This window comes from Equus caballus, chromosome 18 (genome assembly GCF_041296265.1).
Source record: "Equus caballus isolate H_3958 breed thoroughbred chromosome 18, TB-T2T, whole genome shotgun sequence".
Taxonomy (NCBI): Eukaryota; Metazoa; Chordata; class Mammalia; order Perissodactyla; family Equidae; genus Equus; species Equus caballus.
In genome coordinates this window covers 28310102-28454280 of record NC_091701.1, presented here as the reverse complement: position 1 = coordinate 28454280, position 144179 = coordinate 28310102, and the positions used below count along the sequence as shown (strand labels likewise).

At 37.2% G+C, this 144179-nt stretch overlaps 1 long non-coding RNA gene across 2 annotated transcripts; it reads right to left on the bottom strand.

Moving 5' to 3' along the window:
* Window positions 1-58991: 58991 nt before the first annotated feature.
* On the bottom strand, window positions 58992-116140 carry LOC102148751 (uncharacterized). Of its 2 annotated transcripts, none has more exons than XR_288710.3 (4): window positions 115998-116140; window positions 107798-107879; window positions 97848-98241; window positions 58992-59192 (listed from the first exon to the last, which is right to left on the bottom strand). It is a non-coding gene; the product is annotated as an uncharacterized lncRNA (long non-coding RNA). The 2 variants fall into 2 exon arrangements; XR_011428205.1 differs by lacking the exon at window positions 58992-59192 and adding an exon at window positions 94192-94353.
* Between the last annotated feature and the right edge of the window lie 28039 nt (window positions 116141-144179).

Below are 144179 nucleotides of genomic sequence, written 5' to 3'. Positions count from 1 at the left end.
CCATTTTCCCCAATACTGCTATCTATGACAGTCCTCCTTTCTCATTCTTATACTCTTTGTAAGTTCTCAGACTCCTCCATTATTGTTCTCCCATTAATGTGGATTCTAAGGATCTGTCACTATTCCTCATTCTTTCATTCTTTACCTTCTATCCCTTAGTACTCCATCTGGCCTTTGAATTATAACCTTTACCTTTGAATTGCCTTTTGCTCTGCTTAGTTGACTTCAGATCTCTCTCCAGCCTCCCTGTCTCATGACGCCCCACAGCAGATTAGCCATCTGCCAGATGCTCATCAGCTCAAACACTACATTTCCCATACAAAATATGCCACTGTCTCCACTTTCCCAGCATGCTTGCCCTCTTGTGTTCCCCTTTTGGTAATGAGACCACTACTTGAGAGTCAAACAAGCCAGAAGTTCGGGTACTTTCCTTGACACCCACGTCCTACGGCACAACTCTTGATATCACATCACCCCTGACTGAACACTTTAAGTAGCTCCAGTTGCCTTAAAAGTAGTCTCTTTTGTTTTCCTCCTGCATTTGTGACTGATAGAGCCACATGATCAATAATCTCTTTTTCACAAACTCTGATCATCATCTTTGCTCCTGCCTGAATGCTATTATTCATAATGCCTTAGTTTGGCACTCAGAACTCTCCATAGCCTGGTCCTTATTTGTCATTTGCACCTCATTTTCTACAGCTCTCATAGACTCACCTTATACTTCAACCAAATTGAGTAGTCACAGCACTTCATTAATGACTGCAGACATTCCTGCCTTCCTCTATTACCCCAAGCCTTCCTGAACATCCATCTTCCAGTTCCTACCTTTTCAAATCCTAGCTATCACACTAGGCCCAATACCAATGTCCTCTCTCCATGAAGACTTCCTTGGGTTCCACAGCTAAGAGCTAACTTTCTCTCTTCTAAGCAGTCAAGACAATTTAGAAGTTTATCTCTTAGAATATCTACTCTTGCTATCTAACAATGGTTATCATGGATATTTAATTTATAGCCTGATAAATTGCTCATCCTTCCCCCTCCCAATGCTTTTCCACCCCTTCCCTTACCCTCTTTGATAATTTGGGGAAGAACTTAACGTGCCTTAAAAAAAATCCAGACAATCAACTACAGTAAATAAGCAATCTTAAATGTATACACAAAATTCATCCAATAAACTTTTTAGAAGATAGCAGTACATCTCCAGCAAAGAAAATTGGTCTAGTATAGTCAAAGCTTTGAGAGATACAATTCTAGGATCTCTTCTGAGTCCTGAGTGGTAAAGATTGCTGGAAATCTGAGCACCAGATAAGGGGAGCGTTACTGTATGACCAAAGGCTTCTTGCCAAAGATGTATAATTAGCAACAGAATCAACTGGCATCACTAAACTATATTTCGTTTCTTTAATCTCCTTTTCCTCTCTTTTGTTTTCCTCCTCCCTGTTTGTGACTGATAGAGCCAGATGATCAATAATCTCTCTTTCACCAACTCTGATCATCATCTTTGCTACTGCCTAGATGCTATTATTCACTTTAATACATTAATCCTTTGGTTGAAATTCTCAAACCCCAATTCTTTATTAAAGGACCATCTTGGCATCCACATGCTGATAGCAGCTTGTCTGATGTTTCAAAAAAATAAATCTGAATGAAGCCTCTCTCTCCCCCAAAAGATCTGAACTGAAGAGAAAAAGAGAAAGATACAGAGAGAGAAAGATTTCAGCTCATTGACACAATCAAAGATATGGAAAGAAAACGGAATCTTATTACATAAATTAGAGAACAGGAAAGTTTCACCTTGCAGTTACAATTGGATGTCAACATGTCATTTGGTGACAAAGTGCTGAGAAATATTGTGGCATTTTATTGAATCTTACTCTCGTTATTATCACGATGAGAAATAGAACACACACTGTACTGGTTAGCAGACCAAACCTTTGTATGATTGCTGTAACCTTTGGTGGAGCCCAGTGATTTTTGTTCCTTTTCAGAAAGACATTAAAGTGACAGTGTGGCAGGCCATTTTTTCCACCACACACACTAAAACTAGTGTGCGTGCAGCAGAACCCTGCCAAAGCACGTTGCATTCATACAAAGATCCATACAGATCTTAATCATAAAATAATCCATTCTGTACTCTGTTTTTATGACATTTATATGAATCTGGCCACAGCCTCATCAAGCAGCTCACAGAGGAAAATTGTTCTATTTATGTGGTTGAGACAGGGTGGACTTGATTTTCAAGAAAAGAGAAAAAGAAAGAAATACTCAATTTTTTGTAGTCGCAAATCTGGAACTCAACAGAACTATTTTACACCATTTTGTAACTATATTTGTAAGAGAGGATCAGAAGAGATGATATTCTCTTTCTCTGTCCCCTGTCAGTAGTAAAGTCACATATCGGTATTTCTGAAACTGAGAGACTGAGTGAAGACACCTGGAAATAGTTTTCTCCTTCTTTTCTATTTAATTGCAAAAGGCAAAGAAATGGATGTGTGGGTAAAACTAGAAAGAGAACTTTCCAACGTGCATCTGCTTTAATTTATTCTTGCCCCTGCGTTGAAAGAACCAATAATTTTTCGATTAATTTCCCCAGCTTTTGCTTCTTTTACTCCTTTAGGTATCTCACATTCGCACACCAAAAAAAAAACGTGACATCTGAAAATTTGTAGACTCATCTGCACTTTCTTTCAGGTTTGTGATGACGGCAAAAATTAATCTAGATATTGGCTAGTGTAATCATTTTCTGGACTTAAGATATATAGAAATAAAGACAACCGCTTTATTTCCTATAACATCTCTTAGAAAGCTAATTTTCTGGGTAAACTATGTAAGTAATCTGGGTAAAAATATCTCATTGGGATGCTGATTTAATAATGTTTCATCTATTCCTACTGCCCTTCACTCATTTGTACTAGTTCTGGATCCACTAGTAATGTTCCCCGTGCAATTTTAGTTTTATATCATCACATACAGCTCTCTCAGATGCTGCACTCAGTCCCTTCAAGTCAGAAACTAGACTCTGATGATCTAAACCCTGCATTTATGAGAGAGATCCGAGTCAAGCTTTCTGGCTTCTTTAAAGACCTCATTACTTATTTGAGTGTGGAATAATTAGAGAAAAGTCCAGGATCGTGTATACAGACACCATGTGACCCCAGGAGCCACATCAAATGCGGATATTTTTGTATAAATTTCATCAGAAAATAAACCTTTTCCCTTTTCCCTCTCAAATAAAAAAGAACACTCTTCCTTTCTTTTAGAACAAAGAGGGAAAAAAGAGGAAGTGCCGATAAGTATAAGACTGTTGTAAGAAACTGAATTAATGTGAATAATTGTGTAATGATTGCTCCTAATTAAATAAGGATAATGTTCAGGGTGTTCTTTTTTTTTCTTTTCCAGAAATCACTGGTATTTAGGAATATGCTATACACTGCTTCCTTTCTCCAGCCACCCCTCCTCCAAATAAATGACAGCATAAATAGACACATAAACTCCATATGAATCATTAGTGTGTGAGATACTGTTACCCTGGGGCTGCTGTAACTCAGCATATATTCCCTTGTTTCTATTTCAAATCTTTAAAATATTTTCTTTTCAAAAACTTATAAAAGCACGTATGGTTGAAATAAAAATAAAGCACATGCAGATGATATTTTCAAACACAGCACTCTCATATACTAGAAGGAAAATAGGCATGTTCTGTTTCTCTGGGTCCAATATGTATCTTCAGAGAAAGTAGCAGCTTAAAAGTAGAGAAGAACAAGAACAGATTGGGGAACTACTTGATGTTACAACTGTCATTTAGAAAAGAATTGGCATCTTTCATATAGTCCACCTACCTAACGTGAAAATTCATGAAAAAAACGTGCATTTCATTGTTAAAAGTGTGTATGTGTAAAAGTGAGTGTGTGTTTCACATGCAATCACTATATGGAAGATGAGAAGTTTCAGGTAAATTTCAACCACTTTAAATCATGTTTGATTTTTTAAAATCCCTTTATTTAAAAAAAAAGTACTGAGTAGTTTGTCCTGAAAATATCTATTCATTAATGTCAATGTCATCGGACATTTCAGCCAACCCTAAATTTGTGGAAATAATCTTCAAGGTAAAGACTGCTATAAAATCCCGCAAATCCTACAACTGAAAGTCTCTTTTCTGAGGATAAGGGACCTCCTAGGAAGCATGTGTGACCCCTCCCTCCCTGAGTCTTTCCCAAACTTTTAGGATGCCAGCTTCTTGTGAGAGTTAAAATAAATATTAACAGCAAAGTGGGGAAGTTCAGCATGAAGCAAGGAGGTTGAACACATACCTGTTTTGCTTATCTTGCCGAACAATGAGAAAATTCTACAGGACTCCTTGGGGACAGTGAGAAAGCTCATTAGTGTTTTTTCTAATCTGGCAGATATCCATCTTTCTAAACTGCACTTTCCTTGACAACACTGGGATTTGAGGGAGTGACACACTTTCCATATGAAGGATTATACATCAAATGTAGCTTGACCACCACATTAAATTAGTCATAATGAAGACAAAAGAGTGAGGAGTATATGCGACATTAAAAGATGAGCCCCAAGACTGCATTGACAAGTCAGGTCCATGCACTGAACACATCTTCAAAATGTAGTGGGGAGAATTTTTCTGGAATAAGAGAGAAATTGCACAATGGAGCTAAATTATAATGTATATTTAAGATATGTGATCACAACTATATGTAATTTGGCTGAAAAAAAATAAACAGGGAAAGATCTATTTATGTATAAAGGCAATTCTGCCAGCTATTTCTACAGAATGAGCTTGAAATAAGAGACATGAAGCCACTCTTCCTTTAGCCAATCCCAGTTCTCATGTGTCTTTCATACATTAAATAGTTTCCAGGACTGAGGGTGACTCAGATAATCATTGTTTTCTACAATATGGACCCTTAAACACAAGCCGACTACTTTATTTATGTTCAAACAAACAAAAATAATTATCTATTCCAGTACCAGAGGAAAACCTTGCTACTTGGGACTTACTGAGAAAATAGAGTCCATTGGTCTCCAATATGGCAGCTTCCTAAGAAAAAATTCTAAAGATGATTTTGTCTAACAGAATTTTCTCTTTATATCCTGACTTTAGAAACTAGTTCATAGCTACATGAGATAAGACTCTATATACATCTTTTTCTTTAACCAACATTCAACATTGTGAATAGAACTGATCCCTAGCACCCATTAAAGAAACTAATTGGTTAAAACAAAAAATTTACTGAGAATCTATGGTATGCCAAGCTAGATGCTTTGGGCAACAAAAGAAAATATACTACATAATATCAATCCTCAAGTAATTAAAAGATTATGAATGAAAACTGCAGAGACCAGACCAAGGTTTTTTAGTACATAACAATCACAAATCTTTTTATTCCATGAATTAAATTCTAGAGGGATTGAAGGGAAAATGTTATGAGTGTGATGTGTAATAATCCAAGAGAATTTTTGTAGGTAGTGCTTGAAATAAATATGGAAGAGGAAGTATGGATTAGATAGAGTGAAAGAAGTTCAAGTTTCTAAGGTTACTGCTACACAGTTAAATGACCAATGAGATCAAAATAGATAATCCTACTTTAGAACAATTTCCTTGTACCCAAAGAATTATGAAAAAAATAAAAAGGCAGAGTGACAATTCAAACAGAACAAATTGATTGCTCATTATATTTTGGGATTCAAACAAGAAATTTTGAAAATGACATTAGAATGTTCTCTGGCTTTCAGAGAAATCATTGGTTTGATACATTCCGTACATTACCAATAGCCCTTGAATTTTTCGCCAGTGAATTGGGGACTTGTCCATGCTACACACAGGAAAGGGAACTGCTGATCATAGTTTAAAGACAGCAATTCACCATGGAAGTACTGAAGAAGACCAAGGTGATGCACTTGCACAGACTATGAAAATTTCTTAAAAAATCAAAGCTCCTAACAGAATATCCAAACACAATCACTAATTTCTGTTACTTTGAAAGGAAGCTCAAAAATGAATAAAATGCACATACAAATCAACAGCATAATGAGACTGTTTCTCATTTTGACAAGCTGTCCTAACCAACAAAAATTATGACCCAGTCAATGATCTACATGAGAACAAGTATGGTCATGGCACAACTGGCAAAACTTTTCTCAAACTTTTTTACAAACACGCTTACATTTGTTATCCATATACATAGAAATGCACTCAAGGTAACATTGTTATACACGTTGGTTAGTCCAAGCTCTGCTTCCTGTCGATACGTGGAACCTGGAAGACAGCAAAGTTCACTAACATATAGTCATCCCCAAAAGAAGAGCAGAAGAAACTGCAAAGATCAGCTGAAGAAACTCTGGCTGTTGTGAAATAATATCTGGGAAGCAATAGGACATTAGTGATGTTGCAGCAAGTAGAAATGGGCGTATCTTGTTTTGATCAAAGCTTCCATGATACCTAAGAGGCAAAGAGACAGACTTGCAAATGAGTCTATAAACAGCAGCAAATCGAGAAAGTCTGGAGAAGCGCATAGTCATGCAAGGATTGATTGCGGGAGCCTACATCTCTCTTTCTGGGATTAATGCCCATAAAGATAGCAACACCATCATCAGTGTCATCTTCCAAACAAAGGATCACAATGTAGAGAGAACAATATTAATTATTGTCAAAATCACTTGTGCCCTCAGTGATTTCAATAGGAACAATCAGTTTAAGTGGCGGTGGCAACTTCTCGACATAAAACACGCTCGCTGCAGTCCAAACTGGATTTAAAGAGAGGTGAGCGACCGCTTTGGCTGTTTAATCTGGTTATATTTGAGCTACAGTAGTTCACATTTTTAGAATGAACGAATCAAAGGCATAATTGTTTTTGTCATCTGCACAGCAATTTTACTCCTGAATGCATTGTTTTAGGCAGGAATTAATAAAAATTGCATGCGCTTCAGGTGCTGGGGTAGATCACCCTTTTCCACACAGCCCAGCCTGGAGCTGTGAATGCTCCTTTTCTTATTATCAGTTAATAATTCTCTCTCATTGAGGCAAATTAGGAACTTGACTGTGTTAGAGAGTCCAGAACACTGCTAGAGGCAAAAGGGGGCTAAATGGCAGAAATTCCTCTCTGAGCAAGATGCATGAAGCACGACATTGTGTCCACCACAAAAGCCGCTCTGTATTTTTGATCCTTTCTAATTTAATTAGCCCAAGAGGTACCGCATTAATTTGCCAAGAATTCTTCTGATGCGAAAGCTGCCCTTATTGCAGTGAAGGGAAAAAATAACCTGCGTGCTACAGTGGCATGCTAGTAATGAGAGGGGGTTATTTTTGTGTTACAAATGGCATTGCAGGGTTACAAGAGACCTTTAAACCTTTTTATCTCTGGTTAGGTCATATGTAACACAGAGCAACACAAAGCACTAATTAACCAATTCTGGTCCAGACATCTTTTGGGACACTTAAGAGAGTTACACAGTTAGAACCCAGGTCAAACGCATTGCTTTCTTTGTTTTAAAAACTGAAAACATCTTCCAGTGTATATATTAAAAATAGAACAAAAAATCATCCATCGGCAGTTCAGTTCCCCTATGGACTCAGCGCTCTAGATATTTATTCTTGTCTTTGTTTTCTTTCTGTTTAATGATATTCTTTATGTGGGCAAGCTGGAGTCTTGAAGTCCCCTAGAAGGTCTCTTGGCTCTTTATGCTGTATTTGTTTGGTAAATTGTCTCCATGTTAATCTTCTTCATCAAATATTTGGAGTCAGTTTTGAAAAACTTTGATCAGATCTCCCACCACTGAGCTTCTTCATCGCCATGTGCTTCTGATATGCGCTCATGCACTCGATGGGTCATTTACTCATTAAAGAACAAGAAACATGCATCCTACCATAAGTCCTCTCCAATACTTTGAACTGTTAATTAAGCCTATGTAATCACATCTCCTGTTTGCAGAACTATTTCTTTTCTAGAAATTATAGGATCTCTTTTAGGGACTTTCAACACCCCTGTCTCTTTCCCTCACCACTTTCCATGCCTGCTGCCTGAATGTGGCTGGGTAAAAACACTCACTCCTAGAAACTAACTCAAGAAAACCTGACGATTATTACATTACACATTTAATTCTCCTGTCCCCTTAATGAAAACTAGTGAAAGACAATAGCTTTAAAGTAAGGCATTGATATTTCCCTCCCTCCCTGCTTCTGGCTAGAAATCAGTGAATTAAGGAGTGGTGGCATTTAGAGGGTTTTTGGCTATGTCTCATGGATACCCAGAGGCATCACAAGTAGCCTGTTTATGGCAGAGTGTAAGATTTAGTAGCCACACTGAGAAGAGGAAATTAGCATTGTCAAGAGGTAGGGTAGGATGGATCCAGGCTCCAGGGAGTGGCCTGGGGTGAGAGGGCAGAGAGCAGAGGAGAGTGTCTGGAGAGAAGAGAGGGAGCTTTTTAAAAAGCAACTCTGTACACAAGAGAGAGGTAAAAAAAAAAGAGAGAGAGAGAAAAGGAAAACAGTAATTGGGTGTTAATTGCAAGGGAAGGATAGGGGTGGGAGGGAGGAGAATTGAACCAGGAGACTCTCTTATTCCAACGGCATTTTCTCATGGACAACAGTACAAAATACTCTAGCTTCTTAAAACAGATCTCATCCTTTCAAGATATTTTTATTTTTAAATGTAACGTGCTTCCAGATATTTTTGTTCCAACCTAGAAATACTTTTCAGATTTATAAGTACAATTTTTTTCAAAAACCCTCCTTAAACGAATTCATTTTTGTTCTGAGCTAAAAGTCTTTATCATTTATATTTTTTTGTTGATTCTGTCTCAAAATCAGCCGCTAAATAGTAAAATGACAGTTTTCTTACGCTAGTAAAAAGTTCATATATAATGTTATTAATATCACTTATGAACAAGATAACTCAGCTGAGAATGTGCTTTTATAGATATATGTTAAACTGTTCTGAATTTTTCCAGGTTGTCCAAAAGATTTGAAAGGGTAAAAAGATTTTTTAATACACAGTAAATACTTCTGAAATAGTGAATTAAAATGAAAAACAGATGACACATTTATTCAGCTTTTGGCTTTGGTAACATCAAACAGCACATTTTCTTCAAATGGTTTCATCAGTGGACCGGTAACCTCTTAAATTGATTGACTCAAACATGTCACTTATTTGATGATTGGAGGTTTATAAAATAGTCCCTAGTTTTTTTCATCTGTCAACGTGTTACATATCTCTCACAGTAGATTAAAAGGTAGCATTTATTCCCATGCTTTCTCTACAATTTTAAGTTTTCAAAGAAAATAAGATACAATGTATGAATGAAGTATTTGATTTCCATTAAAGAAACACCTTGAAATTTGTAGTTAATTGATTTGTGTGGTTTTTTTTAAAAGATTGATAAAGTCAATCTAAATACTGATCACTGAAAGAAAAACCTGAACAACTTACTTTTTACTAGGATGATATGCAGGCATGCAAAATTACTCAAAGTAAGAAATAAAAAGCAAACGATAGGCATATCCAAATCTGAGGAAAAAATAGCAAAATCATTATTTTGAGCCAATATATAATAAATGATGAAAAACTATTTTCAGTGACTTGACAAAATGAAAACTGGGCTTTTTCCCCTGAATTCCCGATACCTTTATAACTTCAGAGAATGTACAGCAGGGTAGAAGGAACTTACCTATGTCTGCTTTCAGATAAAGCCACGACCCTCAGATCTCCGTCTATCCTCCTAAAACACCACAAAGCCCAACCAGGCCAGGCCTGAGAACGCACACCTTCCTCGATACACCTATTGTCCCTGGAAATCTGTTGATATTTAAACACTCTCAGCTGGGGGCAAGTTGAAGAGGAACTAAAAGTATAAAACCCTCCCCAGAGACCAAAAAGAATAAAAGACCAAAAGCAAAAAGCAGATTTCTCTCAGACCTACCAAGGATGAAAAGGGGCATTTAATCCTCTACACCTTGACCACGTAGCCTGGGCCTGGCATAAATGCCCCGAGGTGATGGATCAGGCAGGGTCACAGATCAAGCAGAGGACACAGTTAAGCTTGGAGACTGAAAGGAGTTTAGTAAAAGGACACTTTACAAAAATGTAGGCAGGGATGGGGGCTGGCCCCGTGGCCGAGTGGTTAAGTTCGTGCGCTCCACTGCAGGTGGCCCAGTGTTTCGTTAGTTCGAATCCTGGGCGCTGACATGGCACTGCTCATCAGACCACGCTGAGGCAGCGTCCCACATGCCACAACTAGAAGAACCCACAACGAAGAATACACAACTATGTACCGGGGGGCTTTGGGGAGAAAAAGGAAAAAATAAAATCTTTAAAAAAAAAAAAAATGTAGGCAGGCAAACTGCTCAGGGATGGAGTGCATCAGGGCCAGCAACAGCAGAGAACTGGTACACCCTAAGGCCTGAAGAGGCAAGAGGAAGTGATGGTTACCAGACCCAGAGAGAGGTGGGTACATAGGACTCCTTACCAGACAGCGGCTGTGGCTTAGAGAGAGGGCCACAGCCAACCGCAGCCACTCACCAGGGAGGTGCTGGGCGAGCACATACTCTGACCCCACTCTCCTCCGCTGTTGTTGTCAGTCTTTGACAGAGACCAACCCAAAGGCAGAGGACAGCGCTCCTAGTCAGCCTCCTTGGCAGAGAGTAGCCTGGAAGGGCAGTCAGAAGATAACCAACACAGGTGACTTTTTTTGCCAGGAAAGATTCGCCCTGAGCTAACATCTGTTGTCAATTTTCCTCTTTTTTTCTTCCTCCCTAAAGCTCCAGTACCTAGTTCTATATTCTAGTTGTAAGTCCTTCTAGTTCTTATATATGAGCCGCCACCACAGCATGGCAACTGACAGACAGGTGATGTGGTTCCGTGCCCAGAAACTGAACCCAGGCAGCTGAAGCAGAGCATGCCAAGCTTTAACCACTAGGCTGTCAGTGCTGGTTCACAGGTGTTTTAATATTTAATTGTGGAGAGGAAATATTTCTTAACATTAATACAAAATGTTAATGACCTTATGGAAAAAAAAACATGATGTCTTTTTCAGAAAGAACATTTGACAGTACTCCGGGATAAAAAAATATACATGCATACACCCATATCTACCCCCACACATGCATACTGAATTGTCAAAAGAAAAATGGAAGTCAAATTATAAAACTAAAAAATATAAAAACATATAAAATTATGACAATAAAACACAAGAATGTATAAAATTATAGATAACTTTAACTGCCAACAGCCCCAGTATCTCTGTTGTTAAGAAATATAATCTATGCAATTGAGGTATCATAACTTGAGGAACAGCAAGAGAAGGAGGAGGAAAAAGAAAAAGTAAAACAAGAAATGACAGACGCCCAAGAGAAAAATTCACTGGAGCATGGTTCTTTGCATTTTCCTTTTCTTCTCCACAATGCAGCCCCAGAATGTTTGTTAATTCCTAGAAGCAGAAATCCAAGGATTCCCCTAAAATCTCACTGTTCTTTTTACTCCACTGTAGAGATAAGCTTTTTTCTTCCACAAACCAGTAGTTTCCACCCTACGTTCGAAGCAATCTTACGAAGAAAATGTCTAGAAATACAGAAGTACAATTCCCCAGGCAGTGGGGGATGAGGAACAAGGAAATGCTATTTCCACGACCAATGAAGCTATTTTGGATCTATATTTCTTTTCTCTACCTATTAGCCACCCCTTCCTCGCTTCCCATGTGGAGGGATGAGGCTCCTTTGTAGGCATGAGGTCTCCTGGGTCATGGTCTTCTAGAGACAGTCTTTATGTATGCAAGCCCAAGGGCCAGTCTCTGCCAAACAGTCTCCTTTCCCGACCCTGCCAAGCATGCCTCCTACCTATGCACAGCTGAAAACATCGAAACTATGTATCCTGTGTCCTGTCATGTTGAATACCACCTTAAGTGCATCTTTATTCCTTTCTTTCTTCCCTTCCTCCTTCCCTCTTTTTAACATGTATTCATTTCACCAGTGTTTACTGAGCACCAATATGCTAGCCACTGGGTGAGTCTAGGGACACAAAATAATAAATCAAGATCCCTGATCTTGAACAGCACACATTACAGTGAAAGAGGAAGACACATTGTCACAATGTTCTTTCCCACACCCCTGTAACACAACACAGCATATACTACACACATAACACATATCTATAGCACAACTCTGTACTATACACACAAACGCATACATATGTCTATCCATAGTCTGATCCTGAAATACCTCCAGTCCCCTGGGGAAAGATCCTCTCACACTTTCTCCTGGCATCATTCCTATGTCTCCTGGTCTTTTATTGAATTTCAACAGGTTTTAAAGAATTGAACATATGCAAGGATGTTAAAGCCCACTCAGATTGGTAGACAGAAGCTCATCCCTGGATGAGGGTTACCAGTGGTAGGAGTTGGGAATCAGCTCTGGAAGAGATGGAAGGAGGTAAATAAAGGGATGATATACGCAGAGGACGTCATAAGGATGTAGAAGAAACTAAGTACCAAGATTCCCCTCAAAAATATCTTCTTTCTAGTTTTTTCCCCCAGAAACCCACTCTTCAGGAACAAACGGACCTTAAATTTCATCTTTGGAACTGAATTTTATAAGGACAAATAATGCGTAAGAAAACTCTCTCTTTGTGTCGTCACCTTTTTCAGAAGCACCTGCCTTCGGACAGAACATATATTTCTCCAGAGCTATTAGAATCACCTGGGGAGCTTTAAACACTACCGGGTCCAGGCCCAAACCAGGTGGGCCCAGGCATCGCTACGGTTTAAAACTCCCCAGTTGATACTAATGTGCAGCCATGGTTGTATGTAATAAATATATATTCAGACATATGATTATTAGTTGCATGCCTACCATCCTTAGTAAAAGGAAACTATTTTAAGTAATTTTTTTGTTTTTGATAATGTTATTGTCAAGAATTTATTAACATAATATATAATTTATCTTTAAAATCCATTAAAAATAAAAACGGATATTAAATTTTTAAATAGAAGCGATTGCAGAATAAAATAATTGAAGTATAGAAGATTTTTTAATGCTTAATAATAAAATGAGCCTCCTGGAAAAATAGCAAGGTCTTGGTAAGCAGATGGAGTTTGGGTCAGAATAATGATGCAAAATTTTTATTCAGGCTTACTCCCTCCCACCTACATCCTCTTTTTCTCTCATCTATGCCATATCTGGAGTCTACTGTACAGAATTTAGAAAGTTAGCAATTTGCCATACAAGTTAGTTTGGGTAATGCTGATTTATAGGAACTTGAAAGTCTCTTTCATCTAATTTTTCATTAATTTTATAATATGCCTATGTTAGAGTCCATTTTAGTAAGTAGTACAGGTCATGGTTCTCCAGCGCATCCACACAGTTCAAGAAGCATCTCCAGGCTGGGTTTGTGCTGTGTGCAATGCCTGCCGACCTTAAGGAAGGGCTTAGTCTTCAGAAGTATGCTTACAAGGTATGGAAACCCAGATTAGCTGTGGCATATAAATTACCAAAAATGTTCTTGTTAACTGGGCAACATGTTTTCTAAAGGTGCAGAATCCACTTTGTTTCTATCACTTGTCAGAGTTAAGCATAAACAATGCACAAACAAACAAACTGTGCCAGTATAAAATGTAATATTTGTTTATGAGACACTTGCAGAATCTGACAGTGGCCCTCTGTTAACAATATTTAGGCCATAACTATATTGGCCAAATTTTACGAAAAATTCTTAAGCTTTGGGTATCGTTAAATAGCTTTAAAACTACCCTTATATCTGGTTTCTAATCTCAGACAAAATCAGGCCAGAGTTACCAAATTTAATGATCATAATGTCACAGTAAAAGCTAAGCAAGAAGAAGAATAAACTGAGAACCTGTTATATAGCAGGCGAACGTCCTCCTAATCCTGGGCTCTCTAGACTTTGGAATTTTTGAACCAGTAAAAATCCCCCAAAATGTTAGAAAATGAACAGTTACCATTATTATTATTTTAATTTCAGCAAGGGAGAATATTAAACGAAAGGAATAAAACTACACGCACTATCATCATTACATGATTACGCCATACAAATACCAAAAGAGTAGGAAGCACAGAATCTTTCAATAAAAGATAATTCTACGCAAAGAATACACTTAATGAAAAATTTATTTTTTTCTTGACTATCTCATTTCACTGCAATTCAGTGAAAATGTCGTCACAGATCAGCCTGAGTCCGTTGGTTAGTAGTAAAGAATCACTGTTCGGAGGCTGTTCATTTAGTCTCCTGCCTAGTTTCCGGGAAAACTCTGCTTGCCATCTCACGGACACCTGTGCAGAGCTTCCCATTCAGCCCATTTAAAGGGCAATCAAGACAAATCGGAAAAGATCACTTCTCCATTCACTTCAGAGCTCTCAGTCCTTCCAGAACTTGCAATAGCATTGGCAACATTAGAAGAGTCACTTCCCCCAAAGATTACCATCTACGTAATGCCAGGGTTCTTTGTACTATTATTAATTTTTGTTTTGTTTTAAACAAAAGTTCAGGCAGAAACCCTTAACCAGTACCTAATCACCATGATTCAGAATAAAAATCCATGGCCAGTCATTCTCATAAACTAAGGATTTCCATATTGTACGGAAATTAAATGGAAGGGATCATATTGTGTGTGACTTATGTATTTATATAGATAATTGTGATTTTATGTATTTAGCCAAACCTGGAAAAGTCCCTTATCTTATATGAGCATTTATTATGATATTCAGAACAATGGGAATAAAAATGGTCTTGTTCATGTTCTACAGTTTGTAAGAGGGTAAGCCACGGATCCACCATGCCTGAGGTAAACCTGCTCCTACATGATCAATATATACTGCCCAAACTGGACAGCATGTCTGGAGAACCACCTCATGATCTTGTTTCCTGCCTTCATAATGACATTCGGACTGTTAATTCTAAGGCAAATCCTTCATTTCAAAACTCTGAAAAGCAGCCATCTGATTCAATATGAAACATTGAAAACGTTTTGCAAATCAGCACACTCCAGATTTAAACTATAGATTTTAAGATAATTGTAAATGGCCAAACTTTTCATTTATTTCAGTTTTTTCTTAACAGTACTTTGATCTCCAGTAAAGAACAAAAATAGCTTTGTTTGTTCTGTTAATAAATATTTCTTTCTTAATTGATCTGTTTCTGCTCTTTTTCCATAATGATCTCAAACCCACAGATGCATTTCAGGGAATGACCATGCAAATACCCAGGTGAATTTCCCCCAATTTTCCAATCCCTAGTCCATAGTCATTTCGGACTTTAACTTCTGTAAAATCATTTACAAAGAATAGAGGGTCCTGAGAATGCTTCAAGCTGAAAGGAAATCTTACAGGTTATTTTTCCTTCCTCCAATATTAAAGACAAAACTCACAATGACAAGAAGACAATTGCACAGGAAGGGAGCTCCAACAGGGCCTCCGTACAGGTAGCAAAACAACCAAGTCAGCGAAGAGTGTTTGCCAAATGACATTTAATGTGGGCTGGCTAGCTGACACACAAAAAAGGTAAATAAATGAAAACTAAATTAGGCAAATTAAATTTTCTCATCCAACATCCAAATCAAAAGCTTTGTAGTAAGGTACTTTATCTAGAAAAAGAGCAGCCCAGCTCTAGAAATTTGTAGCAAACAAGGACCTTCTCTTCTGTCCAGGCTATGCAGGAAGCAAGCAAGTGAGCATCAATGTTCCCCAATCAAATGGAACCCAAGAAGCAGCACTTTAAAAACAATCCTTATTTTTAGCTGCCTGTTACTCTTTTTCTAGTTTTTCACTTATGTCTAAGATTCCTTCCTTCTTTTTGTGATTGCCTGAAATACAATGTTAACTGGCTAGCCTACAAATGATTATTTAATGCTGATTCACCCAGTATTCTTAAGCATAGTGTTTTCCATATTTGAAATCCAGATTTCATTTTGAGAAATTTAATTTAATATTATCACACAATGTACCAGAGAAGACATATATAGCCACCTTACAGATGAAATGCCTCCAAGTTCTGCAAGATTCACTTGCACTTGAATTGACTGAAAAGAGATTTTTAAAAAAATTTTAAAATGTGCACTCAAAAGTGAGTTGGTCAACCAACAAAATATTAAAAAAAGTCACAGAGGCACATTTTGGCAGTGCCATCCAGCTCTGTCTATGAGAGACAAATATTTAGCCAAAAACTTTGAAACTTCCATTCCTATTGTGGAGGTAGATGTAACAACCTAAATCCTTTTACTGTTTGATGATTCTTCTTCCTCCTCCTCCTCCTTCTTCTCTCACCAAGCACACCTCTGTCAATAAATTAGATGCTCGGATAAGACTGCCCAGAGTAACTGAGTGTGCTTATGAGCCTGGTCTGAGAGCTATGTTTTTCACTCTAATGAATAAGAGGACATTAATAAGATGACTCCACATCAGTCACCTTGAACAATGGATTCACTCGTGGTGTGCAGTTGAAACCAGGCTTTTGAGACTGGGAGGCTGACTACCAGACTGGACTGTGTTCAGTTCCCCAAGGACTCACTCACTGCGACATCTTGGGAAAAGACATTGTTAACCACGAGCATTGTTTTCTCATTCTGAAACATTTACTGACATAATGTTTTAACACAATTTTACAAAGGTAGGGAAGTTTTGGAGCTGGCACAGTGGCATAGTGGTTGGGTTTGAGCACTCCACTTCAGTGGCCCTTGGTTCACTGGTTCAGATCCTGGGTGTGGACCTACACACCACTCATCAAGCCATGCTGTGGTGGCATCCCACATAGAAGAACTAGAAGGACTTACAACTAGGATATACAGCTATGTACTGGGGCTTTGAGGAGGAAAAAAAAGGAAGATTGGCAACAGATGTTAGCTCAGAGCCAATTTTCCTCACCAAAAAGAAAAGAGAGAGAGAGAAGTTTCACTGAAATATAAAGCTCAACTCTCTCCTCCTGCCAAAGCACCTGGAGAGACATATTTTTGTTTTTGTTTCTTGCATCAGCATTACATTTTAATGTATATCCTTAGCACAATGCCTAGAAGAGAGTTGGTCCTTAAGAAATTGTCACTTTTCTACAAAGAATATTGCTAGCTTTTAACAACAACAAGATGATACCTAATTTAACCAGCCTCAGCACTTCTCTGAAAGAAAACAAGCCTTTTGGACCATATCAAACTTGCATGTGTCCAGGTAGTTTTTATCTTAATTTGGAACATTGGTTCCTAAAAGTTAAAAAAAAAAAATGTCAACAATATAGGCCCGAAACAATTAAGTGGAAACAACTATCCCAAGTTTGTGGGCTCAGGTAAGGAAAATGTTATATCCAGAGGGACACTGATTATCGGGAGATAAGAACCACTTATAGAGGAAAATGGTTCTCAGTAACAAAGAGAACTTTCCAGAAATGTGTCCTTCTTCATCCCCAAAGTCAGAAAGAACTGTAAAACTTCTCTTCTTAAAGCATTCATAGGTGTTGACAGGCAACAGGAATTTTACAGCAGATACTAGCAGAGGTGTCACCTCTAGAATTTTCAGTAATGTATAATTTTTACACTTAGGAACAAGAACATAATGTCCAGCACAATAAGCATATAAGGGAAATTTCTGTATTTGAAAGACTCTTCTTGGCACAGCTAAGGCCAAAAGCCCGACAGCTCTCTAGCAGTGACTGCTGTAGCTCTGATCCGGTCTGTGACTGAGTGGCAGCTGACGGATGTAGTTGGCATCAGCTCTGATCTGTGATGGGGCAAGACTCGGAAGCAGCTGAGGCACACCACCAAGATGACAAATAAAGAAGAGGACCTGGTCCAGAGCTAGATCCTGCTCTGTTCACACCTAAGAATTTCACCAGAGCTCCAGACAGGAAGAATTAGCTGTTACCACAAGATATTTCATATAGCTATAACGGTACATAAGTTAATTAGATAGACCTCTATGCCTATATAAATAGTCCTACTTGTTAGTTAATTGGATATAATTATTTAGTCAATAGTTTGAGATGAGTTTTCTTCAAGTTAAAAGCAAACAATTAAATACGCAAATAATTTAAGATGTTGACAAGTGCCATGCAATGAAAGAACGCAGTATTATTAAAGAGCACAATGGAGAAAAAGGAGAACTTTAGATCGAGTGGTCAGGAAAGACCTGGGATGTGATGGTTAAGCTGAGCTCTGTAAGAACTCAGAGATAAAGCAGGAGAAAAGAAGACTTCCAGGCAAGAGACGAGTAAGACGCTCCCAAGGCAGAGAAAAACTGAACCCAGTCAGGGAGCTGAGTGCAGACCATCAGAGGCAACCAGAGTGGTATTTAAACATAGTCATTGACAGAGAGCGGCGCTAAAATGCAGTGGGAGGATTAGGTCAGGCATCACAGCACAAAGGGCCTTATGGGCCACGGCAAGGGGCTTAGATTTTATTCTCTTGTGATGGGAAACCACTGAAGAAATTTAGGTAGGAGACTAACATAATTTAATCACTGTGGTTGCTATGTGGGAAATGCATTTATGAGGAGACAATAAACAGGAAGATCAATTAGGAATTTATCACAGTGGAGATAAACTCCACAGGAAAAAAAATGATAATGGATTAGCATCAGGTAATGGCAATGGTGATGGAGAGATACAGATGGGTCTCAAAGCTCTTTCAAAGGTGGAATTGACAGGAGTTGGTTATCCATTAGCAGTAGGGGAGAGGAAGAGAGCAGCAGCAGGAACGAATCCAGGACTGGACTCGAGCCTTGGAGGAGTGAAGGAACATCACCCAAATTTTCATTTAGATAGACCTAAACACGGGGTTCTCTGGGAAAACCAGTCAAAAAGCATCACCTTCAGAAAAGAAGTCATATAGGGACTATTTCTCTTAAGGTGTGTACTCTGAAATATACAATAAATGTGAAGAGCAGATTGGGGTACTATTGGTATTGCCTAGTTATTTGAGGGATCTTTTCCATCTTTGTTGTCATGTTTGAGTGATATGAATCTAGGCATTTTAGAGAGTTAAATAAGTAACTGCTTTCTTTCCCCCAGGTTTGGAACCAATTGAAAAAATAAGACCAAAAAGCCAAAACCAAAACAGAAAACAGCCATCCAGAGATCAGCAAGGTTGATTAGAAAGCTAGGCGTCAGATCTGTGGTCAAAAGGCTGGCTAACACTCCCACAATCCACATGCCATCCCCCAGTCTAGCCTTAGGAAAGCTCAGCGGAGGGAAAGTGTAGGTTTGAAAAGCAGACGAGCCTACCCAGGATCACTGCCTTCCACTAGCCCAGCGCAGAGAGACCCCACTGTTTATGGTCTTTTCATTTTGCTCCATCCACTTGGGAATGAAAGTACCAATGGAAACCAGACCCTTGTTACCTTGAAATAAGATAATTTGCTCCTGCTTCAGGAGGAGTTGTGAATCTAGCATACTCTAGCTTACCGGGAGCAGCACTGAACAAGAATTAAGATTCTAGACGATCAGAAGTCGCTTCCTGGTCACACCATTCATCTGCTTTGTGTCTTAGGGAGTGATCTAATCCCTGCTAGAGAACAAGCGTGATAATGGAAAAGAAATGTTTTGGAATTCGTAAAAGGCGAGAGTTTTACCTTTCTTGAAGAGTTTGCCAGTGTCACTTCCCACAAGTGTACCTTGAAGAATGTGAGGCCCTTTAGCATCTTGGTACCTGTCCCCAGTCATTTAAACCTTCCAGTAGTATTTCTTCACCTACAAAATGGCAGGCTATACTTAGAGGCCATTGGTCTTTGAACAGTGGAATCCTTTCTTCAGATACTATCTGAGTTGGGAGGCCAATATATAAAACCCACGAGAGCTGAGTTACCTATTGAGAGACCTGGAGTCCTGAGGCTCCTCAGAGAGCATCTCAGAACTCCAAAGCACAGTGTCTTCCTTTCCTACTTTCTATGACTCTCTGGCTGCTACACTCTCACTTCTTAATAACAAAGCATCCAAGTATCCAAAGAACCAGACAGTGGTTCTTCCCTTTGACAGCGTATTGAAGGGAGTATGCTTGTTGTTCATCGGTGTTGGATGAAAAACATGTCAAAAAGCAAACAGGTGAGGAGATAGGAAACCCCCTCAAAATACAAAAAGATGAGAATTACCAATATTTTTGATTGATAATAAAAACTCTAACAGAGGTAAATTTCATTTCATTTCATTCACCAGCTCTATAGATAGCTTTGTATAACTTTGTGCTATTTTTTATATGATTGTCTGGCTTGTTTTAACCGCTATGATTTGTGAAATCCATTTGAATTTAAAGTCTTTTGCTATTCCATAGGAACAATTGGAAAAGAAAACAGAAATTTTGAGAGACACGTAAACAGCATGCACTTCAGAGTACTGAGGCTCCTGGCTTCAGGAATTCTCATTTTCTTCCAATGTTGGTTTAGGCCAGCATTGAATTAGGTTGTAATATCCCATTATATGATAAAGCATCATTTAACAGGAAGTTATACTCCTTTATGCTATGTTCGCACTTCATTTCCATGCTACTTTTTAGAATATAAGTGATAAGTAGAAGCAGAACAGGTATTTGTAATTACTTGTGAGTCATTTGCTCTCACGTAATTTAATAGCCACAGATCTTTAATATTTATAGCACATGTTGAAAGAATTTAACATATGTAGTGATCTTCACCAAGTAACTTCATACTCTTCTTGAATACAAAGATGTAAATTTTGTCACCATTTATGCAACCTGCTAAAAATCTTGCTATTAATTCATGTGAATGAGTTTTTCCTCTAAAATTTTAATTAAAACACAAATGCTTTGCACACTTCAATCTGCAATATCCCACACATTCATTTTTTTTTTTAATACTGACTGATCGGTTGGTTAAGAGGGGATTTCTTTGTAAGGAAGATGCTCTCTTATACCTGAAAATTCCCACAAAGCACTATTTTGTGTAAAAGCCCATTCAAAAGCTAAATAACCATCACACTGCAAAGGTCTCAATGGCAATAGTGTTCTCTTCATCTTCTTGTATATTTCCAAATGTGCTGTAATAAGAAAAAGGGAGTAGAAATCTATTAAGGTGAATAGGTAATCATAGCCCAGACAACTATAATCTCAGAAAAAATCATAACGCAAGTAAAATCAACATTAATAAAGAAGCAGTAGCATTAGAAAATGTATTATCATAGTCAAAACCATGTGTAACTTAGAAGTTCTGCAAGAGTTGTTATTCCACACAGAATATTTTGACTACCAATTATAATGATAGGAAGTAATTAATTTCAACCCCTAAATCTAAATTATTTCAAAGCTTTCTAGAATAACACAAATAATTCAGAATGTTGCCATATATTTTGAAATTTTACATTCCAAAGCAAGTTTTAAAAATTTACTACAAGTACTTCTTTAAGACTAACTCACATAATGTTTACAAAAAGCAATAATAGATGTAGTGCTGTTCTCCTCATTTTTCAGATGAGCAAACTGAGACAAAGAGAGGGTAAGTAACTCTGTTAAGGTTGCATGGTAGTAAGTAGTAGAACAAAATAAAGTACTTTTTTGATTGGCTAATTTTTTCTCCAGAACAGTAACATGAATAGTAGGAGTAATACATAATATTATTACTGTGTTCTTCAAAATCTTTTTTAAAAAATACATCCTTTGTTCCTTTGAAACATTCTTTACATGCAACTTTTCAGCTACGTTGTTTTTGCTATTATAAATCATTATGATACTGCATATTCCTTCACCACTCAATTTCCCTAAAACTACTAAGAATTCATCAATAATTGTGAGCTATTAGAAAGCAAAAATAAAGATTTTTCTAGGTCCATTTTTCAAAACAGAAGTGTGCATTTTCCTAAAGGGATGAAATAGAAATGTTTGATTAACTGATACTCAGAAATCATTCCGGAGCAATCTGTTAGCATCTCTTTCCCTTCACAATGTTTTCTGTTCTATGCTATCAAGAACTATGAATCATAATTCCTGGCAGCTAAAACCAAAGGGGGTGATAGGCTCTATTAGCATCCTAAAAATATGCATGTCCTAATGCTCTCTTAAAATATGTCTTCTCAGAGATGTTTCAGATTTTCTCAGCCAAGCAAAATGACATGAACTAAGACCCTGGCATGAAGACTTGCTTATTTTAGTTTGCTTAACAATGTAACCATAGCACAAAAATATTGCTATTCAATGGCAGATAAGTTATTCTGCCACATTCTGACCCATTGTTTGTTAACATCATATGATAAACAATCAAATCACTTGTGATCCCTAATTACTTTGATCATTCATGTATGAAGACAAAAAACTAAAGCTATATTAGAATTAGTTCTTTTTAAGATAAGAAAGCATCCCTTTTTCTGTTTTAAAGAAGTCTTTCAGCCCAAACTAACTAGGAATCATTGAGAACAACCAACAATTTAAATCAAGACAGCATCATGTGTCTACATCAATAGCTGATAAATTTCTGGAAAAAAGTCAAAAGTGCTACTGATCTGTTCCTCGTATTCAGCATTCCACAAGACAATTTTACTTCATTTGCCTTTTCCCTCTGAAAGTTTACTACAGGATTCCAGGGAGAACTTCCTGAAAGAGAGCAATATCTGGCAGCCTATTTAGCTGACTCTCAGTAAAGGATGAGTAGGATGTGGAGAAGGTCGGGTTTAAGTCAAAAGAGGATGTCTTGTTATTCTGATGTTACACCTTTGAGGCAAAGGCCTAATACCTCTTCAGAAAATAAAAAGCAACAAAATGAACACTTTTCTCTGCTAGAGACAGTAAGAGGACAAGGGTCATGTAATTGCATCTCTTGTTTGCATTGTTTCACCCATTTTCTCTTTTTTAATAGAAAATAACAAATTGATCAAAGAAACACTGCCTTCTGAATTATTTCATGTAACTAGTATAGTTATATACGACCAAAAATATAACATACTTTAAGCAAAATAAAATGGAAATATTTGATGAATTCAGTAGAAAAACCGAAAGAAATTTCTTTTAAAAGTAGCAAAGAACACAAAGAATTGTGGAAATAATTCTAACAGTGATATGAGGAAAATAGGAAATTAGGGGGGAAAAAAGAGACTTCAAACAAGGTCTAGAGAATAGACTCCAATTAACAGAGTGGGAAACAGGAACAAACCATCGAGTGACAACAAAAGTCTTACTATTATTTTATGCCAGGATCATGCTGAGAAACCAAGTTTTGATTTATCCTATTAGACCAGCATTATCCAAGGATGTTTCTTGAAACAGGAACTCTATTGGAGATTATAACTTATTGCCAAAAAGGAAAGAATTCTATCATCAAAAAATTGGGATGCACTGGATTAAGCAATATTAATGGGTTTCTTAATTACAGGACTTTTCAGTCTTTAACACACTAATCAATTTTATGACTCTCCAAAAGCAACACAAGCCATGTTTCTCAAACTTATTTGACAAAGGAAATTACAAAGAGATAGTGATAGAGAGAGAGAGAGAGATAGCAATAGAGATGGTAGAGATAGAGATCAACTCTAGGGAATGATAGCCCATGGAACCCAGATTGGGAGTCCCCACGATTTTTCCTTTCCATCATATAAAATTCAGACATCATACTAATGAGGAGAAATAACTGTTTTTCCTTCAATTCATTCATTTAAATTTTTCCTTATCGTTTTCTGCATGAACACTTTCTACATATTATAAGTATTCTATTAGATTACCTCTTATTCAACTTCTTCATCAATAAAAATAAAAAAAGTACTCAATATACTATACTATGTTAGATTTATTTATGAGAGAGGCACCAAGCAGAGTGACCTGGAAATATGGGCTACCCTTTTGGATAGGAACTCCAAAACTTAGAAACAAGAGAAACTCATTCAAGACATTACACAGAGCATGTGAGTTAATTACCTATTTACCTGAGGTCCCAATTTTTTTAAAGTAATATACAGGTTTAATCTATTCTAAAACGTCATCAATTGTAAGACACGTAATTTAAGAGATGTCAAAAAGTGGGGGAAATGTCCATCTAAATATGGATGAAATACGGTAAATACACCTGCAATAACAAATAGAATGGAGACAAGCCGTGTGGACAAAAACCACACCCAAGAAGATGCACAAAAGGCTCTACAGTCTAGAAGAAAAACAATCTGCAGGACAGAATTCCAGCAAGGCAAATTCCAATTCCAATTCCAATTTCTGACGTCAGAAATTGCAGATCGGAAGGAGGGGGAGGAGGAGACAATAGTAGACCAGAAGGCAGGGGTGCACTGATGAACGACTCTCCCCTGAAAACTATGCGCTGAACCTCAGGCAGTGGGCATTTTCATCCTCCACACAAAACAGACAAATGGAGAAAAACAGTTCTTCTCAAAAGAGAAGGAATGATCTTTTTGGGGATAATGAGGGCAATTATTCTGAGAGTGTTAGAATGCTAATTAATAGCCGAAGAGAGCCTTGATTTAATTTTAGGAAAAGAAAAAGAACAGAATGATACAAAAAAGGAACAAGTAAATAATTAGAGCTCTTTAAAATAATGTTTTAAACTTTGTCAAAATTAAAAAGTTCATCAAAGTTTTAGCACAAAAATTAAAGGAATGTTCAACAAACAAGAAAATTTCTTCTCATATTTAATCTAAGAGAGGAAAACATTTAGATATAAAAGATCAGTCCAGAAATTCCAACATCTGATTAACACGGATCAAGGGAAGAGTAGAAAAGGAGGGAAGGAAATTACTTTAAAAATAATAGAAAATAAGATCTTAGAGTTGTCAATACTAAGACCAAAAGCAGCTACCATGTGCCCAGCACAACGGGTGAAAAGGTAATGCCACCTAGACACACTAGTAGGAAAAGTTAGGAAGCTAAGACTAAAGACTGGGTCCTAAATACGGTCACAGAGTTGCTTAAAAAGAAATAAGGATCAGATTACTATCAGACTTCTCACTGGCATTGCAAGATGCTAAAAGACAATGGAAGAGCATTTTTAATCTAATTTTTATAACCATCCAAAATAGTTCAATTTATCATAGAACAGAATAAAGACGTTCCCCCAACATTCAAACATTCAGAAAATGCATAGACATTTTGGGGTGTACATTTAGCAAAATGAAAGAAAAGCAATGTGAAAAATGGATTTTCAGAGAGAAATGAGTGAGAGGATGGGGCAGGTAATCACAGATGAGGGGAAAATCTGGAGATTTAAAAAAGATAATTGGCGGAGGGTATAAAAGAGAAATCTGTTTAATTTCTCCCTGGAAATATTCTCCTTTGAATGGTAGAGAGAGAGCTATATTGGATCTGTAAATGCAAAGGAGTAAAAGTGATCCTAGCAAACACTGTGTGTCTCTACAATGAATAATTAAGCTACCATAACAATCTAAAATGTGTTCATTGGTTTTTAATTTTTAGAATCAACATACATACAAATCACAGAAGACTATTTCTATTAGGAAGGTTACAGAATAGGAAGCATATATTATAAAGTACAAAAATATAAAAGTGAAGGTAACATCTATGATGTTGGATTGGAATTGTAAATACACACTATATATACAGTAATATAATATATATACACATATATGTATATACTGTTATATATATACATATATGTTATATATAACAGTATACATACGTTAATGTAAATATGTTATATTTAAATTAGTGCATATATTTGTATCTCTATAATATACATATGTACATACATATATTAAAATAAATATAAATATTTGTGCAAATGTGTATGGATGGATGCATATCTCTATAGGGAGATACATACATATATACATTTCCTAGTTATGACCGTTGAGCAGACCAAGAAACAGTAATAGATCAGTAACAGTGAGCAGACATAGCCCCCTAAACTTAACTTTAAACATCATTCTCCAGGAATACAAGTTTAATTCTAGACGCCTCAGGAGAAATACAAGATGAACCTGAAACATTTTGCTGTGGTAGAAAATAGGAAGTCCTCAAAGAACTATGAGAATATATCAAAAGGACACCTCAAAGGGCTTCCTTTAGCTAAATTTCGGCATCAAAATAATGATAATCGTGAATTATAACTCATTAAACAAAATAAGAATCCTTAAATTCATAAATAAATATCTTTGAAGTGAGGGTAGAGCTTACATAGAATCAAAGGTAGCAGAATGTGCAGAGAAGGAAAGGAAAGGACAGAGTACCACTGTCATAAAATAAAGACAAGTGATACTGGCTATTAATGATGCAACAAGATATTAAGGTTTACTATGTTGTTTGAAATTACGTAAATGAACAAAAGCAAAATTGTGAATATAATTATATCAGGAATACCATGTCTGAATGTTTGTTTTCTCCCAGAATTCACATGTTGAAATCCTAACCCCCAAAGATCATGGTGTTAGGAGATGGGGCCATTGTGAGGTGCTTAGGTCATAGGGGTGGTGCCTTCATTAATGGGATTAGTGTTCTTATCAAAGAGATCCCACACAGCTCCCTAGCCCCTTCGCCATGTGAAGACACAACAAGAAGGTGCCATCTATGAACCAGAAAGCAGGCCCCCAGTGGACACTCAATCAGCTGGTACCTTGATCTTGGACTTCCCAGCCACCAGAACTGTGAGGAATAAGTTTTTGTTGTTTATAAGCTACCCACTCTGGGGTATTTTGTTACAGCAGCTCAAATGGATTAAGACAAAGAAGGAGAGGATAAGGACAAGATATAAATTGTCTAAATCCTTAGGTAATATATCAGAAATTTAATGGGGAAAAAATAGCAATATAACATATTATTTAGAAATAAGTAAATAACATCCCTAAGATTAAAAACTAGAATGATGCAAAGGTGTTGCCTTTAAAAGTCATCATCCTGAGTGAGGAGTGATAGGTTTGGGGACTACTGCATTTTATTATAAGCCTGGCTATGCAGTTTAATTTTTGAGCTTCTACATTGATCCCTTTGATAAAAGTTTTAAGAAATTTGGGTACATATACATACATTCAAACTCCTGCTTCTTTCCAAGGTCACTATTGTGTAGCATCCCTGACATGTATTAGCCTTTTTTGTGTTTTTTTTAAGTCTTCCTAATGATTGAAACATGAGTGCCGTAAGTTTACTATGTTCTTAAAAAAAATTATATTGCCTTATACTTTTTCCCAATTTGCCTCAAACAAGCTTCAAGTATGCTACATGACTCTCATGTACTGAGGTCTGATTTTTTTTTTAAGAATTTGGTCAAATGCCCTTTTCATCTTTACTCTTCCAGTTGTAATTATCTAAAACTTTTCTTTTTCTTTAAACAGTCAACATTCATCTCCAATAATTTCAACAACTTGTTGGAAAATCATTCTTATCTTCTAATTTTTAATTCTGTTGTTTTGTGTACTTAGTTTTTACGTTTTTATTTTATTTTCTAAATTAACATAAAGTAAAACTTTCAGATGTACATTTCTATGAATTTTAACACATGAACAGATTAACGTAACCACCATCACAATCAGGATATAGAATAGTGCCATCACTTCAAAAAACCTGCTTGTGCTCCCCTTGGGGTCATTTCTCCCACTCCTACCCCTGACAACCACTGATCTATTCTTCATCACCATACTTTTTCTCTTGAAAATGTCATATAAATGGAATCAAACAGTATATAACCTTTTGAGACTGAATTTGTTTACTTGGCATAATGCATTTGAGGTTCATCCAAGTTGTCATAGTACCAGTAACTGATTCCTTTGTACTGTTGAGTAGTATTCTATTACATAGATATACCATAATTTGTTTTTCTAATTACTGGATGAAAAACATTTGGGGGGTTTCCTGTAGGACCAATATAAAGAGAGTTGCTATTAACATTCAAGTACAGAGTTTCGTGGGAACATAAATTTTCACTTTTCTAGGAAAAATGTCTAAGAGTGGGATTGCTGTGTCATATGATAAATGGATATTTAGCTTTATAATAAGCTGCCAAAATCACTTTTCCAAAGTGACTGTATCATTTTGCATTGCCAAGAATTCCAGTTGCTCCACTTCCTTATCAGCACTTGGTATTGCCAGCATTTTTATTTTATCCATTCTAATAAATATATACTGGTATCTCAATCTTTCACTGGTGAGTATTATGTCTGCTGATAGATGTGAAATGGAACAGTGCATTTTAGTTTCTCTAGCCTTGGACCTTGACAGACATCAGATTGGGGCCCCAGGAGTCCTCTCCAGAAGCCCACTGCCACTTCCCTAGTCCTTCGCCCTCCTGGATGACCATAGATTTGCAGCCCTTGCATGCACAGTTCACTCCCCTACTTTGGACTCATGTGGTCCTGCCCCTGCATAGCATTTGGGCCAATCCATTCTCCCTGCACCTGACTGTGCTCCTGGGGCATGGTGCTGCTGCATTGTGAATCTGAGTGTGTGGGGGTGGCAGCAGGGGGGTGGGTAGGGACCAGAGAGGCATCAAGGAAGAGGATTGGGGTTTGCTTGTGATGATGTGAGCCAGACTCCTTATGGACTAGTCTGGGACAAGGGCACTGGGGGGAACCCGGGTGTTTTTTATCCCAGGACTCCCCTGCAACCCCTGTAGAACTCCTAGGATCCCTCAAGATCAGCCTTCCTCTGGGAAGTGTGGTAGCAGGTGCATTGCCTCCAACCTAATTCCCCTATTGTCTGAGCTGCCCCTGATGCTTCGTGAATCCCAGCCCATCCATCCCTGCACTTCCATCAGGACCCACACTTACTCCCCCAACACACCCCAAGCCACATAGTGCACCCTGAGGGCTTCAACTGCACCCTGTTTGCCTTCCTGGGAAACTCCACACTCCACCCACCAGGACCAGGCCCCACCTGGCCCATGGGTATACCATGGTGATCAAAGAAAAGAAATGTAGATAGCCTTTATCAGGTTGAAGAAGTTTCCTTCTATTCCAAATTTACTGAGAGGTTTTCTTCTGCATGAATATTGAAAAATTCTCTTTTTTTTGAATAATTGATATAATCATATGATTTTTTTTCCTCAGACTTAGTTAACAAGTGGTCTGTACTGTTTCTACTCACAACAACTGTGGTATCAAAGGTGTGGGTTTTTTCCTCACACCAACCAATTCTCCAGACGCCAACTAGTAGTCCTACAATTCAGATCAATTCTGACACTAATGACCTGGAGTTATGGTCACACTCCACAGGTTCCCACAACCCCTGCCCTTTCAGGTTTGTTAATTTGCTAGAAGGGCTCACCAAACTGAGGAAAGCACTTTACTTACTATTATTGGTTTATTATAAAGGCTACAATTCACAACAGCCAAATGGAAGGGATGCACAGAGCTAGGTATGGAGGGAAAAAGGAGGTATGTGGAGCTTCCATACTCTCTCTCAGATCACCACCCTCCCAACACCTTAATGTGCTCTCCAACCCAGAAGCTCTCTGACTCCTTCATTTAGGGATTCTCTAAGAGGACTGACCCCTGTCCTTTTCATGGAAGTCTCATTACATAGACATGATTGATTAAATCATTTGTCCTTGGTGTTTAACTCGATATCGATTCCCTCTCCCCTCCCTGGAGGTTGGGAGGAGGGAATAAGGCTGAAACATCCAAGCTTCTAATCATGCCTAGGCCTTTCTGGTGATCAGCCAGAAGCTATCAAGGAGTCTCCAGCCACAGGTCATCCCATTAACACAAAAAAGACACTCATCCCTTTTGGAGATTCCAAGAGTTTTAGGAGCTCTGCACCATGAACTGGGGACAAAGATGAAATGTATATTTCTATATATACTTATGCCACAGATGAGTTGCATTAGTCATCATATACTAAGCCAACCTTGTATTCATTGGATAAATACTACTTGGTTATGTTAAACTATTTTTTATACAGTGCTGGATTTGATTTGTTAACATTTTGTTGATTTTGCATCTATGTTTATGAGCAATATTGATCTGTAGTTTTCTTGTATGTCCTTCTGGTTTTCACATCACAGTAATGCTTATCCCATAATATGAGTTGGGAAGTGTCTCCTCCTCTTCAAGAGATGGTGTAAATTTGGTTTTATTTCTTCCGTACATATGTGGTAGAAGTTAGCAACAAAATATCTAGGCCTAGAGATTTCTTTTTCACGGGTTTTAATGATGGATTAGGTGGTTTAGCAACTACTGGACTAGGGGCCGGCCCAGTAGCACAGTGGTTAAGTGCACATGTTCCGTTTGGTGGCCCAGGGTTCGCCAGTTCAGATCCTGGGTACGGACATAGAGCCTCTTGTCAAGCCACGCTGTAGCAGGCATCCCACATATAAAGTAGGGGAAGATGGGTGCGGATGTTAGCTCAGGGTCAGTCTTCCTCAGCAAAAAGAGGAGGATTGGCAGCAGTTAGCTCAGGGCTAATCTTCCTCAAAAAAAAATAAAAAAATAATTACTGGACTATTATGGTTATTTCATCGTAGGAGAGTTTTCTGTTTTGGAGAAATCGTTTATTTTACCTAACTTATTGAATTGTGTACATAAATTTATTCCTAATATTCCTTTTTTATGCTTTTTATGTCTGCAGGAAGTTTATTAATAGTCTTCTTTCATTCCTGGTATTAGTAATTTGTGTCTTCTCTGTCTTTCTTTGTTCTGCTACAGGTATATCAATTTTATTGATTTTTTTAATGAATTGGCTTTTGGTTTCAATAATTTTTCTCTATTTTTCATTTGTTTTCAATGTTATTGATTTCTGCTGCTATATTGATTACTTTTTATTTCTACTTCGTTTGGGTCTGTTTTGCACTTTTTCTAGTTTCTTAAGATGGAAACATGTGATTGAATTGACACCTTTCTTGTTTTCTAATATAAGCATTTGATATTATAAATTTTCCTCTGCGCACTGCTTTAACTGCATCCCACACATTTTAACATGTTGAATTTTCATTTTCCTTCAATTCAGAATATTTGCAGATTCTTTTGGGACTTTCTCTTTGACATATGTATTATATAGAAGTGTGTTGTTTAATTTCCAAATATTTGAAGATTTTCTTATTTTTTTGTTATTGATTTCTAGTTTAATTCTATTACATTCAGAGACAAAACTTTGTATGATTTCACTTATTTTAAATGTGTTAAGGTTTGTTTTATGACCCAGGATGTGCCTATCTTTGTGAATGTTCTATGTATACTAGATAAGAATGTGTACTCTTCTGTTGTTTGAGAGAATACTTTGAGTTAATTAGATCCAGTTAGTTTATGGTGTTACTCACTTTTCTATATCTTTGCTGATTTTCTATTAGTTCTGTTTATTTCTAAGAAAGGAGTAGTGAAGTTTTCAACTATAAGTATGATTTGTCTGTTTTGCCTTTTAATTCTGTCAATTTTTTCTTATGTCTTTTGAAGCACTGTAGTTTGATGACGCACATTTATGACGATTATGTCTTCTAAGTTAATTTACTATTTTATCATCATGTAATGTCCCTCGTAATTCTAGGTCTCTCTTTGGATAATCCTTAATTTTCTTTGCTGTGAAGTCTGCTTCTTATGATATTAATATAGCAACTCCTACTTAGTGTTTGCATGTGTATCATTTCTTGTCCTGGCAATTTTTTTTACCTATCAATATCACAATATTTGACATGAGTTTTGTGTAGGCAACATGCAGTTGGGTCACGTATTTAATCCATTTTGAAAATCTGTCTTTTAATTGGTACGATTAGATCATTTACATTTATTGTAATTACTGATATGTTTAGACTTAGGCTCTATTCTTATATTATTTGTTTTCTGTTTTTTCCTCTCTGTTTTTGATTCTGTTTTCCTTTTCCTGCCGCTTTTTTCATTATTTGAATACTCTTTTAGTATTCCATTGCAATTGATTTTTTTTAAATTACTCTTTGTTTATTTTGTTTGTTTTTAGTGATTTCTCTAGGAATTATCATGCATATTTAACATTTAACTCCTCACTTATAATCAATATTTAACCACTTGAAATATAAGGTAGATAACGGATCCCTTTACCTTCACCACTTGATACTTTAGTGGCCTTATATATTACATCTACATACATTGAAAACTCTTTGAGACAATGTTATAATTTCTGCTTTCAACTCTCAATAATCTTTTAAGAAACTCAAGAAAAGAAGTATCTATCATATTTCCTCAAGTATTTATGATTTTTATTGCTCTTCTTTCACTGCACCTATTTCAAGTTTCTTTCTAGTATAATTTCTGTTCTGTTTGAAGAACTTCCTTAAACATTTCTTACACAGCATGTTTGCTGCTGCAAATTCTCTTAGTTTTCCTTCATATGAAAATGTCCTTATTTCATTCTTATTCATGAACTATCGTTTTCCTGGATAGAGAATTCTTCATTGACAGTTCTTTTCTCTCAGCATGTCAATATTTCTTATAAAAATATTCATCCACTTGTTTCTGGCCTCCATAATATCTGACAACAAATCTGCAATCATTAGAATCTTATATACATTTTTTTCTAGATGCTTTTAAGATTGTTTTTCTTTGTTAGTGTTTATCAGTTTGATTATGATGCTTCTGGGTTTGAATTTCTTTAAGTTCATCATGTTTGGAACTTACTGATTTTCTTGAACGTTTAGCTTTCTGTCTTTCATCATATTGGAAAATTTTCAGCTATCATTTCTTCAAATAATCTTTTCTGTACTACACTCTTTCTCCTCACTTTCTGGGGCTCCCATAACATGAATATTAGACCTGTGATTATTGTCCTGACGTGCTGTTTATTTTTCCCTTTTTTTTCTCTCTCCCTTAGACTATATAATTTCTATGACTTATCCTCAAATTCACTGACTATTTTCTCTTTCCTCTCCAGTTTACTATTGAGCCCATACAGTAAGAGTTTTCATTTGTTTGCTTATTTTTGGTCTTTCTTTCTGTTTGCTTATTTTGGGAGAATCTAGGTTCTTTTGGCTCTAAAATTATCTTTTGGTACTTATTTATGTCTTTTAATTTTTTGCTTAGACTTTCTTTACAGTTACTTCAAGAGTGTTCACCCTTATTTCTTTCAGCACTTTTACAATAGCTGCTTTACAGTCTTTGTCAGATAATTCCAACATCTTAATCATCTCAGCATTGATGTCTGTTCTTTTCCTTTTCTTACATGAATTTGGTTTTCCTGGGTTCTTGTTTGCCAATTAATTATCCATTATATTCTGGAAACTTTGACTGTTACCTTATAAGACTCTGCATCTTGTTTAAGTCCTATGGAAAATGTTGATATTTTGCTTTAGCAGGCAATCAGCCAGGTTGGGTTCAGGTACCATGTTTTGACAAACCTTTTCTGGCTTGTGGTTTCAATGTATTCAATGCCTTTGCAGTGCTAGTCACATCTGTCTTGTGTGTTTGCCACCCAGTGGCCAGTCTAGGACCTGGGAAGTTGTCCATCTCTTAATTCCATTTCAAAGTATATGGTATATTGTTTATGATTAGACCCATGCATGTGCAGCCCAAGCAAGTCAAGGAGTTCGCAAACAATTTTATGGAATTACTTTCCCAATTCCTTTACATCCATAATCTCTCTGATACCTTCTGATTCCCTGGGACCCCTTATCAGTTCTGGGGACTTTAGTTACCCACCCTGATGCAAACTTTTCCTCCATGATTGCACCTGCATTCAGGGTCAAGCAGTAGGAGGATAGAGAAAGAAAAAAATTAAGGGTTACCATCTCTCAAAGTCTGAAGCACCTGTGGACCCCTGCAGCCACCACTGTTGCTACCAGAGTTCCCTTTCTTGCTCCTGGAGCCAGAACTAGGAGGCTTCACCTCAAGTTCTCTCTCTCGGTCTGATCCTTACTCCCATGTTTTGGACTACTTGAATCCAGGCTAGGATATACTGGAGGGGGAAAAACGGTAAACTCAGTGTCAGTTCAGTGATACTTCAAATTCTAGGAAGATCCTCAAATATCTATTCCATGCATTCTGGCCAGGTTTTACAGCTGCATGCATTGTGAATGACAGGTTGAAGTGTGCTTACTCCATTTTATGCAGAACTGGAACTTCTGAGTGGTTATTATTCAAGTTGATCTTATGAAAATTATTGTTACTTTAAAATTAGTTTATACCAAAGGCCTATTCTGTGGAGAAATATTAAGAGAGAGAGAGAGGAAGGAAGGAAGGAAGAAAAGAAAGAATAGAAAGGAAGGAAGGAGGAAAGAAAGAAAGGAAAGAAGGAAGAGAGAGAAAAGAAAGAAAGAAAGAGAGAGAGAGGGAGAGAGAGAGAAAGAAAGAAAGAAAGAAAGAAAGAAAGAAAGAAAGAAAGAAAGAAAGAAAGAAAGAAAGAAAGAAAGAAAGAAAGAAAGAAAGAAAGAAAGAAAGAAAGAAAGAAAAAGAAAGAAAGAAAGAAAGAAAGAAAGGAAAAAAGGAAAAGAAAGAAAGAAAGTGAGAAAAGATAGGGAAAGAAGAGGGAAAAGAAAAAAAGAAAGGAAGGTAGGGAGAGAGAGAGGGAGGGAAGACCAAGAAAGAGGCAGGAAGAAAAGAATGATAGAAAAATAGACATTAATCTCAAACAGGGAGATGAAGATACCTTCTTTAAGATATGAAAAATTATATCTTTTGTCTGGGAAAGGGACCATTGTGAGGAAGCCAGATTCCCTAAAGGTGTGTGTAGAAGAGGTTATGCTCTTCGTCACATAGTTTTTGCCACCATGTGGAGTAGAAATGCCACTTTTTATTTTTCAAAAAATAAAAAAAGCAAAAACTTAATTTAATGTTTATCCTCAAAGAGGATAAGCATTTCCTCTTTGGAAATCTTTGAGGGTTAGGGTTGGGAAAGCCTTCCTTGAAAAAGTTTTCAAGAAATAAATCCCCAGGAGTTATTAAATTGAAGGATGAAGCATAATCTAACCTTGGAGGAGGGGATTGCATGCACAATTTAAAAATATATCCCCAGATTTTTCCAATAAACTCCAATAGGCTGAGGGTAGAAGAGTTTTAACTTTAAGGAAAGTTTCAACTAAGAATAAATGAGAACATACCAAATGTTTTTACGTTTACACGTTTACATCTCATCATATAATTTTGTATAAATAGGGTTTAGAAATCTCCATGTGTTATGATTTGTTCTAATTTTAAAAGCATATTTAAATGGTAAACCTACTATAGCACTATTCATTTCTATGAGATTATTGTCAATAATTGATTCAACTTGCAAATTCAAAATTTACTCTTTTTCTATGTACATCTTTCCTGTTCTATTGTCCCTCTTAAAATGGGCAAACTAGAATGAAGTCCACAGCACTCCAGAGCTAGACATTAAATAACGGTAAAGTAAAATTTTCATTTTGTCTACCATCTTTAGATGCTGTGGATGTGGAGAGGGGAGTTGTAAGGGGTGGTGATAATATAGAAACTCAGAAATATGTAAATCTTGTCTTGGCCCAGCCACCTTTCATCCCCACAAAGATCCCCAGGAAATACACGTAGAAATAAAAATGGCAGAGGAAGGCAAATTCCTCTTCGTTATTAACTTGGACTTTGGTCTCAATGCCTAAGCAGAACGAGAACTCTATTCAGCCGGGTTGGACCAACGGAAAACTCCTTTCTTCTAATTAGAAGCAAAATAGAGACATAAACTAAAGCACACTGTGTGATCTACAATTTCTTCTAAGCCTACACTAAAATCTCAGATCTTACCACTGATTGCAACATGGGCTGCTACCGAGCCCAGGCATCTTCTCTGAAAGGACACGTGAGGGTATTTATCCCCAAACTTAAGCTGCCCACCCCAGCATTATCAAAAGCTGAGGCCTATCTACCCTGTGAAGAGAGAAAAAAGTTTCTTAGGAAAGAAAGTAAAAGCAATTGCAAAGGTGGGAATGAAAAGCAAAATGAGAGATATGACCAGAGTCAACCTTAGGTCTGATGCTTCAACCCCCTCCTTAGAATAGGTTTTAGATTCTTGAACTTGACTAACCCTTTGGGAGAAGGAAGGATTGATACAAAAGCAACAAAGAGAACATTCTTCCCCTAGAGGGCCACAATATTCTCTATGAATTGGCCTAGCATTTTATTACCTTTTTAAAACACAAAAGGCTTACATTTCATCTATCAGAGAAGTGTCCATGTAGCAATTCTCAGATTCCTATCCTTAATTGTGACTGAATGTCCAAATCTCTTCTTTTAAAGTAGAGATTTTGTCGTTTGAAATGATTTACACACCCTTGTCCTATTCACAGTGAAATTAATTGGTCTCTCAGTCTTCTGCCAACTTTCATAGCCAAGCAAGATCTTTCACCTATTTTTGTCTTTAACTTTACACTTTGACTCTGTATGAGTTCCCTGTTGCTGCTGTAACAAATTACCACAAACTTAGTGGCTCCAAGTCTGTGAGCTGAATTATGTCTAGGAATTGAATATGAGGCAATGAATGCTCACCTTGGTGGCCTGAGTTAAATTTCTTCCCCCCAGACTTTTTCCACATATGAGTAGCAACACCTTAGTAAGCCTCACATCCATTTCATCCCTAGGGATTCCATGATCCATGAGTCATTGCCACAAGTTCCTGTGGGTCAAACACTCTGATTACCGCCCCCATCCTTCCACCATTATAAGATAATTGCAGTCATCTTTTCTCTGCTGGTTAAGCACTGACATGCAACCTCTACCACTCTGTGATCCCATTATTCCATTGAAATCTGGAAGTCCGGTGCCAATGTAACCTCTCCCACTATCATCTCCAGCCTGCAGAGGACAGCCACTACAGAGGCTGGTGTTTCTCCTTCTCAACATGTTTCTGAATGCTCAAGTGAAAGGAGTTTCTTTGGTGAGGCATGATAAGTGGGCGACCAAATTGCATAGACTAGATTCATCCCAACATCCACACCACCCTGAGCCTTTGGACTCTTTCCACTGCAACATTCCAGGGGAGCTCCAGCATTTCTTCCTCACTGACTCTAGACCATCATTGAGTATAGTTTCCAACTCACCATATTTACATCATTCCCAAGTGGTTGATGCAACACATTAAATCCCAAAACCCAGGTAAAGTCAACTATATAGATAAATTTGACCAATCTAATCTTACATTTTTCCTTCTTGGCTTAATACCCTTAGAAGCTCCTTATGTATACTACACAGACTCTTACTAACAGAATGTGGCAGAGTCCTGAAGCTCTTTGATAAACAGACTATTTCCTCCATAACCAGCCATTGTACCTCTTTGTCCAGGCTCTCTGGTGTACTCCATTCTACTACTGCATGACTGTGTGGCCTTAGGCAAGTAGATAATAATACCTACTTCATAGTATTAATGCATAGAATAAATAAAGCTATTAGCACAGAGCCTAGGACATGAGAAGTGCACAGAATGTTATAGCTTTGTCCTCCTTTAAAGATCAACCTTCAACCGTATCCCCAGATACAAGCAAAAAAACAAAAAATCAACAGATAGTTCAATCATTTGAAATTAACCGAGATTCCTTCTTACTTAGGACTGAAGAAATCATAAAGATGAAAAAACTATTTCAGTTTATTTTAGTCTATCTCACACATAGCAGGCATGTCAAAATAATATTTGTGGAATTAAATTCTAATCCAAAGTTTGAATCTGTGTAACTGTCCTTAGAGTTTATTCTCCTTCAAGCATCTATGTCTGGAGAAAAAAACTCCATAGGATTTCCAGATTTGCCAGTAAAAGACAAATGCATCATAAATTGTGATTTTAATTACTCACGAGTGGGATTGATACTGAGCCTTGAGTATACTTAACAGGTTTTGTTTTTCATGAAAGCCTTCATTTCCATTGACATTAGCAATCAGATTATGAATCTCAGCTCCAGTGCGGCAATTATGTCAAACTCAGCGTGGGAGGGTAAAAGAGTTCAGGAGAGAGCCGTTGCCCTTGCTCAGAAGGAACAAGCACAAAAAGGATAAATGGTTACTTATCAAATTCCTCCTACTTGGGGGATCACAAATTTTTTGTGGAGTCACAGGAATAAAACCACTGCTAGAAACCTAATTTCCTTCTTGTACAGAAGAAGTAAATAGAAGGACAGTGAAAGTGGACAATAGAAAACTCATTTATTCACTAACATATTTTATTCTGCTTTTGCCTAGGAAGAATTTGTAAACATACTGTCTCCCCACATGTTTTAATTTATACTAATACTTTCACCAGTTTGGTTTTGGGGGAACACCCTTTTAAAAACTGATGCTTTTAGAACTAGCTTGCCATCTACTTGTGATGTCAATGCTAATTGCGAACCTACAGTTTGGAGAAATAGCCAAATGTAAGTATTGCCAGGGCTGTGACCATTCTTTAGGGAAGCAACTTTCTTAATAGCAAAAAGGTGCAATGTATAAACACATAGTCGAGAGCCATCTATTAGAAATTCATTCATTCCAAAAGCTTCCCCAAAGTGTAAAATTAAGATACAAAATAACCATTGCATGATGTGCTTCAGAAATGTACCAGATGAATTTCTCCATTCTTGCGGGAACCTGTGGATTAGCCTTCCCACATGAGCCATCCCTATGCAGGAAGATCATTTCCTCCTACTTTTCCCACGAACTCTGCTGCAATTTGCAGGACATTATGGGAAATTTGCCACAATATGTGGGACACTTGGGTCTCTCGCTGGAATTTTGTAGGCATGCACTGCCATGGTTTGAAGCAGGGATCAAGATATTTGCTTCATATGGTGAGATCTAACATAATGCTTCATGAGGGGACCAGGAGTCTGCCTCTCTTTTCCAAAGTCGTTAGAACTGACAGTACAGCCCATTCATTTAGTCAAACTGCAGAACAGAAAGGCATAACCATTAGCTACAGATATCCCTGCTGGTTTAACTGTGCTAGAGATTGCAACATCATAGCCCTGTGCTGCCAGCGAGGGAAGGAGCTGCTCCGAGAACCCATTCAAAAATGGGTTCTCCTCTTAAGAGAAGCTTAAACTCTGCCGTTCTCTTGGCTCTGGGCACTACAGAAGTTTTGAGCTGCTACAAATCTTAGTTGTTATCGCATTTTATTCTCCTGGTAGGCCTGGTAGACCCAGGAGCAGGGGAAGTAGTATTTTTAAATAAGAACCTGAATTGTTGATGTAACCTAGGTTTCCATCTAGTCAAGCAAGAAATCTATTTTTAAGTCAATTTTCTCTTGAAATGTAATGATTCCACTTAAGAGGGAAAATGTTTTATGAACCTGAAAATATAAAAATCCCAATTTTATAAGACTCAAAATTTGAAATAAATAATTTGCAGAAGTTTTAAGAAATATCCATCATTTACTGCAGGTGTTTCTATACTTACTTTTTCCCCAAAAATAGACTATCAAAAAATACAGCAAAGTATAAGAAAAGTCCACAGTGTGTATCTAAAAGTAAGTGCCCAATAAAAAAATAGCTGATTTGACCAATTCCAAGTGATCAGTCTGGGCTCATGCCTGTGACTTCTGTCCTAGCACTGTGAGTCACCGGGACATAGACATTATGTCCTTATTATAAAAATGGCCAGATAGATTCATAAATGGAATAGTTAATTACACTCAAATATAGTTGATTTAATCATGAATCAAGATTGGCTGTTAATTGGAAGAAATAAAAAATTCAGTCTGCACATGATGAGTTCAGTGGCAATCTTAGAGACATATGTATTGTCAGAGATGATTAAAATTAAAAAAAAAAAAAATTAAAGCCCTGACAAATTATCGTAGTAGCCTTTACTAAGGGAATCTCCTAAAAGAGAAAAAAAACTAATCAAATTTCACCTCTGAGATTTTTAAAAATCTCAGTGGTAAAGAAACAAAACCATAAACACTTTGAAAGAAACCCCAAATTTCCCTAAACAGTTGTATAAAATGATTGTTTCTCTTTTCTCATCTCCCCCTCAGCCATCAACTCAGTCCACTCTGTCTTTTGCAGCTCTATTCCCCCACCATACACACACAAACACATACTCTAGGTGAAGCACCTTCCACTGAAGTTACCAATGATAAGATTTAATTAACACAAGTAGATAAAATCAGTAAATCTAATTGACATATTTTTAGTCCTCATCTTACCTGACCTCTAAAAAAACGTAGGCCGCTCTTTACTAGTCTGTTCTTGAAACACTCGCTTCTCTTGGCTTCTATAACATGTCGTTCTGGTTCCCCTTCTGCTCTGGCCATTCTTCTCTGCAGGCTCATTCCTTTCTCCCTAGATATTAGTGTTGGTGTTAAGTCATCCTCTCTTTTCACTACGCACTTTGTTTATACACAATCTCCCTGAAACTCATGCAATTTTTATGGAGATAAATCACATACTTAACTCTTCAGTCTAGACCTCCCATTTCAGGTAACCAACTGCCTTGACATGTTCACTCAACTCTCTTACAAAAAAACAGACTTCAGTTGCTCAAAATTGATTTCATGGTAGTTCTCCAGTCTAAATTTGGTTTTTTCCCAATGTTTCCTGATGGCACCAGCCATGATCCACTTGTTCAAGCCAAAAACCTGGGAGCCATCTTCATCAATTCTTTCTCATATAACCAATACACCAGAAATCCCTACAAAATTTCTCCCTAATTTTTAATTGAATTCATCCATTTCTGTCCATCTCTTGTACCACTACCCTCATTCAAGCTACCACTATATCTTATCTAGACCATTAAAAGTCTCATAACTGGGCTTTCCACTTCTAATCTTGCCCCATTCAAACTAAGGCCCCACTAAAGCCAGAATAATTGAAGCAAATAAATAAATAAATTTGACTATATCATTTAGTTCATAAAACACCTCGATATTTTCCAATTGTTCTTAGATAAAGACCAAGGCTCTTAATGGTTTATCCTCTACACACCTCATTAGCGTATCTCCTACACTCTCCCCCCTATACCATCTGCTTCTGGCACACCTATCATTTTTTCATTTCCCATAACATGCTGTTCCTTCTTGTCTCACATGATGTCCCCTCTGCTGAGCACTATTTCCCTAGTGCCTCAGGCAATCCTTCCTGCAGATCTCAGCTTTAATGTCACTTCCTGGGAGAACCTTCCATGACCTCTCTGACTAGGCCAAATTCCCAATAATATGCTCTTATAACAATATCCGTCTACCTCTACTTCATGGCACTTATAAAAGTTATAACCTGGGGGCCAGCCCAGCAGTGTACGGGTTAAATTTGCATGCACTGCTTCAGTGGCCTGGGGTTCGCTGGTTCAAATCCTGGGCGCGGACCTAGCACCGCTTATCAAGCCATGCTGTAGCAGGCATCCCACACATAAAATAGAGGAAGATAGGCTTGAATGTTAGCTAAGGGCCAATCTTCCTCAGCAAAAGGAGGAGAATTGGCAGCAGATGTTAGCTCAGGGCTAATCTTCTTCAAAAAAAGAGTTATGACATGAAAGTTATCTGTATGATCATCAGATTTATATACATAAGCAATAAATTCCATGAGGGCAGTGAGGGGTCTGGTATTCCCTGCTCCAGTATATCATAGGTGCTAAATTAATATTTGTAGCATGAATGAATTAATGAATTACATATTCTGGAAATGCTTATTAAATGAAGATAGATACTCCCTAAAGATATTGACCAGCCAAAGAACAACTACTTAAGTGACCAGAGAACCTGACATTCACAAACAGTGAGGATAATCTTACTGATAATGATTAAAATGAAGACGATGACAAAGAAAATGCTGATGATAATGGCGATGGTAACTAATACTCAGTGACCTTTATTTGGCACGTGGACCAGACGCCAATGTAACACTCATTAAAACCCTAAAAGTAAGTCCTGCCCCCTTTTTATGAGGACACTGAAATTCAGAGAGATGAAGGTGATTTATCCAATGACTATCATTAAAATAAGATGACTCTCTCAAGTAAGTTTTTACTGTTTTTATCAGTGAGGTAGAAGAGTATTTCTAAATCCTTTTACAATCCAATAATACTGAACGTTATATATTCAGTGCCCTGGGGGAAATTGCTGACCTTTAAAAATAAACTTATTCACAAACATTTCCAATAATTTAAGTGCATTGTTACTCATCATCAGTAAGTGAAATTCAGATCTTTGTTACTGCAAAGGTAATTATTTAGAAGATAATGTGTCCAGAAAGCTAAGTAGTTAGTTGATTTGGATTTTTTTTCTTACTACAGTGTTCTCTCTAAAAACTTAACCAACTTCCTGCTTAAATTTAAAAAAAAGGTTTAACTTTTTACATCATTAAAATAGAAACTCTATTCCTGGAATAGAAAGTAGGACTATACAAACTTTAATAATAGATCTTCCGGAAAGAAAGAGTGAATTTGTTATTTACTTAACTCTGTTTTACATCTCCTATAAATATTTTCATATTTGTTATTCCAAAGTAAACTGTAAAAATGTAACTGCAAAACACACTGTGATCATTTAGAAGGTACCAATGAAATAAACAGATAATAAACGAATAGTTATCCCTTTCATGTACACTCACCTTCATAGAGCTCTTATCACTTTCAATAGCATAGCTACTATATTGTGAAGCTGAATAAATACTAGTAAACTGAAACCATGACTTCTTTATGTAACATAAACTCTAATGGTTGCTGAACTCTCTAAGTGTCAGAAAAGATTTCTCCAACTAGGACCAACAGTCCATAATACTACTGAGTAATTTTTCCAAGGTAGGTACAGTTTCCCACAATCTTCCCAGCATTTGTTGCATATAAATTATCTTATAGGAACCTTCTGTCATCTAAATTTTTAGAATATATAATTTTCAATATAAACTATTTGGATAAACCTGTGAAAATGACAGCTGATCCTGTTTTAAGAAACGTGTCACCCTGTCTCACAAGAAGTCATGCAATACTGAGACCTAACGATGGTTTTACAACTGTTTTTCAGCATATTTTTACATTGCATGCATTTTCACTTCTAGCCATGAATCCAGTACTTAACAAGACAGAAAATTAATAATTCAGCTGAACATGTTTAACCAGGTAATGCAATCACATGCAAACTCCCCAGATGATTGAGCTATATTTCATTTGCTAGACAGATATTTTAAGTCATCTGATACTATGACCAAGGTAACTGAGATCATAACACACCAAAAAGTACAACAGGTATGCACCTCAATGTACTTTCTCCTGTGTTGGCACTAAACAGGAGAGAAGGAGGAGTCCGGGGATGGGATGCCAAGCTGACGCTCCCACCGTAACTTGTTCCATTGTATCTTGTTATTGCAGCACATATGGCTCATACCATACTGATCTGAGATCCCTCCAACACGTAGGAATAAGCAGAAAAAGTGAGGAATTAAGTGTTAGCCTTCACTTCAGCTTCCCAGCTTTGGAGATTTTCTCTAAGAGTATTATTTAAAAGTTGTTAATTTCCTTTTATAACAGTGTTTTTTAATGGAAGAAATTCCTCATAGAAGTGTAAAAGAAATGGCATGATAGACTGCAAAGGTTCTAAAGATGTGTAAATACTTACTGGTGGACTTTTTAAAATGTAGATTATGCAAATACTCATCAGGGACTTTGAAACACATTATTGATCCCACTGACTATATTTATTTTACTTGGGGCTATTCAAATCTGCCTTTAAAATACAAATTGGATATTTTAAGTAATACTGTTTACCTAGTAGAGTATATAATTCCACCATGCTATTATAGTCTGTGTATAAATATTTAGAACATATCTTGAAAATGAGCAGCCCGAGACACAAAAAATCTTTACGCACAGCTCTTCCTCAGAGCAGACAGAAATCAAACTGCAATTTAAAAATAAGATATACCTTGGGGGCTGGCCCCGTGGCCGAGTGGTTAAGTTCGCGCACTCCGCTGCAGGCGGCCCAGTGTTTCGTTGGTTCGAATCCTGGGCGTGGACATGGCACTGCTCATCAAGCCATGCTGAGGCAGCATCCCACATGCCACAACTAGAAGGACCCACAACGAAAGAATATACAACTGTGTACTGGGGGGCTTTGGGGAGAAAAAGGAAAAAAATAAAATCTTTAAAAAAAAAAATAAGATATACCTTTAGTGACTCACCATTATATTTAGCATCAATAAACATTCTCTACTTTCCCATAATGTCAGGTCACTAGGCAGCTCTTTCATCCATGGCAAAATGGTTTAGGACTCTTTTTTGTCCCTGAAAAGTTTTAAACAGCAGGTTCCCCTAGAGGCCACCCAGTCAGCTGTGAGTTGTCTTCTGGATAGTTTAGAGCTTAAAGAATAAGTTTTGACCAAGTCTGACAGGTTCCACAACCTTGAAATGCAAAAACCACTGCATGTATAATTTCAGGCCCTTCGTTATGTTAGCACGGATATCAAAAGAAAAATGCATTTTCATGTATTTATTTAGAAGATGAAAAAGATAAAATAATTTTATTCACCTAGAATAATTTAAGTGGATAACTAAACCTTATCTAGCATGTACACGAACCACGTAACTTTTTATCCTTTAATGTATTCAAATAAACTTATAATTTTAAAACAAATGTATTTCATAGTAAAAACCTTTCCTTTTTGCATTTCACACAATAACTACATTAGATATGGTTATACAATAGATGTGGTATAACAACTTAAATATAAAAATATTTTCAAGTCCTAAGTCTAGGGTGACAACTTTAAATAAATTATTTAACGTTCATTCACGTGTTTCTGGTGTATTCTCCATAATATATTCGCCTAACTGTGCATCGAGATTTCCAAGAAAATTAAACATAAAGGAAAAAGCACTCAACAGTAAGGAGAATGTTAGGAGCAAGGTTTACTCCAGTTACAAACGACTTTGTAACTTTTGAGCAGGAGAGTAAAATAGAAGTGAGTTCCTGCATCTCCACATGGAAGTGACATGCAAGAATAAAGAAGAAATTCAAAGCTGATTCAGAAGTGCTAGTTTTGACTATAACCCAAAGCTTTGGTTACAAACAAGACGGCCTGAACAGAAACGAACTTCCTAAATAACAGAAGAAACATAATTTCAAAGCATATCTGGGGCCCTGGACAATATTATATCAATCTTTACAAACAATAGTTGACTCAATAAATATATTGAAAGCAAGTACATATGGATGAAATTTCCTTGACATCATTTAAAAATAATTAAGGGAGGGAAATACTTGGGATAGAAAGCATTCGGGATTTTATTGAAAACAAGCTGTTTGTAAAATAACTTGAGATGTTTAACGAGCTCAAAATGTGGGAGTGTTGGCACATCTTCCTTTTGGATTAATAAACTTTTTATTACTAGAGCCTGGTGGGTATACATTCCTCAGATCTTGTGTCAGCATTACCCTCCTTCAAGAAAGAACCCTGGGGCCAGCTATGGACCACATCCATAGTGTCCTTAAGTACAGGAAATCCTGGGAATACAAGGGGTGACAGAAAAAGGATGATAGCCAAAGCATCTTAATATAATAATATGATTTTTCTCATGAGTTGACTTGCTCTTAGAAATAATCAGTATGAAAGAAATGATGAACTTTGGATTTACAATCAAAATAAAATTCTTTCTATAAAGGTCTAAATTATTTTAAATGCACCTCTCCTGCTAGAATTACCTAGAACCATTGGGAAATAGTTTAAGGAATTTTAAAAGAGTGATATAGAAACAAAAGGCAAAAGGCCACAGATTCAACTACTTCTGTGTCAATTGTATTCTACAAAATGCTAGTTACTATGGGTGCTGTTTTCTTAAGTGTAGAGTCCAAGGAGTTTACTCAATAAAAACCAATTTAAAAAAAAAACCAAGGAAAATATAACAGCTTCCCAGCACCAATGACTGAGAATAAAATTGATTAGAACACACTTGGATATCAAATTCTCCATCCCCCAAAGAACATTTTAGAGGTCAGAAGGTATATCTGCAATACCAATTGCTTTGTGACAATCCTTAGAAATAATTTGGCATTTTACTTAATTTAACACAATTAAAATCTTTTGAAACAACTAGCTGTTCATTCCCAAAGCAAATGCCTAATGCATGGGGAGTTTATAAAGGAAAGAGTCAGTATAGCTGGGAGAAGACAAATGTACTGGAAGAGATGAGACTGGAAATCGGCCTTGAGAGATGGATAGGATTGAAAAAGACAGAAAAATGAAAAAGAAAGTAAGTCACAGGGCAGAGTTACGAACAAGAATCAAAGCACAAGATTGAGCTTGCTGGGGACAGAGAGATTAACCTGACCAGAGTGAGGAATGCTCTTGAGGAAACTGAAATACAAAGATGAATAAAATGCAAGACTACATAAGGTCATTAAAGCTAAGCAGAAAAGGGAGGACATAATGCAAATAGAAGGAAGATTACAAGTTTTGAATTCAGAAAAGTCATGATGGAATGGGTGTTCTAGAAATTATTAGTGTTGAGGTATGAGTTTGTAGAATGGATAGAAGAGACTCTGGAAGAAGGAAAATGAACTGGGACGTTGTTGCAGAATTACAAGCAGAAGGTAATTAGGGAGTAGGATGTTGCACTGGCAGTCAGCAAAGCCAATGGAGCAAGAAATATCACCAAAGTGTCAAAGACCAACAGAGTCAACTAAGAGAGAGAGAGATCCACACACGGTAAAATGGAAAAAGCATGGGCTGGGGACTGAGTTTGAATCTTCACTTCATTATTTATTAACTCTGTGACCATATTGAAGTCACAAAATCCCTTCAGTATCTTCCATTTCCTCATCTGTAAAAGAGGCATGAAAATACCTACGATGCAGAGTTGTAAGAAATAAATGAGAGAATGCATATAAGACATCTGGCAAGAAATAAAGAAATTGTAGTTGTTCTTATTAAGAGAGTATAGAATAAGAGAATGTGGAATTTGTGTAATTTCCCACCATCACTAGAAATGTCTTTAATGATCCTTTCACTAACCCTGACGGATATACTCCAGTGGAAAGAAATGAATCATGGGGTTTCATTTGACGACGAATACTTGTAATCATCACTTGCAAAAATATGTTATTTTCTGTTCTGCTTCTTGCCGTTACACTTTTTCAAACCAATGACTGCAAAGCAAGTGAGAACTTGGCAGGATGAACTAAAGGGCTGTAGTTTCAGGGACGTCTGGACACTGACCAATGAAGAAAATGAAATTTCTAATATTGATTAGGTTTCGCTCCAAGAACTCCAGGTACTCTTGCTGAGTGTTGTATATATTTTTTACAAAGATAAAGATAATAGATGCTGCAGATTTCTTGTTGTGCATGAACATGCAAGTAGGCTATGGACCACATAAAGATACTAACCTACTAGAAAAGCCAAGTTCCAGCTCATCTTTGCTGTTGGAGAGCCCTTGTCTCCCATTTTGTGAGTGGAAATCCTTCAACAGCTCAGAGTACAGATGTCAACTTTTACCTGAAAAGCACGTAGATATACCTCTTGGTCTGTTGGTATTCCAGAAACCAACGCTATTGTCCTTCAAAAGTTTAAATGGAAGGTATGATTTCTTTATATGCCACAGCAACCAGGCCTGGATTTTATAATTATAAAAGTAGTTCATTTACTATAAAACTGTTCGTTCATCCACTCTTACAAGCACAAGTAAATTTCTTATCTTAGTAATTTGAAATCTAGACACTAGTTTCAAATATCATTCTCTTAGAAAGAGAGTATTTTGACTAAGCTTTATTCAACACCTCTATCACTAAAAGATATTAAAATTGTCTCTTACAAAACTGATAGTTCATTCCCACCTGGATTTCAAGGAATAGGGGAAAGAAAAGAGAGGATATCACATAGGAAAATGCATTAAACTATTGCTTAGTTTCATGTAGTTTGTAACATTTTTAATTGTATTTTTTCAAGGCCAGGTTTTTAGGTACATGTTTTATGAGTTACAGCTATGTAACCATCAATAGAATCAAAATATAGAATGTTTCCATCATCCCATAAATTCCTTGTGCCCCCTACATAGTCCATCTCTTCATCTAATCCCAACCCTAGGCGTCCACTGCTCTCTTACCCATACCCTTTTCTGAATAGCACATAAGTGGAATAATACATTATGTTTGCTTTTGTATCTGGCTTTTTTCTCTTGACATAATGCTTTTGAGATTTATACATGTTGTTGCATAAATCAGTAGTTTCTTCCCTTTTTTTGCTGTGTAATTTTTCATTGTATGGATGTTTATACTTTCAGCAGTTGATGGACAATTAAGTTGTTTACAGTTTTGGAGAGTATGAATAAAGCTTCTATAAATATTCACGTAGAGCTTTGTGTAGACATATGTATTCATTTCTCTTGGGTAAATACCTTAAGTGGCATATCTAAGTCAATGTATGGTATTGGAACACCTCATAAAATACTAGAAATTAATATCAACCTACTCCTCATCCCATTTCTAAAAATTAACCAGAAATGTATTTTAAACCTTAAGACACACCCAAGACTAAAATTTCCAGCAGAAAACACAGGAAAACAATCTTTGTGACTTTTAGTAAGTAAGTAAAAGTAATTTACTTTTAGTAAATTTTGTAAGAAAATTAAAAACTGTCTTCCAAAGTAGCTATACCGTTTTGCATTCCCACCAGCAATGTCTGAGAGTTCCACTTGCTCCACATCCTTGTCAGCACTTGGTATTGTCTTTTTTTGTCTTTAATTTTTAGCTTTTTTAATAGGTGCATGGTGGTATTTCATCGTGATTTTATTTTGCATTTCCCTATTGACTAATGATAGGGAACATCCATTCTTATGTTTATTTGCCATCTGTATCTTTTCTTTGATGAACTGTTCAAATCATCAGCCTGTTTTTTTATCTGGTTGGTTATTTTCTTATTATTGAGTTATGAGAGTTCTGAATACAAGTCTATTACCAGATATCTGTTTTTGCAAATATCTTTTCTCAATTGGTAACTTGTCTTTTCATGTTCTTAATATCATTTTTTGAACAAAAGAAGTTTTTCTGATGAAACCTAAATTATTTTTTTCTTTTATGGTTTCTGCTTTTTGTGTGTTATCTAAGAGATTTTTGCCTTACTAAAAGTCACAAAGATTGTTTTCCTGTGTTTTCTTCTGGAAATTTTAGTCTTGGGTGTGTCTTAAGGTTTAAAATACATTTCTGGTTAATTTTTAGAAATGGGATGAGGAGTAGGTTGATATTAATTTCTAGTATTTTATGAGGTGTTCCAATACCATACATTGAAAAGACTATCCTTCCTCCATTGAATTATCTTGACATCTATGTCTATGAACCATTGTCTATAGACAATTGTATGGGTCTATTTCTGGAGTCTCCATCTCGTTCCAGTGATCTATATGTCTGACCTTTCACCAAAACCATGCTTGTTAATTTCTGTAGAATTATAGTGAGATTTTAAATCACAAAGTGTGAGTTACCTACTTTGTCTTATTCAAAAGCACTTTTACTATTCTAGGTCCTTTCCTTTTTCATATATATTTTAGAATCAATCTGGTAATTCCCACACAAAATCCTCCTAGGGTTTTTGTTAGGATTTCACAGAGTCCCTAGATCGAGTTGAGGAGAACTGACATCTTAACATTGTCTTCCATCTGTAAACATGATAGAGCTCTCCATTTATTTCAATCCTCTTTGATTTTTCCCAACTGTGTTACGAGTTTCAGTGTTCAAATAATGCAACTGTCTTTTTAGTTTTATCCATAAATGTTTCATGTTAGTCAATGTTATTGTAAATGATGCTACTTTTTTTAAAATTTCAATTTCCAACTTTTCCTTGCTAATATATAGAAAGGGAGCAGATTTTTGTATCCTGAGTCTTTGCTAAACTCACTTATTAGTTCTTGTAGTTTTTCTATAGATTATTTTGGACTTTCTGTGTGGACAATATGTCTCCAAATAGGAAGAATTTTATTTTTTCTTGTTTAATCTATACCCCTTTTATTTCTTACTGCCTATTGTGCTGACTAGGAACTCCAGTATCATTTTGAACAGAAGTGATGAGAATGGGCATCCCTAACTTGTTCCAGAACTTGGGGGTAAAGAATTCAGTCTTTCACCGTCAAGCATCACATTAACTGTAGTTTTTTACAGATGTCCTTTAAGAGACTGGGGATGTTTCCTTCTATTCCTACATTCCTGAGAGTTTTATTATGAGTAAATGTTGACTTTAGTCAAATACTTTTTCTGTATCTATTGAGATGATAATATAGTTTCTGTTTTTTCATCTTTCGATACAGTAAATTACATTGATTGATTTTCAAATGTCAAAATAAATTTGCTTCTCACCACATCACAATGTATTATCTTTTTTATATATGGATGGATTTAATTTCCAAGTTTTGTTAAGGACTTCTGTGTCTATGCTCATAAAGGATGTACTCTGTAGTTCTGTTTTCTTGTTATGTCTTTTTCAATTACTAGTATCAGGATAACGCTGGCTTCATAAAATGCGTTCCGAACTTTTTCTCCTCCTCTATTTTCCGGAAAATTTAGGCTAGAATTAGTATTATTTCTTCCTAAAATGTTTAGTAGACTTCACCAATGAAACCATCAGGAATTGGAATTTTGGAGTTTGGACAGTTTTTAACTGAATTTAATTTCTTTAATGGGTACAGATATATCAGGTTATCTATTTCTTCTTGAGTAAACTTTGATAGTTTATGCCTCTGAGAGAAATTCTCCATTTCATTTCTTTGAAGGAACTTGTCCTTTTCATTAAGTTATCAAATTTTTTGGCATTAAGTTGTTCATAATATTCCCTTACTGTCCTCCTAAAGTCTGAATTTGCTGTAGTGATGTCCTCTTATTCCTAATATTAGCAATTTGTGTCTTTTCTCTTTATTTCTTTATCAGTTTGCCTAGAGATGTATAACATTTTTTTACCTTTTCAGAAAACCAGCTTTTGGGGTTTTGGCTTTCTGTATTGTTTGTCTTTTCTTGTCTTCATTATTTTCTTCCTTTTGCTTAGTTTGGGTTTGATTTGCTCTTCCTTCACTACTTTCTTTAGGTGAAGCTTATATTATTGTTTTGAAGTTTTTCTTGGTTTCTAATCCAAGCATTTAATGCTATAAATTTCCCTCTAATCACTGCTTTGGCTCTGTCCCATAAATCTTGATATGTTCTGCTTTTGTTTTCATTCAACTCAAAATATTTTCTAATTTCCCTTGTGACTTCCTCTTTGACACCTGAGTTATTTAGAAGGGTATTGTTTAATTTCCAAATATTGGGGGATTTTCTATATACCATTCCTTCATTCCTTTACTGATTTATAGTTTAATTCCACTGTGGTCTGAGAACCTACTTTGTCTAATTTCAATTCTTTTAAGTGAGTTAAGGTTTGTTTTATGGCCCTCATCTGCACTTGTAAAAACTACATCTTCTGCTGTTGTTGGGTGCAGTGTTCAAAAATGTCTATTAGACCAAATTGATTGGTAGTGTTAATGTCCTGTACCTCCTTACTGATTTTTTCTTTGTTTTTTGAATCAATTACTGAGGGAAGAGTGTTGATGTCTTCAAATGAATTGAAGATTGGTCTATTTCTCCTTTCAAGTCTATCATTTTTTGCTTCATGTATTTGGAAGCTGTGTTATTAGGTGAATGTATATTTAGTATTGTGATATCTTCTTGATGAATTGAACTCTTTACCATTATATAATGTCTATTTTTAACCCTGGTAATATTCCTTGCTTTGAAATATATTTTATTTGATTTTAACCCAGCCACTATAGCTCTCATGTGATTAAGATTTACATGATATATCTTTTTCAATCCTCTAAATTTAAACTATCTTTGTCTTTATATTTAAAGTGAGTTTCTTATAAATAGCATATAATTGGGTCTTGCTGTTTTACCAGCATTGTCTTTTAAATGTAGCATTTAGATGATTTCCTTTTAATATGATTGTTGATCTGGTTGTTTTAAAATCCACCATCTTGTTAGATGTATTTTGTTTGTCCAAATTTTTCTTTACTTTTTCTCTCTCTCTGCTTTCCTTGGATTAGCCAATTATTTTTTATAATTGTATTTCATCTCCGCTATTGGATTATTAGTCATACTTCTGTTTTTAGTGGTGGCCATAGGATTTAAAATATACATTTTTAACTTACCACAATCCATCTTTAAGTAATGCTATAACATTGTGTGAAAATCTTCCAGCAATATATTTCCAATTCCTCCCTCCCATTCTTTGTGTTATTTATTTATTTTTTATTTCATTTTTTAATTTTTTTGAGGAAGATTGGCCCTGAGCTAACATCTGTACCCACCTCGTCTACTTTACATGTGGGATGCCTGCCACAGCATGGCTTGATAAGTGGTACTTAGGTCTGGGCCCCAAGTGTGAACTGGTGAACCCTGGGCTGCCAAAGCGGAGTGCACGAACTTAACTGCTATGCCACTGGGCTGGCCCCTCTTTGTGTTATTTTTGTCAAACATATATTTTTACATATTTTAAACTTCTCACAATATGTTTTTATTATTTTTGCTTTAGCAGTCTATTACCCTCTAAAGTGATTAAATTTTTTCCTTTTTTGTTGGTGAGGAAGATTGGCTCTGAGCTAACATCCATTGCCATTCTTCCTCCTTTTGCTTGATGAAGAGTGTTGCTGAGCTAACATCTGTGCCAATCTTCCTCTATTTTGTATGTAGGATGCCTCCACAGCACGGCTTGATGAGCAATGTATTGGTCTGCACCTGGGATCAGAACCTGCGAACCCTGGGCAGCTAAAGTGGAACACGTGAACTTAACCACTATCCCACCAGGCCAGCCCCTAAAGTGATTAAATATTTTTAAATCTTTCAAATTTAACTTAGTTTTTATCATTATCTCTGCTCTTTATTTTTTGTGTAGATCCAAGTTTCCATTTGGTATTATAATCCTAGAGAACTTCCTCTTTATTTCTTGTAGTGTAAGCACATTGACAATAAATTCTCTGAGCTTTTTCTTGGCTGAAAATATCTTTATTTCACTTTCATTTTTGAAATATGTCTTCTCTGGGTATAGAATGCTGGGTTGACAGAGGTTTTTTTCTTTAAGTACTTTGGCTTCTGGCTTCTGACTTACACAATTTCTGACAAATATTCTGGTGTAATCCTTTTCTTATTCCTTTGTATGCAATGTTCTTTTTTTTTTTGCTCTAGCTTCTTTGAAAATTTTCTCTTTGTCTTTGGTCTACAGTAGTTTCAGTATAACACATCTAGGTGTGGTTTAGTTTTGTTGTATTTTGGTATTTATCCTTCTCATCATTCTTTGAGCTTTTGGATTTGTGGTTTGATCTCTTACTCGTTCGAGGGGAAGGAGAATTCTCAGACATTATCTCTTCAAATATGTCCCCTGTCTTCATCTCTCTCTGTTCTCCCTCTGGAATTATAATTATACACACATTAGACCACTTGATACTGTTGTGCAGACTTTGGATGCTCAGTTATGTTTGCTATTCATTCATTCTTTCCTCTTTGTCTTTCACTTTGGATATTTTCTGTTAACCTCTCTTCCACTTCAGTGTGTCTTCCCTCAGCTGTGTCCTGTCTAATGAGTCCATCAGATCAGCTCTTCATCTCCGATATCATGTTTTTCTTTCAGCATTCCCACTTGGCCTTTTCTTATACTTTCTATATGTTGCTAAATTCCCCAACTACTCATGCATATTGTCCACATTTTCTACTAGTTTTCTAACATGTTAATTATCATTATTTTAAAATCTCTTTCTTATACTTTGAACATCTGTGTCATATCTAATTCTGGTTCTGCTGATTGTTTTACCTTTTGACTATAGGCTGTTTATTCTTGCTATTTTTGTGTATGTTCTATACTTTTTTTTTATTATTGAATGTCAAACATTATGTAGAAGAATAGTAGAGACAGGGGTAGATAATATTTATACCTGGAAATGGATATCCATTTTCTACTATAAAGTGATTAGAATGGGGTTTTGAGCCAATCTAGTGAGGAATTGAGCTGAGTTTGGGTTTCATTATTGCTAACTAACATTAACTTCAGTATACCTCAGTTTTCATATTCCTCTAGCAGTAGACTGGTACGACTTTAGATTCAGAATGGGGGCTAGAGTGCCTAATAGTTCTCAGTGTCCCTGCTCTCCCATCAGCTTTCAGCAGAGCACAAAGGCCTACACCACACCAGGGTCTCCCTCCATGCGTTGTTCTTCCTCTAGCAGTAGATTGCTCTTGCTTGTTATTCAGCATCAGGCTCATGGAGAAGGGAGAGAAGTTCTCGCTTGTCCTGATAGAGCCTCAGTCTTAGGTAGGCTTTCTATACCTGAGCCTTCTCAGTATTCCTGCCTCTTTCATCCATGGCAATAAAATTCTACCTTATATCTGCAGTTGTACTTGGATAGGAGTTTTCTCATCTCCTCCAGTAATAGCAGCTCTCTACTTGTTATAAATACAGAATTTGGGGTCCAAGATGGATTCCTGCTGCTCCCCTAACTGTGGGGGGTTTTTGCTTCCATCTTTTCTCCAAAAGCAATGAATTTTTTCCTTTCTTTCTAAGAGATTGTTTCCTATCCTTCCTCCAGAAGCAGACAAGGTTTGCTTCTCCTTCTCCCATACAAGCAATACTTGAACTTGGAAGAGAGGATTTGCCGCCCTTTCCCGCCCAAGGTTTTCCTTCATAGGAGAGAAAGGTGCAGGAAACCTGATTCATGCTTGCCTCCTCTGCCACCCTGTCCTATAGCAGCCAATATCTCTTTCACACCTAAACTATTGAGGGAGACTCTCTCCGGTCTTCTTCCCTTCCCCCAGTTTTTCTCATGAGGACCCAGCAGAGGTCCATGCAGAAATACTTCCGAGTGAGTGTAACTACCTTTGTGTCTGGGACTCCATTTATTCCCAGAGGAGATCTTTCCAATGTGATGGTTTTTCTGATATGTCAATTTGACTAGGGTACGGTCCTCAGTATGTAACCAAACACTAATTTGGCTGTTGATGTAAAGGAAGCTTGCAGATATAAGTAAAATCCATAATCTATTAACTTAAATAAGGGGCAGTATCCTGGATAATAAGTGGGCTAATTTAACTGATTAGAAGGCTTAAAAGCCAGGCAGAGTCTCCCCCAAAAAAGAAGAAATTCTATTGTCACCAATGGCAGGATTTCCTTCTTTTTATGGCGATTCTATATTTATACATTTTCTTTATTCATTCATCCATCAACAGACACTTACGTTGTTTCCACATCTTGGCTATTGTGAATAATACAGCAATGAACACGGGAGTGCAGGTATCTCTTTGAGATGGTGATTTGATTTCCTTGACATATACACACAGAAGTGGGATTGCTTGGTCATATGGTAGTTCCATTTTTAATTTTTTAAGGAATCTCTATACTGTTTTCTATAATGGCTGTACCAATTTACATTCCCACCAACAGTTTACCAGGGTTCCCTTTTCTCCACATCCCATGGCATGTTTTATCTCTTGTCTATTTGATAATAGACATCCTATCAGGTGTGAAGTGATATCTCATTGTGGTTTTGATTAGCATTTCCCTGTTGATTAGAGATGTTGAGCAGCTATTCACATACCTGTCGGCCATTTGTATCTTCTTTGGAAAAATCTCTATTCAGGTCCTTTGGCCTACCATTTGTGACAACTTGGAATGAACTTGGAAGACATTGTGGTAAGTCAAATAAGCCAGACACACAAAGACAAATACTGTATGATCTCACTTATATGTGAAATCTGAAAGAGTCAAGCTCACAGAAGCAGACAGTGGAATGGTGGTTGCCAGGAGTTGAGGGTGATGAGATGTTGGTCAAGAGGTACAAACTTAGTTATAAGATGAATAACCTCTGGTGACCTAATATACAGTGGTGAGTATAGCTAATAATACCGCATTGTATACTTGAAATTTTCTAAGTGAGTAAAAAACAAAGTAACTATGTGAGGAGATGGCTGTGTTAATTAGCTTGATTGTGCTCATCACTTCACAATGTATAGGTCGATCAAATCACTTATATGTGATTTTATGTTTATATCTTAAATATAAACAATTTTTATTTGTCTGTTATACCTCAATAAAGCTGGGGAGGGGAGAAGAAATTCTGCCTGTGGACAGCAGCTTATGCCTGTGCCTGTAAGTTTCATGCTGACCACAATCTGCACTCCTGAAGGCCTGTATTATGGACTTGGAACTTTCTTAGCCGGCTACCACCATCACCTGATTCAAGTCTTTGTGATATATATACTATAGATAGATAGATAGATAGATGGATAGATAGATAATCTCCTACTTGTTCTCTTTCTTTGTTGATCCTTGGCTTATATAGTCCCTGACTGCAACAATCTTTACCTTCTAGTAGGAGGAGACAGATAATAAACATAAATATATCAAGAGGCGATAAATAATACAAAGAGAAGCTAAGTAAAGGCATAGACAAGACAGACTGCCTTAAACAGAGTGTCAAAAAAAAATTTTGATGATATGAACTTCGCATGGAAACTTGAATGAAGTAAGGAAGCAAGGCCTACATGTATTTGAGAGAAAAACATTTCTAGTCTAGAGATTAGCAAATGCAAAGCTCATGATGTGATGGAACACTTAGCCTGTTTGAGGAAGAGAAGAAAGATGGAAGGGCTGAAGTTCAGGCAGTGAGGGGAAAATAGAGGAGTTAAGGTCAGACAGGCTCCCGGGGCAGATCATGTACGATTGGAAGGTATAAGAGGCTTTGGGTCTTATTCTGAAGGACATAAGGCACTCTGTAGGGTTGTGAGTAGACACAGGTTGGAAGTACCCGGCTGCCATGTAGCAAACGGAACGTATGGCAGAAGAGTGGAAGCAGGCAGAGCAGTTGAGGAGCTATTATAATATTATATATTATAATATTCCAGTAAAAGGGCACTTTGGTCCAGAGTGACAGGAATGAAGACGGCAAGAAGTGGTCAGATTCTCAGTATATTCTGAAGGTAGAAATGAGGGGGTTGCTGAGGGATTTGGATGAGGGCGTGAGAAAAAGCACAGACAAGAATAACACTAAACTTTTGGGCCCGGGGCCTCACTCCCTTGGGAGGCTCTCCCTGACTCCCCAAGTCTGGATTAGGTGATACCCCATGGCTCTGCTCTTTAGACTGCAAAATAATCATCACGCCACCCCATGTTTGCTGTTAACTTTCTGTTATCCATTCAGGATTGCAGGCCTCTCCAGGCTAAGGACTGTTTACATCTTGTTCATGACCACATCCCTAGGACCTCCTGCAGTCTCCTGAAGGCTCAGAAACATGTATTGAATGAAGGACTGGGGTTTTTTTAATGTTTGCAGTTTACAATTAAGAAATATCATATTATAATTAAATTAATTTCAACTTATTTAGTATATAATACATTAAATATACTTCACTAAATTTTATTTTCATAAATTTGTTAACCATTTATAATTTCTTTATTTTCAGTATTCATTTTTTGCCCTGTCTTCTATATCTACTGAGGCTTTACTTTTTTTTTATTAATTTGGATAAAATGTTTTTATATTACAGATATTATCTCATCTGTGATATCTATAGAAATATTCCTTATGTAGTGTTTGTATTTCAATTTCGATATTTTTGATGTAGAGGGTAATTTTTAATTTCATTTTTACGAGGTCAGATTTATTGGTCATTTCTCTTAGACTTTTTTTAAAAGTCCCTTTACACCTACAGAGCAAACACATATAATTTACCCTATTCCTCAAGTTTACATGCTTTAATTTTTCTAAATTATCCCTTCTTTTATCCTGGGATTTATTTTGTATGTGAGAGAAAAGGATTTACTAAACTGATCTTTCTTTAAAAATGGAAAACAATTGAAAAGGACAATGAGCTCTAACCTGAGAACCTCCTTACCAATCTCGCAAGGCCAAGAGTTGTATGTTGTGTGTGTTATTTTTAAATGGTAACTAATGTCTTTATTGTTTCCAAAACAATACAAGCTGTCCCTGAAGGCAATATCAAAATATGGAACAGCAGCATTCTGTATTTTAAAAGATGTATCAATACATATCAGATGTTTATTTGAATTGGTTTACTGAGCTAACGCTACTGAAAGATATAGCGTTTAAGCACAAACAGTACTTTACTTTTTCCAAATGACCTTTCCAGTTCCCAAGGACTCCCAAATGGATATAGCTAAAAGCAGGAACTTTATTTTGGTTGAACCATGCTTTGGAATGAGGCCATTTCTAGGCATTCTTATGTGTTCAACAAAGGCTATCTTGATATAACTGTGCTCATTCTACTTGTGACCTAAATAAGGCTTAATCCAATTCTTTAATAGCATAGCACTAGCCCACCGACATGTTCTTAATTTAGCACGGCCACAGATAATTGAACAAATTTTCTTAACTTTTTGCTCTCTGACAAAATTAAGCACAAAAAAGGCATGTGATCATGGGGACTAAAAATACACAAACACAAAAAAATTTTTCAAACCTTAAAAACTCATACTAAATTTGAGGTCAAAAGTTGACTACTATACCAAATATAGGACTTTACACACTGTCCAGGGTCCTAAATCCCTAGGTTTATAGAAATCCCAAATACAACATATTTTCTCTTATTAAAATTTTCTATTTCTAATACTGTTAAATTTTTACTGTAATAAAAATATAAAGATGCGTAAAGCTAGTTTATAAGATCAGAAAGTTTTCAAGTATCACAATATTTCAAAATCCAACTCCAGGTTTTGGTTTTAAAAAAATCAAATCCTAATTAACTTATCCCAATTTTTATCAAAATGAAAACATTTACTGAGGAAGAGAAGCGACTGGGAAATATGCTGGAATTTCACCTTTGTCACTTGCATTTAAATCAAGTAAAAGAGTGTCCATGTGGCTTTCAAAGGTACAAATAAAACATGTTAAGAATTTTAGCTGACTTCTTAAAAGACTGGATTTCTTCTTATATATTATTAACTTTTGAACCATAAATCTACCTTCCATCTTAGAATCTTGGCATCAGGGCACTCAGCAAAAGTTTAAATGTTCTCACTTAGAGAATATTTTTTGGTAAAAGATGTGAGGAATGTTACATGACTGTCAAGTGACCAAGTAAATCATCTGAGGATTCCATCTTGTACATTTCATAATTGTGTACCTTTGCATTTGGTTCAATACCCAAATATCCAAACCAAACCAAAGGCTTAAAATTAATGCATATATTTCATCTCAGAGATGATAGAATATGAGTATTTAAGCTAAATAATATTTGATAAAAGCACTTTATTTGAAATATTAAGTAAAAAACAAATTTGACCATGTAAAATATTTTTTCATAAAAACACTTTATTTGAGGGGCTGGCCCCATGGTGTAGTCGTTGAGTTTGGTGCACTCCCCTTTGCTGGCCTGGGTTCATGGGTTCATATCACAGGCAAGGACATACATCACTCATCAGCCATGCTGTAGTAGTGTCCCACATAAAAATGGAGGAAGACTGGTGCAGATGTTAGCTCAGACCTAATCTTCTTCGAGCAAAAAAAGAGGAAGATGGGCAACAGATATTAGCTCAGGGAAAATCTTCCTCAGCAAAAAAAAAGCACACTTTATTTGAATATTTAAATAAAAAACAAGTTTGACCATGTGTTAGAAGTAATAATTTAGGCAATAGTTCAAAAAGGTCCTTGTTGTTCAAAGCAAAAACAGCATGATTTATAAGGATAGATTACAAACTCTACATGTCACCACAGCACATCAGGTGTTTTTACTGAATACATTTCCTTTTCATGTATGCGCTAGAAAAGAAGAGTTCTTTTCCTTGCCAAGTTTGAGCATTTGGCTTTACAATCATAATCATATTCAGGTCATCAATAGGGACTATGCAGTGAAAGTCAAATTGCGTTATGGTGCATTTTAAGTGGTTTATTTAAATGCTTCTTCTGGTGGGCTAATAATATCTTTTGAATCTAAAAAATGAGTCATTTTAACAATGAGTTAAAAAATGTACACAAGTGTCCAGAATTCTGATCGCTTCTATAACATCTGAGTGTAATGAACATTTTAAATCACTTTTAATTGCCCACATCCAGGTTCTCCTCTCACTCTCAAGCTGAAACACTTACAATAAATTTGAGGGACTAATAATTTTAAATCATTGTGTACTGCCCATGCTCGGAACCGATCACTTCCAAATTTGAGGGCATATAAAAATTTGAAGAGCTCCAATTATTTTAAATCACCATGTGCAGCATGGAGAGAGATGTGAAATTGTTGTAGTGCCTCGCATTTTTTTAAGCGCTTCAGTTTGGAAGGGAGTCAAGCAGCATTCCAGCATTGAGGCACAAGACGCATTGGCCTCGTTTGACATCCTAACACTCATCAAAACTAGAAATTTCTACCTGAAAGTCACAGAACTGGGTTTTTTTCAATTTCACATTTTGAAAGGTGGGTCTCTTTTTAAACCCTAATAAACACCCTTTTCCAAGTAGGAAACAGTAAAGTGAGAAATGTGGTGGTTAGTAGATCAGCCAAGGGAGAAAGATCCAAATAGTATTTACAAAGAATGGTTTTCCTTCAACTTAAGGCAATGCCATAGATAAAAGAGACACAAAGCTAAAGAAATGCAAGAAAGTTCTAAAAGAACAGCAGGCAAATTCATACACTCCTACAGCCGAATTTTCATCATAGTGGCATTTCCCTCACCGTGTTTTTCCTTGACTCAATTTGCCCAGCAAAGCTAACTTTCTGGTCCCTTCTCGGATGAATGATTATACGGCATTATGTTTTACCAACACTCTTGCGCCACTTTCTCTGTATTCTCTTTGTTTGGTTGTGGGAGAGGGTGAGCACTTTGACATTTTATACAGCTCAGAGTTCACTTTCGACATCCAAATCCTTAAAGAACCCCAAAATTATATCAGCACAATCAGGCTATTTAAAAATGGCCTTTCTTCAGCATTTTCCATCTTTTCATCTAAATAAAAAGTTATGGTCTCCTTTGTTGCCTTTGGGTTTTCACGTATTTGGGGCCTGGCACTGCCCAGAGACAGGATACTCCTCATAATTCTGCGTCAGTGAAAACAAAATGTCCGGTAGTTGGTATGAGGAAAAAAAAGGGTAAAGGAAAAAAATGAAAGAAAAAGAGCCCGAAGGCACTGGAATAATTAAGCAAATGCAGTGACAGCTGTGGCAGGTCCTGGGCAGCACTGGCTCCACTGAGCTGAATTAATGACATCAACAGCCCAGTATCTCCATTAACATTTGATCATTAATTATTACCCTCTGACAGTAAGAGCCTAAACCTTCTTAGGAGTGGCCTGTTATTAATCTACCTTACCTGCCTTGAGCAGGGCCTGCTCACGCACCTCAGTGCAGTTGGTGGGCTGGTTTTCCTTTCTTATTTTTTTAAACCTCAACTATTGCTTCATTTACTGGGGTAAATGGTGATGAACATCGAATTACAAAGTCTGCTTTGGATTGCTGAGTTACGTTTTTCCGTCTGAGACATCCTAATCCGCCTGGAGTTGTCGCGCTGAGTTTCTCTGTCAAGTTCAGAAGGGTCAGGAGACAGGCTACCTGAAGAGTTGCCCGAGGCGCAAAGAAGTAAATCATTCACCATTGTCCCTTCAGCCAGCCCTGCGGGGCCCGGAGTCCCTCAGATCTCCTCAGAATCTTATTCTCGGCACTGTGCTCACTGGGCATAACTGTCTTTTCAGTTCTAAAATGTTTCACTTAAAACACTAACCAAAACATAGAGAAGTTCAATTTTATGTATATATCATCAAATAATCACCTCATCAATTCTGATAAGCCTTCAGACAAGTCACATTGTCTCTGTTTTCCAATGAAAATTATTTGAGTTTTATCTTTTATAAATTAAAGATTCATTGTGTATTTATATCTAAATGTTTCTGGTGAACCTTTAAAACTTGTCAGAGACTTGGCAATTTAATATGCATGCACACACACACCCCCCACACATAATTTATAAAATTGTAGGAGGACGAAGCATCCAAAAAAAAAAAATCCCAAATGGTCTGTTAATGTTTAACAATACTTCAATTTCTCTTCAACGAGGACCTGTCCTTACCGTGTGACGGTGTATGTCCGTCACTGGTGAGGAAAAATAAATTGGGAAAGGCAAACAGAAGCTCATGTGTTAAGTACTCTCCTCACAGCAGCAGACCTTACAGTATTAGAGTGATAATTAACCTTCACCAAAGAAGACTTCATAGAAGTCCAATACATTAATTTGCTGATTGTTCTTCTCCTGCTAGAGACATAATCCAGAGTTCACTTCCTAGTCATAAACATAGACACAATACAACTTAATAGAGTGCCTGCTCCAGCTAATGGCCCTGAATGGACTGAGAAAATCCCAGGGCTTTTAGCACCGTATAGTATATTCCCCAGCATACGGAGGGAATTTATGCATCTCTCCTCTTCCGCAAGGAAACAATGGTAGAATCAGACCTGACCAAAAGTTTCCGTCAGTTCCGTTTTCTGTAGGTCAGCGATCTTGGCTCCCAGGTGGTAGGCATTTCTAGGTCTATCTAAGAGGATCGTGAGAAATAAATAAATCCCATGCTCACCAATTAGCCCCCAAAGAGCCTTCCTCCCACTTAGGGACAGATCTCTGTTCTATTTACTAGCTCATCGAGTAGTCCTCCATGAGGACTCTCTTGGGTCCTCTGGTCAATTCACATGATTCCCCAGGTCTCTTTGTTGGAGACCTTTACTCAGAAGTCACCTAAGATGCAGAACATGTGGAATGAAGCCTTTGATTAATACAAGTTCTTGGTTATCCAGTACAATAAAATTATAAAGTGAAAGAAAGAGTAATTTAAACTCTGTGGACTTCAGTTCTCTCCCCTGTAAAAGTGGTAGAAAAAAATAAACAGCATGGTTCCTTGCAAGTCTACAGTTGAGATTTTTGTGGAAACATGTTTGTTTGCACAGCTAAAGCCAGAGTGGTGAAGGAAGAACCTAGAAGGAAGGACAAAGTAACCAGGACTAAATTCCACGTACTAAAACCAGAAAAAAAAACTGAATAGGGGTCAGCCTGGTGGTATAGTGGTTAATTTTGTGTTCTCTGCTTCAGCGGCCCAGGGTTCACAGGTTCTGATCCCAGACATGTACCTACACAGCACTCATCAAGCCATGCTGTGGCAGCATCCCACAAAAAATAAAAAAATATAGAGGAAGATTGGCACAGATGTTAGCTCCGGGCCGATCTTCCTCACCAAAAATAAATAAATAAATAAATAAAAAATTTTAAAAACTGAATATCTTTGATGTACAAAGCCAATTTTGTAATGAAGGAAAAAAATAAATCAACGCAACCTATCTATGTACCATTTTCTTTTAGCCTTGTGGGAATTATCATCATATGGCATCAATCTTTCCCATCCGTTGACCAGTTAGCTCTGTTCCCTAAGACTTTCACTCTACATATGTTGTATTTGTTCCTAGGACTTAGTTCAGTTTCACTTCATTTTGGCAATATGCTGACTGCTCCTATAACCACCCCAACCAACGGGCCCAACTCATCCACCATAGATTGCTCTGGTCTCATAGACTCAGGTGTGCTCAACACTTTTACAACATTCTTGTGACTTCACTCAAGTCCTCTCTTTTAATATCAGCTTAAATAGATTTGAACCTAAAAAAATATTTTTAAAAGTCTCTTGTTTCCCTCTAGCTTTCTTCCATAACAATAACATTGCTGGCCTGGATTCTTAAAACTTGTATCAAATTCTCTCTAGCTGATTGTAGATAGTACCTGTTCCACTGCATACTAATTTTCTCTACCCAATATCATTTGTTTTAGATTTTCCATATAGTGTTCCTGACTCATAAGTCACCTTGTTCACTTCAGGATCTCTAGCTATGAATACTGGCTTCCAACAATCCTGCCACCATATACAATCAGTTCATATTTGAAAACACTCAGTAAAAAGGAAATGAATGAACACAAAGCACTAATGCGCCATCTTCATGATGCTTACAACAAAAGGAGCCACATTTTCCATGGGTGATCTATAAAGAAAAAACCACTATGTTAAACATTCTCCTATAGATCCTTATTAAATATTTTCCTGAATTTTCTTCATCTTATGCCACATTCACAATGACTCTTTAAAGAATTAAAATCTTGCATTTTGATTACCTCTTTTTTACATTTAGCAAAAGATTACAGAGCAGATATTGTTTGACATTGAATTTCTGTTAACATGTCCTCCACTGGAGCATAGTTGTACACATTGTTTCAGAGCTAACATAATGGGGAATATTTTCAAAGAGGGCTGTGTTTCAAGCCAGATGGTTTATCTGCCGAAACAATTCTCCCAGTAGAGAAATAGTGGCTGCACAGTTGCAGTAGTGTTCATAAGCCTAGTGCAGTAGATTCATTTGGCACCCACATTTTGGAGTCAAACAAAAGTGTGGTTTGTGTGAATCTCAGACTCAGACGTTCATAAGTGAAAAGGAGTTTTCTGCAACTGCACATTGTGCTTTATTGTAAAGACAGGAGTGTGTTTATATCAGAAACACAATATGTAAATATGATATAACTTTTAAATTTATATTAATACTTTCACCCACACGATGCAAGAGGACAATTCTAGAATAACTGCTTCAGAGGTTATCACAGTCTGGTCCAAAGAGAGCCGAGTTACCACACTTGTGTGGAAAGCAAATGTATTACCAAAATTCAGGTCCACTATATCTATTAAAGTTTGAAAAAACAAAAAAGACTAGACATGTATTATATGTCGGGCTTTTGGCAAAGATCAACTGTCACCTAATGAACATTCAAGAATGACACAAAGTGTTCTATCAATGTTGCCACGCACGGCTCTTCCCGCCTTCTCAGAGAGCTCTTGTTCTAAAACCTTGTGATTTTCAAGCGCCCCTTAAAAGAAGCATTGGTGGCTCATGCTGTTGGCTTCTGTGCCCAACAATGCTTTTCAGGGGTATTGCTATGCACACTGGGAATCTCACCCTTCTTTGTCATAGGAACAGCCACTTCCCTGTATATTAATGCTGCCCACATTTTAAAAATAAAGCAGAGGAGTTAGAGGATTCCAAGAGGGGGTTACCATGCTCTGAAACGTCTCAAGCATGTAGAGGGATGGGAAAATCCCTGAGATTCCAGAGATTAAAAAAAAATAGCGCATGGGAGGCTCTAAATAAAGAATTGCCTGGGTATGTTGGGGAAGTTGGCACCAGCCTTGCAGCTCTTTCCCTCAGAGACTGTTTTTGCTTGAGTTAGCGAGCGAGTGAGCGAGCACGAGAACGTATGTGCATGTATGTGCCCTTTTATGTTTCGAGAATTCAATGAACGTTAATGACATTTTGATTTCGTAGAGAGTAAGATACCTTTTAAAAAATGTATTCTTTTCCCCTGAATTATTTTTATCCACAATATATCTCATATCTTAATAATATTATTTAAACAAACTATGCTATCCGCTCCAAAACTTCAGGATGAAAGAAGACAGCGTTGCTTTTTTTTTTAACAAAGCAGTGAAAATAAGATTAGAACTATGATCTCCACGAAGTGAGTTTACACTTTCTTTACACACAAAACATACGCACACGCACATACACACACAATTTATGTCCCATGATAACTCTCAAGCAGGAGGAGCAAAAATAAAGGTAAATACTAGAAGCTTAACTGTCCTGAAATTTACAAGTTAGCTGAAAATCCAGGATGCTGTAAATATTCACATAATAGCTTTTAGGGCCCTCAAGTATGATAAATCCCCATCAGAATATTTCACTGCAAAGTAATGTGTATGTTAAATCCAAATATTTGAGACACACACCAAGATGAAAATCTTTACATGACTGTCTCCAAAACATACTGTTAAATGAATACCTGTGGACAAATCAAAATTAAAACTATAAACACCTGCTAATTACCTGCATGATTTCAGAAGCTACCCAAGGAATGTTGACACTTTGTTCCTACCTTAGTCTTGTATATGCTACATTTTGATCTTTCTGAGTGAAGATTTACTGGCATGACATTTAATGCAGGCATTGAATACTGGCAGAATTGTGGGATTTTTTTTTTAAGTGACTGCTTTGGGGGATTTCTCATTTTTCTTTTCTTTTTCTTTTTCTTTCTCATTTTATGAATGTTGCCATTTACTAGCAGGCAGCTTGTAGGACATGGTGGTCTAAGGAATGCAGATCCCCTTGCATTTATAGCAGAACTTTTGTAAATATTTGGTAAAAGATCTAATATTATATATTTTAAAACAAAGTAAAATCCCATCAGGTCACATTTTTTTTTGCTTCAATCGTTTATGCGTAATTAATGCCACAAATCCTTCAATACTCCCATGTCCCAAATACGAGGAAAACTGCCAATTGCTTCAGCACATTGGAGTGGTTTCCTTGTTTGCTCTTGACATTTTGTATCACTTTGAACACTTTACCAAGCAGAAACCAAAGTGTATATTTTTCTTATTTTTTGGTAGAGAGTGCCATCAAAATTACGTACATGAAATCCAGGAAAGAGGGGAAAAACATCTCTGATGAACGAGTTGAATCCCATTCAAATATTTGTAGCATCAACAGCAAAATGGATATTGCAGAAAGTGAACAAATTGAATTATTCATGAGGCCAAAGTTAAGTTGATACATCTCTATCTTAACCAGATCCTTTCTAATAGTTTGCATAGTACAAAATGTGCAGTAAATTAAGATTTATAAATATCCTATGTAAACAGAGAAGAAAGACTGGTAATTTGGTAAATCAGTTTATTTGTGATATAATTGTCCTGACACACTAACTTTCATATTTTCAAAATTGATATACTTAAATCAAAAAACTTGATGCAAACACGCTGTGAAGCTTTGAAGAATATTCAGGGAATAAGCAAACAGATGAAAGGAAGGGAATGCATCTCCACCATTTCTATCAGAGTAGCGATGTGTCCAACGTAAGCATTTCTTCTTATCCATTTTATCATCTTTTAATTACACTGATTTTCAGAGAAAGAACACCCACATTCCTCACACGAGAACAGTGGTTGCATGATCCCTTACTTCAGTATATTTTTGTCTTTCCAAACTATGACTCCATTCCTCACAAATTTAAAAAGTGAACTTCTAAATGAGATAACAGAAAAAAAAAATAGAGAGTTACTCATTTCTTTAATAATGGAGTGGTTTTTGGAACATACTAGTTGTGTGCTCCACATGGACTCCATGGGTCCACCTATCACCACCACCAGTAAAAGAGTAAACCACCAAATTTTCTGTCTTACATTAAATCTATGACATCTTTCCTACATCATAATTCCAGAACGAAATTGGTTTCCAAAAGGAATGTCTCCAAGCTGTACCAGTCTGCTAGGATCTTTCTGGTGAGGTTTACTCTGATTTAGCCACGCACTCTCCCAGCATGTGAAAATACAGCCATAGAGACCTGAGCCATTCCTCTCCATGTGTGCTGACGTTTCCAGGCGGCCTGTGTGTTATGATTGTGCCTGGCCTCAAAAGAAAAGCAAATTGACGATCCCTTACCTCCCCCAAGCCAGTGCCAATTTTTAAATAAAATGTCTAGTGGTGATTTATGGCCAGTGCAAACTGCCAGACTGGCAGCCCCATTTACCTACTAAGCAGACCAATCAGTAAAAACTATGTCAACCTTGCCCAGTTTCTCCAAGTATGTTCTAGAAGGCATTCCAAATTTCGTGTTCATTCTGTTGCTGGATTTCTTATGTGCGTGCTTTAGAAAACAATATTTCCAGTTGACCTTGGTGACTTCAGAAAGTGGTCATTTTTCCCTTGAGAACTTCCCTGGATCATCCGAACTCATTTTCCACAGATCACCCCCTCTTCCATTCAGATAAGAATTGTTGACCATTAATCACCTGGCCTGAATATCAAACAGGGCTGCAGAACTGAAAGAATTTCTTTCCTCCATCTAATATCATCTCAGGGCACGTTTCCCACCACTTCCTCAGGGACCAAACACCTGCCTTGGCGATTCTCAAGAGACTTCTCTCTCCTATTCCTCTCCAACTTATAAATACCAGCACCTGTTGGCCAAGGTATAATTTTTTAAATGTTGTTTTAGGTCTTTTGGGGCTCTATCCATCCCTATTATCTCCTATCAAGCTGATCTATCCTTGGCAGAATAAAGTGCATGAGATTTTTGCACTGCTGTGGTCAAAAGCACTGCTTCCTATTCAGGAGTAGCGATTCAAAGAAGACTGCTACATATAATGTATTTAAAAAGAAAAGGGAAAAAAACCCAGAGCCATCAATTCCTATTTCTTTAAGATTACAGACAGGCTGCTCTGCCAAACGAAACCTCTTGCAGTCTTACTTAAGCTGCCCAGAGTGACTAGTTATCAAGTCAATGAGAAGAAATCTTTTATGTCTCATCTTGATGCTTCTGTGTCATTCTACACAAAATGCAGAGCCGTCTATATTTCATCAGCCATTTTCTTCATGTATTATTTAATAAACTGTTTAGAGCATGCCTAATTACAAACATTTATTATAGCATTCAACCCTAGAAATGTGTGAGAATATGCTAAATTGTTTCCTACCTAAAGTTTTAATGAGAGTATAATACCTCCAGCCCATATGCTTCAAGAACGTTATCCTTAATTATGTAACATGGGTATTTTACTGATATCTGTTAACTGCTCGAGCAGCTGTGGTTTTCTGCTTTTTTGCACAGCTCGGGAGGAGCAGTGAGTTCAGTTTCCCCTTTTTGGGGGGTTGCAAAATCCATACCCCAAACAGGTGTGTGCAATCACGAACCGCAGTGATGAACCCAAACTGCTGCCTTTCTAAAAATTCCACCAGCCGGTGACACACGCTGGTCAAGGTTGCACAACCTTGTTTTCCACCGGTTATTTTGATGATTCATTCCCCCATGGGGAGGTGAATTTCAGCTATTGTTACTTTGCTCCTGTTTCTGATATCTAGAGGAATCACTTCCTCATTTTGATGATTTCTCTCTCTCCCTCTCTTACTCTCGCTCTTGCTGCCTCCCTGTTTCTTTTTTAAATTGACTTCTGATCCTTTGGAAGGTGCTGTCTGAGATGGCTGTTCTCGTCTTGCTGGACAACGACAGGAGAGGTGAAGCTAAAGGAAACACACTCCCACGTTAAGCAGAACTCTTCAAGCTGTTATTTCATTACAGTGAATCCACCTGGATGATATGCAACTATAAAGTAATCATTCATTGAAAATATAAGAACTCCAAGCAATAAATAAGTGTTGTCCACTTTCAAGTAGTGACCTTGGAAAACTGTACATTAATTCTATTGATTGCTTAAGAAATGCTTGTGGAATTGCCATCAAAACTTCTCTCATATTGTTTTGAATGTCAAATGTGGCAAATTGTCCTCTGTAAAAGATAAGTTTGTTTTTTGCAAACATCTAGAGTTTATCCAGAGTCAAGTCTACTGATAAATTGATCAGGTCTTTTTTACAATAAAAATAAATTTGCTCATTAAATAATAAAGTAAGCTCTTTGTGAGGAATAAAAAAATGAATGTAAAAAAATTTCAAAAAAGGAGGCATTCTGAATAGTGGCAAATACCACAGGATTAAATGTAGTCTGCCCAAAATGACTTTTCTGGAGAAGGTAACATTCCTTTGTAAATTCTGCATGCTTGCTAAAATTATACAATATTATTTTGCCCTCACATCTTGGTTTTCTAGAAAATGGAATAACTCAAATTGATTTCTTTTTTCCCTATTAAACAACAACAGAAAATACAAAAAGGATACCTTATAGAAATTTTGGCTTATGGAACTTAATGGCATCTACATAGACACAAGAGAACATCAAGCCATTTCATGTTGCTCTAAAGGTATGGATTTTCTTGTACTAGAAAGCAGTGCATCATCATGGTGAGAGCACAAATCATGAAATGTGATAATCCAAATATTAAACCCTAATTTACCGCTTACTGTCTGTCACCTTGAGCAAGAGACTAGACCTCATTAAACCTCAGTTTTCTCATCTGTTAAATGTGGAAAACAAATGTACGCCTTGCACAACTATTATGAGGATTAAATGTATGAAAAATCTCAAGCAGAGTACCTGGTACATAACAGATATCCAAACCTGGTGACTTCTGTGATAATTGTTAATATCACACTCCAATGTTCTTCACTGGAGCATGAGCTCCCCAAGAGCAAGTGTCACGTCTCAATCATACTGTTACCCAGCATCCAGCATAGTGTCTAGCACACAGTAGGGCTTGATAATTGTTTATTGAACTAGGCTTAATATGTCCTTCTGAATACACCTAAGATTAAAAATTTGACATAAAAAGTAGAAGATTTTAAATCAAGTTTATTGTAAAAATAGTCTAGGGGCAACATGATCTGGTTTAGTTTATAACGTATCCCAGGGTCATTGGTAATCAGAAAAAATACATATTATTACATATTAAAGAAATCTGATTCCTTGATCTAGCCCTTTCCTGCCCTACTCAGTGTTTTAAGAAGCTTATTTGTTATCAGTTCAAAATTGTTTTCATTAGAATTGCAAACAAACCTTAATTAGGTGACTCTGGCCAAGCCAGGTATATTGAGTGGAAATCACAGCAGAAATCATAGATTAGCTGCCAGTTGGAGAGATGATGGGAGGAAAACTTTGGATAGGAAGAACATTAAGCCACTACTTCTACAGTTCTTGGTAGCTGCAGGGATGTGGGCTCCATCAGGGTGGTGGAGCACTGAAGAAAGTCACACTTCCCTAAACACAAACACAGTGGGTGAAGTCTCCTCGTAACCTGCCCCAGGCACAAACCTAATACGTGGCACTCACAAATTAACCATGCAAAATGACTCCCATATGTACTGGGCAGTTAAAAAGTAATTGTTATGCAGATAAATGAACAAATATCACTTAATCATCATTTTATTTTTCTGTTTATTTCTCCATCTTCTGACTATAGAAATAAGACTCTGAAAAGAAAATAACTCAAGGGTGAAACCATCTTAGGCTCAGTAGACAACTGTACAAGCTGGCTGTTGTGAATTCAAAGCAATTGTTACATCTGCCTAAATTTAAAGTCAGAAAGCTGGATTCTCTCAGTAATATCTTGCTGCAGAAGCTGAGAGGGTTGTAACCATCCTATGGTAATCAGCAGTCAAGTTTATCGAACTTCATTGGATCACTGGTCTACATCAAAAACAAAAAAGGAGATTTCTATGGGAAATAAGTACATCCTTCACAGAATGAATGAAAGTGCTCGTAGAGCGCTTTCAAGGGATGTACAATAAGAGTACAACATATACAGGTATCTTCAACTGTCCGTCATCAATAAAAAATTCTCCTTTTTCTCAATTCCTCTCCTAGTAATTGAATATTACTAGTCTTGCTTCTTCTTAAGCACCTGATTACAAAGACCGTGAACAGCGCATTCAATCTGCACATAGGTACCCCTATTGAAAAAAACTTTGCTTTGTCACGGCACTTGGAGAAGAAGTTAGATAATCGCGTTTAGGAGAATTACAAACAGGGAACAGAAACTTTGGACTTTTTTTTAATCTTAGGTTGGAATCCCATGACCCAAGATTTTGCAAGTCCTGAAGGAAACTCAGCTCAGCCAACAAAGAGTCTTATGATATATTACCCTGCAATCTCTTAGTAGTTAAACCCCTGATTCATAAAGGAAAATAAGAATACCAACAACACGGAATCCTAGAATTAAGTAGCAAAGGAGAAATACACAGCCCAGCTCACCTGACAATTCCTCATGCCCTATTCTCTAATCTCATAGCTTGGGACCATCCTTCTGTAATAATACTTCTCATTGTTTATTTATCTATGTCTGCTTTCCAGGCTTCAAACTGCTTCAGGAAGAGGGCCAAATAGTATACTTCCTTATAGCCCCAACTCCTGGCACAGAAACTGGCACAGATGAGATACTTAGTAAGTATTTGTTAAATAAATAAGATGGCAGATAAATCTTAGTCTTTATAAAGCGTATATCTATGAGTAGTAACACATTCTGTAATTCAGTAGCAAACACTACATGGTAAGAAAATATAGTTAAATCTCTTAACATAGGAGTGGAGAGCCTGGTTGCTTTTCCTTTCCCTTGCCCATTTTGAGATTGGCCTCTTCTTGTCTCTCCCCACTTCTCTTCAGCCTGATGTTGCCTGAATGCTACCCAGTCATCAGTGGACTGACTGCCATAGTTGGAGCCTTAAGGGTCAGAACTGAGGATGGAATGGAGTGGTAAACCCCTGTAAATCCCTCTGCCCATCCTTAAAATTGTAATGCTTAAATATTACTACATAGCCCCTAATAACGGAATCCAGAATAAAAATACTGATCCTTCCACTGTGTGCTCATCCCAGTTAAAGGCAATTCCACCTTGGTCATTCAAACCAAAATCTTGGTGCATCGTTAACTTTTCTCCATCCCTCATACCCCATATCTAATCAATTAGGAAATCCTATTGAGTCTACCTTCAAAATATGTCCATAATCTAACCACTTTTCATCACCTCCACTGCTAACAACTTGGCCCAATCCACTATTATCTTTTGTGTGGATTGTTGAAATAGGTCTCCTTCCTACCCACAGTCCAGTCTCAACAGAGCAAAGAGTGACTCTACAGCTCTAAACCACATTCTGTTACACCTTCAATCTGAACCCACCTATGGCTTTTGATATTACTCAGAGGAAAAAACCAAAGTTCTTACTATGACCTTCAAGGCCTTATGTTATCCACCTCCATCCCACCATTCATGCCCATTACCTCTCTGAAACTTTGATTACACCCACGTCTCGGCTGAAGGCACACTGGCCATGGCACCATTCCTAGAACAGACCAAACACTGTCCTGTTTAATGCCATTGCATTAAACATGACCCTTTGCCTAGAATTATCTCCCAGATGGCCAGATGACATGCTCCTCATTTTCTTCTTATCTAAACTGGATCTTTTCAGTGAGGCCTTCCTTAGACATCCTATCTAAAACTTCACCATCCCTTTCTGACACCTTATATTTTCCTCCTTTATGATATTTTTAGCGTTAGCACATTTCACTAGCTAACAAACCATGTATTTTCTTTACTTGTCCTACTTACTTTCTATTATCTCATTAGAATATAAGTTCCATCATGGCAGAGATTTTTACCTTTATTTTTTAACTACTGTACCCCAGAACTTAGAATTGATCCTAATATGTGCCAGGTCTTCAGTAAATATTTATGAATGAATGAATGAGTAAAGATACCTCCAGGCATTGGCTTCATTTACAGGATCCATAGCCTCATCATTTACATTTGATTTTTCTTAATGAGGTGGTAAAATTGTAAATTTTGAAAGAAGTGATTTTTTGCAACTTGTCTTTTTTAGGTGAATCCATTAACAAAATGGAATATAACTTTGTTATACTATAAAGTTGCATGCTGAGTTACTAGGAGAAGGAGCTCATCAGAATTTTTGAACTTAGGTGATGAGAAAGATTAAATGAGATAATATATGTTTTAAGATATTTTTAACAAGAACAGGAAGGTAAAATTATCTTTATTTTCAAATCATGAAATCTATAACTAAAAGAACCTAAAGAATTGATTGAAAATCCATTACAAAAATCTGATAATTAAGTAAAGTAACTGGTTACATTAATTTAAAAAGTAAATAACGTTATTTCATAGAAAAACTAACCAATTAGAGAATATCATGGGTAAAAGGAAAACCCATTAACTACAACAAAAAGACAGATGAAATATTATGAAAAAAAGAACCATTAAGAATTGTGTAAATATGTCAATAAAGTGTTAAAATGCTATTAAGAAAAGTGAGATAATCAAAAAGATGTGTCTTCATGAAATTACTTTAAAAAATATTTATTTAGTACCTATCAAAATGCAAGACGTCACTCTAGGCACTGGGGATACAACAGTGAGTAAGAAAGATAAGATTTCTGCCTTCGTGATGTCTCAAAGGCATGGAGAGTTCAATGTGTCCAAAACCAAACTCATAATCCACTTCCCCCAAACTCAGTCCTATCCCAGTGACTCCCGTAGCTAAGAATGACATCACCAAGTATGCAAGCCAGGAAGCAGGCATCATCTTTGACACTGCTCTTCCCCTTACCATCCAAATCAAAGCCATCAGTAAGTCCTATTGACTTTCTCTCCTAAACATTTCTTGAATGTGTCTCCTCTACATCTCCACCAACACCTGTACCTCAAACATCATTGTCTCTTGCTGAACAATGAGAACACGGCTCCCAGCACCATCTGACTTGTCTTCAACTAGATCTCCTAAGGGTGGCAAATGTGATCTTTTCCAAAAGCAAAGTTTTTAATGACTCCTCAGCCTTCAGATCTCAACTCAAACATAAGTTCCCCCTGGAAGACATTCATGACTATTCCTAGGTTCTTACAGTATCATGTGCTATTCTACTGGTCCCTTAACTCAGGTGATATTTGGTTGTATAATTTAATTATTTTGGTCTCTCCCGCAAATTATCTGTTCTGTGAGGATAGGGACACTATCTATTTTGGTTCTCATTGTATTTCTAGTGCTTAGCATAGGATCTGGTATATAGTAGGTGCTCAACAAAAAATTGTTGTCTGCAGTACTGCCTTTAGATGTGGCTAAGATGAGCCTTTGCCATGGTCTTATTCTCTAGAGCCTCCCTCCATATCACACACACACAGACACACACATACATACCTACACACACACACACACCCCTACACACACACACACACATACAAAGGGAACTAAAGAACATGTGGAAGCATCTGTCCCATGGCTTTCAGCACAGAGCCATAGCACAGTGCAACCCATAACCTCAAATATTCACTCTCATAACTGACACCCTCTAGAAACCAGGGAAATTCTCCTTCTCATTTCTTGCCCTGAGTCCTTCAAATAAAAATGTAACTGTGAACAGTTGAGGATTGGTTTGATGCTGACATTGGAAAGGAACTCTTTTTCTAATGAGTAGCAAATGCACAATTAGGTAAGAGAAAAGACAAATTAATCATCTTGTCAAATCCTTCCTCTCAGACAGTATGAATGCAAGAGATTCTTGCAAAACAAGTATCATTTCCCAGAAGTGTCTAGCCTCTTTCTTGCGTCTTTTCATGTTCCAATTCATAGCTCTGGAGGTCCTCACAAACCAGTACAGTATTTAACAGGAGAATTTTTCACATGTCAGGATGGCCAAGTTTAAACCAGCTCAGGGTTGATGAAGGTGTGGGAAACAGGCACTCTTCACTCTTGCTGGGACCTTAATATGGTGTTAAAATTTCAGAAGGTAATTTTGAAATACATCAAAATTTAAAGACTCATACCCTGGAGAGGCAATATATCCTAGTGGTTATAAGCACAGGTTCTGGATCCAGAAGGGACTGAGTCATACTGTGGTTCTGTCACTTCCTTGCTATGTGATTTGGGGCAAGTCTGTTAACATTACTATGCCTCAGTTTCCTCCTTTGTGAAATGGTGATAATAATAGTACTAACCTTGTACCTCCCGAAGTTGTGAAGATTAAAAGAGACACTGCCTGTAGAGTGCTTAGCACAGAGCCTGGCCCATCGTAATAGCACTTGACTAATATCAAACGTCACCATCTTCTTTCTTCTCCTCCTCCAATTCCTCATCGCCCTCATTATCACCGTTAGACCAAACACTCTCTCTGTATAATATTATCGTTGCAAATGGAAAAGCTTGCAGTTCGAAATCATAAAGAATAATGATAGATCTATATATGCTCGTAGGGAAAAATGCTCATGATGGACTATTTGAATAAAGAATATTCCACAAAAAAAATCTATGATCTATGTGTGTATACATAAACAAAATAGAGAATTTCCAAAGCAATGCACAAAAACTATTAAAAGTAGCTATATTTGGATTATCTGGATTAAGGGAAAGATTTTGTTAATCACTTTATATTCTGTTATACCGTTTGAATTTTTTAACATGAGCATTTAGCACTTTTATAATTAAAATGTTAACTTTATTTTAAAATTTTTTTCCATTTTAGTCTTTGAAGTTATTAGTGTTCACCAATTCAGGACTTGTGCTTCTTCGGCACATGGAAAGGCCCCCATTCTCCCTTGCAGTCTAGTTGAAGCCGTGTGACTGCCTCTGGCCAAAAAGTTATGAGTGAATGTGACACGTATCCCTTCTTGATCAAGGTAATTAAGAGTTTGATATCTCCAGGCTCTAAGATTTTGCGTCCCAGCAACACTGCAGGACATATGGTACTGTTGTTGCTTTCAGATAAAATAGCACAATCCCTTAACACAATTTGAAAAATGCTGTATTTTTTTTTTTAGACTCTTCATTTCTTAAGGGCAATCCTCTTACTTTTTGTATCTTAAGAGGCTAGTAAAGGGTATTGTACCATGGAAAAGTTCCTATTAGAACTTTTTATTAATTTATTATTATTAATTATTTATAATTAATATATATTAATATATTATATTTTTATTAATTTAGTGTTTATTAATTTATCAAAGGTACTAGTCATTATTTCTATGCCTTCTTCCCAGACATGGACCTGCAAATGGTAGTGCACATTATTGAAATTTTGAGGTGTAGTGTACCAGTCATCTTTGAAAACAGATAAGAAATGAAAGAAAAATAACGAACCACAGAAAATTTTTGGAATTCAGGTGTACTTAAATTGTTTGTAGTTTAGTAAATTGCCAACCTCCATATGTCGCATGCATTCAATAGCAAGTTTCAAATATCTATTTGTACCAGGAGCTTGGAAAACAGAGATAACTAAGACTCAGGGCCAGATCTCGCCAAGTCAACAGCTGACTGGAAAGGAACATCTGGAAACAAGTAACCAGAAGACAAACACTGACAGTGCATGGGGTACTGTGGATGGATGGAGAAGTGAGTGGCTATTTATTCCTGGTGATCCGGGAAACCTTCAAGAGGAGATGCTGTCTGAGGGGAGTTTGGGTCAATTAGGCTATAAATTTAGTTTTGAAGTTCAAACGTGTCCTACATTAAGGTGTTTAAAACAAACTCACGATAACTTTTCCCCTTTGTTTATTGAATAGAACAGAGTGAATGTTTTTGAGCTATGTTTGCACATATTTTCTCATAAAGATGTACTTCTATTTCATTTGCCTCTACCTACAGTTAAATATAAGTATTGGTACGGCTGTTTCAATTATTTGATGATTTCTCATTAGAGATTGGTAAATAGTGGTTTAGTATTTTAAACATATGAAATTCAGTCCAACGTCAGATTTATGGCAGTCTGGTAATTTAATTGAAAGCCATGGCTACAGCTCACCGAGCCAGAGGTGTGATCAGATTGCACAGAGAGCAATGGATGTGGAGCGATGCTTGCTCAGCGTGTTGCATTCTTATCATGTTTCACCAGTTAAGGTGTAGGTAGAAAAACTGCAGGTTAAAACCACACAACAAAATCAGATATACATTACAAGAAACCTGATATTTCACATGCATTTTATCTCCAGTTACCTCTTAAATAAAACCTTCGTCAACCAAACTCAGGGTTAACAACAGCCCCCCACCAACATCACAAATCTGTGGTTTATATTTCATGCGAAACACAAAAACTCAGCAGGTAGAAACTGTAACTTCTTAAGTGTATGTAAGTTTAATGTTATGCAATCAATACCTAATCCTATGTCAACTTTGTTGGACTATTTATTCTGGGGTAATTCTTAATCCTGTAAATACAGATACTACAGCCAATATGATCATCCATGTCAACATTTTCTAAGCTCATCACAAGGACTAGCAAGTCAATATTTTTCTGCTCTCCCATATTGCTATCTGGTCACACTGATGTTACAGCTCAGCTCTTTATTCTTTCTCTACATTATTTCTTTCTCAGACTTTCAGGATCTCTAGCAAAAATATGAATGTTTGCTGGCCAGACATTTAATCTAGATTGTGATTTATATGTCTCAAAAACAGCACCTGACTTTTATTGTGCCCTCAGAAAATGTTCAAACCTTCCTTCAGATATTGAAAATATTTATATACGTTTACCTAGTAATTCTACTTGTTGGAAGTCACCCTAAAAAAAATGGATACAGGATGCTCATCAAAGAATTATTTATTCCCAAGTGTGAAACATGGGAAGCAAACCAAATATCCAACAAGATAGGATTTTAAAGTAGAATATTACACAGCCATTAAAAATTACATTGCTGAAGATTGATAAATGATAAAGGAAATATTCACTGTGTGTTATAAAATAGCAAAAATAGATCAGATTACAAAATGTTACTTACAGTATGATCCCAAGTTAATAAATATATGTACTAAGAAGACTAAAAGAGTGTGTAATAAAACATTCACAATTGTCGTTTCTGGGGAATAAGAGTATAAACACTTTTCCTTTTCTTATTCACTTCTTTCTAAATTTCCTAAAATTTCCTCAATAGGCACATAACTAAAATTAAAAATATTATACACATTCACAGAGTTTTACAACTTTCTCCGGGGTTTTGTAATTCTAACCACTAAGTGTAATCATCTCTTAAGTAGAATGAAACAACATCCAATAATACTCAAGCACTATTTAAGACAGAAAGGAAAATTATCTTGAAAAACTCAAGGGCTCATCCAGGTCAGAAAATAAGAATTACTCAAAACCCTGACGCTAACACTAAAATGTGTCTATCCCACAACAAGGCCGTCAAATGCTGACACTTCAACTACAAAGGCCATGTCAGTTCCTGTTGGTTCAGATCCTCTTTGGACTTGCTGTTCCTGTCAAACTTAACTCAGCTTTTAAAAAACACTAAATATGAACTCTAATCCTTCCAATACCATTTAGCTGGGCTGGGCTAGGACAGGTGATGACTTGAAGTCTCATCAAGACAGTCAACCCCCAAAATTATAAGAGAAGAGTCTGACTGCACTTAGAACCAAGAGACCCCTTGTAAATCTAAAGTTGTTCCGTTCACGGTTCCCAGACTTTTAAATTTTATGAAATGTCCTATTTTAAGCAAAAATTAAGGGACCTACATAGTCAAAAACTTTATTTTTCTACCTTCTAGTTTCACCATCATTTCATAAAAGAAAGCACATTTTTTCATGAAAAAATAAGGGCATGACCTCAAAATAAAATATTGAGCTTCTCAAGAAAAATAATTTATCGGCCTTACACTAAAACATATGTGTAACACCATCCTGTGAAAATGTTATCACCAAATGGAGCTGATCCTTGGACTGTGTTTGGGAACTCCTGAGCCAGCTGTCTGGTGATTTTTCTGAGGGGCTTTCCCTCAGAGGCTAAGGTGGTTTCATTGTTAAACTGAGGAATTTATCATAAAATGAGCCAAGGCACAAAGATTTATTTGTTCACCCAGAATGGGACATTGTCAAGAGAACAATCAAGCAATTGCTTATTTGATAATCAATTTTAAAACTTCTCTGGAAGGTAAAAGGAGCATCTGAGATCTACCTCTTCTAAGAACACTGCTGGCCATCATTATGGATTTGGGTTTTTAGAATGTTCACAAGAGAATCCATCTCATAGTAAACTCAGATTCCTAGTTGGGCACCAGAATCCATTTAGTCTTGCTGGAATCCTATAGCCTAGATGTGAGCCAAAACCAAGATATACCTACTGTTCTAGGACACAGGATAAACCAAGAGACATGGCAGCAAGTTTACCCTGAGGATTGATAGAGATGTATTTTATCTCCACGTGGCACGGAGCAATAGATAACCATAAAAGGTCAAAATAGCAATTCAAATCTCACTTCCACAGCAGCAAAATCTGCTCCTCTGGGACGGAGGGAATCTTTTTCCCTGATTGCGCTCATTACTTCCAAAGCCACTCCCGATCATCCAAGAATATTTCTTTTATAATTTTTTTTTATTCTTCTCCCCAAAGCCCCCCAGTAATAGTTGTATATTCTAGTTGTGAGCGCCTCTGGTTGTGCTATGTGGGACGCTGCCTCAGCGTGGCCTGACAAGTGGTGCCATGTCTGCGCCCAGGATTCGAACCAGTCAAACCCTGGACCACCCAAGCGGAGGGCGCGAACTAAACCACCCAGCCATGGGGCCGGCCCCCCAAGAATATTTTTTAGCGAAGTCCTGGCTCACATCATAGCCTATTCATGATGAAAATACAAACTAATCACTGACTTCTGTTTGTTTCGAAATCATTATGTAGTAAAGTCAATGAAAGTTTTAACAAGAACCAAGGAGCAAAAAAGAAGGTAAAGTAAAAGGAGATTCCCTGCAGACGGTCGGGTTCAGCTAACAGGCTTTAGGTGTAGACAGAGGTCAACATTCATAGCCGTATTTTCTTCATGGTTTCTTAATCCAAATGCAAAGGTGGTGGTTTCTTTTATGAATATTTTATCAGATGAGAATAAACGCAACATTTTATTTGGATTACACCACTCAGAGAAAGGGGGAAATAGAGAAAGGCCAATAAATCTTAAAGAGTTAATTATTTATACAGAGAAAATTTACTTTGTATGTTTTGACTTGTTTTATTGGTATACTGCAGTTCAATTTAGATTAAGAAGCAAAAGATTATTATTTCCCAACAGAGAAGTATCATAAATAAATACAGCAGAGAATTTTTTTATTTGTGCCAAACCATCTACAAATATTCAGAATAAGAGGAAAAATACGTTTCTAAACTTCCTCAGCTTAAATCCCTGAAATGGCATTTAGCTACGCTTAGCACCAAAAATATAGTGATGGGGTTAATCAGGTCAGACCCTTTGTCTAGAAGACATACCAACTGAAGGATTGGCATCATAATCACCCCATCCTTGCTAGAATGTTTGCTGACTCTCTGGTTCAGTTTAGTTTACCTACAAAACCATTCCAAATACATCATCATTCTGTGGACAAGAATGTGCTGTCATATAATATGACACTCTGGTTACCAGAAGGGTCCTATTGTAATCTAATCCATAGGTCTTTATCATTACTTACAATGCCAAGCTAAAATCTCTCCTAACCTATCAGAAAATAAAATAACATAAAGAGGAAAGTTTCATTCCCTGGCATAAAGTAGGTACTCAACAAATATTTTTTAAATTAAATGGATGGATGGATGGATGGATGGATGGATACGTGATGGTAGGAAGAATTATGAAGCCTGGCTCTACAGATGTCAACCCCTCAGCCCTTGGACAAGTCCCAACAGACACAATTCTGTGACAGTTTGTCTTGACCCCAAGAAAAGTGACAAAGTGACACCAGACAGTTATAAAACATTTCCAGTTATAAAAATATTCCATATTTAGGATGTTCTCTAGGATAGAAATGAATTTCTTTACTTTAAAATCAAATTGAACCTCCAAACCTACCACAGTGTTTACTTTAGCCTTGCGTCTTCTCTGAAATACATTCTGCTATGAATAGACCTAGAAAAGATTTCCCCCATTATTTGAATACCTCAATTTATATCTTAATTTCCTTCCAGAATTGTAAAAATAATAGCTGCTATTTATTGATCCCTAAATATGTACTAGCCACAGTGTAAAGGACTTCAGATACATGACCTCATTTGATGCTGATCAAAATCCTATTCACACATGTATTCATTCAACTTGAATTTATTAAGCACTTTCTATGTATCAGGCAATGTTCTAAGAATGTAGAAATTATTATGTGACAAAAACAGACAAAAATCCCTACCCTCATAGAGCTTAGAGACACTGATAGTCTTTGAAGATTTGAGGATTCCAATCCAGAACTCCAGCTCCAAAGCTTGTGTTTGTCATCATTATGCATATCATCATACTGTCTCCACTCTTGGAACTGAGCTAGAATGATGTCAAGTACCTGGGGCCCAAATTAGACTCTCCAAGGCCCAGTGTAACTGAACTGGCTACGTGGTAGACACTGTCAGATGCCAGTCATCTTTTCAAAACTGCTGAATAAAGTCAAACCTCCCTGTCCTTCCATCTATGATTCATAACCTGCAACTAAGATCAAAGGCAGCCTGGCAAGCTTCCTGCTGTGGTACTGAACGCAGTTCTGGTCCAACCCCTTCCAGGCATAAGACAGGATGATACTTCCTCCTCCCCTTTGGTTATATAGGAATGTGTGACTAGTTCTGCCCAATGTGTTGTGAATATTAGTGAATGTGTCACGTATAGGATGGAATATTTAGTCTTTAATTCACTACCTCTCAGAACTCTCTCCTTCCTCTTGTATTAAGCCTAGAAATGTCCAAAATGGCAGTGACTCCATCAGCACGGGGTCCTGAGTAATTACAATGAGTAGAACCCCTCTGCTGATCTGTGATGGACAAGGGGCATAAGTGAAAATAAAACTTTGTTATTTAGGACACTGGAACTTTGAAAATTTTTGTTACACAGCACAACCTAGCTCATCCTTCTTTTACCTGAACATACGCAATTTCTAAATCTTTTTCTCTTAATTATAATGACATGGCAGTAAAGGTAAATTGAATAAAAATGATCAGCTCACAGTCTAGGAAGTAACCATATTGTATCTGGTAGAGAATATATTAGAAAGTGAAGAGAAAACATATACAGAGAGTTTTGAGGAAAAGAAAAAAATATGAGAAAAATGTATCTTAAAAACAGTAGTAAGCAAGGAAAAATGTATGTAATCAAAAAAAGGAGAGATTCTTTTCTCTGCTCAAGCCCAGGAGTTATCACCATGTACAATCTCAAGATTAAAAGAAGAAACAATAAAGATGAATATTTAATCCATTGATGCATCTCTATCTTTACATTTTTCTCATCAGCCGAGTCCTTCCCTAGTTAAAAATAAACTCTGAGAAGACAAGATATAAGTGTCTGCCATGTGCCTAAACATCAAAATCTCTGAATAAAGTTGAAAAATTGGCACTCAAATCTGATATGACTTCTTCAACAAACAGAGCCTGAGGAACAGCCCCCAAGAGCCAAGACGCCACCTGCACTTACATCTTCCAAACGAAAAGTGAAAAAGGAACAAATGTGGTCTCATTACTTTCCATCAAGGGCAAGATTCTTACCACAACAATGCCTATTGCACCAGATTATCAAACACAGAATCACACTGTAGCTTCTGGAAAATACAGAATTCATACACAGAACAGAGCCCACAGACCTCCACACAGGTATACCTCACCTTTACTGACAGAGGCATCACAGAAAAAATTCTATGTCACTAAAGTAGTGGAAATTGAATAATAGAGACAAAAGAAACTTGCCCTATTAAGGTTTCCTAAACTGAAATTATTCTTACAATTTGTTTTAATTTACCTTTCTTGAAATTCTTAATTCTCATATTTTTTAAAGTAAGTTGCATTCACATCTTTGTTAAATTTTAGCCTTTTGACATAAGAAGTCACTTTCTGGCAGGATTGCATTAATACCTATTTCATGACATTGTGTTCAAACACTTTCATTACTCTAAATAGAAAAGAGGAAGACTATATAATAGGCTCAGGTTTATAAAACCCTAGGTCCACAGCCATAGATAGATGAGAATAATTGAAAGTACCTAGAAGCTTTGGTATTTCCAAACCCAGGGGAATATTGTTCCATGTCTATCCACAAGCTACAGGTCATCCAAATCCTTAAACTGTCATTTAGTTATGATGTATGCTATGCATGCTTGCAGAGAGTGTCCCATAGAATGGACAGCATCAACAATAAAATACAGACTGATATTAATTGGCCTACAGAGAGAGATTGAGCTAATTTGTGGAGTTATGGAAACTTTAAAATTCAGCCAAAGTTGTTCCCATTACCACAATCCATTTGAATTGATGTTTTTCTGTCCAAGTTCCTTAGATAAAAGTTCCAAAGTAGATAGGATCCTTCACACAAGTCATACCTCCTTACGCACACTTTTCCAATTAGCAAGAAGCAAGACTTAGTGAAATTGGATCAACCAAAGAATACTCAAGAATATACCTCATAGATTTTGCCCGTGAAGCTGACTATTCCATAAAAGTAATCCATGTACTTGGAATTGTTAAATATCACCTTTTAGATGCATAAGGCAGTACTAATGTCATGCTCTGCACCTAATTCTTGGCTAAAATAAAAGATCAACTGAATATTTCTCTCCACAAACTACTATCAACACTTAGTTTAGTTCATTTGGAAAGAATATTAATTTGGTGAAGGTTGTGTATTCTCTAGCTATATGGCCCAGTTATATTCACTCTTTACGGTGCTGCCACAGAACATATTCCTGATCTTGGACAGCTCTCTGCATTGTTTCTGTAATATTCCCAACACCAGTGTAGGGACTGATTTGTCACACGTAATTCATGTACATTTGTTAAACGAACGAATCCATTTTCTTAGAATGGTATGTCATGCATTATAGAGGAACCACTAGTAGAAAGAAGATAAAAGGATATGTTTACTGCACACCTATTATGTTGGAGGCTCTTTAAAGACTTCCTGCCGTATCTCACTTGACGCAACCCTGTCTTTATTATGTCCATTATACAGATGAGGAATCCAAGGCTCAGAAAGTTTAGTAACTTGAGTTGCTACTTCAAACTCAGATCTATCTGGCTCCAAAGTCTATGCTCTTCCAAACACGCCGCATCTCAGCCTTCCCCACACGTCAAAATCTGCTTTCCCTTTTCCAAACCCTTGGCTACTGCCCACCAACAGTGGATCTCATTGCAACAGGCCCATCCACACTATAAACGCTTGCACATCAGGTTTTTCCCCCTAATTGGATGTCCTTCTTCCTCTCTAACTATGCAAACATTACTCTCTCTTTAAAAGCCATTTTCTACATGAAGTCTTACTTCCCCACCAGCCTAATCCTTTCTCAACGTGAATTGCACAATTTGGCTTCTGTGAGCAAAAGTTTGGGGTATGTCCTTTCTTGAACCATTTTCCTAGTAGGCTATTATTTCAATCTCAGTTGCATTATAAGTTCTTGTATTTTCGTTTTCCTTAAATTTCCCAGTTCGTCTTCTCCTCAGTGTTGGTATGTCATAAGCATAGTACAAATGCTTCACTGCTATTGAAAATACTAAGAATGCCATGCTAATTATGTCTCCATCTTCATGAATTGTATCATTTGATTCTTTTATAATAAATTAAGAGGTGACATCACGTACAAAAATTGCACTGGATTAGGAGTCAAGAGACCTCAGTTGATAGCCTATGTGCCACTGGGGGCAAATGATATAATTTCAGTACATCTCAGTTTCTTCTCCTGTAAACAAAAGGGTTTAGAGTAGATGTTACCCAAACAGAATGTTTATCATTATATATTTTACATTGTGTTTCTAAAAAGAAAATTTACCATTATGGTGATACAGTTTTTCAGCCCAGCTTATCCAAGTTTTTCTCCACCCAGAGACAGTTCTCACTTCAGTATCTTCCACTTCATTGGTAAGGTCCAGTAGATGCAGTATGGAAAATACTAACAGAGGCTCTTTTCAAATTATATCCAGTTTCCCAAAGCAAACCCCCACCAAGCCACTCAGATGTATTTAACACACACGTTTCAGTAAATACGATTTGTTAGTGAAACTCAATATTCTTTATTCTGAAATTGAGACTTTCACCTACGCATAATGCTCTAGGAATAAAATAGTATGTTCACATGTGAGACATATATCAGAGTTAGCTCCATCTTGCCAACCATCCTGTCTGTCCTTGTATTGTAGCTTTTACTTAAGTCATCCACATGTATTGGAGGGGGGAAATGGATTCAAATTTTTTAAATGGAGACTTCATCAAGTTTACTATTAATCTAGGGTATATCTGTATTTAATGTAAGGTCGTGTGTCACAGGTGAACGTCAAAATTAAAGCAGCACAAACAATAACCATGAGAAGTATAATAACAATTACAATGGCATACAGCATTCATTACAATCCAATTTTTTCCTTCATGCTTGCTTTCTTTAATTTATCGTTTCATTTACTCATCCATTCATCCATCCAATATGAAGGTACTGAGCATATACTGTGGATCAGCAACTGATCCAGCTGCTCAGTTTCAATTTTGTCATATTAGATGAAGTGCAAGAAATTATTTCATTTCTAGAACATGCTATATAAATGTAAAAAATAAGCAACTTTAAGAAAGTTTAACTATGGAAGAAAAGCAAAAAACCCTCATACTTAGCTTAAAGAAAAAAAGTCCCCCAAAAATCAGAAGAAAAGAAGGAAGATGACTAAGAGCGGGAAAGATGTTAACTTCATTGCACAGGAAGAGAAAATGATGATTGATAAATTGGGTAAAGTCATGTCCTTAGGAATAATTGAAAAACCTTACAGATCACTTTTACTCGAATACTCTAACGGAAAGAAATAACCATAGTTGTCAAGTCAGTTATATCTTATTCTTTACATGCAAAAAGTAAATTTTCCAATACAGTAATCCATGTTCCCATTCAAATATTTACTTTATGTCAAATAGCAGCTAAATCTAACACATTAGATTTAGGTTTTTGCTGTATTATCTCCTATGCTCTATCCATCCAATATGGACATATCTTGGTACAAATGCACTTTACAATGATAAATAATTCAATCATTAATAGATACTCTACTGAGAAATCATTATCTTTCTTGATAGGCTCAATTAACCTGACATTTTGTCTTCAGTGAGTCAAACAGTGTTGGAGATCTTGATAACACTAGGTTAAAATGTATACATTACATCGTGCAAATTAATGTCTTAGGTAAGCACCAGCTTTATTTCTTGCCTTTGCTGTGGCATTTAGTCTTCTGGTCTTTTATATTTTCAAATACTTTAGATAAACAGTCTTCTTAATTAGTTAAAGGGAAAAGGAAGCAAAGGCTCTCAAGCCTATAACAAGATGTCTCAGAAAATTAGTGCCCAGAAGAATTGACCTGCATGGTGCACTGGGGCCCCAAACATTTCCAGAAAAAAGAAGCAGAAGGGAGCTTGGCGTATCTGGTAAATGTGTTGATTTATTTTACTCAGCTTACTTGTGAGGAGTTGGTTTCATCTTTCTCTACTTGAACTTAACAAAACTAATGGTAGCTCCCTGGCTTTGAATGCCTCCTATATATCAAGCATTTTACAGGGCACTTCATAGCATTTAGCTAATTTCCTCTTTAAAAGCACCGTACAGTGTATATAATATTATCATCTCATTTTACAGAAGAAGGAAAGGCTCAGAGAGGTTAACTGACTTGCACTGGGTCACCCAGCTGATATGTGCTGAAAGTGGGATTTCAGCAGTAGGTCTAATTCCCAGACCTGTGTTCGTAGGATCTCTTTTCTGAGCCACACACCTGACTAATTGCCGTAGTTGCTTAGAGCACAATGCTGGAGAAACCAAGACTACATGTTAGACCCTCATTTGGTCAGTTTGCTTAATAACAAGGGAGAATTCTGCTCCAGATGTGCTACCAATGTGTCTCATTGGTCATTCAGGAAACCAGGGGAAAATGTCTGCATGGCCCAACGTAAAATGTTTTCACTGATAGCCAACCGCTTCAAGTTGAATTCAAGATCAATGGTGTGCATTGTTCTCACAGAGGAGGAATAAATATAATGGTAAAAAGAGAGCCGTTTGCTGGAACATAGTCACTTTCATATAAGTGTTTTTTTAAGTTTAGTTTGAGAGTAAGTTTATATGAGAAACATAACTATCAACTTGCTGGAATCCAAGAAGCAGCAAGCTAATAATCATATGATTAGTTTCCCTCTCTAGCACTCTGATTATGTGAAGTAAATAAATTTATGACTTCCACCAAGTGGATTTTTTATAGCAGACACCATCCCATCAAATTATGTAAATAATTCAAAACTTCCCCTTGTGCATCCCTCCCTGCCCTTTGTGAGTCACCCAACAATTTGCAAAAATAACCAAGGGAAATGTTTTGGGTGGGCTTTTGAAGATATTTTTAGCTAAAGTGGTAGAGGTTTAAAATACAAGCATGGGAGTGTCTGCCATTTAGAGAAATCACCTGCTCACACAGTTCCGTGGAGAAGTGGAATGTTTTCACGTGTGTCATTCAGTGCAACATGTGGACTACATTAAGCCAGGTTACAGCAGGTCATGCCATGTGACACAACTGAGCCACCCATAATCACAAGCAACACAACTTGCTCAATGCAACATAAATTTAAACAGAAGTAGGTTTTTTCTCCTCAAAAAGAGGCAACAGCTGCTGTAGATAACAAAATGCCCACACTACCCCACACTGAGAGGGGTTTGTGCTTTGACATGATCTGAATTATTGGGAGGTAGTTCAGTACATCTATATTTAGAGGCATCTCTAAATATGAATAATGGGTTTTTGGGGGTATGGAATATATTCTCTAAGTGGCACAAACCTCACTTTTTTAATAGTGCATTTTGTAATTTTCTCACTGGTGAATAAGAGGCATTTTAAAATATAGCCTTAAAAATTAGACAGTAGAGGCAGTTTTTGGCTTAGACAAGCTGGCTTCTGAGCCAGTAGGCCAAATATTTAGTATTCGTATTTAGACTAAAGATAAAATACTCTGGAAGTGCAGACATTAAGAAAGCACAGAAAAAAGAAAGCAGCATTGAATTTTGATTAAAAGAACAAAAAAGAAGTGGGAGAAAGCAGAGATGCATTGCTGAATACCACAACAGTTAATTTCCAAGAAAAGTCAGTACATATGGTATCACTGGCAAGCGTTATAATCCTGAGAATATTAAGAAATTTGGCGTTTGTTTGTCTACTTCTTCCTACTTGCAGTAGGGTCATCTGAATTACCTTGACTTTGGAGATCTTTTGTTTGTTTTTGGTGAGGAAGATGGTCCCTGAGCTAACATCTGTGCAAATCTTCCTCTATTTTGTATGTAGGACATTGCCACAGTGTGGCTTGATGAGCAGTGTGTAGGTCCTTGTCCAGAATTCAAACCCGCGAACACCAGGCTACTGAAGCAGAGCGTGTGAACTTAACCCCTATGCCACTGGGCCAGCCCCTGGAGACCTTTTGACATTCAGATTTAGCTGCTCATTTAAGTCTCACAAGAACTCTCTGAGTAGGAAGAGAACAAATCTCTTCAGATAAGCCCACCCAGCACTGGTCACTCCACCATGACAGCACACTCCTGCCCAAGCAACACTTCCACATGTCTCCATATGTCTATAATTAGCCATGTGCTAGCTTGTAAATCTATTCGAAGCACAAAAGTCTTAAAATAAGAACACGGAAATGTTCTTGCAATGTCTGTTTTGCATTCATCAATAAATATGAATCAATTTCATTGAACCAAACTTTGGACAGTATAAAAACAAGTTAAGTATCTCATTAAAGAGGTGAAATTTAAGTTTCAGAAACAATTTTGGGCCTGGAACAAGTGTAATATAGCTCTATTCTGTAGGGCATGGTCAATGGATATGTCTTAGAAATAACTAACATTCACTGGCTGTTTAGTATGTGCAAAGCACATTACCTTACTGAGCTAATTTAATCCACATGAGAAAATTATAATAACAAGAAAAGCATGTTTCAGTTAAGAAATTTGCCCGAATTCATGTAGCCAGTATGTGGCAGAACAAGAATTTAAATACAGATCTTTCAGGTTAACAGTCACATCTCCCAACCAAACACTCATCCTTTCAATGCCCTCTCAGAACCTCAGCCACCATGAGGATTTTCTCTCCATGCTCAAGCTGAATATGTTTTCCTTGGAACTCATATTTAGCCCTCAAGTTCTTTAAAGTGAGTATATTATATTTCAACAAATAAACTGAAAATTTCTCATGGCCAAGGACTTCATAAATGATTTCTTTTTATCCTTCATATGCCTACCTGTGTGTTTGGCAAAAAGTAGGCATATAATGTTTACTGCATCTAAATGTGTTCTCATCCATGTCTACTTAACTATCAGCCCTGTTTTCCCCACTCAGCTCGGACAGTATCAGAGAGGCAGTTGGGGTTCTGGAGTCAGGACTGGACTAAAAGGTCCTGAGTTTTGGAGCCAGCTTTGCCTCCCATTAGTTGTGTGATACTGAGAAATTCATTACCTTGTTCCTCTAAACTTTGCCTTCCACATCTGTAAAATTGAGATATATAAAATCCATTTCACAAGGGTAAGATATTATCACATTTTCCTTTGATATTTTTGTACTCTACACAAAAGGCAGGAAAGTTTAACTTACAAACTCCTAAGAATCTGCTATGGATACTAGCAAAATTTTCTGGATTTAGCTGTCATTCCTTCATTCATAAGGTGCCTCATTTGTGCAGGCACTCTTCTGGAGGATGGTTACCTGCTGATGAGCAAAAACAGACTCAGAATCTGCTCTCATAGTATTCATGATCTAATGGAAGGCCAGATGTTATATCTGAATATCATTTTAACACTTTCATTATTAAAATATATCTACAATTTCAATTTTTATTAAGGGAAATTTCAAGAGTCAATTTAATACCCATCAGATCTGTGATCCTAATAATTGAAATTTCTTATAAAGCAACAAGAGTAAAAATTATACATGACACCAGAAGTACAGTTGCCTACACGTTTCTGAATTATTACTAGTGATGAGTAGAGCACTTGGGAATTCCAGGGACTGTCATAAAATCATGGAAATGTTTTCACTGTAAAAATGTTGTGCTCAGAGTATCCCCAATGTAAGTGTGATACTGCAACTCAGGTTCTGCTTTAACAAGACGAACAATTAGCCTAATGTGGACGACAGAGCTTTGGTCATCTCCATGGTATTTTTTGAGATAATGTGAAAATAAAAAGAAACATTCTGACACTTACATGATGATGTTTTATATTATATTAAATATTCTGGGGGATTGAATTCTCCTAGAAAATGGAAGAATAAAAATATAAAATAAAAACAGAAAACATTTTGCACCATTTTCAAAATTTATCATACTAAATACGGCATTTATACCAAGAATTCTCTTAAATCTGGCATTATCTTAAAAATGTGTTCATGTTAAAAATACACCTCTGTTCTGTAGGATTACATTTTCATGTGCTTTTATTTCTCACAAAAAGATGTGGTGTGTTTAATGTTAATAATTGCCTAACAATCAGTTAAAAGGAAATGTAAAAAATGGTCTTTTCATAAGAAAGGAAGGAGTTATTGGCAATGGATTTCAACAAATTCCCTGGCTGGCTAGAGATATATCACGCTGAGCCATAGAGTAGGTAAACCTTCCATGGCAAACTTTCAAGGAGCCATCATTTATGGCCCTGCTCCCGTCTTCTCTTGTCTTCCTTTAAAATGCCAGTCGTGTATGGATGAGGCTCATGTTTCTTCTGCCAGTGCCTGCTCAAGCAGACAGTTTACTAATTTGTAGCTCGGTAAACCTTTCACCACACTAAGCACCTTGAGGTTAGCACATCTCTAATCATTATTTGATAACAGAAATCTGCAAGCATCACATCCCTAGTAACAAGAACATTGTATCTTAGCAACCAGCCTTGATATTCAAACAATTTCATTAAAGCGTAGCACCTCTTAGCAGGTGGGTGAGTGCGGGTGTTGATAAACATTTATAACATGATCAGCCATTGTGTTTGCCAACACTATAATCAGCATGACAAATTTATGAATTTGTTTACAAGCTCCTAGATAGCCAATCTATGGAGGTAAACTACATTTCAGACTGCTTAGGAGATCCAAATATCAGATCCTTACTTGAAATGGAGAGTTTCTTTAGAAACCTATCAATTTAAGAGATTGCCAAGCTGTTTTCAGTACAGAGACATCATTAATATTTCCACTGTGGTTTAATCTTCAAATAGTAGTGTTGAATTTAAACGCTCCAGGAGCAAAATCTGAGTGGGAACTTCAGCCACATTAAGATTCATAAGGATCACGCTACGAAGGAAGTGCAGCGGGAATTTTTTCTTCTCCAGATGGACAGAGCTAGCTGATACACCTTTTGTGCACAGCGATCTAGTTCATGAAAGGCTAAAAGAAAACAAACATAGTGAAACTCCCCCTTACAAAAAGAAGAGAATTTTTCCATGAATATTTTACTACAAATTTTAAGATGTATTAAAAATATATTTAAGCAGACATTCATTTAAGGAATTACTGATACATCACCATGAAGAATTGGTCCAAACACAAACGGCCTTTCTCACCTATTTTCTTCAATCTAATACCTACCTATGGTATCAGGATTTGCATAAAATTTAATATTCTATTTTAGAAAGATTTTGAATCTTTTTTCTGTGAATGATCAGGAAACTACATATGTATATTTTTCAATCTTCACCAACCTCATGCTCTTCAAAACTGAAAAGTCTTCTACTCTGGAAATTACTACCAGAGCACATCTCTTTCTTAATTATATAACACAGCTCCTAATATTACTATAAGATCATCAACCTGTGACTGTTCAAGCATTACCGAGTATAAAAGTTCACTAAGGCATGCACTGGCAAACAGGTAGAAGAAAAACAAGGACTTTTATACTTTCTGAAGTTTGAACCTTGAACCTACAGCACACTGCTACAACAGGGCCCCTGGGCTCCTCATCCCTGAACAAGCTATTAATCTACCTGAAATAGGTGAACTTCAGTGAAGCATTATCAAATAGGTAACAAGCTCCCTTTCAAATTAAAACCAGCCATGATGAAAAACAAGTTTGTTGACCTAGCTTGTTCACCATGAACCATGACACGTCAGTTAATAACTACCACCTGGGTAACTCCGAGCTTCAACAACTGGAATTACAATGTTTGAAAGATTCAGAGACCAAAATCTAGAGTACAGCCTGTAAGACCAGCAGCTCCACATTCCAACATTGTTGGTAAAAAACCTTTGGGAAGAAAGAAAAAACTAAAAATGTCAAAAGTTGTAGTCAGAAAGTATCATGATCTGGAAATTGCTCCAAAGCAAAGACAACAAGGAATTCTCTGAGTTTGTGTATATGATACCTGGTGGGGTGTAGGTCAGTGTGAGGGGGTGGGAAGGGGAGAACGAGACGGTATTTGTCACATACGTTAGGTTAACTGTTATCCTTACTCATTTAACCATTATTCCTCCTAATTTCCTGATGCTTTCCAATATCTATTTCCTGTGTTTAGACTATGTGTATAAAAACTGTTTTAGTCTGAGGGGAGAAGATAATTCAGCTTCTGAGATGGGATGGGGAAAGGGTACAGTGACTGAAACAGGGATACAGTGGGAATCTGGGACTTACATTTTGTTTTAATCTTTAAACCTCTTCATCTATACAAGCACTTTCAACTTGCCAACTATTTGTCAGCTCCTTATATTTCTTACCTAGCCTTTCTTAAAAGTTAGTCATTTCTCATGAGAATTTTATTATTTTTTTATTGAAGTCACACTGGTTTACAACATTATATAAATTTCAGGTGTACATCACAATATTTTGACTTCTGTGTGGACTACGTCTTGTTCACTACCAAAAGTCTAGTTGCCATACGAACTGTACACATGTGCTCCTTGCAGCATTATTCACAATAGCCAAGACTTGGAGGCAACCTAAGTGCCCAAGAATGGACAAATGGATAAAGAAGATGTGGTATATATATATATATATATATATATATATATAAACACACACACACACACACACACACACACACAATGGAATACTACTCAGCCATAAAAAAGGATGAAATCTTGCCATTTGCGATGACATGGATACACTGTGAGGGTATTATGCTAAGTGAAATAAGTCAGATGGAGAATTTTAGACTCTCTATTTTCTATGTGAAATTTGGGGCAAGAACCAGTGTGTTTGAGATTGTGTGTATGTGTGTGTATGTGCAGGTATGAGGGAGTATGAGTGTGAGAATATGTATTAGTTTATTCTGCTTACTGAAGTCATCAGAGAATTCTACCTCTTATTTTTACGAAAGTGCTATCAAAATTCATTGGCTCAGTATTTGATGGACTACTTCCTACATTGCAGATTTGTGATCATTAAAACGCCGGATTTCTAAAAATATATAATAGACCATAACTAGCACAACTGTTTCAGAAGTTAAGTTCCAGAAATTACAGACATAAGAAAGCTTTTCTGTGCAGTATTTTGCTTTCAAAACAGTGTTGTACATTACGGATTATCTTCCAGTTAAACAAAAAATATAGATAAACCAACACCTCTTTCCATATAACACCAGCTAGTGAAGACCCTTCTGAGCTGCCTTTCCTTGCCTGTGCTTGACAGTTAAGGAAAGGTATATTGCACACCTGAGAGACCCTCATCCTAGAGACAGCTACCACTAGAGTCCGGCACCAAAGTCAAGGCAAAACCTCAAGTTTCGTGTAATATCAGGTGGTATATAGTCTCTATGCAGAATTCATCTGCTATGACTTCAAATGCATTTTTCACTCTGGGTATTCAGACAAAAAGTGTCTGCCAAAATATTTTAGGCTAAAAAATAGCCTACGTCATCGGTCATACTAAAATTCAGAAAGAATGTGAGAAAGAAAACAGGTGAGAGCTGTGATTTTACTAATGAATTCAGACACCAGCCTAAATCAGACCTGTTGTGGTCCTGCAAGAGGAACACCTTCCCTAATAAGCCACCGAGCAGCTTGCTGTTAGTAGTTGTAAGGACTGAGAATTCCACAGGGTTTACAGCGCTTGGTATTTGTGTAATACTTCTCACCTGAAAGTATGAAGGTGCAGAATAAAGATTAACTCACAGATTGTCAGTTTTGCAGCACTGGAAGTTCGTAAACTCAGACTTTTAGTCAGAATTACTCCTGGATTCCATTTTACTTCATTTCCCAGGACAGGAATAAGTTTTACTCTTCCACACAAAGTTTGACTATAAATAAAAAGTTAAAACACCTGTGAAATTAAAACTTTGAACCCCCCCCTTCTCACTCAGAATCCATTTTAAGATTGAAAAGAAATCCAAATTGGAATTAAATTAATGCTTGATTTATCTGCCATAATCACAGAAAAGGTATATTTCTTTAAGAAATAAAACCTTGTTATCAAATTTTAAAAATCATTTTCACTGAAATCTTCTTAAATTGTGTTATAAATGTTCTGGTTTTCTGAGACAGAGCAAACCAAAGACAAGTTTAACCTTTCTTGATTACTGCAGACCACCATTACGGCCGTTTATGACTGAACTGGGTTGTAACACAGCTCTTACAATCTAGACGGCTGTTTGCCCTCAGAGAAAATAGTGCAGATTGCAATTTCTTTTTCCATTTTTGTATCTGATTTTGTGGACCCTTTTTTAATCTTCTCCCTTTCCATAGATTGCCATGCTACTCTTACAGCTATCTCTCATCCCTTCTACCTTTTTGCTGCTAATATAGTGTTAGCCAGGAAACAAGATACCGGAGCTAGAAAACTAACCTGGTCATAAGTGAGGGTCTATGGCTATTGCCAATGAATGAGGCACATGAGTTTATTACATTCATGATATATATAAATTGTAAAGAGTCTTTATTCATGACAATCTTCTGAATATATTTGACCCACATCCCTGAATAGGCGAACTATCACCATAGTACAAAATACACATGTAAGAGCAAAATCTATATCTTTATCATAATAATTTGAACTAGTTACCTGGCAGGAGGGATTGGACATAAAATACCATATCTAAAGGAAATTTAAGAAAAATCCAAAAATAAGGTAGTAGAGCTGTTGGGATTTTTTTTTTTCTCTTTGTTTTAGCAATGCTAGTTTCTGTTTCTAGAAGGTGATCATTTCAAAATCTTAATTCTCAACTGGATTTTCTTTATATTCGTTGATCATTGGAGACTCAGAATCAGATAAATAAATACTATTATTTCACAAATTTTCTTTGATTTGCTTCTCCAAATTAGGTTGGCCCTATATCAGCAACCAGTACAATCAAGCTGGGGCGAAACAGAATCAAGTAAAAGACAAAATACACTACCAGAAAAGAGACTAAGTCAGGAAGACAAGATCCTACTGATATCTAGGAACATGTGTAACACGGTCAGAAAAATAGATGAAGATCCTGGAGAGAGAAAAGGTCTATTCATAATGTTCACAATCACATACCTGAAATGATAGTACGGGCAACATTGGTCGGTAGGTTAAACCTCATAACCGGATGAGTAACGGTGCAGCGAATGCTCCCACGGCAACCTGTTGATCATGGCGAGCACCTGGATCTCACTAAATACCTTCCCTAAAGGGAAACCTTTAAGAGACTTCCCAGAGATGTATAAGGTGGGCTTCATCATGAAAACTTTTTTTAGTCTAAACCAGAAATATTTTTTGAATTTACAAAACAAATTTTTGCTCCCCCAGATCACCCATTTCTCCCAAATGTCTTAAAGATTGCCAAAGTATAAATGGGAATCACCTGGAGAGTCGGTGGGATTATGGATTAGACTTTAGATTATGGATTACACATTACAGTTCTTCCTATGATGCATTATATAATCCTTCATATTTCAAGAGAGTTTGTGGGAAGAAACACATATAAAATAATATTGGGTAACTCCTCTCTCATAGGCTTCTAGATCATCATTAAAAGACAACCATGACCAGTCAGGACTAAGACCTCATAGACTCTACAGTCACAGTCATAACCAAACAATTAGATAAATCACTACTTAAATCTTTGCTGCTCAAAGTGTGGTCTGTGGATTAGCTGCACCAACATCACCTGAGTGCTTGTTAGAAATGCAGAATCTCTGAGGCCATCTCAGATGTACTGAGTCAGTCTCCGCATTTTAATAAGATCCCCAGATGATTCTTAGGAACATTAAAATTTGCGAGGCATTAAATATGGAATGTCTTTCTATAGTCCATGCACTGTTCTAGGAGCTTGTATCCATTTACTCAATTAACCCACATGATAACTCATGAAGTTGGTATAAAGACCACAGTTTTATAGACACAGGCAAAAACTTTGTTTCACTAATACATGAGAGATGTTTAAAATGGTATTTGTGATTGGAAATTGGTTTCCTTTCTGACACTTCACTAATGGGCACAAAATGCTTCTTTAGGAAATCTCTATGGACAGCTGTGGTGATGTTGGTCTGTAACATTCCTTTCTTTATAGCCTTCCATTCTTGGCAAAGAAGCAATTGACAGAGGAACCAGGCCAGATACTCATCCCAGAATTGTGGAGTGGGACGCTTCTGGGAAAATTGCAAGCTCCACAAAGGGCAGATGAATTTTCCATCTCAGCTTTCCTTTCCTGCCAAGGTGTGTCTTACCTTGAAATTTGGGACCACCATAGGGAGGAAAGCTATTCTCAAAAAAAAAATTCTTTGCATTACTAAGCATATTGAATAACTAGAAGGGGGGATTTCTTGTCTGTTATTCCAGGTAACAGTCCAAGATAAAAATAATTTCAGGAATAAAATCAAAATATATCTTGTGATTCCTGCATGAAAGAGAAAGAGAGGGAAGAAAGGAGAGAGAGGGAGGAAAGAAGAAAGGAAGGAAAAGGAAAATTCCAAATCAGATTGGCTTTAAAACCCCACTTTTAAGTAAATTTCTAGGGGGCTGGCCCTGTGGCCTAGTGTTAAGATCAGTGCGCGCCACTTTGGCAGCCCAGGTTCAGTTCCTGGACGAAGACCTACACCACTCGTCCGCAGCCATGCTGAGGCAGCCACCCACATACAAAATAGAGGAAGACAGGCACAGATGTTAGTTCAAGGAGAATCTTCCTCAAGCAAAAAGAGGAAGATTGGCAACTGATATTAGCTCGGGCGAATCTTCCACAGGAAAAGAAAAAAAAAAATCTAAAGCCATCATCTTTAGTAGTGAATGAATAAAAGAAAAAAAGTGCACCATTGGTTATTATTCCTATGTTTATCTTAAGCACAGAATATTGCATATCCTGTGATAGGAACGAATTTTAAGGAAATTACAATGTTTAGTCCCTTGGACCAGACCATCCTTGGAGTATTTTTTTTCTTTGATTTGACATAAGCCATCTGCGGTGGAATTTATTCAGTTACAAGAATGACTAGAATCTCTTCTTTGAGGATTTAAACTCTTTCTTTTATCCTACTACATAATAACCCCTAATAGAAAATATATTTTATTACCTGGAATACAAATAATAGAAGTCTGTCCATTATTAGAACTGGCGTTATAGATATGATGATAAGTCTAATTTTTTTTAACCTCTATAATCCTGAAATTCATTTTAGAGCCCCTGGGATTCTTTTGATTGATAAATGATGAGAGGTATAAACACTCAGCAATCACCTCAGCCGTCTTCAAGTTATCTTTACAAACATATCATCTGTTGCTCTAAAGCAACCATAAGGTATATACAGAAGGACTCAACACCAAATATCTTACCGTTTATGTTTTATAGTAATCTTTAAATTATGAGAATTTTCTTTATATCTTCGTAATTCTTCTTTGAACCAAAAACCTCCATTTTGGTTTTCATTTTGTGCCCTAACTCTCACATTAAACTCAGTATCGGTCATGATTCTTGCTGACTTCTTTGTATCAATGAGCCTCTGAGATTTCCTGCAAAGCCCTGAAAACTTCACCCAGGGCACCATTAAATTAGGCCAGCCGGTTTTCCTCTGTGTTTATGAACTGAAGCACGTAGTCTCTGATCTTGGAAGTACATGTCTGGCTAGGCAGTCACACCCGGTTTTCACAATTTATCATTCCTTTTAATGGCTTTCTTTTAATCTCAATGAAATACTCCATCTCTTAATTTCATGTGAATATGTTTTACCTGGGAAAGTGGAAGAAAAATGATAACACTTGTTTAAAATTAATTTCTTACTTTTCCCTCAGTGCAGTGCATCTAAAGAAGCAAAACTTATTGAGTTAGGTTTAATGACATAATAAATTCTTCCTTTCCGACAATGCTGTGGTTTAATTCACTAGCGCACTTTAAGCTTTTGCCTTTAGCATCTGATGGGTCATTAGTCTGTATGTAATCCAGCAGCCGGACTCCTCGGAGTCTAAATTCCGTCAGCCAGCACCAAATCAGTAGTTTCTGAAATATGACTGGTAGGTCAAGTGTCCTGAAAAAGAGTGCCTTGGGCATCCCAGATGGAGAATAGGGCATGACAAGCAACAAACTAGGACGGAATTTGATGCCAGCACTCACTAAAGACTTCATTCATTCTAACTCACTAAACAACTGTTCTCCAAATGATTTGACGTCTACTTTTGATGTTTCTAGGCGGTAGGTCATGCAATGAAATTGGTTGTTATGTGCCAATAGGCTTAGCATACATGTCATTGAGTTGAACATATTCTCATCATGTTTTGCCCCAAGAATCTTTGCCTAATATTGAAACAGTCCGTGGAATCACTATCAGTCATCCTAGAACAAAAAAGCTAATTACTGCACATCACCCTCACGTGTGAAATATGCTCTCTGTTGGGTCAAATAGACCCTTTTCTTTGAGAGCATCTTCAATTGCTGGAAAATAGAAATGCAGATGCTATTAACATTTTTCCTGAATTTCACATAAGATTTCGGAAAACCACTTTTCCACCCTATATTTAGTTGTTGAAATAACCAACCTATCCAATCCACGGTAGATGTGCTATAGTGCCACGTTCATTTAACTCACTCAAACAGCACTAGATACCGGGAGTAGAGATAGAGTTTGTGTCCCTGCCATCAAGAATCAAATAGATCATTTGAGATAAGTGATGTAACAGTGTCCTTTGGCCTGCATCATCATCTTATGTCTGTTTGTTTAATATTCTATTTTTGATAGATGTCAATCAGGGAGTAGTTTTTAGTAGCATGACGGTACAATCTTTACAAGTCAAGTTTTTTTGTTTTTGGGTTTTGGGGGTATTTTTGGAGGGGTTTTTTGGTGAGGAAGAGAGGCCCTGAGCTAACATCTGTTGCCAATCTTCCTCCTTTTTTTTTCCTTTTCTCCCCAAAGCCCCAGTACATAGTTGTATATCCTAGTTGTAAGTCATTCTAGTTCCTCTATGTGGGACGCTGCCAAAGCATGGCTTGATGAGCGATGCTAGGTCCCCACCCAGGATCAAAAGCAGTGAACCCTGGGCTTCCGAAGCAAAGCACATGAACTTAACCACTCAGCCACAGGGCCGGACCCTCATCTTATGTTTTTAAAGAATTTAAAATGTCTGCAAGCCTGAACACTAGACACAATTGAGACCTGACATTATGCGTGGAGAAATAGAAAAGTCCACCTCCTCCCTCTACAATGGGATTTTCAATATTCTATAAAAAGTAGGTTGTCTCACTTCACCATGGTGTCATCTTCCTAGAGGAACTTGGGAGAAAAACAAGACTCGATAGCTGAAATAAACCACTTTATTTAGAAATTTAAAAGCCAGCATCTAAAATTGCTGGTCATCCATGGTCCCTATTAGCAGAGAGAGGAGCAGGAACGCCCACGGTAGCAGGAAAGATACAGAGGACTTGGATTCTGAAAGGAAGGTGACCGCTGAGAGGATGAGAATGGAGAAAAGAGACAAATACGGAGTCTGAAAGAGAAGTGAGTAGAGACTGAAGCAGGAGAGCAGAGGAAGCAAGAAAGGAAGAGCAAAAGGAGAAGAGAAATTGAAGAGTGGGTGGGAGGAAGAACAAGTGAGAAGAGTATTAAACTAAAGCACATATGCCTAAACCCATAAAATTAACATAGTGAAAATAATCCACTGCTTCCCTATTGGGAGAACAAGGGGTTGGATCAAGTTGCAGGGCTTCGTGCATGAGACAGCCAAGTACCAATTGTGGTAGGCAGCCTCTAAAATGGCTCCTGCCTCCCAATATTCATGTGCTTGTGTAATCCCCTCCCACTGAGTCTGGGCTGGACCTAGTGACTCACTTCTAACCAAGAGAACACAGTAAAAATGATGGGCTGTCACTTCCAAGATTAAGTTACAAAAAAGCTCTAGCTTCCACTTTGTCTTTTCTTGCTCTCTCTCACTTCCTTGCTCTGAGGGACATGAGTTGCCATATTGTGAACTGCCCTGTGGGAAAGGCCATGTGACAAGGAACTGAGGGAGGCCTCTGGACAACAGCTAGTGAGGAAACGGGGCCCTCAGTCCAATAGCTCCCCAGGAACTGAATCCTGCCAACAACTACCCAAGGGAGCTTAGAAGCTAATCCTCCCTCAACCAGGCCATTAAATGAGACCACGACCCCGGCCGACACCATAACTGTAGCTTTGAGAAGTCTGAGACAGAAGCGCTGAAGCAACCTTCAGCTCTTGACCCACAGAAAGTGTGAGATAATAAATGTTTGTTGTTTTGAATTGCTGTTTTAGGACAATTTGTTACATATCAATCGATAACTAATATATACATTTAATATGAATTTGACCACTTCGCCCAAGATTAACTCTAGGTTATTGGGTGAACCACTAAGATTAGTAATTAACTAATAGATTTAATAACAGAATTATGAAAGCCCAACTATGATAAACACCAGAAAGTACTTTAAATTAATCGGCAAATCTTACTCAGGTTTCACACAGACAACTATAGGCCAGGTACTTACGAACTGTGAGAAAATGGCCAAATCATTTAAGCTCTCTGAGATTCAGTCATCACCTGTAGAAAGTGGGGCTAATAATTATCCCTACCTGTCATGCCTCTCCTGAGACTGAGTCGAGGTCATGTACCTGAAACTCCTTTGGAAACTCTAAAGCTGGTCACAATGTCACTTCTTAGGAGACCTCTGCAGTCCCACTCACGGGATTTCTCGGGGTTAATAACATTTTAAATATTTGCAACTCCTTTAAAAGTATTTCCTCTTTTTTATGAGGCAAAAGATAATATCTCTATGCTTCTTAAGTTTTGCCACATCTGAAAACCTCTTAAGTTTTCCTTCTGTTTTTCCAAATCTAAGACTTTATTCTATCAATGTCTGTCTTAAAACTGGTCGTTTCTAACATATTGAAGATTTAGTTAACTCATTCTAAGACTTTTCTTTATTTTAAAGGTGTACGTTTTAGGTGAGTTTCCTTAGAAACAGAGACTGACAAAGGAATTCTTTTTCAAGTGATTTTTCGGAGGAGTGTTTGAAGGGGAAGGAGAGGGAAGAAAGAGGGGGTGGATGCTACGCAAGAATGCGGGCTCAGCTGGAGACTAGCTTCACTGGATCCCACGGAGACGCTCTGGAGCACAGATTGCACCACAGCCTTAGGTCCATGTTGAGGCCAAGCGGCTGGCCTTTGCAAGCTTCCCCCCTTCCCAGTCAGCCATGGTCAGGGGGCAATTCTCCAGAGAAGGAGGCGGCTGTGAGTTTACCAGTTGCACTCAAAGCAGCTGGGGGGAGTATGTACCAGCCACTGAAGGGGATCTAGGCAGGGTACCAACAGCATCTACTACAGAGTATATATAGCATGTTTTCTCATGGTATTTTATCATCATTCCTGCAAACAGGTCTTGATATGCTAATCAGTTGCAGCATTTGATCCCTTCTCTATCAGCTGTGTCAAATGAGCCAGCAGAAAGAGTAGCAGTGTCGAAAAATAAAGATTTGTCTCTAATCAGAGTTGTAAAACTTAATTCAAGTCAGATAACAAAAGAAAGGAGGTCACGGGGAGACTCATTTTCCCGTAAAGTATAACCATTAAGCAACACATATAAGAGGTACTTAAGCAATGCTGAGGTGAGGAGACACCTGCGAGGAAATGGTTACCCAATAAGCCCAAGTGGGAGAAGGCTCCGGGGGAGATGAATGAGAGGAGAATGGGGAGAGTATTGAGAAGTTCTGAACTCAGGTCCCCAAGTTAAGCAAAGGCAAACAAAGTCCAAGCCAGTGCCCAAGAGGGAAGGGGAGAGAAGGGAAGGAATGATGATTTCAAAGACAAGAATATATCTAAACAGTTTAGAATCATAGGCGTGTCCTACCTACCTGTCCTGACAAAGCACAACTCTGATTTTCTTGTCAAGCTTTTCTCTGTTGCTCAAATCTGACATGCTCACTATTTTCCTTATAAATTGTTTACATTTGAGAAGTTCAATCATGAAACAGAAGATGGCAAAACTTCTGTTTATCCAATGGTTATTACTCACACTTCAACTGAAGCTTCCTGAAATATTTTTGCTCTTGGTTGCATTTTTGGGGGGTATTTGTCAGAAAATGTATTTTGACATCAGTTGCCTAGAAGAAATTCTGAAGCTTCAGAATGCATAAGAGGCTTTATAGAGGAACTCAAAAGGAAAAGTGGACTCTGGGGTTTATACAGCATATAGGACTCCCAGTCTTCCCCCCTCCTAGCATGGATGTATGATTATTGCCAACCTTCATTTGTGTTTCTGACGTTAATTAATTTTGACTTTTTTAGTATATCTGAAAAAAGATTGGAGATTCTCATGAATAAAGCACTACAGTGGCAATCCTATTGCAACCAGAATTCCAAGTCTCTTTCCATCATTCTCAAACATAGGTTACCATTTTTTAAAACTATTTCAGCTAGATAATGTTTATGTATGATAAAACTAAAACATAAACGTGGGTTTAAGGTGATTGCCCAGCTTGCTTTATATAACGAAATATCTACTGGTTTTCCAACTGATATTGAAACAGCATGTTAGTTCTGTTCTGACAGTATATAAAGATATTGGCTTTCCTGGACACATAAGCAGAGTCTTTTTTATGAGCTCATAAAGGCTAGACTTAGGAATATTTAAGTAGTGGGTAATTCATAGAATAATATCTTTAGTCATTCAGCTAACATAGAGGGCAACCACAATTTATTCTTCTTAGATCTCTTCCTCTCATTTTTTATATTCTTAGGAGGTGAAAGGTATTTAGCAAAGACCTAAATACATTTTTTTATTATTATTGAACTATCAAAGATGTGCTCTCTTGTGGGACTCCCTTCCCTTCCTCACTCTGTATATGTTAACACACTTCAGAGACAATGGTGAAATGAACCCAAAATGCCAACTTACTATTTGCATTATAAATGGAGGCACAAAAGCATATTTTAAAACTTTTGGTTGATCTGGCATATCAAAGATTTCTTTCTAAGCTACTTCAGTGACTGCATTGAAGTAAACTGAAAGCAATAGCTTAAAAGAGGCAAAAAAATAAAAAATAAAAAAACCCAGCATATTTCCATGGAAATCTTCAGTTTACTCTCTGAAGCCCTCCTTCTGAATTACTTCTCTTTCTTACCGTCTTCTCTATTTGCACGACTGAACAAGGAAGAAATCTGAAGTTTTCTGAATTCAAGTGTTAAGCTAGTTCTCACTGGAATGCAATCCATTTTCTTTGCCTTGTCTAATTTGTGCTCAAATTCCCAGAAAATAACCTAACTCTCAGTTTTATTCTATTGAACTAATTACCAATACTGCAGCTTTGACTCTATCCATACATTTTGCAGTGCCTGACATTTTCCTCTGCTTCATAAAGTGCCCAACAAAATTATGTCATTAGAGTGTCTACTTGAGAGTCAATATAAATGAGTCCAGTGAAATTTAAACAAGAAGTTTCCATGTCTTAACAATTGCTACTGCTTTCTTAAGTTCCCCTTTGACCTTCATAGATCTGTGGTTTGTTTTCTGTTTTCCAAATGGAGCCTAGGGCCTTCCTAAGAATCACGGAAAAGTTGAAATGGGCTGTAGACAAGTGGTGTTTCAATTTTACTAAATACCCACTGAACAAGGTGGAGTCTTCCATGGGCTCCTGCAAACTAAGCCAATCAAAGGCCCTGGGAAGAGATGAAGATTGCCATGTGGTATTGGCAGTGCCTGTGGAAGGATTTGGACTTCTTTTTAGCATTATCTTGGGGAAGTTGAGATGTCAGGGCGGAGGACTCTTCATAGCCTCGGAGGATTGAGAAACGTGAAATGCTCACAGAATATGAAATCTTATTACCAGAACATGAGGGGAAAAGCAAAGTACTTTACTCACCAAATTCTTAGAAGTAAAATACACACTATTACCAAATTTGTCTGTACAATAACGTATCTCTAAAATGAAACGTTATGCCCATATCTGACTACTTGTCATTTCCAAATATTATTTTAACTCTGTCCTCTTTAGACAAAATATCCTATCTGCCTCTCTTTTTACATGTGAAAGTATTTAGACTAAATTAGTACAATATCTGACGTACGTCCACCTACACTATCAAGCTCCTACAAAACTATCTCAAATTTTGCTTTTTTTCACACTTTATCATACTTTATACTGATAGGAAAATAATTCATATGGGTATAGGTTATTAGTCTCTCTGTTCTGATTTTTGTTGAAAGTAGCAAATCTTCCTGGATATGAAAAGTTGAGGACCTAGAACACTTTATAATTCCAACAATTATTTAAGTGTTAACCTTTGGAGATACATCAAACTGGCCCCAAGCTTCTGAATGTCTGCCCCACCACACTCCCTGGCTACCATCAAAAAAAAAGAGAAAACAAAACAAAAAGGAAAAAATAACAAGCTGTTGCCACAGATTCAGTAAAATAATATTAAGATTAAATTTGGGGGCCGGCCCCGTGGCCAAGTGGTTTAGTTCGTGTGTTCCGTTGCGGCAGCCCAGGGTTTCACAAGTTCAGATCCTGGGCGCGGACATGGCACGGGTCATCAGGCCACGTTGAGGCAGCGTTCCACATGGGACAACCAGAGGCACTCACAACTAGAATATACAACTATGTAGTGGGGGGCTTTGGGGAGAATAAGGAAAAAAAAAAAAGATTGGCAACACATGTTAGCGCAGGTGCCAATCTTTAAAAAGAAAAAAGATTAAATTTGGATAACATTGATGGAGGAGATGCTAGCATTGCCACTGAATAATATGGAGCTTATTAGACCCAAGGTACATCTGCCGCTAATTAAGTTAAAGAATATAATATGTAACTGTTTCAGCTTCACAACAAAATTCATTTCTTTAGGGTGGTTAGATACTTGATTTGGGTTTGAAAGGCTATTGTCTATTCTTGAACTATAATGCAACATTTCCCTCCCAGTTAAGCCTAGAATACTTACAGTTATCTGTCAAAGTATTTCAGCATTGTTTTTAACAAATCAGACCTTTGGAAAGACATCCATGTGTCACTAACTTTGGTGTCACACCTCGCTAACCTCAAGCCACAATCTCAACTTCAACTGTGAATCCTGTGTGCATTTGTTCACTGTCTATCAACCAATTCGCCCACCTTTCCAAAGTGCAGCTTCATAAAAATCATACAAATTGGTATTTTCTTGGGGATGCACAAAGCTTCGAATTATATTTGGCAATGACTCATTCTAGAGGAAAACTTTAGTAACGTTCTATTATTGCCACATATTCCTGTGCCCGTGTTAGAAACACCTCAGTATCTTTTCCTTTCTGCCACCACCTCCTACCTACTTCCTCCGAAATTATGAGAGCCAAGGCCGCATTACAATGACCTTTGCCATGTCTCACTAAGACTTTTCACCGATGTTGCCACTAAGTCTTCCCGAAAACACACCTCCCTTAAGTTGTCCATCTAAACATCTTGGGGGAGGTCTGCTCAACCGTAACAAGGAAACAAAGAAAAATTTGCAATAATGCAAAGGAAGCCAGAACCATTACATTTGGACAACCCAGTTCTAGTTTCAACCCCAGTTGGCACTTCTGTAAATTGTCCATCCCACAGAGGTTGTAAACTATGTTGAATACTGGAGGACTTCCTGCTGGCCCTTAAGAAATAATTATTATAAGAAATAATAATAAGACTTTAACAATACTACTAAGATTTGTTTGGTTAGTTCAATAGACTTTGGGAAAAAAAGAAAAAATAAATAGAAGTTCTTGACACTTAAAAAGCAAACAATAAGAAGCACAGTAAACCTTTGACTTGTCAGGGAAATGAGGTCTCCTAGGAATTATCTCTGTATTGTTAGGATAAGAAATTAACAAATATAAAAAGTTGCCTCAAACTGGCATTTTATTTAATCTTTTCACTACTCTAAGACTGAGGCATTGTCAAACACCAAGACATATTTATAAAAAGAATTTAAAATATTTATTTTCCTTTTGAGGAGAATTTATCAGACTGCCTAATGAGTATAGTTTAAAAATTTATTTAGTATAATTTCTTAAGATTCCATATAAATCAGAAGTCAAAAATGTCAGTGATAAATCTTTATATCTAAACAAACTTGTTTAGCAAATACAGAGCTATTGGAAAATAACTACGAAATTTTATATAATTAAACATGATAGAAAAAAAAATTTCGTAGAAAAAGATCTACTCTTGGCCATCACTCCACCCAGGAAAAAAACAAATGTTATAGGTGGAGACATTTAATTGGATAAATACAGACAAGTGCTAAATCCCATGAAATACAAGATCAGTCTGGTTCTTAATGATCAACATTTTATGGTTCATTTCTAACACTGTCTGCAATAATCCTGGATTTCATTTAATCTCTACCATGGTACTAAAAATTTCAGAAAGCAGTAAAATCTAAGACAGTCCATGTTGCAAGAGCGGCTGCCTTCAGCATGCCTGATAAAAACGACAGCCCCTCCCTCATGTCAGGTTCAGCTACACCAGAGCGGGTGCTCCTGTCATTCTGATGCATGCCTTTCTTCTCATATTCACAGTAAAAGTTTAGTGTGCTCTTTGACTGCAGAAGTTCCTTCCTGAGCACAAGTGTGTCTTATCTGTTGAGAAATTCTGACACCAGGTAGATAGTTGTTTATGTCAAAAGCACCTCTCTTAGGCAGATAACTGAGTGTTTTAAGAACCTAGATAGAGGAGCAAGTTCTCTGTGCAAATATACAAAACCCTGCGAATATAGATGGTTTTTTCCTGGGAAGACTATTATGAATTTCTATGATGGACATTTCTACATAGAACCCAGTCTCCAACAATTGCCCACCCCCATCTAACCTCTGTACGGTTTGCCTCTGCTCAATTTCTACAATCTAGTCAAGAAAAGACTATAAGACCGATCAATACTCCCTAGACACTTCTTACTTTCTCCCACCTCTCTCTCACACAACGGCCATGCTACCAGAAAAATACAAACGAGGCAGTTTTCCTTTGCTCTTTCCCTGCATCTCTGCCAGGATTGAAAGTTAGCCTGTGCTGCCTACCTACCCACCCAAAATCAACCTGCTGTGCTGTGCCAGCTCGCCACCACTCTGTTCCTGCTCCTGAAAAGAGGTCAATCAGATAAATAAAGTAGGTTCGTGTGTTAACTCATTCCTGATCTTTCCTTCCAGGTAACTAAATATCTTATCCAAATGTAAACGTACAAGTCGCCCAATAAGACTTCAATCACCCATTTGTTATTTCTTAAACACTAAATATGTGCTGGGCACACTGCTGAGGTTGTGAAGATGGATAAGAGAATTCTTACCATCTAGGTGCTCATAGTTCAGTGAAGTCAGCAGATACAAGCAGGGCGGTAAATGGAGTGATGGGAATATGTACAGTACGTCCTGGGAAAACACAGGGGAAAAGTCAAGGTCACATAGCTTTATGAAAGAGAATAGAAGTAGGGGTAATTCTAAACACCAAATAATACAGGAATCGCAAGCTCTGGACTGCACTAACGGGCTAACATTTTGATTTACTCATGTACTGAATGCTTAGGAGCCAACTCAAACAAGACGCTGTACGCAAGCACTTTCAGTTCTACCTACTAAATCTGTTTCTCATTGTCCCCTTTTCTCCAAACGCACGGCTTCAGTTCAGGCCCTCATCGTCGGGCACCTGGACAATGCCATCACCATTCCCTGGATACTTCTAATTGGTCTCCCAGCCTCCACACTGTTAGCATATTGAGTTTGCTCAAACACAAATCCCTACCTACCTGGTGGTTTGGGGTAAGGGTCTATGACAGACATTCTAAAGAAGTGACTCCTGACATGGTATAAAAATGGTAAGTAAAGAAAAGCAAGAAGGGCATTCCAGAGGAAGGACGAGCCTGAGAAAAATCATGAAGATAGGACAAAGTGTGGTGTGAGAGGGGAAAATCTAAAGTTCTAGCATTTGCATAAGGATAGACTGATTTGAATGATCTCAAACAAATGGAAGAGATATTTTTAGTCAAGCGAGTATTGTGAGGACATTTATTCAGGCTTCCTAAAGCAGCAACTTCCCTTTTTTTGAGAATGAGACCAGTCCTAACTGCAGAATTTCTCTTCCACTCACACAGACTCCTCCAAAGTATGTTCTTCCTCTCCTTTAGCATCCAATGTACCTGGAGACCTTTCCCTGACTTAAACTACTCCATCCATCTTCTCAGATTTAATTCATTCACATAATTCTTTACGGCTATTTTGATATCATTCTCAATTATTACCTTGTCTCCCCGCAGCACGTTAGAGGCAGGAGACTTGAATGCTATTTCTTTCTCTTCCCCCTTTCAGGACATTTTAGAATTCTGTAAATGCTGTTAATTTGTCATCTGACTTAGCATTTCATAAACAGAAGCAGACAATTATTTTTTCATAATTGTTTCTCAGGCAATACTTTCAGACAGATATCAGCAAAGTAATTCACAACAGGAGTGAAGTGTCCGAGGTCATTAGATAAGAAATAGTAATAAAACTGGCTACCACCTGAGAAAGCCTACAGGTGCCTTGCATCAGGCACAGACAATGCACCTTGCATTGTCTCATTTAATCTTCACAATAACATCATAGCATCAGTATTATTACCCCTATTTTATAGATGAGAAAACTGAAGCTCACAGAGATTAATTTGCTCAAGTTTTTCAGCATTCGATAAACAAATATTTATAGGCACTCTCAATTTGTAGCCCAGCAAAGAAGTCAGGTACGAAAACATCCACACAAATGAGTGTGAAATTGTGCGTTTGGGAGGTTTTAACCTGGCCAAGAAAGTTAGAGAAAGTCTTACTACAGAAGAGAGCTAAAAGTGGCGGGGAACTAATCATGGGGGAAAGGAGGAAAGATTCCTTCCAGTGTTCAGAAAGTCAGGATTCAAACCTACATCCATCTGACTTAAAAGCTCACCATCCAAATATTTTTAAATCCATGAATTCAAAATAATACAGTTTAAACAAACACAGCTGTCATTAGTCCTCTTTGAAGAATGCCAGAAAATAAGCTGAAACTAGTAAATAAATAAGGGTTAAATCCAGTATTTATCCTGAGTTCCGTATGCAAATAATACTGAACATATAATTCGTAATAAAATAAAGGAGACTTCTCTTAAAAGAAATTTTTCAGCTACCAGGTTAAAAAGGAATTATATTAATAGAATTAATACATTGCATCCTATAATGAATTAGTATATTACAACCTATAATGAATAATCAATAATGTCTACTAATATGACAAAAAGGGAGGCAAGGAGACATTATCTGCCTCCTAATAGAAATACACTACACATCTACGAAGTAGAATTGCCAAAAAAAAAAACCCTGAATCTAATCATGCCCTTACCAGTTCACAGGAAACAGAAGAGACTGACGGACGAACAAGTCAAAAGATAACACAGAAATTTAATCATTAAAATCAGAAAATGCACAGGAAAAATGACCCAGTTTCCTGACCAAATAGATGTTAAGGAGAAAAAAAAAAGAAAGAAAGATAGAAGACACCTGTAGATTAAAAGAGACTTCATATCACCAATAGTTATCTATGGACCTTATTAGGATCCAGATTCAAACAAATTGTAAAAATATATACGTGAGACAATCGGAGAAATACGATCCCTGACTTCAACTGAATAATATTAAGGAGTTTTTGTTAAATTTTTACGTGTTAATAATATTGCAATAGCCTTTTAAAATAAAAAGAGTCCTTAACTTTTAGAAATATTTACAGATTATGTGAGGGATTTAACTCAAAATACTCTTATTAGAACAAGATTAAGTGAAGATACAGATGAAACAAGATTGGCCAAGAATTGATTGTTGAATCTTAATGGGAATATGAAGATTCATTATACTTGTCATTATATTTTTTATATGTTTGAAACATATAAATTTCAATGCTAAATTTCGTGTAATTTATTAATATAATATATGTAATATCATAATAATAAATCTTTAAATCTTTTCTCTTTCCCTTGCTCCTCTCTGCCTCCTTCTGCGAGGGTTCTTGGTCTTTTGTCAAGTCTAGCGTTCTGTTTTAAAGACTCAATTAAAAAACAACCATCCAAGGATTTTATCCATCAGAAAAAGGGATTATCTGAGCCACAGGGCTATCTGTGCTTTAATTATTATCCTCTCTCTTTCTGGACAATGTAGTTCTTAACTAAAATGTAGTTTGGCCAACTCTGAAATATGCCAGGAGAAGATACATATTTTTCAGTCTTGACTTTAGGCAGCCTAAAAAGTGCACACCCTTCAAAACTATTTAGATTACACCCTGTCACACCTCTTCCTCATTTTTCAACTTCACTTTTTACCATCCTGCATTTTGACATCATGGACATTTACAATTATCAGCAAGGACACAGTCTTTCTCCATAGTTACTGTAAGTTTACTTAGTGTTTATATAGAAAAGTCCAGAGTCAGTGGCATGCAAACTCAAATGGGGCCTTAGCTTTCTGTGAGTCCAGCCCCCCCAACACCCAGGGGTGGTAAGTTAGTCTCCGAAAAGTGAGGAGACTTGCCCAAAATACATACTGAAGGGAAGTGCCAGACTTGGGCACTCTAAAATGACAAACACAGCTTTCCTCTCCAATTCTCTACCTCTCAGAACAGAGGCTCACTCAGAACTATGATTTTATGATTTATTTTAGCCAATGTGTTCCCAAAACCTATAGTCCTAACCAACGTAGTTGAGCCTTTTAAGGCCCCCTCCTCTTGCCAGCTATTGTGATAGCATTGATAATAAGCAGCGTCAGGTTCCTTCTAGGGTAGAAGAGCTCAGAGGCTTGAAGGATGCTGAGCCACAATGGATGGCTCTGTGAGCAGTGCAAGATGGAAAAGGTTCCTCCCTGTCTGGAAGATGCCATGTGTGTTTCAGCCTACAGTGTTGAATGCTTCTTTTCTTTTGATCCTCTTTTAGTCCTTGCATAGGTTCCTTAACTTTATTTATAGTTTCAAAAAGCCTTGTGTAAAAAAAAATTAATAGTGCACATTTTAAACCCTCTCTTTCTCTCCCTTAACACTAAACAGACTCAAAACTGAATAAAATTAACATCCTTAATTAGTGCTCTGGCATTGGTCATTCCTGAGCTGAAGCAATTGGCTAAGTGACTGCTGAAAATAATGTTAAAATTTCTTCTGTGTTAATTTCCTTTCAATGCATTAAAATTCTTCCATTTCATTCTATAAGTTTTATAGTTTTCCAAGAAAGCCATACCCAAGAATGACAAGTGAATTGCCCAAGATCTCAGAGGTGGCGAGGGCATTGCTGAGAGCTAGGCATCCAACTAACTGACCCCAAACCCATTCCTTCCACACAGCGCAAGAGAGAGGAAAGTACCATCTGTGTGTCTTTCAGAGCACAGAGGAAGAACAGTCCTCCCAGGAAAGGACCATCAGGACCTCAAAGCCATCTGCTCTCTAATTTTCCTTCAAGATCCTCCTGGGAAAAGGCCAAATGAGTTCTGGGCTCTTTAGAGAGAGCTGTAACATGGCTGTGGGAGAACAGCCTCGGCGTGAACCTGATATTGGGTGTGGGTAAATGGTTCATGACTCTGCTGTTTAGTGTACATGAGTCACCCAGAACACGGTGAGGCTCCAACATAAACCATGTCCTCAGGCCTCACCCTCAGCCCCTGCCACAGGCTTATTCACTCATGATGTGCTTGCCTGGCACCCAAAATTCCCAAATCATCCGTGAGTCAGAGCTCATTACGTGGAACACTTTAGACTTGCTGTCCTTATGTTTGGCCATTATTTTCTTAATCGAACTAAGGAAAGGAACATGGGGAGTCAGGGGGCCAAGCTGTTGCTTATCCAGTAAAGGATATGAAACAGGACTAAAGGCATCAAGAAAATGTTTCGAGTTGAACTTTTCCTAGAGGAGGTCAAAAACTCTGAAGCCAGACTGCTGAGTTCCAAACCCAGCCCAGCTCTGCCCCTTAGCATGTGTGTGATCTTGGACATGTTACCTCTGCCTCAGTTTCCTCATCAGTAAAATGACAGTAAAATTATATCGACCTTATAGGGCTTACTCTTGTTAAAATAATAACACCTAGAATATGTACATAAATAAGTACTGTTATTATTTGTCCTTCAGAATATCTTGGCTTAAAACCATCTACGTCATTGATATATAAATCGTGAAGTTTAACCCATTAACCCATTGCAACAGGATCATCCTGAAACTGAATTTGGATAGCTTTGTTAATTACAAGCTTGCTCAATATTTGATATCTGCAGTTGGAAAACAAAATAAGTTGGAAATTAGTAATCAATATAAACCTCAATGATATCTTCAGGGAGTTAAAATTATAATCTTTAACAGCTGATCTTTTCATGTAATTCTGTCTTAGAACTATGTCTAGGTATCTTTTCTTTAACTTTTAGGTTCAAGAGCTTATTTATCTTCTCGCTAAAGTTCAAAATATAATTTCTCACACAGGTTACTTACTATAATAAACTCTACAAGCTTTAAAATGACAGGTTGAAAGATACAATTTTTTAGAGTTATGAATTAATAGCCATATATGTCAAAGACTTTGAAAGTGCCAACTTTTTCATATTTATAGATATATTATTGAAATGATAAAAAATGAACTGCGGAAAGAGGAAAGAACTGAGAACCACATATAATGAATCAAACATACTTAACAAGACATGTACGGACACTTTGGTGAGCATCTCTTTTATTACGTTACATTAATCAAATACTGCTAAAGACATCCATCTGAGCAAAGTGTCACAATGATATTCTATAAAAATATTCTTTTGAAAAGAGTTCGTCCTGACAGCCATACCAACTATATTGTCTTAAGTGATTGTCAGACCCACATTTCTCAGAAATTAAGACAATTTATGTATATACCTCTTGAGCTCCCTTCTCCCTCTGCCCTCTCTCCCACCCCACCCCCACCGAAGCTGGCTTTTTAAAAGAAAATAATGAAATTCGAGAAAATGCATAAACTCTTATAAGGACTTATAAAAATCTGGGGGTAAATGATTTAATTTTTTTTAAAGCATGCTATCAATTCTTCTAGTTTTTAAGTTTTCACAAATTAGAATAGAAAATATTAGTTATTTAACAAAATAATTAATCTGACCTTAAGGTGATTTCTTTCCCCTTAAAACGGTGACAACTACCTGATATGCTGATAAACTACCTAAGTATTGCAATTTTATACATAATTGTTCATAATTGTATTTGGATTTCTCTAAGTTCTATTAGAGTTCTATTTTACGGAAAACTAAGTCTATCATTTAATATTCCTATTAATATTGAGATGAACACACATAAAAGCAAACAGAGGAGGAAGACAAGTAACATCTCGGGATCTACAGAATCAGACTATGTGAAAAGCATAGTAGAGTATTAAATCCTTTCAGTTATAGTCAGATATTTCAGAAAAAAATAATAGTGCATTAAAAAACACAATTTCTCTTGTCTTTAGATAACCCACGTAATTCAACTTATACATTTGGGTAATATTTATAGCTCTCTATGCCTATGATTTTGTTTTGCCCTTTCTAAATTAAACTGGATCTTTAAACAATTTAGCTGATTTTTTTTTTTTTTACCGTGAGGAAAGAAACTTCAAAAAACTTTAGGACTGGAAGTTTATCTTAATTACTATGCAACTGAACAACCAAAATCTAAAAACTGGAAGCTAGTAGCTGAATGTGAGACTGATTTTGATATCTTTCTCTTAAAGAGAATCTATACACAAAATTGATGCCAGGCAGAAAAAGGATAGGCGTCCACAAACTGCTTAGTCAACTATATTTTAAAAAAACATTTGGAAAAAGGGCAAATAATGCCAATTGCACCTTTGCCCTCATATAGATCCAATTTTGTTTTTCAGTTGAGGATAAAGTTTTTAGTACTTAGTACTTTAGTGCTTTAGTACCCTCGCTCAAGAAACCCCACCTAACATATAAGCAAGTAATTTTTCAGTTTGACGTAAGATAGCTAGAAACCTCTCTTCTAAAAATAGAGTAAGGGATAGAAAGAAAATCGAACATGTAGACATGATGGTTTTTAAGATTGTGTTGAGACCACCTCCGAAATCTGGTTCCCTGACTACAAAACACCTAAGCAAGTTCTTTTTCTTCTAGTCCTTGGCACATTCAGAGTGACCAGCCACACGTTGCTATCACTCTCACACAAACCTAACAAATTCTATGTATGACTAATCTCTGTTAACCTTGATTTGCTAGATAATTTCTTACTTGTATGTAAAAGAACAACAATCTACCTTTTGAAAAAATAACTCTCATCATTTTGCCCAGTAGACCAAGTTCCAGAATGAAAGCAAGTTCTCTCTTCAGATTTTACATTGAAAAGATAAATTTATTTTACTCTAACTGCTGAACCTTTTTTGCGCTAGACATGTAATTGCATTAGTGTTCTACATGTTGGAACATGATTTTATTTGATACTGTTTAACTGAAAATTTTCTCAAGAAAGTTTCTTAATTTTCTTTAAATATTCTAGAAAAGCATAGAAGAGTTTGAACTCAAATAAATATAAAGTGTATTTATGATTTGAAGCTTAACCAGTGCAAAGTATGTATCTGGCTATTGCGTTCTACGACCACAATCTATTCATCTGTGTTACATGAAAGATTAATGAAAGGAATAATTTAATCATTTTTCTCTAATCCTGACCACAGTTCTACAAGATAAGTACTTCACTCTTATTTTACTGTGAGGACCTGGAAGCTTAGTTGGATGGAGTGGTTTGCCCAAGGTCACAATAATAGAAGTAGGCAGAGCCCAGATCAAATGAAATCCAGGCCTTTCCAGCTCCTAAAATGTGTTCTTTGGAGGCTACGAGACTGCTGGCCTGAGAGAAGTCAGTCAATTCCCCTTAATAATGACTCATTAGAACCAGTCTTCAGAGCTCAAAGAGGTTCTTCTCTAAAACTAAGCTTGAAAGAGCCCCACAGGATTGACCCAAGGAAGCCCTCTGCATTTAGGAAAAGCTCAAAACCAGGCAGACATTGTGTGGGGCAATTTCCTAAAACGTCCTTTTCCAAGTGTTTGGACATAACAATCACAAGAGAACTTTTAAAGCCAAGTAACACTTGCACGTGTAAGTCCACCTTTGTTTATTCTTCTTTACTAGTCTAACGAGATTGCAAAGAGAAAAGGTACCAAGTAGAAAAATGTAATTTAAAACAGAGATCATCAACTTACAGCCTGTGATCTGAAATCAGGCCACTGGTTTTGCTCCACTCACACAAAGATTTTAATTTTTTAAAATTAGTTTCAATGCTTTAAAAATGGGATCTTTTTCCATAAAATTTCAGATTTCTGGCTCCTCTGATGAATTTTGGAAATCTGGCCACCCTGTACCCATATTCTAGCAATTGGCTTGAGCGGAATGGACATTGCCCAAGCATAGGGAGGCCACAAACTTGTCCAGCTGGCCACCACTTCCTCCCTTCCCACCCTCCTCTCAATAGTATGTTCAATTACGTTACTCACATGGACCCCACAGGCATTTTCATTCGTGAACAGTGGCCTAAATCATTTATGGGTTCCTTTGAGAAGTGGTACAGCCTTGATTTTGCACAGGCTCCTTGCCCAGCTTTTCTTGCTTCAACACCATGCTTCTTCTCCATGAAGCTGGGGAAAGCTCATGAAAGAGAAAGAAGTTGTAACAGGGAAGTAAAACCTGGCTTTGAGTAATTCATGCTTCTTTTCAAACAAGCTGAGCTGCCATTACTCTCTCAATTCCAATTTTCTCGTGTAGAGGCTGAAACTAAGAAGGTTGGTTTGATTCCAAAACAGCAAAGAATTTCTCAATAGGCACCATCCCGCCCAGTAGGAGCAGCAGGCAGGTAAAGTAACCTGCCAATTCTCAGCGCCTCTTTGGAGTCGCTCAGGGAGGACCTGGGGGTAAAATAAGAAACAAATGGGGAAAGATTCTATTCAGAAAGAGATTCCCTGGTTGTGTCCCTCCCGTTTCCTCTGTTTGCATTCTTACAGCCCCCCATGACTTTCCCACTCATCCAGAGTTTTGAAACGGAGGGGAACACTCAGAAACAATTGGCATGTGATTTCAAGTCATTACCTGCCTGCCACTCTAATTGCAAGCCATTACCTGCCAGCAGCACACAGTTTTGTGTGGTTTATGAGACACAGGGAGGGTCTACTTAACTAGAAGGATCATTTTTCTCAGGCTAAGCAATGCCAGCATTGGCAGCCGTGTACCTAACAGTGTTACGTAATATTCAGCTGGCACACGTTCTGTAAGGATCATCCTTGAAGATGGGCACACGTGTATCTTGCATGGAAAAGGCCAAAGGGATATCCATCGTTTTCTGTCATTCATCACCATTTGCCTCAAATTTCTTTCTTTCTTTTTTATTTATTTATTTTTTTTTTTTGAGGAAGATTAGCCCTGAGCTAACTACTGCCAGTCCTTCTCTTTTTGCTGAGGAAGACTGCCCCTGAGCTAACATCCATGACCATCTTCCTCTACTTTATACGTGGGATGCCTGCCACAGCACGGCGTGCCAAGCAGTGCCATGTCTCCACCCAGGATCCGAACCTGCGAACCCCAGGCTGCTGAGAGGCAGAATGTGCACCAAATTTCACATTGTTATGTACTAAGGGAAAAAAACCCACAAATCCCATTTCACAGTTTTTCCTACTGTAACGTCTCTTTGAAAACATACAAAATACAGAGTGAATATAACTCTAATACTTTAAAAGTGCATTTATAATAAATGAGGTTTTAGATTGCCGTCTATTATTACCTATCAATAAGATAAAGTTCTATTACCATCTTAATTGCCACTTCCAGAATGGGTGTTGCTAATGTCTGTAAATTATGCACATCTCTATTAAATGAAAGTCCACCAAAAATTGTCATTTTTAATCCATACTGTATTTATTTGTGACACAACGGATGATTAAAAATCTTAATGCTTTCCAGTTTCTTTTTAAATTGCAAAGAGCCCAGGTCTGCCACTTTCATTTTTAAGTTTAATTTTATTTTATTCTTCTCCAATCTTGGCTTAAGAAACACAGGAATTTACCAGCTTTTTACTGACGTAGTTAAAAATCCCATTATTTTACTCTTCTGTACCTCGGCAATGAACACATGACATACCAGGTATGTCACACATTGTGTTTGGCATGAACTTTGAGGATAATTTACAGGATTTTCCAAAATGACACTTCTTTTTTATTCAGCAGATAGAACATAAAGACAGAACCCTTTTCTGACTGCAAATATAGCAATTATACCAAGTTATGCTTTGACACTGTTACCACAGGCAAGTGGCCAAAGAGCATCCACAATCAAAATATCTAAGCAAGTTAACAAGCTCCCTTTACTCTCTACAGAGCGGGAGAAGAAAGGGAATCCAACCCCTGAGAGATGTTAAAATGAAGGAGAAAAAAGGCTGTTGGTGTTTGTTAAAGAAAATGGTGTCAGTGTCTTGGGCTGATCAAGGTGTAGGATCTGAGGCCCTGACAGATGCCCAGGCCTACATTTGACAGGAAGCCTTTTTCCAGGTCAGATCTGCTTGATGATCTCAACTAATGAATGGCTCTGGTCCGCCAGCCCTGGCGTTGGAACTCCACCTTGCTTTCGGGCTTTGGTCATCCTGGTCTGCCCTCCCTCTGGCCTCCCCTCTCCCTCACCCCTTGCAAGGCTGCATTTTCCCTCCTCTTTTTTCAGCTCCATTTTATAAAATATCACCACATTTACCTCACAAAAGACATCGAAACTAATTAAGTAAACTCCAAAGAACTATTACAAATCATTTTGCTTCAGCCAGAGATATCAGCTTTAATTAGGTGATCATTGTTGATGGGGTACAAAAACAAGAGCTATCTCCTGTTTGAAAAGGTTCAGGCCCTATAGAGACCCAGCCTTCCCACTATGACACAAATAATAATTGAGCATTTCTTTAAAAAAAAAAAAAGACAGGCATGAAAAGAGTTTTCTGTTAGAGACAAAAGCTTTCAACTAAGGTTTGTTTTCTCTTTTTGCCAGGTGATTTAAAAACAAAAAGAAACCCGACACCATCTACAAAGAAATTGCTAGAACCTGCATTGATATTACCATGGCACAGAATATAAAGTGGTTCTAACAAGCATAATTTTTGCAAGTGATTAATCAAAATCTATTTAGTCAGTCATCTTCAATGATTATCAACAGACTTGCTTAATAGTACAATGCAAAGAGTTTAATTTTCCCCAGGTTACCCATCAGATAACAGCGTTTCTTCAGCATATGAAACAAAAGGTTCAAGTTTAAAGTTAATACAGTAGTTAGGCAATCTGAATTGTAGTGTGGTAGATTTCCTGTTCATAAGGAAAGTGGAAGAAAAACTATGGACTCGAGTTGGCCCCACTTCAAGCACAGCATTGTGGATTAAAGCAAGCCCTGTTAATGTCATGCACTAGGAACGCATTATTTTGATATATTGGCAATAAATAATATAGGATGGGGTAATTATTTTTGAATCAATCTTTATCATGAATTAGTTGTCAAATTCCAATATACAGATATATCGGATCTTAAAAGAAGATGGTATTCTTTTCAAAGAAAAATAGTTTTCTCTTATTAAAATATTTATTGAATTAGAAGTTGAAAACGTGATGCCGTTTTTTTATTTTCATACTACAGACTTATGACAGCCAGACTTCTGATGACAGTGAAAATTTGTATAATTGTCTCCGTAACTTTTAGTCCTACACACACGCACACAAAAATACACACATCTAGAGATTATGAAGGAAAACAAATACATATTGGTCTCCACATGATACACTTTGGATCTCTTTTGTTTGTTCTGATGTTTGTGGTGTTGAGCAGCTCTGAATAATGGCTCTTTTATATGCTGCTGTTAAACAATTTTCCTGGAATTTTTATCAAACAAATGCATATAACTTTATATGACAAAATAGCCTTACAGCAAGTCTGCAACAGTCATACAAGTTAGCAAAAATGCCAATGCAATATTTCCCGAGTTTAAGTACACCTCGAAATTCCTTTCTTTGGCTCTTAAAATGTTGAAAGGAAAATAATTTTCTACGTTGGCATTTAAATGGTATCGTTCCGTGTGAAAAGAGTTACTGAGACATTTGTTGGAAGTCAACAAAAATAATTTGGACATATTTTGAACTTATTTTATCTGACTCCTCGACATTTAATTTGGTGTGAAAAACAGCAACGGTAGAAAACAGATGTTAAGGGGCCAAGCGTACAGCAGAGGTCAAAACAAACATAAAACACAGCTTCCATTTCTAAAAGAGGGGAAAAAAAAATGATTCCTCCAGCAACAGGTTCTATGTTAAACCTGCGTTTTTATTGTTCTGCTTGGGATATCTGTAGGCTGCACAATGCAATGCTGTCTGCCGTGGAGCAATACCTCTCAGCACTGGTAATTTAAGACTTTCTTCTCTGTAATACACTGAACCATCATAACCTGTCTCTTCCCATTTAGTTTAACCTACAACCACCACATACTGATTTGGCTGTGTGTGGCTTTTTCTATTGCCATTTATTACTCTGCTCGACTCCTGAAATTCTGTTTGCAATTTAAGGCCACAAATTAGAAGCGTAAGTCATCTGTTTCCTATAATCCCCCTGTCAGGACTGGAATCGCATTTGGAGCTCAGCACTGAGTCTGGGCCTGGGCCCTTACAGACTTTCTGATTGGCTGGACTCTCTAAAAGCTGCAGTGGAATAAATAAAATGCTCTGGAAAATAGCGCTTTTTACCAAAAAAGAGACAGAGAAAGAGATGAAAGAAAAGAAATCGGGTTTCAAAGATTTTCTTCTCCCTTACATAATTATCAAATCAGTTGTTACAATGGTAGGTTGTCCCCCCTCCCACCCCCCAATAAATAGCAGAGCTGAATATTACTTCTTTAAGGACAAAATGCTAAGTATTTAAGACTCCATGTGGGAGAAAAGTGTAATCCTTCTTCAATCAGCTATGTATTTTTGCTGTGTGTGGAATATGTTTTATAAGTCCTGCCATGTTTCTTACAAAACATTTTTTTATATTGCAAATGTACTAATTAGCTGGGTATTTTTTAATAGTCATAGATCTTTTGCTGACCTAAAAATCTATGAAGTCCTAATCTGCTCATTCTACCAGGCTTTCCCTTTTAAAATATTTTGGCAAATTTCACTTAGTGAACTTTTCACTTAGTGGATTTTACAGAAAGATTTCAAGAAATCAAATACAAAATCAATTTATCTTTTTAAAAGACATTTATTCTCTTAATAACATAAGAATTTCAAAATCTGGGAATATGATTGTTTCTTCTTTCCTTGTTTCCTCTGTTCATTTTAATAGGTTTCCCACTATCCCTGCTGTGGCTTTACACTCTTAGCATTTCATATTTTAAAATATTTCCATGTTCTTTCCATTATGCTTTAAGTGTACAACATAGTAGATTACATATTAAAGACAGTAAGATACAAAATATACATGGAGAGAAATAGAGAATAAACACATCTAAAAACATATTCTGCGTTCTCAGTGCAATTGTGAACTGCCATTGGGCTTTACAAAATCATTAGTTAACCCGGATAAAATCCAACAGACTGACTCATGTTTATTAATATACTTATACTGGTTCTACCTGGGCCAAAAGGTTGGAAATAAACGGACCGATATTAGCTGAAGTGCCCCAAAGCAGAGTTTGTATTTCAAAAGAAAACAAAGTTCAGTGTGGAAAATTATATATGTGATGCAAGCTACATTTTAGCAAAATTTTTTTTTAAAAATTAAGTTAAAAAAATAATAGTGATGTTTAGAGACAAACGATTTTAAGAAAAAATAAAAGAATTTAAAGAAAAACAAAGGAATCATAATATTAAATCATTTTAAAGTTATGGGGTTATTTACAATACCACCTCTGGAAATGTTTTGTACTTCTGTAGCTTAAATTTGGTTCCTTTTTTTTTTTTTAACATCAATTTTTGTAGGCTGTTGGTCTATGGTGTGGCCTGTAATCTCTGGTTGTTTAAAAGAAACAAAGGAGGAATACTCGCCAAGACGTTGAGGTTTCAAAACAAAACAAAACAAATAGCTACTGTACATGCGCACTCTGATTATTTTCTAGATTTTTTTCAACTATACTTTCTGTGTCGCGGATTTATTTAATAAACAAATGCATCTTCTGGGCCCGGAATACACAAATGCATGCTACTGTTAATTCATTTACAGAATGCGCTGTGATGGCCCCTGAGCAAAAGAGCAATCTTGTTATAATGAATGTGTACTATTCTTAATAAGCACACTGTAGCAACGACCCGCACTGCACACAAAAGCACACCCAAACCATTTGGTTTGTTCCCAGAGCTCGGACACCAGCACCACTATTAAATAGCTGTGCGCTGGGAGAGCAATCCAGTATTGGCATGCAAATGAGCGCACGAAGAGGCCAGATGCTGCTCTTTAGAAAGGGAAAGTGCCTCCGCTCAAATTTGGGGGGGGAGAGAGAACCTGTGAATGTTACAGGCGTTGGGCAGCTCCGAGACTGTGCTCCATTATATTTCTGACAGGGGTGGAACTGCCGGTGGGATAAACCTGGGAAAGACGAATAGAACAGAACTTTTTGAAAACACGTGAGCATTCAGGCACTCCATATTTCCGTGGGTCCGCTAGAGGTTGCCCACCACCTTTTGGGGTTTTTTTTCCCCCTGTGCTTTTTAAGTTGAAGATATCATTATCCATAGGGAGTCAATGATTCTCAAAACCTTTATCATTTCCAATAATGTATTAGATTATTGAAAAGAACGTGGATTTTTTTCCCCCCAAACTAGCTCATCATGCATCATATCCATCTGTGTTTGGTGATTTTTTTATTTTGTGGTAGGCATATGACCCATTAGTTGCTTGCTTTATCTTGTCATAACATTTGACTGCCTGGGCATGGAGTAGGAGAGGCGGCCAGTACTCAAGAGACTGAAACTGGCCTTGCAACAACTTTGGTAGCCTGTATTCCAACCAGAATCAGAACATTGCTTTTTCTCTTGGCTCATTTTTCATTTCCTTTTCTTCTCAATGCTTAGGGAGTCATTGATTTATCTGATTTCTTGAAGATAGTTGGAGATGATAGGGATTGAAGTCATGGGTATGTGTTTTGAGAAAAGGAGTAATAAAAAAGAAACAGGAACGCCCATACATGGTAAAATTCACAAGGGAAGATAACAGGATGCCTCTGACAGAGCTAATTAAAATATATGTGTACTATGTCCCTTTTCTAATAATGGCATTGGAGACAGGACCTTCCCCTACCCTCATTATTAATCGTGTAATAACAATTTTACCATATATCTTATTCCTATAGACATTTATTGAATTCCTGCTATAGGCTGGATAGAGCACAAAGCTCTAAGAAGAGCTGTATGTCATGGGAAATAAAATGGCTCATGGAAGTGACCAAATGTACACACTAAATCTCCTGATCATGGGTTGTTAATATAAACCTCACAATAAGTAAATCTTCGATACTGACTTCAGTAAGAATAGAAATTGATATGAATATATCTAGTAGGATTATGTCCATTTTTTTCTTTGTTGATCTCAGCAGTGTCTCTAAATATCTGAGCAACCTTTTCCCACCAATCAATGGGTCCAATTTACCCATACATTTAAAAAATTTTCATTGAGCACTGTATTAGTTTCCTAAGGCTGCTGTAGCAATGTATCACAAATTGAGTGGCTTAAAACAACAGAAATGTATTCTCTCACAGTTCTGGAACCTAGAGGGAAAATCAATGTGTGGGCAGGGCCGTACTCCCTCTGACACCTCTGGGAGAAGATGCTTCCTTGTTGCTTCCAGCTTCTAAGAACCCCAGGCATTCCTTGGCATGTGGCAGCACAACTCCAGTCTTTGCCTCTGTCTTTACATGGCCATCTTCACTCTGTGTCTGTGTCTCTTCTCCTCTTTTTGTAAAGACACCAGTCATATTGGATTATGGTCCACCCTAATTCAGTATGACCTCATCTTAACTAATTACATCTACAAAGACCCTATTTCCAAATAAAGTAACACTCACAGGTGGGAGTGTTAGGGACTAAGAGTTCAACATCTTTTGGGGGAACACAATCCAACCTGGAACAAGCACTTACTAGGTACCAGGAACTTGTACTTGGGAATTTTATCATTTTTATCATGGGAAAATCCTGTGAAATCTGTTATGGAATTCACTATATAAACGTTGTTGCAGATATTCTTATTTCATCATACAGAGCCTCCTTATGAGAACTCGGGAGAAAATGCTCTCAAGACTCAGCATGAGGAATCATTGAGTTTCTTCAAATTGTCTTTTTAAATATTTTAGATGCTACCAGTCACGTAACTGATCATATTTCTCTCTGTCTCTGAATTGGCTGCCAGCAAGTTCAAAATCAAATTTGGACCCACCACAAATAAGTATATAATAACCTTACCAATGTATTTTATATAGTGAACTTTATTCCAGTTCTGTCTTACTTCTCTACATTTTATTTCCTTTTGCCATTTCCGTGTTTTTTATCTTGTCAATATATTATTGTAAATGGTGTTAAATGACTAATTCTGGAGTAAAGCAAGCTTCAAATAAATTTTAAAACTAATTAGGATAAACTCAAACATTTTATATATAAACATTTATAGAACAAACTCAAACATGTTTATTTCCTAAAACAAAAATAACTTAAAATACATTCCAAATGCCAACTCAGTTCTTCTCAATTACTGGGAATAATCAAATATTAATGATATGACATGGGACATTTATAAGCTACATTGAATCCTCATGTAGTACTGAAGCTTGAGGGAAATCTAGAAGTGATGAAGTTTCTGAAAACTCCTATACACCCTAAAATGAATGAAAAAAAGAAATCCGAGGAATTAACATGATCACTTGCTTCAGATATCCAAAGGCTATCAAACAGCAGAGGGAACAGACGTTGTATTCTCAGAGTAAAGATTAGTATCAATTGGTATAGAATATTACAGACAAACAGAAATAGTAGAAGGAATAACCCAAGATGATCAGCACTAGGAAAGGACATCCCATTCGTAACTCTCCATTATTAGAGATGTTCAAGCTACAGCATTTCATGAGTCAAAGATCTGGAATATTGAATCTCAGCATTTGATAAGCAGTTGGCTCAGAAAACCACTTTTCCTTCCATCTGACTACAAAATTCTAAGATCAATGATTCCATAGATGGTTTCTTTTTAATATAAATGCTGCCATTATTTTATTATAATTGGATCCATTTAAACAGTTGCAAGATACATAAAAGTTTCATGTTTAGAAAAGAAATGGACATTATAATGGGCCTAAAATCTAGGCACCAGTGGTACACTAAAACTTCCTTTCCACAATCTTACCGAATAACAAAACCTAGAATTTTGATAAGCAGGCCATATTTCATCTTATTCATTTTAAAAAATAAGCAACTGAAATTTAACAAGATAAAATTATTGGCCCTATGACATGCAGCAAGTCTAGAGCATAACCAGAATTAGAAGTTACCAGTCCTCAGACTGCAATTGGAGATGCAGTCATACTACCCTCCAAAGAATCAGAAAATCACAGCAACCATTACCCAACCACTCGATTCAAGCCACATGTGTCTTCTCCTTAGGCATTCTCCAGACATCTAGTTTCTGAATCCCGTCACTGAAGGGCATAGGGTGATCCTGTGGCTGTTTGGGTGACGATTACAAATGTGATTCCAGAGTCTCATAACTTTCAGACCACATCCATGCACCTTGGCCCTTGTCATGACTAAACTTTTCTCCTACTCACACACTACTGAGCCAAATTTCCATATGGCAGAATGGCAGGATTTCCCCCAGTCTTCTCCCTATAAACATGTCTGCTGTGCCGTGCTGCCCTTTGATTCCTGAGTTTTCTTTCAAATGCTTGTGCACTCAGTTTAATAGATGAGATCATTATTCCTTACTCCCTTTCCTTGATGGATGACAGACTATTGCAACAAAAACTGACTAGTCCCTCCATGTTATTTCTGTCTTTACCAGTGATGTGCTCTGTAACTTTACCCAAGTCACTCACCCTTTCTCTGGACAGGATCCTTCCATGGTAAACTTGAGGTTGTTAGTTTCACCAGATTATATTCAGGAAACACTGAAGTCTATGCTTGACAGTTCTTATAGACAAGGGAAAGTATTATCATTATTGTTGTTGTTGTTTATGACTAACACAGCTGCAGAACTTGAAGATTTAAGACCTCCCCATGGATTTTACTGTGGCCTCCAGAACCTGAGATTTAATTTTAAAAGAATTAAATTTCCAGTCTGCTTTACAGGGGTGACTGTGAGAATGCATGCTGACAGACTGTTGTCTTCAGAGGCAAAATCCAGACACACTAAGACAATGCCACAGCTTGAACAGGGGGTGACCCTTTCCCATTCATCTTAATGGAGTGTTAAACTTGAAGCCTAATTAGGTCCACTTAAATGCCAGCATTATTATACTTTTCTCTGCTTATCTTCATACCAGAAACAATCAACTAATGCACTCATTTAATCTGAGTGCGTGCAACGATCACATCCAGACACCCTGTCATTTTGATAGCCTGCTTTGCAGTCATAAAAGTACAAGTTTTAAACTTGCACTTTTGTTGTTTTTAATTATCCACATAATTAGATTACTTTCTATTACCTTGAAATTTTAGAGGTGAGACTGTATGCACACATCTATGATGTTTGTAAGGTAGTGGGGCATGATCACTATTCCCATAACGAGAGGCTGGTATCAAACCGCTCCCAGGATAACAAACTAAGAAGATGTGTTAAATGAAAGATCCCATTCCTGCCCCTCCGAGAAAGCTCGCAGCTTTATAGTTGATCCCTTGCCTATGTGCCTGAACTTGCCACATACCCTTTCTGACTCATCATTGTTGCCTGGACTCCATTTTAATTTTTAATTCCTACAATGAACCTCAGAAGAAACAGAATTAAAAATATATAAATCCACACTTGCCTATTTTCTACCTAGGCAGAGCTAGATCTAAGCCCTCAATTCAAAGTCTTTGGCTACCTTATAAAATATCTTGTAAAAGTGTATGTATTTACTCATGGCTACAAGGAGATTAGTCTGTTTTTCTTTAATGGTCTCTGTGCCAAGATGGCATACAAGAAAAATTTTGGAAGTTCGTCATCCAGGCTTGTGCGTAATGACAGTGTGGGCGTCTTCGAGATGGGACAAATTTTTCACCCTTCTGCCTACACACTCTTCCACGTAAGGCCATTCCTTTCGTACCTCAGCCATCTGAATGTCAAACACGAGACTCAAAACATTTTCCAAAGGTGTTTGTAATAGACCTTGCTGATGCCCACCTTGGTTTTCCGACCCTTCCTGGACACACAGAAGACTACGTTTCTAAGCCCCTTTTGCAGTTGAGTGGGACAATGACTAATTCTAGCCAATGGATTTGGAGACGGAGGTCACTTTGGGGAGGAAATACTTAAGAGGCAATGCATAATTCTTAACACTCTCTTTCTCTGCTTAGAGAAACCCTGAAGCCCCATGTTGAGAAAATTGCTGTGAGATAGAAGTGGCCTGGAATGTTTGGTCCCCACGTGGAGAACCCCTGGAGAGATGCCTAGGCCAGCAGAAGGTTTGCATGACTAAAAATAGCACTATTCTGGTTAACCATGGAGATTTTGGTGTTGTTTGTTGCTACAACATTCCCTAGCCTATCTGGTCTGAAACAATGTCTCAGAATTAATTTCCAAGCCAAACCTCACTAGATGAACACTCATATATAATTGTCATCACTGCCTTCTTCCAGCTTCAAATACAAAAGAGTAAACAAATGAAGATGCGTAAGTCACTCCAGACAGTCCACCAATGTCTGATTTCATTCCTCACCATGGATTCCCTTGTGTCTTCTACTTTGGTCTTGAAAGAAGTGAATTAAGTCACATCACAGGCTGTTCTTTTCCACCAAGAGGGATATTTGGAAGACAATGGTTGCTCACAATATTCAGGGCGTTTTCCAGAGACAGAGACTTAACATCCAAAGCCAGGGCAGAGTCAACGAGGGTTGGGAAAAAAAATCCCTAGGTAAAACCCTAAAATTCAGGTTTGCATTATCCAAGCAGACACTAGGGCAAATGTTCGTTAGCTAGCGACAGCAACAGGGCACTATCCAGAGAGCCACTGAAGAGGACTGGACAAACAAAAGTTGTTCATAATCTTTAAAAGGGGGCTTTTGTTAATAAAAATATCAAATTATATCTGAAGTGAGCTAGGCAGTATTTTTAGTGAGCCTTTTAGATGATACTTGCCAACATCCAAACTTTTAAAACAGTTGCTCTGACAACTTTGAAAGGCAAAGAACTAATTTTTACTTTGACAAGAATGTGTTTATTGTGTTTACATTAAATCTGGTCACATGGTCCTAAATGGTTTCTGACTTCGGAACGAGCTTGTTTCCTACTTACAGACTCAGTTATGCAAATTCTCTAGTCGATCCATAGATACTAATGAGCTCCAGCAGGGACTTAAGAAGGAAAGTGAGCCTTAGGGAGCCCTAGTAAAGAACAGAGTGAAAGAGTGAGATGGAGATGAAGGGGGAAGCTACCGCTCCCACTGGTGAGGAATGAGCAGGCCACATGGTTAGGAGCCCTGTGAGTTGACTAACAGGAAGGATCTGCTTGGCTGGCACAGAAGCTTGCAAGCCAGGGAGACCATGCGCACAGTGGAAGGTGTACTCACCTCAGAGTCATTTGGGGTTGGGAAAGCAATTCTCCAATTTACTAGCTCTGTGACTTTAGACAAAGTCTTCCCATCAACAAAATAGGGATAAAAATATCCACCTCATAGAGTTAGTGTGAGGATTAAATTTTTAATAAGACCATGCATGTAATGTTCCCAGAACACTGACCATACATAGTATGTTTTCAGTTAATATTAACTGTTACTAGATTTGCATACTATGTGAATGTAACTTTGTTAATAAAACCATATGTACACAGCAAACAAAAGCAACAGTATTACAGGGGAGTCCCTTCAATGACTGTGCCTCCCTGAGTGAGAAGGGAAGCTCAATCAGACATTTCTTCAGCCGATCTCAATTCCTAAGTAGCTCTCATAGTGTGAGAATTTCCCAGGGACGTATGAGAGATACAATGGAATTTTTAGGATAACTTTTGCCTGAAATTTCATTTGGAATTTTGCTCCTAAAAACTGCACAAGATACAACTCTACTGTATTAATACAGTAAAGAATCCTTATTTTGCAGTTTATGAAGAATCACGCCCAGTTTTGCTAAGCATAATTGGTGTTTGTTCCCTCTTCCACCATGGTGTTGCAAAGAATATAGCACTGGGGTCAGCAGACCTGGGTGCAAATTTCAGCTTCACCATTTACTAGTTCTGGCACTAAAACAAGTCCTGGACCTCTTTGAACTTCCATTTTCCCATCAGTAAAATTAGGATAACCTCAAAGGAATGTGGTAATAATGAAATCAAATAATACATGCAATGTGCCTAGCCCATAAAACTCTATAATTCTAATACAGAGTTGTCAGAGTATTGTATTATTTCTGTGCATCTCTCTCTCACTAGATTATGAGTCTCTTGAAGGCAATGGCTAGGATCTGATATACTTTGTACTGCAAGTATCTGGAAGGACAGAGAGGAATTTGGCTATGACAGAAGGAGAAATCAAGAGTGATCATTGGTTTCTGAGCACAAATGAACAAAGTATGAATGAACAAAACAATATTATCTCCTAGAAGCTTGAAAAAGTCATCTGTCAACACTGTCTCTCACTCACACATCTCAAATTCTCTCCTCTGTGTACTCTAAAAGTAATCCATTCCCACCATTTTGATACTGCTCTGGCCAAAGTCACTACTGATCTTCATATGCCAAATCCAATGCTCTTTTCTCTGTTCTCTTGCTCATCCTCTCAGCACGGTGACTGCTCTCTTTTTCTTGAAACACTTTCTTCTCTTGGCTTCCACGACACCACACTTTCATAGCTTTCCTCTGTTCAGTCTCTTTCACTGATCCTTTGTCAATAGGTTTCTAATCTTTGTAGTGCCCTGCTCATTCCTAGCCTTCTTCTCTATCTACACCCTCTCATTAGTGAGCTCATCCATTCCTTCACTGGCTAGCGAGCATCATCCAAATGCTAATGAATCACAGATCTTTATCTCATGCCTTGACTATCCCCAGAAATCCAGACTCATAACCAACTGTTACTTGAAGGCTGCATTTGCATGTCAAATAAATGTTTCAAAATTCACATGAGTAAAAGAGAAATTTTGATTCCCTCCCCCCACCCTAACGGACTCCTGCCTCAGGGTTCTCCATCTGGATAAGTAGCACTATTCTCCCTGGAGATCAAGATGATAGTCTAGCACAGGGCTTCTCAAACTTTAATGTGTATATGGATCACCTGGGGGTCTTCTAATTCAGTAGGTCTGAATTATAGCATATGACTCTGCATTTGTCACAAGCTCCAAATGATGGGATGCTGCTGATCCTTTAATCACATTATTGAATAGCAAGGACCTCGGAAATAATTCTTGGTGCCTCTGTTTCCCTGGTGAATATCCCTACACACATATTCAAAGAATCAGCAATGCTTATTGAAACCATATTTCTCCAGAATCTGTCTATTTTCCAACTCACAACACCTGGTCAGTGCCACCATCTTCTTTCCCCGGTACTACTGTCATAGATTCCCAACTAGTCCCCTGCTTCTACTTTGTCCACTGTCTTCAGGATGTTTTGACCACTGCAGCTTTATAACACCAGTAACATCAGATTACTACTAGCCAATGGCTTCTTCTATCACACTTATGATTAAATCTCGTCAATGACTCTCGAGTAGCCCCTGCCTGTCCTTCAGCCTCATTTGGTATCACTCACTCTCTGACCCACCATGCTCCAGCCACGCTGATCTTTCATTTCTTGAACTTATCAAGCTCACTCCCACCTTGACTTTTGCACTAACTGCTCCCTCTGCTTGGGGAAGGTTCATCACCCTTGGTCTTTCACATATCTGGCTCTTTCTTGTTATTCAAATCACAGCTTATATATCATCTCAGAATGCCCTTCCTCAACCACCCAATCCAAAATAGTCACTCTGTAACCTGTCGCTTAATATCAAATCACTGTTTTATTTCTCTGCATTTCACTTATTGCTATGTGATATTTTTCTGGATTATTTGTTTATTTGCTCACGTTCTGTTTCTCTTTCTTCCTCTCTCTGTCCATCTCTCTCTCTCTCTCTTTTTCCCTCTTCCTCCTTCTCTCCCTCCCTTTTATCCCACCCACACTAAGAGATAAGCCCCAGGAAAGCAGAACCACGTCTATCTTGTTACCAGTTGTGATCCCTGCATCTAGGTCAATGCCCAGCATGGAGTAGGCACTCAGCAGCTACTTGATATATGATTGGATGAGTAAATGATTGAATAAAAATTTCCAGAGTCCATTGCAGACTGAGAGGGAATACACAGCTGCCTGGCATTTGGGCCTTCGACTTTATCCTGCAGTATCCTCCTTAACTCCTTCCCTGAGTCTACCCAACTCCATATGATACACTTAAAAGTGAAGATGAGCATCTGGGGGTGAGTCATCATCATTTTTGTCATTAAAGGACCTTGTATTTCACAGTCTCTGCCACAAGCACTAGAATTTATCTCATTTCAAAATGAACAAGCCAGTTTCTCAAGTAAAGAGTAGCCCCTCTGAGCATGGACTTAATTTTCATGACTCTCCACCGAGCACTTTCAAAAGCCCTACTCGACTCAGTGCCCATTTATTATTTGGGGAGGTGGAGAAGCAGGGAGGGAACTCACTCATCGTGAGTTGAATATGTAGCTTGGTTGGATTATTATAAAACACGTGTGGAAATAGGGTAGTTTCAGTGGGTCACAAAGTGTGGGCCCCTGGCCAGCATTACCTGCAGCACCAGGGATCTTGTTAAAAATGCAAACTCTTAGGTTCTGCCCTTGACCTTCTGAACAGAAACTCTTGGGATAGGGCCAAGCAATTTGTGTTTCAAGAGTTCTCCAGATGATTCTGATGCCTGCTACAATTTGAGAACCACCGATTTAAACCATCCACATATACCATCATGAGTTTGCATTGCTCAGGAAAGTTGGTGACCTCAAAAATGCTTAGTCTAGGCATTAAATAATGCCCAGAAGTATGACTCAGACCTGCCCAAGTTGGGTATTAGCAAGCAGATATTCTGGAACACTTTTGACTGACCTAGGTTTATCCAGGAAACAGGACTCAACCTAAGTCCTTCACTCAGCTTCCTTTTACTTTCTATATAATTCTCCTTTGTTCTCTCCAATTTAGCCAATACCGCTCCAGTGAGACCACTGGTTCTTGGTATCTGAGGAAAGAACTAACACCTGAGTCTTAAAGGAACCGTGATGGGTAGCCCTCCTACAAACACACACACACACACACACACACACACACACACACAGAGCACCTATTCAGTTGCTAAAAGAGATTCCAAGTGTGCAGTCATATCTGAACTATGATATGTATTTCACCCAGTTGTTCAATGAGCCAAATCTCAGCAACCTCAAGATGTATTCAATTCTAGCAGATAAGATATTCTTAGCTACACAACCACGGCATCTACCTGCTTTCAGTTTTGATCCTAGAAATATTTCTGTGTCAGCCATCATAGTTTCAAGATGAGAACTTGCAAAAGTTAGTGGTGAGTGAATTACTTAAAAAAAAAGTCAGTACTTGTGTGTGTGTCAATTCCCAGTGCTGGTGGCTAAAATCTATGGAATCACTGTGGATCTGTGTTTTATTTTTAAATTTAAAACAAAAGCAGATATTGTAGGTTGCTTTGAAGGTCATGGTTTCCATGGATTGCTCTGGTCATATGTAGAGACAAAAGCCCTTTTCCAAGGATGTTTGTTGATTCCTATTAAATTTTCCCAATTGTCAAAAAGAGAAAACATTAGTATTATGATTAGAGTCATAAATTGTGGGTAATGCTATCCCAGAAGGTTGAGATAAATAGAGTGTAGAGGATATTCCAGGAAACTTGAATAAACTACTTAATCACCACTTGGTTATATTTGGGGATTGTGCAATAAGATGTTCTAGAATGTCACTCATTCTTACATGGATTTTGTCTTTTTATCAATAATATTATGCTCCTCATGTTGCAAAAAACTAAAACTCAAGGAAACATTAATCCTGTTCCTCACTGTCAATATTATGAAAAGATTCTACTTTATTTTAAATATTGTCATTGTTTTAATAATCATTATGAACCTGTGAGGAGAATAGAACATAGATTATTCTCCACATTTGAAATATCAACATCTGAGAGTCTGAGATGTTAAGTGGCTTAATCGGGATCCCATAACTAATTTTTGCAGAACTGAAGTGAATTCCAGGTCTAGGACTCTAGTTTCTATTGTACAATACACACTTGACTACAATTCCCAGACAGCCTAGGAGGTGGAAGAAGAAATGTTTGTTCAATAATGTAATGTTGCTTTACTCTATCCTGAAAATGCATTTCTTTTAGCCTCATGACAAATGCTGTTTTAAAAACTATATTCACTGACTGATATGAGAAATCACCTTCTGAAGGCCCAGGCCCATCCCACATTTTGCAATGTTTCTTATCATGCTAATGTAAAATGTTAGAGGTAGCAACAGCAGGAAGGATAGAGAAGGACATTCATTACATGATGCAACAGCACATATTGATTTTTCTTTCCATTCTAAGAGACAGGTAATACAATTTCATTGCCTATTCAATATGAAAATAGGACTTAATGGAGTTATGGTTTATTATTTGGCCATTGTGTCAGACTTCCTTTCCAGCAATCTCTTCTCCATCTCAGACTCTACCCCAGGACACTAGGTAACCAGGAGCTAGATCTGCCCATTTAGGACCAAATGCCATTGGTCCTGCAGAACACGAGATGGAATACATGAAAGAAAATAATGAATGAGGGGCCACTCTTTACAAGATGGTCACCTACAGTAACTGTGGCTAAAGAACACTGGAGATACACGCCCACAGGGGCTGTCCCTCAATAGCACAAAAGAAAAGGCCGCATTGCCCCAGAAGATGTGGCTAACAGTCTGAAGGTCATGGCAATCTGAGAATTTATTAGTTGTGGCAGAATTTCTTCCAGGCAAGATGTAGTCTCAAAAAGCAGAAGGTGTTAGTTTTGTTCACTTTTTGGCTTATTTCCTTAAAACCCAGTTGCGAATGTTGTTGGGAGACAATTCTGCATAGGTCTCTCATTTTTGCATATCTTGCAAGCAGAAGCATTGACTTCTTTTGTTCCAGACTATCTGTGCAAGGATATTTGTACAGTGAACAGTCATGGAAGATAGAGCTAGCATCTCACTCTCGAGCAGAGAGCCAGCAAGCTGCTTCCCCAATGTGAAACTTTCAGGTTCTGTAGGCTCAGGATTCCTGTTCTGTAACACAACTTAACTGCATATGCAAGTGTCACCTAGTTCTCTTAGTGTCACTCAGTAAGAATGGAGGATTTAGGGTACCAAACATGCTGATGCTCATGCTGCTTGCTGAGTTGTAAATAATCAAATCCTTTATCTCTGACCTAAGTCTCTCTTGCTGACCTGGCCTTGAAATGACCAGATCAAAATAACAGTTATAAGAGCTGTGGTCATTCATGTTCAGTTTTTCTAGGTGAGTTTGCTAAATTACAGATTTGTGGTGTTGGTCACACTTCCCTGTGACAGAGATTAGTACTGGCTTTTACTGTTGATTTTCTTGTTGCCACCTTGTTGAGCTGGTCTTCAGTATCGTTGGGCTAAAGAACTTAAAAATTAATGAAAAAGTACCTACACCAAAACTTTGGTTCGATACTGAATAAATGCTAAGAAATTATCCAATAATCTACAGGTTTACCTATGCAGACAAATTATGTTAAAATAAATTTCGTACATAAATTTCTCTTACAGACCTCAACCTCCTATGCACATATATTTCTGGGAGTTCCCAAAAGATTTCTCTTGTATACTTCGTTCGTTCGATATCTACCATGCTCTGCCATGTTCTGTCTCTAACTTACAATTCTTGCCAGCTTGACATTTAGCTTCTCCAGCTCTCTTGATGCAGAACAGTAGTTCTTCACTGGTGTTGGTCTTTATCCCACGAGACACAACAAACCCCACCAATATCCACAGTTCAAGTGCCAAGTCCTAGGAGCCAAGTTTCCTGGGGGGATCTTGTACCATAGCGACCGCTGCTGCTTCTCACCCTGCACCCTAAGTGGCATAGCCCTTTCTGCTCTGGTGTTTGTGGAGGAAAGGAGATAGGTCTTTACCTATTGTGATACACTCAGTGCTAACTCAATGTTACTTGGGCAGCAAATTCCCTTCTAGACATATCCAGAACATTATTTAAATATAAACCACCGTATAGGATCTTTCCCCTACTCACCATCTTCAGTGGCTCATGGATCACTCTCATAATGTATAGAGCTTTCTTCTCTTAGGATCTGTTTTCTCTCAGATTTCTTGGACGCTCTTCACCAAGACTTTTGTGGAGCCAATCTCCCAGTAGACCAAATATACCTGAACCCCCAGGGGTAGACACACTAGAAAATACTTGCCCCAGGCATCTGCATGGCTCATTTCTTCCCTCCTCTCCCTCATGTTTGGCTTCAAAGTTGGAAGTCATCTGGTCAGGGAGGCTCTTCTGACTACCCATTTAAAAATGTTAACCTCCTCTCCCACCCCAAGCTGTCCTTTTCCCTGCCTTATTTCACTCTATTGCACTAATCCCTTCCAAATGTATTATAATGGATTTCTTGTGTTATTGTTTTCCCCCACCAAAATATAAGTTCCAAGAGGGCAAGAGTTTTCATCTGTTTGTCTCACTGATGTGCTTAGACTGGGGCCTAGCACCCAGTTGGTCCTCAATAAATATTTAAAGAATGAATGACTGAATCCTAGACACAGGCCACATGTGGGATGCACTTCTCTCACATAAATTCCACTGGCCATGTGCCATTAAACCTGACATCCAATAAATATACTTTGGCTGAAAAGATAACTGTGAATAATGAAGCAAAGAAGACATACCCCACATGAAGGGCCAAGTAGTTGGATAAATAATAATGACCCAGTCTCTCCTTCTGGTTGTCTTTCACCTGTGAAATGAGGGCAGAAAATACAAATACCTTTAGCCTGGTTTTTCTATTCTTTGTCATGATTAGCCATTTTTAAATCCATATAGTTCTTAGATTCAATACTATAATTATTTTAACCCTTGTCTTTCTCTGTTGCCACTTAAAATCCCTTCAGAAATGAATTATAACTGTTGAAACTTTAATGTGATTCAAGATACACAGTTACATGTCATAATAACTTAGGACAGATTTTGTGTGTGTGTGTGTTAACTATGGGGGAAATTAGTAAGAATGTGCCCATTTATCATGAAGGAATAACAGGTCAAAATGAGAAAGTCTGTATTTGGGATTCACAAATCTATGAAGCAATACTGATAGGCACGTAAGTTGTTACAAATTTTCTGGAAAGCACTTAGAATATATCAAATTACTTCAGAATATTCATATATTTGAATGTATTTATTAAACTTTTAAGTATGTATGTAGAAAGATGTTCATGGAAATGTTATTCATAATGAATAATATTTCAAGCAACCTATCTATTCAATAATAGAGAAATTGAAATATGTTACAGTCCTATTATTTTGTATAATAGAATATTATTCAGTCACTTAAAATTGTGTTTTTGAAGACCATCTAAAGAAACTGTTCTCACAACATAACAATGAAAACTAAAAGCTAAATACACATTATAATGTCCATTTCTTAAACAATAAATATATAATATATCCATAGGAAAAATTGGAATGAAATTTGTAAATATGTTAATAGTGATTACTTCTGTCGGTTCATCTGGGCTGCTGTAACAACATACCATAGACTGGGTGGCTTATAAATAAGAAAAACTTATTTCTCACAGTTCTGGAGGCTAGAAGTCTGAGACCAGGACGTTAGGATGGTAGGGTGAGGGCCTTCTTCTGCGTCACAGACTTACGGTATCCTCACAGGTTGGAAGAGGCTAGAGAGCTCTGGGGGCCTCTTGTGTGAGGGCACTGACCCCATTCATGAGGGCTCCATTCTCATGACCTAATCACCTCTCAAAGGCCCTACTTCCTAATACTATTGCATTAGGATTTCAACATAAATTTGAGGGGACGCAGACATTCAGACTATAGCTACTTCCAGTTGTGGACTTAGAAGTCATTTGATGGGTAACTCCTAATATACCCAACTATTTAGTTGGCATTGGCCACCATGTTCTTAACTGATGTTGATAATTGGACCAAACACCTTTGTGACAAAAGATTTTTAAACAGTGAAATACCTTTAGATGATGATGCAGAATAAATTGAATGTAGTCATAATAAGAGCTGGCATTTAGTGAACTCTGATTTGAGTCAGGTACTGTGCTAAATACTTCAATCCCTCTATGAAGTAGGTATCACTGTAATAGATTATAGATGAGGAACTGAGCTTTTTAGGAGATGAAATAACTATTTCAGTATCACATGGTCAGTCAGAGGCAGGGCAAGATTTGATCCAGAATGTTCTGATTCCAGAGCTTCTGCTTTGCAACACTATGCTCCATTAAAAACAGTTAACAATGACCCACCACAAGTGAGCTTGTAATTTGCTTTTGGTGGAGACAAGGATTATTTTCAGGTAGGTTAGCATTCCTGATGGTAATTACTATTCAGATGAGTACTATCTTTTAAGTCTTGGTCAGATCTTCACTGCCTCTCTAGGGTAAATACTTCCATTTCTTATTGCTGATTAAAAAAAAAATAGAATATTTTGGCTTAGACATTGACAATAAAATGGGAATATTTACAGTTTTAATCAATTGCAGTTAAGGCATAATCATAACATAAAGCCTTTTTTTCCCCAAGGGAAAAAAATTCCTTTCAGAAAAGACACTTTTTAAACTAAAACCAGTATAAAAAGTGAGGCCAGAAGACTCCAGTTGACTTCCAGATAAATGAAGAAAATGTTAGAACCACAGAAAAGTCAAATTGACCTTCGGGAAAAAAACTGGTAGTTTCACAGACTCTGCCTCTGAACAAATTGTTGGGGACTCTCTTTACACTTCTCCCAGACATGCAGGTAGAACAGGAGACACTGATTACTTTACTAAAACAATCTGCTTTTACACAAACCCACCTCAGGTCCAAACAAGTGTGAAGCTTATAAAACTGCCAGATCAAGAAAAGATGGTTTTTACCTGAGTAGAGAAACTAAGCAAACTGCGCAGAACATAACAAGTCCTTATAACCTAAGATATTCACTGTTTCATATTACCTAGAAGAAAATTCTAGGTCAAAAAGAGTTCCTAGAAAGAACTCCAAAATAGGCAAAATAAAGAGAGGGGGAGTTTTACAAATTGTGTTTAATACAGAAAGGGAACAAAATTAGGAGTTTTAGTCTAATTTTTAGGAAGGAATCATTTCGAGAAAAAATTCACTTAAAAGGAAGGTATAGAATTGTAAACGTAAATCTGAAAGACAATGCTGCCACTTTAGATGATAAACATTTTAATAATCCCACAATTTAAAACTCTCTTAAAAGGACAGGCCCAGGAGTTATCAAAATGTTTATATCAGTCTGTTTAAGGAATCTGTTTGTTTGGAACCTCGTGTGTTAAATGCATGTTGTCGTATTCCTCAGATACACTCTGAAAAAAAAGCTCTCATGTTTTTTAATCTACTATGTTGTTAACAGATAACATCCTCAAGTTAAAAAATAAAGAATGTTCCTAAAATACTGTCTCTTCCCCTGAGGTACCTCTTGGAAGGTAGCAGTGAGTAACGCAATCAGATATCTAGGGCTATTTCAGTTGCCTGCCAAAATATCGCTCATGACTATTAAAGTATGCTGAAAAACACCATTACATCAATGACAGAAAGGGCACGATTGTTCTTATTTCTGGAATTCTTCTGATGTGAGTCAATTCACTGGGTGGGATTTCACTGGAAAATGGCTTTAGGAATGTTTTAAATGTAGGAAGGACAAAACTAAGCCTTCAAACACAGACATAATGGAAAACCAGAGAGTCAGACTTCACCCAGAAGGCAATGACAGACATCAAATTCAAAGTAAAGTTCGTAGCTACAAAAACTCCAGTTTTCTGTGCAATTTCTCTTTTTATTGATTTAACATTAATTATTTCTTCTTAGTAGTCCAAATAAAAACATTTCATCCTCCATATACAAAAACAAAATTATGTGACTTGGTTTTCACTTCAGACCTAGCAACATTGGATTAAAGGAGAGAAAATATTAGATTATTTTAAATATTGTTTCCATATTTGCCCTAAAATCCAAAAGGCACTTAGGAATTTGGATAATTTGAAAGATGCAGAAATAATTTATAAGAAAAAAGGACTTTCTGATGTATTTTTTTAAATCCCTAGACTCATAGGACTTTTAACTCAAACAGAATACACCACCATGGAGAAGGCCTTCGCTGCCTGGGCTGATCATACACAAATTCTCTCCTTCGAGTCCCTCTAGGTGGAAACAAGGTGATCCAATTTATAACTATTGGGTTCCGCCTACTGAAATCAGTTCTTCTGCTGATCTTTTATTATTTTCTGTGTTTGCTTTGTCTTTTCAACTAAGTTCAGCTAAGAAGCTGTTTTCTATCTGTCTTCTTGTTCCCCCAAAGAGCCTCATCCACAGTGAGCGTTCTCTGTTTGTTAATTCCAGATAGGTCCAAATTGGTTTTTTCTCTTAATTAAGAAGACAAGCTCTCCATGTGTAGGTAGATATGTTCCCTGTTATTTGGAGTTAGGACTAAGAAGATTCTTGTTTAATAAATCTAATAAGTATGCTAACAGTTAATACAGTAATACTTAACGGTAACATACAGAGTCTAGTAATTTTCAAACTTTTTTTCATAAAAGGAAATCTTGCTCAGATACCAGCAAACAGCATTGAAACTCTTTTGGTTGAAGTAAATGGAGAGGATTGGGTGAGAAATAGGGAACAGCAGGTGGGGAGAGGTGGAGGCACAGAGGAACTGAAGCCAAACTAGTTAGCTCTCTAGCCACTATCTGACAAAGGTCACTGGGAACTTCTGGCCACGCTACAGCAGTGCTCAAAAGCCACTAGTTTAGTCTGTTGTGTAATATATTTTAGTAAAAATAAAATCTCTGCCTCTCCCTCCTGTCAATTCAGTGTCAGAAATTCAATCATATATTTTCAAAGTCTGTTGTAAACATATATTGAATAAATGAATTGACTGAGTGAATAAATACTTATAACCAAACTGGACAAAATCCTTATTACCATTATGACATTTGCTCTAGTTGACTTGAATGGGATATGAGAACCTAGACGTATTTGGAATTAGAGAAACAAGCAAGTGAAAAGTATCAACTAAGACTGAATGCCAATATCTGAAATTTTTTTAAGTCCTTTTACAAAGTTAAAATTTGTACACACGGCATTTTTTCCTATCTATGGTAATGAAATGGATTCCAGGTCATAGGTCTGTTTCTGTTGCCCTGAATCTATGCCTCCCTCTTTTGGTAACAATGACTCAACTTTTTTTCTTGTTGGGAGCTACCCCTTCCCTATGAATTCAGTCTTAACAATCTTTCCACCAAAATGTTCCACTCACTCCTACCCACCCATCTAATGCCCAGCCAAGGTTCAGGCACATTGCCCAAGCTAGACTAGTCAAATCCTCTGACCCTGAAATAGGAAGATTTCTTGGGATGACAAGAGGTAGGAGCAATGATTGGAGCTGCTCTTCCCACCTCTGGGGCTGTGAGCAGACTCTCCATTAGGTTCTGCTACTTGAATCCCTGTAGCTATGCTGGTCTAGAGCTTTCTGAGCCCTGATTGTTACACCTCTTCTTTTCTTCTGTGGGCTATACCATATCTTTCCAATAACATCCTTACTTTATTTATTTATGTATTTATTTTTATTTATTTGTATTTAAGTTAGCCAGAGCCAATTTCTGAAACCCAAGAACGCTGAGAGATACAGGAACCCTATGCACTGATAACACAGATGGAAATTCACTTAAAGAAGCTTAGATCAAACAAGTCACGTCTGTATACCAGTGAAATTGGTCCCCAAGTCTCAGCTTGGTTTACTAGGATTCATCTCCATCTTATTAGGTCTTTTGCAAATGATGCTTATAGTAGCCTACAACCCGGTCATGTGCAAACTAAAGACCAGGAGACTGAGATCAGGAGAGCAATTCACTGTGCAGTTTGGGGCAAAACTTTTTGAATCTCCATTTCCTCATCTGTGAAAGGATGAGGTTAAGGTAGAAGATCTATGAAGCCTCCTCTAATTGTGCAACCTATGAATGTCCAAGTTTACAAATATAGAATAACACACACCAACTGTTGATTATTGTTTTTCAGTCTGAAGTAGGTGCTCTGAAGGAGTCCCTGCTGTCTTACTTCAAGGCAGTATTTAAATTTAACACCAGGCCCACCCAGGATCAGCCTAGGCTGTGGTGTGACTTTCCTCCAGAGCTTCGTAGAATCTCTTTTTGTGATGGAAATCAGTGCACTTTCTGTACTCACATTTTCCCTTTTCCGTTCTCCTTCTACAGTTGGAAAAAAAATGAGTTATAATTAGAATCGAGAAAATACTGTAAGGATAAATACAATGTATCCTGTTTTTATAAAAGGTCATTCTTCCAAGCTATCAAAGGCCTTTACAACAAATACTGAATTGATGGTCACAGCCTCCTCTGTAGGAATAAAACACAATGCCCAGTTTACAGATGAAGAAACTGGACAGGGAGTCAACAGAATTTCAGTTGACCATCTCAAATCTGGAACAAGAAATTCAGAGCACATCCATTTTAGAACATTATATGTCAGAGTGCCAAATTAGCTCAGTTAGTTGTAGATTATTTTAATGTTGACCTAGAAATATGCATAATACATTTATAATGAAAACAAAGTGAAAGACATATTCAAATAGCTAAGAGTCAATCCTAAAACAAATAGCTATTACAGTGGTTCTCAGAATAAGTTCTTTGGTGACTAGTTGATGACTTCTGTGAAACTCCCATGTAAGTGTGGTAAGTCCAATTTACTGTATAATTACAAAAAACTGGAATAGAGTCTGCACTTAAGGCCAAGTTTGCATACTAATAAACTGATGCTAAGTGATGATCATAGCAACGGCTGCATGTCACTCATTTAAATCAGACACATACTTCCCAGCAGCACTACCACCACGTTTCCCCAATGTCCATAGCTAGACTGGCACAGGATGAGAGAGGAAGCATATGTGCCTCACTCATTAGATAATGCCTATTTAGCATTCAATCGTCCACTCTTTTATTTATTCAAAAAATAATTATTCTTCATGCCAGGCACTGTGCTATGCTCCCCAACAGATTACTCATCTATGAATCTCTAGAACTCATTCTCTCCACTTGGAGAACCTAAGCAGCCCAGGAGAATGTTGATCAATGAAGGAACTGGAAGCCTTTTCCTGATTTAACAGCACAGCTTCATGCATATTCCTTTTAATTATTTGGTGGAATGAGTGGATTTCCTCAGGGGGATATTCACCAGTCACTGATGACAGACTCCTATGGAAAGCTCCCATATCACATAGGAGCTAAAAGGCCAGGGGACCTGGTAAAGTCCCAGTTGAAGATTTTCCAACTGCCATAGGACTTCCAAGATATAACTTAGGAGATATGGCACACAGCGGCTCCCACCAACAGGGAAACACTCTTCCCAACCCTGAACAGGAGACAAATATAGGCCACACCTTCAGGTGTGCAGAGGGAAGAGCGAGGCACATTTTTCATCACCTGCTCTTCATCAGTCACTCAATTAGTCTCTTTTGATCTCATCATCTTACTGAATCTTCAGCTGTTCCTTGTTCACTGAGACTTGCCCTGACCACGCCATCAAAAAATCAAAACCCCATGTGATAAATCATATACTTTATTTATTTACTATTTGTTTCTCTCCTCTAGGATGTGAACTCTGAGGACACAGAAACAGATTCTTGAAAAATGTACTACTAGTCTGATCATCATAACCCAATCCTCTTCTCTTTCAGTTCTGAGCCAATTGCAAAATGGGCTAGGAGGGTAGAAGGAGCTCCAACACTTTCACTTGATTCCTGGTAAAGTGCTTGGAGAATGCTGCTTCTATGCAAGGCAAAGTGGGAAGTCTACATCTTCCCTCCCACCAACCCCTGAATTAAACTCATTCACTTATGGCAGGCAGAAGACCTGGAAAGTCGTAGACCTTTCCCATGCAGATGAAAAGGGGAGCACACAATAGTCCTGCAGGGGCAGCTCTAGGAAATGGAGGCAAGACAGTTTAGGACCTCATTACTCAAAGTGTGATCCTTGGACTAGCTGCATCAGCCCCAGGAAGCTTCTTAGAAATACAAACTCAGGCCCCACTCTAGACCTACTGAATTGGAATCAGTATTTTCATAAGCTGCCTGGGTGATCCATATGCATGTAAAAATTTTAATAACACCTGTGAAATATACCTTAACATGGTAACCCTATCACAGGTATGTGGACCAATGGGCATTGGACTTCTCATATTAGAAATCAGACAAATCCCTCTAACTTCCATTATTAGGCCCCCAAAATATGAAGAGACTGGGCAGCCTCCAAATTCTGAATTCTTCCAAGAGAGGATAGAAGTGATGATTTAAAAATATGAGTTTCTTCACTTGTTTGTTTGCTGCTAGTTAAAGGCAGCAGGAACTTGAGAGGAGAGAAAGATGAATCTCTACCTCCACTCTAATTTCTCTCTCTTCTTTCCTCATTTGGAAAAAGGGTATAATAACACCTGCTCTATGGGCAGGTGTTGAACTTGAATAAGATAATACACATCACAGTCTTTAGGAAACTTGAAAGTATTATTGTTTAAAGTTTGTTCTTGTTACACAAAGAAAATTCATAAATCAGCAGCCCCTCCAGTTTTAGAAATTCAGCATATTATACCGTTGCTGGATCACAGAGAATTTTACAAATATTTTCCTGTTATCATGCTGGTCAAAAATGTGCAGCAATGATATTTGTCTGCAAATCGAATGAAAACTTTTTAATATGTTAATACTTAGGCCAGTTTCTATGAGATTAAAATGAGAAACTGACAATGAAAAGTTTGAAGATTGACTAGTATATTTTGAAAAGCAAACACAGATGTATTTAGACTACATATATTCTTTCAAAGCTAAGAATATAAAATATATGTGTATTCTCTTAGCTTTGAAAATTCAAAACTAACATTTATCTCACTCTGCCTGCAACTTGCCAAATGGCGTGCAGTAGAAATGATTGTCCTGAAATATGCCCTCAATAAAACAGCCAGGTACCTTTTTTTAATTAGCAGGTAATGAGCTATTATGTCTATTTATACAGATGCATAAATTTTAAGTCACCATTTGTTTCAAACTGGTTAAACAACATATTCATATTTCAAAGATTATGAAGCTTTTCCTTGGGACTGTCTTTTTATCTTTAAAAGAAAACAATGCTAATAGTTTCCTTTTTCCTATATTCAACGACTATTTACTACCCCATCTTGATGTGGGCTTTCAAAATACAAAGAAGGTTTGGCAAGTTTTCAATGTCCTTTTTTAAAGACTCT